Here is a 140,339-nt window from a genome sequence, read left to right as displayed (position 1 = left end):
GGTTCATGAATTTCAGCTCTCAGATGAGATGCATGATGGACTTGGTCAGAGCTTTCTTTAGGATGCAACATCAAGTCAAAGTCCGAGCCTTGTTAATTCCGTCTCTTCGTTTCAAAAAGCAACATAATTTGCTAATGCTTTCGACATCTCTTGAATCTCTGCCTCTTTTTCCAGGACATGGTGTCCATTTACTTGTAAGTTAAAAAAACGAGAGAAGCAACTTCTCTGTATATTTGTTATTCTTTCATTTCATTTCCCCCAACTCTACACCAATACCGTGTTTGTTCTGGACTCTTGGTGTCCAAGGAAAGGAACCTTGGAGAATTGTCAATACCGTGTCTTGATATTATAAGGTAACCATACCGTGTCTACAAAATCGTTTGGCTTAGCCCCTGTTTGGTTCCTAAAAGTCCATGAGCTAATTTTAGTCTCTGGACTAAAACAAAAAGTCCCAACCTGTTTGGTTTGAGGTGCTAAAGGGATTAGAGAACATTAAATGAAGTTGTGAAAGGACACAAATACCCTTGCCCAGTCCCCACTTCTTCAACCCCGCCACCCCGATCCATCCCCGCACTCCACCTTCTTCTCCCCCGAGTAGTCATCTGTTTGTCCCCCAACAAAAAAATCCCCACCAGGCCGGCCACCACCAAACCCCACCCCCATCCGCCATGGCTGCCGCCGGCTCCGACCCCGCCGCCGACTCGCAGCCCCCGCCGCCGATCCACCACCTTCCGCCCGACGCCCTCCACAACGTCCTTCTCCGCCTCCAGCTGCGCGACACCGTCGTCTGCCGCCCCGTCTCGCGTCTCTTCCACGACACCCTCTCCGCCCAGTTCCTCGCGCTGCTCCCCACCCTGCGCCTCCTCCTCCTCCGCCACCCGTGCCCCGAAGGTGGCGGATGCCTCCACGCCTTCGATCCCGCGCGCCGCCACTGGCTCCGCCTACCCTTCGCCCACTTCCTCCCCTACCACTCCTTCTCCCCCGTCGCCTCCTCCACCTCCCTCCTCTACCTCTGGCTCGAGACCTCCACATCCACCTCGCCCCTCCTCCCCTCCACATCCACCTCCACCTCCACCTCGCCCGCGCACCCGCCCAAATCGCTCACCGTCTGCAACCCCTTCGCCGGCACCTACCGCCTCCTGCCCCCGCTCGGATCCGCCTGGGCGCGCCACGGCACCATCCTCGCCGGCCCTGCCGCGCTCGCCTTCCTGGCGCGCCCCCGCGCATCCCGCTCAAAGGCCGCCACGTCCTCATCCCGGGCGGGTCCAACACATCGGGCTCGCCATGGCCGCGGCCCGGGAGGTCGCGCGGGTCTCCAAATACCCCTCCTTGCAGAGCCATGCCGCACCGTGCTCCTTCCTCTCGCGGCCGCCGTGAGGAGTTGCTGCCATGCCCCTGGTCTGCGCCTCCCTCCACGGACCGAGCTCGAGGCTCGCCATGGCCGCCGCCGCCATGGCCTCCGAGCTCAAGCAGGAGGCTGGCGGAGCTCCGCCGCCACAGATCCTCTCAAGGCCGGCCGGAGTAGCGCCGGAACGAGGGAGGGGAGTGAGCAGGCCGAGCTCGGAGCGCCGCCGCCATGGCCCCGCGCCCCGCCGGCGAAGGAGTGGAAGGGAGCTCCGCGGGGCGCGCGCGGGTGCCATGAGCGAAGTCGTCCATGGTGGAGGCGCTCGGATCTGCAGGTGGCGGCGGCGGCGGCTGTAACACCCCGGGTGTTTGCTCAGTAATTTAAATAGGTGTCTGCACAGTAATTGTGTTTGTTGATATGCATCTTGTGCTTAAAATGCTTAAAAAGGATCTTTTTGTAATTATGAAAGGTTATATGTGTAATTATGATTTTATGCAAGGTCCTTTATATAGTTATTTGTGTTTATAGTTTTTATGGAGGGTGTTTGTGCAAAATTTCAGTGCATTTAATGCATGGTAGTCATTTTTGCTTGTAAGTCTACATTTGAAGTGATTTTGCGTTGAAAAAGACAAATTTCCTAGAATTTAAAATCTCTTCAATGATTTTAATTTTAGCTCTTGAATCTTTGGTCAAATAAATTTTTGCACAACATCAAAGTTGTAGATCTTGAAAAGTTGAACAACTTTCATGTTGGGCACTTTTCCATTTGAGCTTTAGTTTAAAAGTTATTGCTTGTTTACAGAGAGGTCCCTGGAACTTTTGGAAATTGCAAAATCGCCCTTATCCCCTTCTTCCCCTCCCTGCTCTGCTTCTTGTCGCCGGCCACCGACAGCGCCGCCCGCCGACGCCTTCCCGGCTTTCCCGGCCATTACTCCGCCGTGCGCTGGCGCCCACGCGTCGCGGACGACCTCCTCCCCCTCCTGTTGCCTCGCGCTGGCCCTCCTCTTCCCTTGCCACGCGCCCCGCCGCTTCCAGAACCACCCCGACGGCAGCCACCGCGACGCCGCCGTGGAACGGCCGCTGCAGAGCACGCCGCCCTCTTTTAGTGAGCGCCCGAGCACTACACATATCCCAGGACTCGATTTTGTGCATCCCTTTGCTCTATCCTCGCTCCCACACCCCAGAACACCGCCGCCGCCCCCGCTGGAACGCCGGCGAGCTCACCCCGCCGCGGAGCCGCCACTGCAGGCCCGCTCCACCCCTACAGCCCCCACCATTAGCGCCGCCTCGTCCTAGCGCAGCTCCCAGGCCACTTCCCCTCGCCCAAACCTCACCGGAACTACCCCGCCGCCGTGCTCCGAGGAATAGTGCTCTAAGGACTTGTTTGTAATAGTTTGCTGTGATCTTTGAAATTCTAGATCAATTCGTAGAAAATTCGTAAAATGGAAAATCTTGATGTTTTGGAATCCTCTTGAAGAGCTCTATGCAGTAGAACCAGAATATGTTAGGCTTTAGTTGCAAGTTTTTGCTGTAGATTTTGATTTGTGTTACTAGGTTTATAAATACTAGTTATTTACTCTTTTTCTTATCTGATGCTTGAAAGCTGGTATAGCTATGAAATTTTTGTGGTAGTTTACTCTTGTTACACTAGCTTTGCTATAAAAATTTCATGATCAGTTCTCTTGTGTAGCTATTTATTTGATTTTAATCTTTGTTTAGTAGACTTTAATCATGGTAAATAGTTTCTGTTCTTAATAAATCGTGAAAATATTCCTGAGTGTTCTTCTAGAGTATATTAGATTGTCCAGGAAGTTTGAGCCTTAGTTCATGGCTATATCAGGGGCTAAAAATAAATCTTGCTAATCTGTTGTCTGTTTTATTTATTTTCTCAGAATTATTTCGGTGTAGATAAAATTATGAAAAATTCACAGTAGATAGATCATCCCTGTGTAGTTCTCCTGTTAAATTTTGAGATTCTGTTTTGATCTATTTTGATCTGTATAATTCGAGCTTGTACTAGGTGTTGCCTGCATAAATGATTTATTGTGATTAAATGGTTACATGTCTTGATATGATTTTTGTAGGGTAGATTAATTTGTTCATGTTCTGTTTAGTGTAATTTTGGTAGATTTTATTACTATTTGTACTCTGAGTTGTTGATTTATTTACAAACCATGTTTTAATCGTATAGGAAATCACCACCACTCATTTTATGAAGTTAGTTAACTTCTTTTGTGCTGTTGATCATGATGCCTTGTGTAGTTAAATTTGTTATTTAACTACTCTATAAACGATTGCCCATGTTTGTTTGTAATGTTGTTCTTGCATTTCATATAGACACGACTGCCTTATCGGACAGGACGTACGAGCTGATCCCGGAATCTGACGGAGGTGATCTCGAAGCTCAAGTGAACACTGCGGAACTAACTGAAGCCCCGAACCAAAGTTCGGAAGAGCCTAGAGCTGAAATAGTTAGCGACTACCGAGAAGGCAAGCCCCGGACACAACCTATACTTCAAATTAATTTCATTTACTGTATTATTTTACTTGTGCATTTACAGTTCATAGGAGTTGAAACTCTAGATGCATGATCCTAGGAACCTATGTACTGAACACTAGACTTGAGTTCGAATAATTGCTAAGCTTATAGGACCGGTAAAAGTCGAGTGATTGCCTGTCACTCGCAGCTTTATAGGAATTGATTGTTTACTTTCTGTTATCAATATAAGGACGACGGACGGGGTTGTATTCGATATCATGACCTTATGTGATACCCCGTCTGTGTTGATGAACTTACTAAGGTCGCGGTGTGTGGTAGTGCCGGTTAAGTTTTTGAACGTACTAGCCACATGCCGTAAATATGGTACGCGGTAAGCCTAGTAACCGATTGGACCGGGGAGTGGATATACCTGACACTCTCTCTTAGAGATAGGTTTTATTTTATGTTGCGCAACACTACGACTTCTAGGGACAAGGGTGGACCGGGCACGGGTGGACCTTGGAGCCCTGTAGTCGGGGAGAGTGTTCCTATCCACGAGCCGGAAAGAAAGGCAAACGGTTGTTTGGTAACGACCCGACGGTGTTCCAAACGTGTGTGTTAGGTTATCCTTGCAAGGTTGAATTTCGATTCAGAATCGTCCGCCTCTCACGATGAAATGAGACTGCTTAATTGATCTGCCACACAGAGTAATAAGAGCAACAATATTCTTATTAATCTTGATGTTTGCTTAGAAGTTCCACCATGATTGGATAGTAGCTGCTTACATAGAATGGTTAATCAACTAGAATCTTGAAGCTAAAACTTGAAAGTAAGGACATACTCTTATTGCTTTTCAGCAAAAGGAATACCAGAGCCTCACAAAACCTTGCATAGTCTAGTTAAAGTGGGCTACTTATACCCGTTGACGGTTAAGTCTTGCTGAGTATTAGAATACTCAGCCTTGCTGTTGAAACCCTTTTTCAGGTATGAGTTTTGAGGATCAGATCGCTAGCTTGACCTATCCTTGCTCGTTGCCTCCTGGCTGGTCCGTAGAATGGGATACGTCTTCGGCCGGCAATGACTATGACGAGTGATACCATGCTTGGGCTAGCTTGGTATACTTTTGCGACGTGTTGTAGTCATCGTGTTTCATCTTCCGCTGTTGTAGGGTCGAGATGGCGGACTAGAGGGGGGGTGAATAGTCCTTTCTAAAACTAATTGCGCCGGCTAACTGAAACTTATGCGGAATTGAAACTATTCGCTTAGCCAAGACTACACCCCTCTAACTATAACTCTAAGGCACCTCCAAAAAGGATCCTACACAAAGCAAATGGAGTGCCAAGCTAGTAAGAGCTCTCTTAATAAATCTAATGCCAAGACACACAAGCCTAAGCACTAGTACTTCACAAACCGCGGGAGCTCCTACACAATTCTAATGAGCAAAAGCACAAAGCCAACCTAAGCTCACTAGATGCTCAAGGACAAGGATACACAATCCAAATCCAAGAGCTCAACTTGCTTAGTTACACAATCTAAGCAAGAGCAACTAATAAAGCTACACAAGCTAACTAGATACACTAGGATCTCTACTTCTAGCTACACAAGCAAGATGATGATTAGCAAGCTACACAATCTAACTAATCACTAGAGAGCAACTACACAAGCACAAGATATAGAAGAATGTAAATACAATGCTTGTGATTTGGAGAATGCAAACCACCGAGAAGAGTAGACAAAGTTGACACGGTGATTTTTATCCCGAGGTTCACTTGGTTGCCACCAAGCTAATCCCCGTTGAGACAAGCTCCAAGGTTGCCGCCGATCCTCTTGCTAGTGGTGACTCTCAAGTCACACTCTCCCACGTGGAGTGCTCACACCGAGCTCTAGCACATGATCCGGCCGGACCACTTGTTGCTCTTCACGTCTCGCTCAACTAGAGTTGCTCTTCGCGGCTCCCGCGGGGTGAGCACAATACCCCTCACAAACTCTTCTCCGGAGCACCGCACAAACTTCTTGCGGGCTTCAACGGAGTCTCTTGCCACCAAGCCGTCTAGGAGGTGGCAACCTCCAAGAGTAACAAGCACACCGGCTTGCAACACGATCACCTAGTGCCACTCGATGCAATCTCTCAAAGCAATCGCACTAGAATCGCTCTCTCACTCGTTCGGATGATTACTATCAAGTTAGAGTGAGTAGAGGGCTCTCAAGCACTCTCACACATGGACACCAAGTCCCCAAGGTGCTCTCTCCACTCAAATGGCCGGCCACACCCTCTATTTATAGAGGGAGGCCCCAAACTAGCCGTTACACTCAAATCCCGTGAAAACTGAGTTTTCGCGGACTGTCCGCCTCACAAAAACCGGACCGTCCGCCATTTAAAACCAACGGCTAGAACTGCAATGATTATGTGTCAGAGTCGACCGTTAGAGCCCCGGGCGGACTGTCCGCGCCCCTGGGGCGGACTGTCCGCGGTTCAAAACTTCGAACCAACCGATTTGCAAACGTCTCTGACTAAATCTGGAAGTTACCGGCGGACTGTCCGCTCCCCAGGGGCGGACTGTCCGCAGTTCAAAACGTGAGCGCACACAGAAACCGCAGTGTTTCTGTCCCAGAAATTTCAGTAGGAGGCGGACCGTCCGCCCCCAAGGACCGGACGGTCCGCAGGTCATTTTGGGCACCCAAGACAGAACAACCAAGTTTCTGCGCCCGTTTCAGCTTTTAAAGGCGGACCGTCCGCCCCCATGGACCGGACGGTCCGCAGGTCATTTTGGACCACCCACAGAGCCAAAAACGGTTCTGTTTGAGCTCAACCGAGATAACGGCGGACCGTCCGCCACTCAAGGGCGGACCGTCCGCAGGTCTATTTCCAGCAGAAATGTACCTCGGTAAAACGGCCATAACTCTTAGCTCCGATGTCCAAATTAGGTGATCTTGGACTCTATGGAAAGCTAATTCAGAGGGCTACACAACCCAACTGAATACTTGATCCAAAACACAATGGATCAAAGCAGTATTCCACTCCAAGAGCCACCTAATTTCCGGAGAACACCGAAAAACCTTTCTTACTTCCCAATGTTGATCAACAACAACTCCAACTCTTTCTCCTTTGCAAATGTGCCAACACAACCACGTGAACAACACCATGTGCATGTGTGTTAGCATTTCACAATCATTTTCAAAGGATTTTCACTTGATCTCACCACGCCACTCGATCCTAGCTACATTGCAATGTTAGATCGCTCAAGTGGCACTAGATGACCGATATGCAAACAAGTTTGCCCCTCTTGATAGAACGACCATCTATCCTAAATCCGGTCATGCACTTCTCTACACAACCTTTGACCGGTGAAATGAAATGCCCTACAAGTCATACCTTTGCCTTGCGCATTCCATTTCATCTTTCCAAATATTGATGCCACACAAGCACCAAACTCCATCAAGCCTTTTGATCATCTTCATGAGTCAACACTTGGCTTGATCGTTCTTAAATGATATGATCCACTCCATATCATCACATGACCTCTTTGGTCCATCGATCTTGACCTTGCTCGCTCTTCACCGTTGCCTCGGTCCATCGGCGCCAAATCTTGCCCAAGCTTCACCGCCTCGCGGTCCCTCGCTTCAAAGCCTTGACTTGCCCTTCTCCATTGCAACCGGTCCATCAAGCCAAGCATTGTCTTGATCTTCTCCACTTTGGTCACATGACTCCATGTCATGTCTCATATGCAATGAGCTCCTCGATCACACTATATGAGCATAGCATCAATCCCTTAGCCATTTCTCCACCATGGCACATGTTGCTCATACTAGTGTCTTTGTGTGGACTAATTTCCTGTGTATCTCAACATAAACACTTATTAGTCCACCTAAGTTGTCACTCAATTACCAAAACCAAACAAGGGCCTTTCAATCTCCCCCTTTTTGGTAATTGATGACAACTCTACAAAGATATGGAAATTAAGCATATTCCAAGCTAGCACTTCACACATGTGTAAATAGCTAACTTGGTTTGGATTTTATGTTTCTTATCCACCATTAAGACCACTTGTAAAGATTGGATAAGCACCATAAAAATCCGACTTGGTAGTGATAACTCCCCCTACATGTGTGCTCAAGAGATTTGGTTTTAAACTCACACACATGCATAAATATGAAATTTGTGGGATTGTTATCACTACTAAGTGATGCTAAGGTATATAGGATAAACCTTTGAAGCGTGATACCAACTTGAGTTGCATCCTTGAAGTTCATTCCTTAGCATCAATGAGTAACTAGACATTCATCAAAAACTCAAGATGCCTCATGAGATCAACAATATTAGCAAGGCTCTTGATCCATTTGTAAAAAAAATGTCTAGCTACAATCTATGCATGCTAGTTATCAAATCATCAATTAAGTTCTATGACTAGCATACATCACACACAAGCAATGCATATATAAATTTTAAAACTTATGCAAATGCAAGCAAGCACATGAATATGCACATATCAAATGCAAGCAACCAAGTTCATGAGCTTGCTCCCCCTACTTGTGTGCTCCTCTTGTCCAAGAATATTGATCCTCTTGATCCATGTCCATGATCGCACTCTCATCTCATCTCCCCTTTGTCATCCAAGGATAATTCATATCTTTGTTCATTTCTCTCCCCCTTTGTCATCAATGACCATAAAAAGGCTGAAACCACATGAAATTGGCCATGTGAAGATCAATGGCTACCACTTGAGGTTGTACCTCTTGTACTTATAGGGTTACCACTTGAACACCCCTTGTAGGCAATCATATGAAGCATTTGTGGTTTGATACAAAGAGTTGGACTTGGGTAGATGGTTGAGTCTTGAATCTTCATTTTTGATGGACACTTTCAATTTTATTGGAATTGACACCACTTGTAACAACAACATGTGGAAGCATGAAGATCACCTTGAAATGCCACATGTAGGATACTAGTAGGATCCTTGACCTTGATACTTTGTAGTGGGGCTCCTCCCCCTATGTCAAAGAGTTTTGTCAATCTACTTGAATCTTGAGCTCTTCTTGATGAGGATAGCTTTCTTGATTTGAATTGATCACTTAAAGTTGAGGATCACTTGTGGAACCACCATTGTTGTACTAGATCTACTTGAATGAGTACCACTTGTATGACCATGTATATCACTTGTAGAGATACAATGATATACCTTTTGTTGAATCTAGTATAATTTGTAAAATTATGATGGATCACCTTGTGGAATTTGACATTGATAACCAATTCTTGAACTAGATTGTTTCTATGAGCTTCTTTCTTTTTGACTTGATCTAGACTACTTGCCCAAAAAATTCAACTCGGTTTAAACCAATGACAAGCTTCTTCACACCTCATTCTAAGGGTTATCTTGACAATGTTGAGTTAAACACTTGAAAGCTCATTTTCTAGATCAACTACTTGGGTTTACTAGCTCATGAACATGTCATATGTTACCACTAGATCATATCAAGCATAGAAGCAATAGTGGCATCATAAAACATTTAAATTTATTTTATTTTTCATGAATGATCACTATATATGACTATATGCATTAATCATGTCCTTAGCATAGTATGAATGCATATGTCAAGCAATTTCACCTTGCTATGTTGGAGTAGAGGATAGTCATTAGATTCCAATTTAGCTCTCCAACTAGTATCATGAAGTCCAATTATAATAGCTTGGTGAAGACAATGAATGTCAATATGAAAACCATTCTTCACCCATATGAAATAAATATCCCTTATCATCAAATGCACTATCTTGTTGTGGTTGGCTTGCTTCATCTCTTTGATCCTTGCTTGCATGAGAGAATACCATTTGAATATCACTTGAATTTTCATGAATCTCTCTACTTTGGGTGTTGCTTGTTTTTTTTTTTTTGATCAACTCATTTGATATTTTCAACTAAGAATCTCCAATGACTCTAGATCACCACTTCCATATTGGCCTTCCAAGCACCTTGCTTGTCAATCCCATTGTTGGGCGGCTTGGTCCCTCTCTAGGGAGAAGTGATCTATCCAAGAACCATTCTTGACACTCATTTGAGATGAATTTAGTTGATTGATCAGACAATGGACTTGTTATGATGAGTAATTTTGGAGTCTGCTCTAAGTCCTTTTTCTTTCTACTTGAGGTTGGTCTTGATTCTCAACTTGAGTACTAAAAGTGTGCCAAAAATACTTCACAATCAAATGGCCTTGTACCCAATACTCGTCATGCTTCTAGATTATTTCAAAACCAAACCTAGGTTCCTCAACCACTTGTAAAGATGATCAACTTGAGGACCTTTCAATTTAAGTGACTCAAGATTAATCCAATATTTGTCACTTTTCTGGGCAGATTCAACTTGTCTCAGGCGGACCGTCCGCGGTATACTTGGCGGACCGTCCGCGCTTGCATAGTGGGCATATCATCGGTGTAACCGAAGCTTACCGGTGCATCTGGCGGACCGTCCGCGATCCATGGGCGGACTGTCCGCGCTTTAATTTTCTGCTGATCAGAGCCTCTGGTAAACAAGTCTCATTAACTGCGGACCATCCGCCTCTTACCCGCGGACTGTCCGCACTACCAAATTTCAGACAGCCCAGAATTTTTCTAAATTTCACAATTTCAACTTTGAATTGGGATCATTGCTCAAATAAAATTCCAAAAATCTCAAAACTAGCATGAACACCATCCAAAGACTCATATGAGTGAGTAAGAATGAGAAATCAAAAATAAATCAAGTAAAATCAAGAAAACTCATAAATAGCCCATAAAAGCCTCAAAAATTCAGAATTTTGTACCAAGGAGTGCACAAAAGAACCAAATGTCATAAGAACTAGTTTTCAAGCCACATTTGAGAAGTAAATGACTTTTAACTCATTTTTCAATTTGCAAAAAGATTGTTCATCCAAAAGCAAGGTTTAACACAAATAAGTTAGCAAGCCAACAAATATTTCCAATGAATTTCTCACAACTAGAAAAAGAAACTTGTATGTTGTAGCACTTGGACTTCATTGTTTTGATTTGGCATTGGGTTGTATATATGCAAAGAAAATTTGAATTCCTTGATTCAATCATAAGATCAAGAATATGAATTTTATTTGAATCAAGCCTCCAATGCCTTTGGTACCTACACACATTCATCCACGTTTTGATGGTACCCAAACTAGGTTGGGTCCTCTCAAGTTAGGAGCAACATACTTTGGCAATGCCTTAGTATGAATAGCGGGATGTTTTGCAATACTAACAAATGAGGTACCATTACCATCCTTTCTAAGCATAATATTTGCATCAATTGAAATAGGCTTAGAATTGTTACCTAAAGGACATGAATAAGCCATGTGTCCCCTTTCCCGGCATAAGTAGCATCTTCTCTTTTGTTGAGCCTTTTCTTCCTTACTCATTTGATGATTCTCATTGCCTTGCTTCTCATTGTTTGCTTGAGCCTTCTTCTCAAACTTGTTTGGGCAACCCGAAGCTAGGTGACCCAATATTGCACAACTATGGCACTTGATGTGAGCATGTGGATTCTTCTCTTGAATCTTGTTCTTGCTCAACTTCTTGGCATCTTGAATGTGAGTTGGATGCCTTGTTCTTGCCTTGCCACCCCTTCTTGTTCTCTTTTTCATCATCTTCAAGTCATCAACTTGATCATCATGGTTGATCTTGACTTGAGGTTGGGGTACCTTCTCTTGCTCAACTTGTGGTTTTGGTTGAGGTTCTTGTTGCTTCACCAATTGCTTGGTTGGGCACATTGAGGTGAGGTGACCCCAAGTGCGGCACTTGAAGCATTTGATATGTTTAAGCTTCTCTTCTTCCTTCTTCAACTTTAGCTTTTCTTTGTTGGGGCAACCATTTGCAAGATGTCCCATCTCATGGCATTGAAAGCACATGAAATGAGATAGCTTCATTTCTTCTTGCTTCTTCATCTTTCTATTATATTTATTTTTGCTCCATTTCTTGCCTTTGCCTTTGCTCTCGATGGAACCAATGCCACTCATGTCACCGAAGCTTCTTTGATTTTTGATTATGCTTTCAAGGGTGACTTTTGATTTTGTCCATCTCTCTATCTTGTTGCTCAAATACTTCACTTGACTTTGGAGCTCTTTATTTTCTTCTACAAGGTTAGTCTCATATTGCATAGTAAAAGAAGAACAAGCATCTATATGTGAAGTACATGGCATAGACAATAAATCATCACATGAGGTGGATACATGTTTTTTGCCTACATCACAAGGGTTAGCAACATTTTGCAATTGATCCTTTGACCCATGTGATGAGCTCTCACTAGTTTTAATTTCTTTATTAGAAAGCTTGCTAGTGAGTAAAGCATGATCTAGTACCAAATTTTCATGAGCAACACTAAGCTCCTCATGAGTCAATTTTAGCTCCTCATGTGAACAACTTATGACATAAAGTAGATGCTTTTGTTGTTCACATGTGTCTTTGAGAAAAGAGTTTTCTTTTTCAAATTTGATTGTTTTGGCTAACACTTCCTCAAATAATTTAGTCATGCTAGCATATCTATTCAAGAGCTCATCATATGAATTAGGATCAATCATATTGCAATTTGATACATTTGTGTCACCTTGTGACATGAAGCAATGTGATGATGGAGATGAGCTTGAAGTATAAATATCATCCATGCATGAACCACCTTTATTAACAAGTGTGCTTGGAATAGGATCATCATTTGCAACACTTGAATTATCACCATCAATTATATCAAGTGAGCTTGTTGTAGTTAGATCATTATCATCATCATCATCATCACTTGACCATGAGGTGGAGCAATCTTCCACAAGTACCATGTCGTGAATATGCTCACCATCCTTATGCACTTCTTCCTTGGCCTTAAAATCATCATCATCATTGGAGGCCGCCCCATATTTCTTATTGAGATAACTCCAAATCTCGTGTGCGGTTTTCATATCCATGATCTCATCAAGTATACAATTATGCAAAGATCTAAATAAAATGTTAGTAGCTTGGATATCTAGATCTAGGCATTTCTCTTGTGTTGGAGTTAGATTTCCTTCATCTAACACATGAGAAAATCCTACATCCACCATCCACCACATTTGAGGGCAAATAAATTCAAAATTGCATATCATCCAAGTTTTCCACCGTGTAAAGTGTGTGCCATCAAAAATGTGTGGACACTCAACATCTAACCCATAAGTCGCCATCCTCTCGGGTCGGTAAGGACCACAAATGAGAGACCTCGGCTCTGATACCACTTGTAGGGTCGAGATGGCGGACTAGAGGGGGGGTGAATAGTCATTTCTAAAACTAATTGCGCCGGCTAACTGAAACTTATGCGGAATTGAAACTATTCGCTTAGCCAAGACTACACCCCTCTAACTATAACTCTAAGGCACCTCCAAAAAGGATCCTACACAAAGCAAATGGAGTGCCAAGCTAGTAAGAGCTCTCTTAATAAATCTAATGCCAAGACACACAAGCCTAAGCACTAGTACTTCACAAACCGCGGGAGCTCCTACACAATTCTAATGAGCAAAAGCACAAAGCCAACCTAAGCTCACTAGATGCTCAAGGACAAGGATACACAATCCAAATCCAAGAGCTCAACTTGCTTAGTTACACAATCTAAGCAAGAGCAACTAATAAAGCTACATAAGCTAACTAGATACACTAGGATCTCTACTTCTAGCTACACAAGCAAGATGATGATTAGCAAGCTACACAATCTAACTAATCACTAGAGAGCAACTACACAAGCACAAGATATAGAAGAATGTAAATACAATGCTTGTGATTTGGAGAATGCAAACCACCGAGAAGAGTAGACAAAGTTGACACGGTGATTTTTATCCCGAGGTTCACTTGGTTGCCACCAAGCTAATCCCCGTTGAGACAAGCTCCAAGGTTGCCGCCGATCCTCTTGCTAGTGGTGACTCTCAAGTCACACTCTCCCACGTGGAGTGCTCACACCGAGCTCTAGCACATGATCCGGCCGGACCACTTGTTGCTCTTCACGTCTCGCTCAACTAGAGTTGCTCTTCGCGGCTCCCGCGGGGTGAGCACAATACCCCTCACAAACTCTTCTCCGGAGCACCGCACAAACTTCTTGCGGGCTTCAACGGAGTCTCTTGCCACCAAGCCGTCTAGGAGGTGGCAACCTCCAAGAGTAACAAGCACACCGGCTTGCAACACGATCACCTAGTGCCACTCGATGCAATCTCTCAAAGCAATCGCACTAGAATCGCTCTCTCACTCGTTCGGATGATTACTATCAAGTTAGAGTGAGTAGAGGGCTCTCAAGCACTCTCACACATGGACACCAAGTCCCCAAGGTGCTCTCTCCACTCAAATGGCCGGCCACACCCTCTATTTATAGAGGGAGGCCCCAAACTAGCCGTTACACTCAAATCCCGTGAAAACTGAGTTTTCGCGGACTGTCCGCCTCACAAAAACCGGACCGTCCGCCATTTAAAACCAACGGCTAGAACTGCAATGATTATGTGTCAGAGTCGACCGTTAGAGCCCCGGGCGGACTGTCCGCGCCCCTGGGGCGGACTGTCCGCGGTTCAAAACTTCGAACCAACCGATTTGCAAACGTCTCTGACTAAATCTGGAAGTTACCGGCGGACTGTCCGCTCCCCAGGGGCGGACTGTCCGCAGTTCAAAACGTGAGCGCACACAGAAACCGCAGTGTTTCTGTCCCAGAAATTTCAGTAGGAGGCGGACCGTCCGCCCCCAAGGACCGGACGGTCCGCATGTCATTTTGGGCACCCAAGACAGAACAACCAAGTTTCTGCGCCCGTTTCAGCTTTTAAAGGCGGACCGTCCGCCCCCATGGACCGGACGGTCCGCAGGTCATTTTGGACCACCCACAGAGCCAAAAACGGTTCTGTTTGAGCTCAACCGAGATAACGGCGGACCGTCCGCCACTCAAGGGCGGACCGTCCGCAGGTCTATTTCCAGCAGAAATGTACCTCGGTAAAACGGCCATAACTCTTAGCTCCGATGTCCAAATTAGGTGATCTTGGACTCTATGGAAAGCTAATTCAGAGGGCTACACAACCCAACTGAATACTTGATCCAAAACACAATGGATCAAAGCAGTATTCCACTCCAAGAGCCACCTAATTTCCGGAGAACACCGAAAAACCTTTCTTACTTCCCAATGTTGATCAACAACAACTCCAACTCTTTCTCCTTTGCAAATGTGCCAACACAACCACGTGAACAACACCATGTGCATGTGTGTTAGCATTTCACAATCATTTTCAAAGGATTTTCACTTGATCTCACCACGCCACTCGATCCTAGCTACATTGCAATGTTAGATCGCTCAAGTGGCACTAGATGACCGATATGCAAACAAGTTTGCCCCTCTTGATAGAACGGCCATCTATCCTAAATCCGGTCATGCACTTCTCTACACAACCTTTGACCGGTGAAATGAAATGCCCTACAAGTCATACCTTTGCCTTGCGCATTCCATTTCATCTTTCCAAATATTGATGCCACACAAGCACCAAACTCCATCAAGCCTTTTGATCATCTTCATGAGTCAACACTTGGCTTGATCGTTCTTAAATGATATGATCCACTCCATATCATCACATGACCTCTTTGGTCCATCGATCTTGACCTTGCTCGCTCTTCACCGTTGCCTCGGTCCATCGGCGCCAAATCTTGCCCAAGCTTCACCGCCTCGCGGTCCCTCGCTTCAAAGCCTTGACTTGCCCTTCTCCATTGCAACCGGTCCATCAAGCCAAGCATTGTCTTGATCTTCTCCACTTTGGTCACATGACTCCATGTCATGTCTCATATGCAATGAGCTCCTCGATCACACTATATGAGCATAGCATCAATCCCTTAGCCATTTCTCCACCATGGCACATGTTGCTCATACTAGTGTCTTTGTGTGGACTAATTTCCTGTGTATCTCAACATAAACACTTATTAGTCCACCTAAGTTGTCACTCAATTACCAAAACCAAACAAGGGCCTTTCAGCTGTTTAGACTCTGAACTTATAATCATAGCTTGTATAACTGTTATTTAAGTTGGCTTTGTAATAATGTGTTTAACTGGTTTGTAATCATTATTATGCCTGAGTTGTAAAATTGTGGTTGTAATATCTCTGAACTCGCCTTCGTGCGGGGTATGCTTGTTCGATCCGAGAATCGGTGGTTGTATCGGGACGTTACCCGACAGACCAAAAATTGTTCCGTTTGAAGTGCGTTTAAGCTAATGTTGCCTTTATGGTGATGGTTTACGCACTTGAGCCGGGATAATTTAGGCGGTTCTGCCACAGCTGGTATCAGAGCTGCAAGCGTACATCAGAGGTGTTGGAACCTTAAAAACCATTTTTCCATATAAAATTGGAACCATAAAGAATTTTGGAAAACTACGTTGGATTCGTTAAGAGTTGTGCTTAGAACGTAAAGTCCTAGGGAATTTATGGGAATTACTAGGTGGTTATTTCTGTATGGTTTATGTTATCTGACTTCCAGCACTTTACATCTTGTCAAACCATACTCACAAGCAACTCTTAATTCTTGTAACGACGCACCTACGTGAGGTAAGATGGTAAGGATCCTCAGTCAGCTGAGGGAGTCTGACCTTCCCGTCGGTGATGCGAGCCGAACGCTGCCCTCAAGCAGTGGCTTACTTGAGGTGCTTTCAATACACCGACTATTAGTTGACTATATTGGAAGTAAAGTGTGCTCAGTCAGCTGAGGGAGTCTGGCCTTCCCGTCGGCGATGCGAACCGAACGCTGCGCTCAAGCAGTGGCCTACTTGAGCTGCTGCCAATATATCGATCTCGGTCGACTATATTGGGAGTAAAGGAACTTGTGAATACGCCTCTGAGTAGCGTATGTTAACGTTGGCCATACGGCGGAAATTGTATGGCTGCCGCTTCTATAGTAAGCGGTAATGTTTGGGAACGCTTTCATGAGTGCTGGCATGAAAGGTTCATTGGGTATATATATTTATGTTCTGTCAATCTTTTGCAGGTATGCTAACCGCGATTCGATAAGATAAGAACGGTTAGAATGTATCGACTAGCTATATAGGGAGAGCCGTATTTATGTATACCACCGTGCTAACCACGTAAGCCCAACCATAGTTGGCAATTGTTTATCTTGTGAGGTCGGTCAGGACGTGCATGCATATTTGGTTGATGTTTGATTGGTTCATAATAGTTGAAGTTGCTACATGAGCTTGTTAAGGAATTTCTAGTATGAATCCTTATAAGATAAGTGTTAGTGTGCTTAAAACATGAGTGAGTGAAACTCTGATTTTAGTAGCATGCTTGTTAAAATGCTTAGGTTTCCTTGGATGAAAAATATGGTTTCGAGTTATGCCTTCCTCCTAAACCCCATCTTGTTGTTGTAAGGATCTGTTCATTCCTTAGAATCTCAAATGATGAACCAGTACCGATTGTGGTTTATTATTCTTTGAGTATGGAACCATATCATCTTTTGATTTAGAATCATAGTTGTTTTTCCGCAGTCTTCTTAAAGCTTTATTTGAGAAGTCTTGAGTTGATCACATTACTCACGTTTGAATCCTTTTTGATTCAGATGGCGACTTGTTCCCAGGTCTTTTGGGATGAGGAGGGAAATGCTCATACCGACTGTCTGTACTGGGAGGGTTTTCCGAGGATTCTTTGGGATTCACTTCGTATCTTCCACTACCCAGATCCACCCCAGTACACGGGACGCCAGTTTTCGGAGGATGGAATTAAGAAGAACAGAGTTAAAATGACCATTCCTCAGCACCCCACCTTGGAGTGGCCACCGATTGAGATCGAGGTGATTGGGTACCGTCTTGTGGATGCGTTTGAGAAAGCAGCTCTCAACGCTATCACCACTTTTTGTGAGCACCATCCCGAGGAGGTAGCAGCATATCCTATTGGTTTGTTTCCAGCAGTCAGTGCTGGCAATGCAGAGTGGCTGTTCAGGGTCACACACTTTGGGCACTTGATTGGAGATGTAGCGGATGAGACTATCGAGGCAGTAGTCAGATATATGAATGCTCAGTCGCACTACCAGATACTTCAGCAGTGACACATGGACCAGGTGATAGACTTGGCCCAGAGTTTTCAGCGAGGCCTTCGTTTGAAGGATACTCAGATTCAGGGACTTCAGGATGCCGTTGCTGGGAGGGATCTGGCCATTGCACAGTTTGAGCATCAGGCTATGGGGCATGGTGCTGAGATAGAGCAGCGCAACATAGTTATTGGTTTTCTTCAGGGGCAGGTGAATGAGCTTCAAGCAGATTGGGCTGATGCTTTAGCACATGTTGGTATGCTCCAGGAGCAACTAGATGCCCCAGCTGAGCCTGCAGCAGCAGAGGAGGACCCAGAGGAGATTGAGGGAGTATCTGACTTAGATTCAGAGCACGCACTTGCTGAGCCTAACCCTCAGCCGGATGACTCTTCTTCCGGCAGTGCCTCTTCTGTGGGCAACCTCGACGACTTCTAAGCGTCTTAGACTAGTCCTAGAAAGTTCGTGTTTTATCTTGTTGTAGCTTGTACATAGGAAAGAGATGTTGTAAGATAACCCTAGGGAGGAGTACCACTTGTTGTATAATATGTGGTAAGGTTGAGTGATGTTAGGTTGTAAGAAATATGCTGCTTTGAATGTAATATAAGTAGCGACTACCAGTTTGGAAATCAGGATCTTCCTACTTACCAAATCTCTTCATTTGTGCATGTTCACGCTGTTTGATGAATACAAGATGTTGCAAATTTTTGTGACATGTGTGCTCATCAAATTTAACATATTGAATCTGTGAGACTAAATTTTAGACCAAGCCCTTCTATGATCTTTGTTGTTTAGCAGCATAGCACATAGCGATGAAGAGTGATTTGCTAGATTATTTTCTTTACCCTTTGCTCTTAGCATTGAGTATCAATACGATGGAGCATAAAGCTATCTAACAGCTAGCCTGTTCTGAGTTTTGTGGGTTGCACAGTTATGTATTGTGCATATTGTGCTACACCGCATCTAGATACATTTTTGCTGATGTTGTTCTATCCAATGTATGATCATTGCACGTACCATTGATTTTGGAAGCGAGAAATATGTATCTAATGGATGTCTTCCATAATTACAGATGGTTGGTCATACACGCGGAACGCCTGATGGCTTCGGTTGTGAAACTGGCAGTGGATCTCAGCAACCACCGCCACCCCCGTCGAATCTGGCCGAGTTGATGGCCATGCTGTAGCGAAAATGGCCTCTCATGCCATATTTCAATATAATGTTTTGGCGATTGATGACACACGCAACACTTGAACTAATGTGTTTGCTTAGATGATATACTCAGGCTTTTAGGTTCAAGGGATGACAAAGAGAAGAGAGGCGAAGCTAGGCCCGAAGGGCCGCCCCTACGGGGGTTCCGCTACCCGGTTAGCGGACGGGGGTCGAGGGGGAGCCGCCCCTCGCGGGTCTCAGGGCAGCGCCCTGAAACCTAAAAGAAATCAAGTCACCGGTTGAACCGACGCCAAGCAAATTACACACGTCGGTGCATTGACTTGAGCACGTCTGGGAAGTTTTAGTATCACCGGTTAAACCGACGTAAGGCAAAATATACCCATCGGTGCAATGACAGAGATGTCCTGCGGGCTAGGGTTTGGCACCGGATGAACCGACGATAGGAAGTTTGAATACGTCGGTGCAATGGCAGAAGCAGACCAAGAAAAATGCATACATCGGATGAACCGATGATGCACCGGTTAATGGCGTCGGTGCAGTTGTCCAGAGAGTTTGTTTTTCAAGGATCAGAGGACAGTTGCACTCACCGGTTAAACCGACGCTAACATTACATACACCGGTCGATTGCGTCGGTTGATTGCCCATACACGTAACGGCTAGTTTTCAGTGGGCAGTTTAGTATCACCGGTTAAACCGACGATGGCGATTTGGGGAGCATCGGATTAACCGGTGTTAAGCACATTTCTGGCAGCTTTTCTCCAAACGGCTATATTTGCTTGTGCTGCCTATATATACCCCCAAGACCGCACCATTTGAGGGTGCTGGAGTTCAAAGAAGTATACTAGAGCTAAAGATCATCTCCAACCACCATAGAGCTTCATTGTACATCATATAGGCTTAAGCACACTTGTTAGAGTGCTTAGTGCTTGATTAGGGATTAGTTCTTGCGAGAGCTCCCTTGAGAGAAGTCTTGCTGCGGCAAGCAAACACTTGTACTCGTCGTGTGACCCTCCGACTTGGTGTGGAGTGGCAACGACACTTTGTGCGGGGAAGGAGGCCCCTACTTGGTGTTAAAGCTCCAAGATAGTGAAGACGGTGCCGTGGTGACGCTTCGAGATAGACGGTGGCGGTGACCTCGTCTTTGTGACTTGGTGTCACTTAGCCTTTGCTTGTCGGGAGCCTTGGAGGCATGGCAAGACGGTGATCAAGCGAAGAGACTCGGTATCACACTTGTTCTTTGTGAGCAAGTGGCCGTGGACGTAGGGAGGGACTTTGGTGTCCTAACCGAACCACGTTAAATCGTGTGTCTTGGTGTCTTCACGGGAGTTTGCATATCCTCTCCCTTACCGCTTTACTTACCGCTTTACGTTTCCGCATTTACTCTTTCTTGCTTACCTTTACTTTCCTAGTTAGTTTGATTAGGATTGACTATAGGTTGCAAGTCTTTTGGGGTAAGTAGAGGGTAGCATAGATAAACCTTAGTCATAACTAGCATGTGTAGGACGTGTTAGGTTTATCTTATGCAATTAGATTGAGCCCTAGGATAGAAAAACGATTAGCGACCCTATTCACCCCCTCCCCCTCTAGGGTCGGACACCCCGGTGATCCTTACACATGCAAACAGAGTTGCTTCGCCAGCTAGTCCAAGGGCAACAAAATCAGCCCCGCCAACAGTATGGAGGAAGGGAGGCCCAACCAGCGGGTTACCAGGAATTCTTTGGTACCCAACCTCCGCTGTTCAGCAAAGCTGATGACCCATTGGATGCCGATGCTTGGCTCCGTACAATCAATTCCAAGTTTGCTTTGTTAGCAGTACCGTGTGTTGATGCAAACAAGGCCCCCTTTGCCGCCCAACAGCTGCGTGGTCCTGCACGTATATGGTGGGATAATTATTGTGCGATGCAGCCTGCTAAACATATCATATCTTGGGAGGAATTCAGAACAGCCTTCAGATCACATCATATTCCGGATGGACTAATTGAAAGAAAGTTGAATGAATTCTTGGCTCTAGATCAGGGAACCCGCACTATTCTACAATATGCACAGACCTTCAATCATATGTGCCAGTATGCGGGCCACCATGCTGATACTGATGCCAAGAAACGTGATCGTTTCCGTCGTGGCCTCAATACTAAGCTCAAGGAACGTTTAAACTTGGTTCAGCCCAATACCTATAATGAGCTGGTTAATATGGCTATTACACAGGAAGATTGTATTGCTGCACATCGTGCTGAGAAAAAGCGGAAGGCACCAACAGGACCCTCGAGTGCCCAGCCACCGAGGTATCGCCTGGTGCAAAATACTCCACCTAGGCCTCCACAAAGAAGTGCCCCAGTGGGTAGGTTTGTCTTTAGGCCGCCTCAGCAACAAGGAGGATTCAGACCTCCAGTGCCTCAGCAGCAACAACAGCAATTTAGCCCGAGGCCGAATGCCCCACAGTTCAATAGTGGGAATAGTAATAATCGATGTTTCAACTGCGGCAGTGCTTCTCATTTTGCCAAGAATTGTCCACAACCCAGAAGGAATAATTCAGGGCAAAACTCTAATCAGAACAACAACAACAACAACAAGGGCAAGGGCAAGAGGCAAATGGTGCAAGTCCGGCAAGGGCGAGTTAATTTCACTACTCTTGCAGACCTTCCAGCAGGAGCACCAGTTATGACGGGTACTTTCTCTATCCACAATAAACCCGCAGTTATATTATTTGATTCTGGTGCAACGCATAGTTTTATAAGTGCCAAATTTGGAGCAAGAGTAGGATTGGACTTTTGTCATACTAAGGGATCTTTTATGATAACAACTCCTGGTGGGAAGATAGCTTCCAATCAAATCACTACACATGTACCTCTTAAGTTGGGTAGTAAAGTGATAAAGACAGATTTGATTTTGTTGAATTTAGAAGGCATGGATATTATTCTGGGCATGGATTGGATGACTAAACATAAAGTACTGTTAGATATCTCTTCCCGAGCTATTGAGATAGATTCACCACATCAAGGAGCCACCATACTCTATCTACCACAACGAGAGTGCATTAACTCTTGTGCTTATGCCGCAAAAGAAATTAAACTTGAAGATATCCCTATTGTGTGGGAGTATGCGGATGTATTTCCAGAGGATTTACCTGGAATGCCTCCTGATAGGGACATCGAGTTTGTTATCGAATTTCAACCCGGTACCGCCCCTATTTCTAAGAGGTCGTACCGAATGCCTCAAATGAGTTAGCAGAATTGAAAGTCCAACTCCAAGACCTTCTTGACAAGGGCTTTATACGTCCCAGTTCTTCACCCTGGGGATGTCCAGCCCTGTTTGTGAAGAAGAAGGACAACAGCTTGAGGCTATGTGTTGATTATCGACCACTCAATGCGGTCACTATTAAAAACAAGTATCCTCTTCCCCGCATTGATATTCTGTTTGATCAGTTGGCTGGAGCCAAGGTTTTCTCTAAAATCGATCTTCGTTCTGGCTACCACCAAATAAAGATCAGGCCTTGTGATATTCCAAAGACAGCTTTCTCAACCAGATATGGACTCTATGAGTATCTGGTCATGTCTTTTGGTCTTACCAACGCCCCAGCATATTTTATGTACTTGATGAATTCAGTCTTCATGCCGGAGCTGGATAAATTCGTCGTGGTTTTCATTGACGATATTTTGATCTACTCCAAGAATGAAGAAGATCATGCTGAGCATTTGCGTATCGTTCTTCAACGATTACGAGATCATCATCTTTATGCCAAATTCTCCAAGTGTGAATTTTGGTTGGACCGTGTGAAATTCTTAGGTCACACTATCTCCAGTGATGGTATATCTGTTGATCCAACTAAAGTACAAGAAGTGATGGATTGGGAATCTCCTATTTCAGTTCATCAAATTCGCAGTTTTCTTGGTTTAGCTGGATATTATCGTCGGTTCATTACTGATTTCTCCAGAATAGCCAAGCCTATGACGGAGTTATTGAAGAAGGGAGTGAAGTTTGTTTGGAATGATAAGTGTGAAGAAGCTTTCCAAACTCTCAAAGCAAGATTAACTACCGCTCCAGTATTGTCTACACCGGACAATACCAAACCTTTTGATGTCTATTGTGATGCTTCGGGTACGGGACTTGGTTGTGTGCTTATGCAGGACAACCGGGTTATTTCTTATGCATCAAGAGCTCTCCGGGATCATGAGAAGAATTATCCAACCCATGATCTAGAGTTAGCAGCTGTCATTCACGCTCTTAAGATGTGGAGACATCATCTTATGGGAACTCACTGTAATGTTTACACTGACCATAAGAGCCTCAAATATATCTTCACTCAAACTGATCTCAACATGAGACAGAGACGCTGGCTGGAGTTGATAAAGGATTATGATCTAGAAGTGCACTATCATCCAGGAAAGGCTAATGTGGTTGCGGATGCACTCAGCCGCAAGTCACAATGCCATTGTCTATCTGTAGAACCATTCAATGAAACTCTATGCCAGGAAATGATGAAGTTGAACCTGGAAATGGTACCTCAAGGAAGTGTGAACCATATATCGATTGAGCCTACACTTCATGATAGAATCATCATGGGACAATTACATGATGAGGGTATCAAGGTCATCAAGGAAAAGTTATCACAGGGAGAAGCAAAGTATAAATGTTTCCGAGTGGATCATAGAGGAGTTCTATGGTTTGAATCTCGACTGGTTGTACCTAAGGATCCTCAGCTTAGAAAGCAAATCCTTGATGAAGCACATCTATCGAAGTTTTCGATTCATCCCGGTGGTACCAAGATGTACCATGATCTCAAACAAAATTTCTGGTGGACTCGAATGAAAAGAGAAATCGCCAGATACGTTTCTGAATGTGATGTTTGTCAAAGAGTTAAAGCTAGTCACTTGAAAGTAGCTGGTACTCTCCAACCTTTATCTATTCCATCCTGGAAATGGGAGGACATCAGTATGGATTTTATCGTTGGTTTACCCACTACTCCTCATAAGCATGATTCTGTTTGGGTAATCGTTGATAGACTCACCAAGACCGCTCATTTTATTCCTGTACACACCACTTATTCTGCCAAGAGGTACGCAGAGATTTATCTCGATCAGATTGTTCGTTTACATGGAATTCCAAAGACGATTATTTCTGATCGTGGGCCTCAGTTTATTGCACGTTTCTGGGAGCAAATGCAAGAATCCCTTGGAACAAAATTGATTCGTAGTTCAGCTTATCATCCACAAACAGATGGGCAAACGGAACGAATCAATCAAATCCTTGAAGACATATTGAGGGCATGTGTTATTCAATATGGCAAGAATTGGGTTAAGTGCTTAGCACTGGCAGAGTTTTCATACAATAACAGCTATCAATCCAGCTTGCAAATGGCACCATTTGAAGCATTATACGGTCGAAGGTGTCGAACTCCTTTGAATTGGTCACAAGCAGGGGAACGCAAAATTTTTGGGCCAGATTTAGTCTCTGAGGCAGAGGAGCAAGTCAGAGTTATCCAGGTTAATCTTAAAACAGCTCAATCAAGACAGAAAAGTTATGCAGACAAAAGAAGAGATCCTTTACAGTTCGAGGTAGGGAACTTCGTATATTTGCGAGTATCTCCTACTAAAGGTATTCAACGCTTTGGCGTAAAAGGGAAATTAGCACCCCGATACATCGGACCATTTGAAATCATCGAAACTTGTGGACCCGTTGCCTACCGACTTCGTCTTCCTTCTCAGTTGGCCGCCGTTCATGATGTCTTCCATGTATCACAACTTCGGAAGTGCACCAGGGTACCTACTGAAATCATTGAACCACAGAATATTGAGATTGAATCCGATCTATCTTATACGGAGTATCCAATCAAGATTCTTGACACAAAAGAAAGAAGTACTGGAAGGGAGAAAGTTAAAATGTACAAAATCCAGTGGAATCAGCATACTGTAGAAGAAGCTACTTGGGAAACTGAAAATTTTCTCGAAAGAAACTTTCCCGACTTTCTTAGAACCAATCCAGGTACCAAGTCTTTGCATCCTTTTCTTCCTGTAATCTTGGGACGAGATTCCTTTTAGGGGGGAAGGTTGTAACACCCCGGGTGTTTGCTCAGTAATTTAAATAGGTGTCTGCACAGTAATTGTGTTTGTTGATATGCATCTTGTGCTTAAAATGCTTAAAAAGGATCTTTTTGTAATTATGAAAGGTTATATGTGTAATTATGATTTTATGCAAGGTCCTTTATATAGTTATTTGTGTTTATAGCTTTTATGGAGGGTGTTTGTGCAAAATTTCAGTGCATTTAATGCATGGTAGTCATTTTTGCTTGTAAGTCTACATTTGAAGTGATTTTGCGTTGAAAAAGACAAATTTCCTAGAATTTAAAATCTCTTCAATGATTTTAATTTTAGCTCTTGAATCTTTGGTCAAATAAATTTTTGCACAACATCAAAGTTGTAGATCTTGAAAAGTTGAACAACTTTCATGTTGGGCACTTTTCCATTTGAGCTTTAGTTTAAAAGTTATTGCTTGTTTACAGAGAGGTCCCTGGAACTTTTGGAAATTGCAAAATCGCCCTTATCCCCTTCTTCCCCTCCCTGCTCTGCTTCTCGTCGCCGGCCACCGACAGCGCCGCCCGCCGACGCCTTCCCGGCTTTCCCGGCCATTACTCCGCCGTGCGCTGGCGCCCACGCGTCGCGGACGACCTCCTCCCCCTCCTGTTGCCTCGCGCTGGCCCTCCTCTTCCCTTGCCACGCGCCCCGCCGCTTCCAGAACCACCCCGACGGCAGCCACCGCGACGCCGCCGTGGAACGGCCGCTGCAGAGCACGCCGCCCTCTTTTAGTGAGCGCCCGAGCACTACACATATCCCAGGACTCGATTTTGTGCATCCCTTTGCTCTATCCTCGCTCCCACACCCCAGAACACCGCCGCCGCCCCCGCTGGAACGCCGGCGAGCTCACCCCGCCGCGGAGCCGCCACTGCAGGCCCGCTCCACCCCTACAGCCCCCACCATTAGCGCCGCCTCGTCCTAGCGCAGCTCCCAGGCCACTTCCCCTCGCCCAAACCTCACCGGAACTACCCCGCCGCCGTGCTCCGAGCCCGCAAGCCGCCGCTCGCCGTCGACACCCCACCTCCGACCGCCCTAGCCTCGATTCCAAGTACCCAGAGGTGCGCCTTGCACCCGTGAGGCTCACGCACCCCTCCACCCTCGCCGCCGGTGAGCCCCTCGCCGGGAAACGGCCGGTCAAACCCCGCCTCCCCTCTCTGACCCGGCCAGGGACGTCGGTGTTAGAATTTGGAAAAGCCCAGGGGGCTGTCTGCGAAGCTCTAGACTCAGAGGAATAGTGCTCTAAGGACTTGTTTGTAATAGTTTGCTGTGATCTTTGAAATTCTAGATCAATTCGTAGAAAATTCGTAAAATGGAAAATCTTGATGTTTTGGAATCCTCTTGAAGAGCTCTATGCAGTAGAACCAGAATATGTTAGGCTTTAGTTGCAAGTTTTTGCTGTAGATTTTGATTTGTGTTACTAGGTTTATAAATACTAGTTATTTACTCTTTTTCTTATCTGATGCTTGAAAGCTGGTATAGCTATGAAATTTTTGTGGTAGTTTACTCTTGTTACACTAGCTTTGCTATAAAAATTTCATGATCAGTTCTCTTGTGTAGCTATTTATTTGATTTTAATCTTTGTTTAGTAGACTTTAATCATGGTAAATAGTTTCTGTTCTTAATAAATCGTGAAAATATTCCTGAGTGTTCTTCTAGAGTATATTAGATTGTCCAGGAAGTTTGAGCCTTAGTTCATGGCTATATCAGGGGCTAAAAATAAATCTTGCTAATCTGTTGTCTGTTTTATTTATTTTCTCAGAATTATTTCGGTGTAGATAAAATTATGAAAAATTCACAGTAGATAGATCATCCCTGTGTAGTTCTCCTGTTAAATTTTGAGATTCTGTTTTGATCTATTTTGATCTGTATAATTCGAGCTTGTACTAGGTGTTGCCTGCATAAATGATTTATTGTGATTAAATGGTTACATGTCTTGATATGATTTTTGTAGGGTAGATTAATTTGTTCATGTTCTGTTTAGTGTAATTTTGGTAGATTTTATTACTATTTGTACTCTGAGTTGTTGATTTATTTACAAACCATGTTTTAATCGTATAGGAAATCACCACCACTCATTTTATGAAGTTAGTTAACTTCTTTTGTGCTGTTGATCATGATGCCTTGTGTAGTTAAATTTGTTATTTAACTACTCTATAAACGATTGCCCATGTTTGTTTGTAATGTTGTTCTTGCATTTCATATAGACACGACTGCCTTATCGGACAGGACGTACGAGCTGATCCCGGAATCTGACGGAGGTGATCTCGAAGCTCAAGTGAACACTGCGGAACTAACTGAAGCCCCGAACCAAAGTTCGGAAGAGCCTAGAGCTGAAATAGTTAGCGACTACCGAGAAGGCAAGCCCCGGACACAACCTATACTTCAAATTAATTTCATTTACTGTATTATTTTACTTGTGCATTTACAGTTCATAGGAGTTGAAACTCTAGATGCATGATCCTAGGAACCTATGTACTGAACACTAGACTTGAGTTCGAATAATTGCTAAGCTTATAGGACCGGTAAAAGTCGAGTGATTGCCTGTCACTCGCAGCTTTATAGGAATTGATTGTTTACTTTCTGTTATCAATATAAGGACGACGGACGGGGTTGTGTTCGATATCATGACCTTATGTGATACCCCGTCTGTGTTGATGAACTTACTAAGGTCGCGGTGTGTGGTAGTGCCGGTTAAGTTTTTGAACGTACTAGCCACATGCCGTAAATATGGTACGCGGTAAGCCTAGTAACCGATTGGACCGGGGAGTGGATATACCTGACACTCTCTCTTAGAGATAGGTTTTATTTTATGTTGCGCAACACTACGACTTCTAGGGACAAGGGTGGACCGGGCACGGGTGGACCTTGGAGCCCTGTAGTCGGGGAGAGTGTTCCTATCCACGAGCCGGAAAGAAAGGCAAACGGTTGTTTGGTAACGACCCGACGGTGTTCCAAACGTGTGTGTTAGGTTATCCTTGCAAGGTTGAATTTCGATTCAGAATCGTCCGCCTCTCATGATGAAATGAGACTGCTTAATTGATCTGCCACACAGAGTAATAAGAGCAACAATATTCTTATTAATCTTGATGTTTGCTTAGAAGTTCCACCATGATTGGATAGTAGCTGCTTACATAGAATGGTTAATCAACTAGAATCTTGAAGCTAAAACTTGAAAGTAAGGACATACTCTTATTGCTTTTCAGCAAAAGGAATACCAGAGCCTCACAAAACCTTGCATAGTCTAGTTAAAGTGGGCTACTTATACCCGTTGACGGTTAAGTCTTGCTGAGTATTAGAATACTCAGCCTTGCTGTTGAAACCCTTTTTCAGGTATGAGTTTTGAGGATCAGATCGCTAGCTTGACCTATCCTTGCTCGTTGCCTCCTGGCTGGTCCGTAGAATGGGATACGTCTTCGGCCGGCAATGACTATGACGAGTGATACCATGCTTGGGCTAGCTTGGTATACTTTTGCGACGTGTTGTAGTCATCGTGTTTCATCTTCCGCTGTTTAGACTCTGAACTTATAATCATAGCTTGTATAACTGTTATTTAAGTTGGCTTTGTAATAATGTGTTTAACTGGTTTGTAATCATTATTATGCCTGAGTTGTAAAATTGTGGTTGTAATATCTCTGAACTCGCCTTCGTGCGGGGTATGCTTGTTCGATCCGAGAATCGGTGGTTGTATCGGGACGTTACCCGACAGACCAAAAATTATTCCGTTTGAAGTGCGTTTAAGCTAATGTTGCCTTTATGGTGATGGTTTACGCACTTGAGCCGGGATAATTTAGGCGGTTCTGCCACAGCGGCGCTGTTGGCGGCGTGGAGATGCAGGCAGGTGGAGCGGGGCGCAGGTGGCGCAACGGCGTGGATCGGGAGGGGGAGCGGGAGGGGGTCACGGGTGGCCTGGACTCGCGGTGGGTGGACCCAGGGGCAAGGGTAGAGTGGAATCTGGATCTAAAAGTCCCAAAAAGCACCTCTTGGTAGCCCCTACCAGGTTTTTAGTCCCAAAAAGTCTCCCATGTTTGGGTTTTTAGTCCTAAAAGTCTCAGGAACTTATGAAAAAGTTCTTGTAACCAAACAGGGGACATCAACACTTTGCGAAAATGACATTGACTTTGTTAATGATACTTAAGGATCAATCCCACCCATCACAAACACATAATCCCACCCATGGTATTACTACTTTTTACTTGTAGTAGGAAAATCCATGACCATTTCGCCTCCAAATATCAAAATAAAATTTCCACGTAGGAAAAGGAGACTATATCTCTTGGAAATGTTTTGCGAAATGAAGAAATGCTTTTTTTTCTTTTCTTTTCTTTTCTTTTCTTTTTCCAAAGAGAAAATATAGGCGGCGGTTTTGGTAATAGGGCTTTTGTGTTGGTCTCTCGGCTTCTTCGTTGCCTTAACAACCAAGTCGTCGTCGTCTTCATCCAATCCTTAGCGTAGTCAATCCCTTCCATTCTCTTCCTTCCGCCACGCAGGCACTCCTCCCTATTAGCACCCCAAGTCTAATCCCTAATCACCGTCTAATCAGGCTCCCCAACCATGGCGGCGGCGGCGGCGGTGGAGGTCCCAGTGTCAGCGCCGGTGAGTCTCCCTCCCTCCCTCTGGCCCAAATCCTTTTGGCTGGCTGCCTGGTGGTGCTGGATCCGGCCGTGTGCTGGAGCGGGAGCGTCCGTGACCACTTTGTTCTAGAGCCAACAGTCGCGCCCCACCCGCCTCGTGGTTGGTGGGGGTGAGTTTGCTGTCGCTTCGCGGCAGCAGTTTGCTGGGGCAAGCTTCGCTGCCGATTGGGGCTAGGGTTTGGTTGGATCTGGGCGTGACGGCAGCGTTGGCCCTCCTACTCGTCTATGCAACTCGAGGTCGCCAGATGTTGTGCCGATTGCGGGCTTGCTAGTTGATATCCATGCATGCTGTGAATAGTGATTTGCACCCAGTTTTAGGACTTGCTGTCGTTCCAGTACCAGGTTCTGCAATTGCAAAAGCATTCTGTCTAGATGGTAGGCTCCGTTCACCAGCAATTTTATCTCGCAATCTCTCAGGTTTATGCCTTGAATGAATGACTGTGTGTGTGTGTGTGGATTCTGGATCAGCAATTGCTTGATTGGGATTAGTGGTGACAGGCTGCTTGATGACATAATCTGTACCCACGCGGGGAAAGCTTTCGGTTTATGCTAGGTGTTGGGCGTTGTACCATTATAAGCCTGCGTAAATTAGCGCAGAATGCTTTTGCTTTGGCTGCTTTTGGCTGGTAAAAAGCCGGCTGATTTCGGCTGTTTCAATAGTGTTCTGTGAGAGAGAATAAGCCAAAATAAGCCGAAAGCAGACAAGCTGCAGTCATCATGGTTTATTGGGCATCACATTAGCCTAATTTCCATCCAGTCATAAAGAAGTCTATGCATGTTGTATGTTCCACAATCTGTCATACTTGATGAACCTACCTCATAAGCTTAAAAGCTTTTTTAAGATTTACTAAGCTTGCCTGCCAGTGCCATGATTGAGAACGAAATGTTTTTTAGATGATATAAGATCTTCCTCTTATACCATTTAACGCTTATTGTCTGATTTTCACATTTTCCGTATGGTAGACATATTTGAGTGCAAAAGCTCATGCTTAAATTATCAACAAAAAAAATCAAATGTTGAGAGAAACAATATGCATTTTATCTCCATTACTGTCGATTCTTTGCTTCATATTCATCAGCGCTCCTTGCAGAACTCATATTTATGCTTTATTTGCTACAGGTGAGGACAGTAAAGGTCACCAACGTCTCACTTAGCGCAACTGTACAAGACATTAAGGAGTTCTTTTCCTTTTCAGGAGATATTGAACATGTGGAGATGCAAAGGTTTGTAAAATTTGCAAAGTTCATCCAACTAGATCACTCCTTCTCTTTTCATGCCCATATATGCCTTTAAAAACTAGCATCCTGATTAGCTTGTCTGTTTACATCTCTCTTTTTTGTCAGTGGTGATGAGTGGTCTCAAGTTGCATATGTGACTTTCAAAGATGCACAAGGTGCAGAGACTGCACTTCTTCTTTCGGTGAGTAATTGAAGGCCTTGTTGGAACAATTATGATCTCATACTTCCACTTTGTCCTCTATTATTCAATCCATTCCTTTGTCTTTAATTGAACTTCTAATTTCTTTGTTGTAACATGCATATATCAATCCTTGCCGTTTGGTGTTTCTAATGCTATTGAAGAAGTAACTTAAAATCTTGGTGGAAGTATCACCATTTTGACATGTGCTATGTTTCCTAAACCCAGTTTCTGTCACCATTCTTGAATTTGAAATCCACTTATCTAGTTATCTTTATGTTTGCTGATTATGGTTGATCACAATATAGCTCCCAGCCTCCCATGGCATGCTTTCCTCAGAAATGAAAGTCGGCATGCTTTCCTCAGAAATGAAAGTTTATCGCTGATCTTTTTTTCACCTAAAAGAAAGCGAGTCCTTTTAGCAGCATTTGCATTTTGCATGGACTTTGTTTGTCCTTGCAATATATTGCTTTCTGCTCCTAGAATACTTACATCAATGTCATTCGACTAAATTGTCACAGGGTGCCACAATAGTTGATCTTTCTGTCATCATTGCACCTGCTCCAGAATATCAGCCACCCCCTACTGCCTCTGCTCCACCAATGGTATGATATGCTCACCTTCTTAGTGTTACATCGGTTATGTGAGGCTGTATCCTGAATTGAACATAGTATGCAATTATGCTGTGTTTATATATGGGTAACTGAGTTTTTTCTCGTCAAAACTGCACCACTTTAGTTTGTTGTATGTAGGGGCATTGGTACACATCTCCTTATTAACTACAAATCGAATGAATAGGTGCAGCAGGCTACCATTGCAAGTTCTAGTTGCATTGGTAAGCTGAACCTATGATATTTTCATTTACAGTCCATTAGTATATGTACTTCTGTTAGGTAAATTTGAAGGGATACCAATTAGGTGTCAAACTAGGATTCATTCAGTATTGCTAAGAATTAAGTTCCCTCAGACCAAGTATAATGGTGAGCTGCATATGTTCATCTATTTGCCATGCAGTTGCTGCCACCTTCAAGAATTATCTAGTGCACTTTTCGTGCACCAGAGCTAATTCCATGGTTTGCCCAGAATTGTATTCTTAGTGACTATAAAGGAATTCTTTATTTTAGTGGTTATATAGGAACAATTGCAGTATGTTTGCCTGCTAAATTTCGTGGATAACATGTACTGAACATTATACTCTGTTGTCAGAGTGGAACCAGAGTTCCAGTTGGTGGAGACAACAACGTTGTCCACAAGGCTGAGGATGTTGTTAGCACTATGCTTGCTAAGGGTTTCGTCCTAGGCAAAGACGCGGTTAGCAAGGCCAAAGCTTTCGATGAGAAGCACAGCTTCACATCCACAGCTGGTGCCAAGGTGGCCTCCATTGACAAGAAAATCGGCCTGAGTGAGAAGATCACCACAGGCACTTCCATGGTGAGTGAGAAGGTGAAGGAGATGGACCAGAAGTTCCAGGTCTCTGACAAGACCAAGTCCGCCTTTGCCGCCGCCGAGCAGAAGGTGAGCAGCACTGGATCGGCCATTATGAAAAACAGGTACGTCTTCACCGGCGCATCGTGGGTCACCAACGCATTCAACAAAGTTGCCAAGGCTGCCACAGATGTTGGGGCGATGACAAAGGAGAAGATGGCTGCTGAGCAGCAGCACAAGACTTCGGTGCCTTCTGGGGGGCACTCGTATACGCCCATCCAATGATTCTTTGGCTTTGGTCTTATGTGCCTCCCTCAGCGTGTTGTATTATTGGTGGATGTAAAACATAGATATAGAACAGATCAGGCCTCTTGCCATATGTTCATCGTTCCATGTGTTAAATTTCATACTGCAGGAATTTTGTTTTCGTAGACCAGAAAAGTATGATGGTGGTACCAATGCATTGGCTTATGAATCCATGTTCAGGCTGGTTCTGGTTGAGATTCGAATGAACTTTTGATGAACTGGTTGGATTCGAACAATAATATCATGATGCTGTTTCCAGAAAATTGTGCGTGTCCTGCTAACTGCTGAATGAACGTGCTCTCGACTTACTGGCTTTTCTCAATTTCAATTCGCAATAGGATTCATGAAAAACAATTCAAACTTTAAAGCTCCACATAGGCGCATACATAGATGGTATGGGATATCGACGAACTGCGGTCTTCTATTGATGTTGATATGGACTGTAGAATCGTTATCAACAAGGTCGTTGTAGTATAGTGGTGAGTATTCCCGCCTGTCACGCGGGCGACCCGGGTTGATCCCCGGCAACGGCGTTTGTTTTTTCATATTTTACTGCTCTTTTTAAAAAAAATAAAAATTAGAATCAGTTTCCACAGCCGTTCCGTCCCAGGCATGCTCACTTTCTGTAATCTGTTTTATGCAGCAGATTTTTGACCGTAGAAGACACAAAAAGACAGTCGTAAATTCATCAAGATATCAGGCTTTCGGAGACATGATGCTGTGTTGGTCAGTCACCAGAAGACTTATCTGTCAGTCCAGGGAAGGGTCACAACCAATCACGATGTTCTTCAAGTCAAGCTCAGCTCAAAGCATCCCTTGCCAAGCGACCACAAATGCCATCAGCAGCCAAGCCAAGACAATAATAAACCATAAAAATATCAAGCTTTCAGAGACATAGATGGATAGATGCTGTGGTGGCCACAGGAAGAGTAACCTGTCCCAACCATTCACCATGTGTCTCAAGTCAAGCTCAGCTCAAAGCATCCCTTGCCAAGCGACACAAATGTCATCAGCAGCTACTGGTGCTGTCAGATACTTCAGAGAGTGGTCCTTTGTGTCTCTCTCCAAATCAGCAATCACCATGTGCTGTTCCAACCCTCTTCTTCTCCATTGGACTAACCAACACTCAACAGGCTATCTATCTTCGTCCTTACTGGCCCTCTGTATATGTCCCCAGTAACCATCAAGTCACTAATCGAGTGCATCACTGAACTTTCAAACTCAAATGAACTACAAGCTAGCTTGAACTGCATTTCACGTTCGTATTTGCGATTGCGTGCCCCAGCAGGAACCAGGCACTGTTGCTAGTCAGTCATGGATGTGCGCATCACTGTCGTGCCCACTGCTCATGGCTCTCATGCTTCTCAGCTATGCCTTGGACTGCATAGGCCTTGTTTAGATCCAAAGTTCAAAATTTCAAAAGATTTGTAAATCGCCAGCATCGTGTATTAAATATAGTCGAAAAAATCGCATGATGCAAATGAATTGTAAATCGCGAGACGAATCTAATGAACCTAATTAGGCCGTGATTAGATACTAAATTGCTACAGTAAAGCTGCAGTAGACATATGCTAATGACGGATTAATTAGGCTCATTAGATTTGTCTCGTAGTTTACAGACGAGATCTATAATTAGTTTTATGATTAGTCTATGTTTAGTACTTCAAATGTGAAAAAAATCCCTTTTAAAATTCCGAAACGGGAGAACTAAACACACCAATAGTCGTCTTCTCCCTAAAAAAAGTGTTGTTCCTGCAATCCTGCTTGCTAGATTGGTTAAATATCTAATGTATTCGTGCAGGATTGCATGGTCTCAACTAACTAGAATTGAAAACAAAGTATTTCATTGGATATATTTCAGTTTAGTCGGCGTTTTAATTTTCTGAAGTCAATCACTGCTCTTGTTAGTTTCATTGCTCTTAAAAAAACTTGACACGGCATTTTCTAAGAGATGACCTCTCACGTAGGCCACAAACTCTCAAACTCCTGCCCCACCCTTACATAGGTGTTGTAGCCCGTACCATAACCCGTAACCCCCGAACCTGAGGAGTGCTACTGAGGCCAACTAACCAGTCCGGCTAGACACCCGTTCGCAGTTGCATTGCTCTTATTTGACATCTCTTATTAGTATGACTTATGATTCATTGTTTTCTTCTCATCATCTGCCTAGGCAGCCTAGCACACCTAATTGATCATGCTGAAGTAATCACAGTTATATAACAAATTCAATTAAGTAAGTGTCATCCTCGGCAAGTAACAACCTCCCGGTTATTTGGAACTATAAGGATGGAAAAAAGTCACGGTGATAAAAAAATGATATCCCACAAAGATTATTTTTAGCCCTCAAGGACAACAGTTTGGTCAGACAAATGGTGGACAAGAGTGAACTGAACGAGAGTGGAATGCAATGCCCGAGTTTTATTACCAATCATGTACAAGTTATATACACGGGCATGCGGCCGGTTGAGGCCATCGTGGCCGGGCAAGGCGGGAACGCCGCGCACGGCCCGCACGACGCGCATGGCGAGCGCGAGAGGCGGAGCGTGGCGCAGCGGAACGCGGGAGCGCGCAGTGGAACGCGGGAGCGGTTACAAGTGGCGCAGAGCGCAATCTAGAGCTAGCCACTTTGACATGAACTACCTGCTGCCTGTATTTGGAGACTAGTCTGTAGTAGTCCCTAGGAGAGTTAGCTGCTCATCAGATAGGTTTAGCAAGAAACCACATATATCATCCTGATCTTGTTCTTACAGCCACAATCATCTCATTAAATCACAAAGACAACAAGGAGACAAGTGAAATTACTGTTCTGCACATGATTAGTTTCATTAGTGCAAATAACCCAAAACTGGTCATATAAAGTACTGTACAACAAGCTGGATATAGTCTTTTGGCGCCCCTGAAGGTGTGCAGGACCATTTCAGATCCACACTGTTGCCACTTGTATGGAATTGCAGAATCCAATAGCTTGTGCTTGTTTTCAGGTACAGACACAGGCACAGAGGTTCAGGATTCAAACAGTTTCCTACACCAGACTTTAACTACTCCTCTGCTACTATTTCTAAACAACAGTTGCTGCCAATAGACAGACATGCTCCGAGACAAATTGGTTCAGGAACTCACCACCACAGTTTTTTTTTTTCATCTGCACGCACAAGCATCAATGTTGACTTGCCATGCGCAGAAGAAAATTGCTCTGAACTGAAGTTTATCCCTGAACGGAACCAAGGACATCCATTATGGAAAAATGTTGTAGCAGCACAGTGTGTGTCCATCTCCTTGTCCATAAGAGGTAACCTACTCAATGAAAAATTTCAAATAACATTGCTATCTGATGATGTAAAACCGGCAATGAGAATCCAAACCTCGTACGCAAAATTTATGCAATTTTGGAAAATTCTGCTGATAATCTACAGAGTCTTATTAGCTTTGCATGAACATGGACCGAGCTGCGACCGGATGCGGCAAACATCATGGCGCCCCCGGTTTCAACATGGTGAAGTTATCAGATGCATGCACCCATGCAACAGAGCCCGGCTTCTCCTAACTACCTAGTTTAGATTATGCGACAATTACAAATTGTCGTAGACACTAAGATTACAGAGGTTTCAGGTCACAGCACTTGTCGGTTTATTACTAGACCGTGACACCATGAACACCGGCCTGTGCACTGCAAGTTGAACATCTGAAGAGGAAATGAACTGCATCTGCCCTTATAGTCAAAGTTGATCTCATTTATGCAACTATCTTTCCAGCAAGATCCATATCTAATCAAAATCAAATAATGCATGCATCTTGATCGAGTTATCTGTAACCCGCGATATATCTTCTTTAGGAGGGGAAAAGGAAGCATGTAAACCACGATAGTAACATATACATTTTACTGATAGGTGATGACATATTGACATCTGATGTGCTTCCCATTGAACAAGCAAAATGGTCATCCTATGTAATTGGTGATGTCAACACGAAGAACAGATCAAGGACCGGAGCAGGGAATTCAGTCTCCAACAGTCGTTATTGACTGGCTCATATTTTCATATCTTATTGATGGCTTTCTACACGTCTGCAATAGGACAGTGTACCCTCCAACTATTGTTTAATCAAATAGAAACTTTGAGTATGCTCTAAATTGGGATTGTGCCGATTACATCTACATAGAAACTTTGAGTCTTTGACAGAAGCCACACCAAATTGCAAGATACAGGTTGCCTAACGGTGACATGTGGTGGACAATTGGATCATGTAAAGATTTGGTCCCATTTCTTTATCAGGTTCTGTTTACTAACTACTACATTAACATACTCATCAAGTTGCAGTTAACTAATGTGTCTCCCTGGCCCAGCATAACTCTCAATGCACCCATCATATGAATCGGAAGATATGAGAGGTCACTTTATATGTAAGGTTGCATTAACTAGGCTAAGAAAACCTTATTAACTTAAAGATCGCCTAACACTGTGCAACCGTTTACATATCCAAGGAATCCTCTTGCATGCATGTTTCCATTGGTTAACTAAATTGTTTGGAAATTGGATCCGTGATTGCTTCTAAAACTCATTGCATCCAGCACTAGTTAATTAGTCGATCAGGCTTTCAAGATGCAGCCTTCGATTGCGTAATTCTTGCAACTCAAGAAAATAAAGAAGTCACAATAATCATTGCTGCTGATTTTTTTTCAAGCTTCGTAATACCTTAATGAAAATGTGTTTTCCCTAAAAAATTTAATTACCAAATCCAGTAAAAGTTTTTTCTTTGTTTATGTGTGTACTTATGGTTATCATTGCAAGCCAGAAAAATAATTTTCCCAATGATGCAGCAGAAAAGAATATCCAATGATAGGAACTACCAGTGGTGTATGGTACACCATAGAAAATCGGTTCTCTCACATTTGCAATATCGTTGCTTCCTGTGGTGCACATTAATGATGAGCTGAAAACGATTGTTTCATTGATGAACCTAGGGTAGTACAAGATGTTGACACCGGATATTCTTATGGGAACAAGCAACCCTTCTGTTGAAAGTTGAGACTGCCAAGCTCTTGCTCAAGCACATAATGAACATAAATAAGAGAAACTTTACAATAGACATCTGACCAATTAAATGTTCATCTTGTATTCTTGAGTCTGCAATCTTATCTCTGATTACAATAAACATAATTTGCAGGTGCTGTTACAATATTTTCTAGGATGTTTCATTATCTATTAGATTTCTTGTGTTCTCTTATCTACTCTAGGTCACTAGTCAAGTTTTTAAATCGTCGGCTAAGACGTTTAGCAGCAGGGCTGTTGTTACGTAGTTTAGCAGGCTATAATCGGCTTTAGAGGGCTAAATGACATAGCGGCTGCCCTTCCTAGCAGCTATTGCTATCTATATATAGTGGCAGCTATATATAGCTGGCTATTTAAAACCTTGTCACTAGCTAGGTACTTGAATATCTAAATTCTACTGTGGCATGCTTGCAAATTTTATCCATGAGCTAGATTACTTGCTGAAGCTACCAAAAAATAAAACAAAGTTTCTGTCACATCTACTAATATCATTTAAAAGTAACTATTAAATGAATATCCATGTAAAATATAATATGAATATTGGAAACTATTCTCTCCCATATATATGTTTCTTACAAAATAGGCAAGTTGAGGTTTGTTCAGCATCTGTTGTGTTGCCTCCAATTATAACGAGGCCTCAAATAAGGAAAGTGATCAATGTTTTTTGTTTTTGCAAAAAAAGCTACACTAATAGAGTCCTCACATGCATCCATCTCGTTACACAAATTAAATAGAATGCTGACATTGAGTGACTTCTTCTGAACGTGACTGTAATTAGTATATACCCCCTTCATCATAAACCAGGGTAAAATATTTACCGATTCAAAATTCCAAGTTCAAATGTCACCAAATGATATAATATAGCTATGTTAAACGGGGAAGGCAAATATAAAAATCAGGTAGTTGAAGGGAAACCTAACCAATTATGCTGCTTCTTGCAGCAATGCTAATGGAAATCAGGACAGATGCTCCAAATTTAAAAGCCCCTGTTGGCAGTGACAGTGATGCTCATGACGACCAATATAATAATATGGAACGCAATCTATTGATATATGTACATATATACTATTCAAGCACATAGATCACATTACAGGCAACATGATTGGTTCACACTGACTGAAAACCTGGATGGATGCAAGCTGAAACTTCTACACAAGTACATGTGTATGCAAGCTCATCCACCCACCATAACCGTTTTGGTTGTAACCACATTGGTGTCTGGTGATGATGATGATGAAGTCATACATAGGAGGGAAAAATCGTATTGGGTGCAAAAATGTATCATCTGTCTGGGCGATCTAATAAGCGTGTTAGTTCTTACAAGGATCATATGTAGAGAATGCATGCATACTGCAATATGCTAGATTTTTTTTCCCACTTTGTACCTCTGCTTGTGGCTTAGTAATGTTAAGCACATCATATCTACAAATATTGGCTGGTTATTAGTTCGATCAGGACACACGGGATACACGTTAATAAGGGACAGTCCATGGAACATATAGATTGAATGGAGCTATATATATGGCTGTAGGCAGCAGACCAAGTGAAATTTGCACTCTGCTCTGATTTCTCCTCTTCATTGCAGTTCAAACATTCAAAAGCTCTGGCATGCCATTCAGATGAGCGTCCTTTTGCTTATTAGCTAGTAGAACTCAATCAGTATTAGTCAAGGATGACAACAGCATGCTAGGTACACAAAGGAAGCTTCCTGTGATGTAAGTATGTATTTTATACATGTGTTCTAATTCAAACCTCAAAGTATGCAATTTTACCACGCCATCTCTCCTCGGTATGAGTGAAAGTAGTTGTATGTTTGGTGAAAGATCAACTAATTAACCATGTTGCCGTTGGTGTTCTTCAGTTAAAAACGAACTAAAGCAAAAGGAAAAAAAAAATTGATATCAACAAAGAGAAAACAAAACATCCTGAAGCATTGTGATGTGCAGCTAGACCACCAGAGTATAGGTGCTGTTCAGTACAGTGCTTATATTAATAATAGGAAAACTATTTGCAATGAATATCATTCACAAGCATGCATACCTGAAATAAATACCAATGCAACTACTGATTCTATTTCAGAACATATAACGCTGTCTGCAATCAATATACAGTGCCTGCATTACACAGTGCTGTACTACATTATTTTGATGTGTACATGTCGAAGATTCTGATCAATATTCCTTTTCGCTTGCGAATTTCTGGCCACTGCTCAACCAAATTAACTGATATGCATGTACAGGACTTGTAGTACCACAGGATTACTCCAATTGCGCAACTAATCTTTGAAAAAGGCTTTCATTAGGGTCCTAATAAGTATCACATCGCGTACGCATATATAATAATCTACATGGTTGATACTTAATGGTTGACACCTTTTGTCCTAAGCTAAAAGAAGACTAAAATGTCAAACAATTTAGAAGTGGGCCCACATACTATACACACACATATTCGTGTGGGAAAAAAACGGAGGGGTGGCCACGTCTCGGAGATCTTGCTGGAAGCACCGATAATTTGACACTTGCCCATTTGTTTATAAGAGAAGACTGTCTAATCAGGGGGTGCCCCACCATTTGTATGAGGATAAAGTAAGCATCATAAGCTGAAAGGAAAATTACAATGTTGCGTTGTGCGAAAACTGTGACTTTATGGTGTTGTTTTGTACTCCGTCAAAAAGTAATAATAATACATATAATGTGTCATGGATTGGTGGGGCCACACTAAAACGTCTCCACCAAATAAAAAGGATACAGCTAGCAGATGAAGCTATGGAACAGGCTTGACGAGGCCATGCATGTTGCCAACACCAAAACATCCATCCATCGGAAGATCTGTCCGGTGGAGGCAGGGAATAAATGGGAAGATAATGGTTGGTATTCAATGTTGAAATTCGCATTGAGACGAATGAATCAGTTGATCTGTATATCCAATGAGTCATGCATGCATGCTAATTAGTATAGTGGACCACACACATGCCCATGCAAACAAGATTATATAGAGATCGATGATCTGACCAACATGCAGCATGTAATGGTGCAGGTCAGCCATGCATGCATGCTTATACAAGTAGGCATGAACATAATCGATCGAATTATTCTAATAAAAAATAAAAGTGTTGTTGGTTAATCAGGAGGAGGGTCATGCATGCCATCCATCCATCAGTTGCATTATTGGCAAACTAATAAAGGCCAGTAGGGCCAATAATAACCCATGGGTGGGCCCCACATGACATGGCTATAGCGGACTCGCTTTGTGCTGTGTCATGTCCGCGCGCGGCGGCCGTATCAGCAAGTGGGATTATTACCAACTAAAACTGCGTTGGCGTGCGTGTGACGACACACAAAGCCTCCTGGCACTGCTGGGGAAGGAAGGGAACAGGTAGTTCCTTGTTCCGGGCTCCTTGCAAGGCCTGTTGGCACGTGTCGCCCCTGGCCTGTCCACGTATGTACGTGCCGTTCCATCCGTCATTTCGTCACAACGCGCGCGCGGCAACGACGACGACTAAATATGCTTGCATGTGTCCAATAATAATGTGATTATTATATTTGGCATATATTGTACACGTCACCGTAGGTATATACTAGTACACATGCACATATACATGGCAATACATATATTGATATGATGCACACACACATAGCCACACATAGGGGAAAAAAAAGGAACGTACACATGGCTAGCTTGAGTACACATGTATGCAGCCAGTGCACGTACATGCTTAAGCTTAAGCAAGCCTAATGTATATGAACCAGCAGGAGGCATTAACAAAATCACCCTCGGATCTGCATGCGTCTTATTAGTATTAGACTAATTCATCATCAACAAGCTAATTATACCCAAGTCAGCACTCATACATAATTACATAGCATCAGCTAGCTACCTCTGAGGAGAGAGAAACTAATTAAGCAGCCAGCAGCAGGCTGGAGAGAGAGAGAGAGAGAGAGAGAGAGAGAGAGAGAGAGAGAGAGAGAGAGAGAGAGAGAGAGAGAGAGAGAGAGAGAGAGAGAGACTAGGAAGGGAAGCTGCGTGCGTCTCCCGCACACAAAGACTTGCTTTTTGGACGGCTGCCGCCATGGCCACCATGCACCACCAAAACCTCTATAAAACCACCCCCCCTGCTGGCCCCTGCTATCAAGCCCAACGGATTCGACACAGCCCCTGCAAGGCTCTCGATCGACCAGCTCCCTCCGGCTTGGCTTGGCTTGCCTTTGCTCTGCTTTGCTCATTAAACAACTCATCCCCATCGTCTTCCTCGATCTACTCTCTCGATCTCTCTCTCCCTCTCCAAATTAACTCCAAAGCTACCTAGCTAGCAATGGGGAGGTCACCGTGCTGCGACCAGGACGCCGGCGTGAAGAAGGGCCCCTGGACGCCCGAGGAGGACAAGCTGCTGGTCGACTACATCAAGGACAACGGCCACGGCAGCTGGCGCCGCCTCCCCAAGCTCGCCGGGCTCAACCGCTGCGGCAAGAGCTGCCGCCTCCGCTGGACCAACTACCTCCGCCCGGACATCAAGCGCGGCCGCTTCACCGACGAGGAGGAGAAGCTCATCATCCACCTCCACTCCATCCTCGGCAACAAGTAGGCTGCTCATCGATTTTCTGTCGTCCTTAATTACTCTAGCTCAACTAAGCTATAGCTCTGATCTTCGTTCATCGATGATGATCAGGTGGTCGTCCATCGCCACCAAGCTCCCCGGCAGGACGGACAACGAGATCAAGAACTACTGGAACACGCACCTCCGCAAGAAGCTCCTCAGCATGGGCATCGACCCCGTCACGCACCGCCCGCGCACCGACCTCAACCTCCTCGCCGGCATCCCCAACCTGCTCGCCGCCGCGCAGGCGCAGACCACTGCCTGCTGGGACATCAACGCCCTCCGCCTCCAGGCCGACGCCGCCAAGTACCAGCTCCTCCAGGGCCTCCTCCGCGCGCTCGTCACCCCTCCCGCCGTGCCCACCGTCGACCTCATGGCCCTCCTCGCCGCCGGCGCCACCAATGGAGGGGTCAGCGTCAGCCAGCCCGCCGCCGGCGTTGACCACCAGCAGGGCACCAGGGCCCAGTACGACGGCCTGCTCAACCTGCCGGCGCTGACCAGCTTGCCGGCCGCGACGCTACCGGCGATGTCCTCCTCCTTCTCCGGGCTGCTCAGCAGCTTCGGCGCCGGGAGCGCTCTCGCCGGGGACGGCCTCAGCTCCACGGAGCTCGGTCACAGCGGGGCCAGCGGGAGCACGGCAGCGATGGCGCCGCCGCCTTTGGTAGCGGCGAAGGAATGCAATGACGGTGGCAGCGGCGGCACGTCGACGCCTTGCGAGGACACGCCGGCGTCCAGCCCGTTCGAAGGGCTGGAGAACCTCAACCTCGACGACGAATTCAACAGCGACAGTTGGAAGGACTTGCTAGAGTGAGTACTGAGTAGCAGCTAGCTCCCCTATCAAACTGTTTTTTTTCTTCTCGTCGTAGCTAATCTTATTACATTTTTAGGGATATTCTAGTATTTATTATTAGCAGCTAAACTTTTGCTAAATAAACTTTGCCCCTGATTAACCGGCCGTTTTCTTGAATTTCTTTGGTGGTGCATGCAGGCAAATGTCATGGTTGAACAACCCGAATGATCATGATCAGCAGCAGCTGATGTGAGAATTAATAATGAAGAACTGAGTAGATGACACATATCTTTCATATATAGGATCCATCGAGATGAAGAAGTTGAAAAGATACATGGATCGGATGATGCATGGAGAGACAGTTTCTTGCATTGGATTGGTTGCGCACTTCGTCAGAGATGTGAATCATGAAGTTTGTTTGTTGATAGGAAAAAAGGTGGTTTATCTGACTATAGATACACACCCACTGTTAGCGATGTACAGAGAAACAAGGACAGAAAGACATGCTGCAAGTATACTCACTTTCAATGTTTTCAATTTGTTTTTTTTTTGCCTCGTTTTGCCTTTGGCAAGGAGGATATGTGTAATGATTAGCTTGTGACGACATAAACTAAATGAAGTTTCATTTTCCACACCGGCCAGTAAAGTGTGTGACTATATATGTACTCATCAGTTGACACGCCATTTGCTATTGATGTTACTTGTGAGATGAAATCAAAATTTAGGCCGTCACAATTAATGTTTGATAAAAACTAGGAGTTGTCTACGTACGTAGACTGTTTATAGTGCTTCTATCCTATTGACCTTTTTTGTTCCAGTACTGGATCGGAGAGACCATTTCAATCACCCCATGCATGGCTGCTAAAATCGATTGTCTAATTTAATATTATAACGTTTTTAGACGTTGACATAATAATTGAAGTGCTTAATATATATGAACAAATTAAAGCTGGCAGATGTGAGTGTATCAGTTTTAATTAGTCTAAGCATGCAGTACTTTATTCATGAGCGTACAGTAGGACGCTCTAATAAATTATATACGGAGATTATTAAGTTATCTAGAAAATGTTACTATCTGCATATATGTTGTTAACTAAATATGAAATCAACAGAGAAGAAGCTAGCTAGATAGCCCTCCCCTGCATGCATACGTACGTGTGTGTAGCTCGGGTTCCCTGGGCTTGCATTGCATTGGGTCTTTTCAAAACGAGGTTACTTGTTTGAGGAGAATTGACCACTAGCACACACATCACTACCCAGGGTCGTAGATGCATATATGATAGCCTGTAAACGGTATAAGATTAAAAAAAAAAGTTAGTTGGGGTTGGAGAAGGATGGGTAGCTAGCTTGTGAGAGTGGAGAAACTGTGAGAAAGTAAATTACCACCCTAATCTCATCTTCTAGAACTACAAATTAGTGGCATGCATACGTACGTACGTACGTACGTTATGACATGGTTTTTACTGACCAGTCCAAAAAGCAGTAGTTTTTCAGTGTTAACTGATGAGTAGTGTACTTAGCTAGGTTAATATAAATATATATGTGGGCCATGCAGTCATAATTATTTGACCAAATTAGGGTAATTCGTTTTATATATTTCAATAACATATATAGAGTCAGAGACGAATATATATATATATATATATATAACTTATGTTCAAAGGATAATGAATATATGGTAGGAACGCGGAATGAGAAAAGCAAATTAAAAAGAGGCATGCATGTCTCCGGTGTGCTTGGACTGCTACTTTCTGCAGGCATGCCTTGTTTGCTTGTGCATGGCTTATTGTCCAGATTCCTGCTTTCGAATGAGAGAAATGGAAATGTCATCAGCTGCTTGAGTGTACTTTTAGTTAAAACGGCAGCAGCTACTAATAGCGATGTGGTGTGTCTCGCCCAGAGGTTCAAACAATGATATAAATCTAAAATTTAACGATGTGATAGATGCTTCCTGTGTTTTTTTTCCTCTGGCGCTGCATATGCCCCAGCCGGGGAACACAAGTCATGCAATTAGTTAGGAGTAGGTAGGCCTCATTTCCCGACACTACAAGCCATTGACGGTCCTACCTTGCACTTGCACATCATCTGCCCAGGCCTCCTCTATGCTTATGCTCAAAAATAAAGCTTTATTGGAATCCCTTTTAGCTAGCAGACCTAGCTAGCTCTCCCTGGGTGCGTGCATGCTTATGCAATAATAATCCGTTTTGCACCAAAAGCTTTCAGGCTTTGGAGTTGACAAACTGTCACATACACTTAGACGTAACCTAGCTACCTTCCTTGGAACTTCTTCATGGAAATTAAGCTATGTTAGTAAAAAGTTTTTTTACTATATATATCCTCTCTCTGCTGGTAAGCCATGCAGTTTTGCAATTTTACTAATTAAGAATGAAAGCTGAATAATGGTTGTAAATCTCAGTATTTTTAATATATAACTTATACATATTATTGTTCATTATTATTTAGTTTGTGACGTGTCAAGAAATTTCTCCTCTCGTTGTCTAAAAATCATGTCAGACTTTGACATGTCCATTGTGTGGCAATGGACAAACGGACCACGTACGGCTAATTGTTGAACGGCCAGGGTTCCGTCTGATGTTTGGCTCTTTGGATTGCCTACAAGCTAAGGATCACTTCCCTTCACATATGCTATGTTGTGGACTTGGCTGTAGGACTGGGTCTATCTTCAGTACCAACTGCAGGACCGCTATACGTATAGTACTCCCCGGCCCACGCAGCCCCTAGCTACCTACTTTCTAAAGGAACGAAGGATAAGTGTAAGGACAAGATGCTACATCTTTTGCCTATCTTTAGCTAAGTCACTTGTCTTAGGAAGATATAGATCCTAACTAATTATGGTAATAATAAAAAAGTTGCAAATATATATATTGGATTATAACACACACACACACACACACACACACACACACACACACACACACACACACACACACACACACACACACACAAATAGAAGGGGCCTGTTGTTTCAGTCATGAAATGCGCACTGTATATTACAGCATCCATATGGTCATATGGACCAGTATAATCTAGCAGGTCAACACTAATGGTGCAGTTACACCAGGGGACATCGCATAGCTAGCTTTTTAAATAATTTAATCCAGTCATTATAATATATTCAGATTCTTTAATTTTGAACTAAACTTTATATATGCATGCCGGCCAGAACCAAAGTTACATGAGACGAAGTTTCCAATAAGTCACCTGATGAAAAGATGGATGAGACCTGCATCTCAGGAGTTCTTGGCAGGCAACATGTGCCACCACCTATGCAATCCTGTCCACAAGTGTATGGTGACATCCACAGATTTACCTACCCGGAGAAAAAGAATTAATAGAGAACTCGCTCATATGATGGCTGCGGTGCAGCATGGTCAACTTGACTAGCTGCAATGTGCATGTCAAACTGAGACTTTGGCTACGCGGAATGCAAATCGAATTCTGAACTTATATATGCAGCTTTTGAAACTGAGAAAAAAAAAGGCAAGCTGATGGATCAATTGATTCCTACTCGCGAGGAAACAGCGTGTCTGTGACATAGGATAACCAACCATACAAGATTTCGTTTTGACCAACCAATCTATCCATCCATCCATCCAATGCAAAGGTGATGAGAAACTACTTGCTCTCTGTGCTCTGTGACCTCAAAAAGTTTCAAAATAAATGTCACGGATGGATTGCATCTGTCACTGCAGATTCTGCACCCTTTCGTTTCGTTTGAAAACAAAATGACAAACATGATTGGTTTAGCACAAGTAGCAAAACTTTTCTTTGGCTCCATGCATCATGCATCTACCTGCATATATGCTTGCCAGGAAGTTAGCAACAGTGACATCATCTTCGTTCTCCCTCACAGCTGCATGCGTTACACACGCAATTGCTACGGTGTAGGACTGCTAGCTTTGACAGGCAACGAAGCAAGTTCATTACCAAACCAGGGGCTACATATATATGTATATGGTATGGCAGCCTAGCTAGCTGAAACAAACGATTACTTGATGAGTAACAAGTAAACGTGGCCCAATTGGTTTGTCACTGTCCATCTGAACCTAATTAATAATAAAGTACATCAGAGTAAGCATATATGTATATATATGTTATTAACAAGTCAATCATTTGACCAAAAGCATGCCACCTTGGAATGAATTCTCAGTCTGCAATAATTGCTCCTCAGAAACCACAACCAGGTTGTATGTAGACTAGTAGTAGTGTTCAGGATCGATCGGAGGATAACACTTGCAGCAGCTAGTAGCTAAGCTAAGCAGGGTGGTGGCAGCAGCCTTGCCCCACAAGGGATGGCAAGATATTAAGTAGGTAAACCAGCATGGACCTAGAAAGGAACAACCACATACCTACCTTTCGCAAGAATAATGCTGTGTTCCAACCTAAAGCCAGCCCTCGGCCTCACTCTCAACCTTATTGCATCATCAATGGAAACCAAGAAAAAGGCCGGGGGGCCAATGCAAATCAAATTAATGCTAGCTGATGACACGCACACTATTGAAAAATGCTACCTTATTGCTTTTCCTTGATCTCTATATTTGTCCAACTAAAGGTGATATATACTGCAAGCCAGCATGCATATATATTTCCATTATGTTAATTGCCTTGCATGCCCTAGCTAGTAATCCCATCCCATCAAATAAATTTTGCATTTTAATTAGTTGAATCTGAAGGTTTCAATTATCTGGAGAGTCACGCTATAACTACTGTATTTGTCAATGCTATACTGTTGCTTCCTTGCAACTAATTAATCGTTGCAAAATAAATAATCACATCAGCCATGACACTTGAGAAGAGAGTGAAAATTAAAGGTGTTTCTTCTCCGCACGGTAAAATGGATTAGGTAAATATAGCAAGAGAAGATGATGATGAACTAACCCATGCAGTTAGCAGCTATAGACATCATCATATCGATCAGTCAGTGCATCATCATATATATATCACCTCGATCGATGGAAAAGGTGTTCAAGTTTGATCCTTCACGTGGTTGAATAGCTAGTCATATCAATCAGCTTTTTACCTAGCTAGAACCGCAAGCATGCACGCATACACTGCACGCGCACATTTACCTCAAAATTAAAGGTGTTTGCAATTCGGCAGAAATTTGACCCAACGGTGGGCGCAAATGCGGACAAATATATAAAAACGAAACAGTTGATGCATGCATGCACGCACGCATATATATCCGATCAGCTAGCTAGTAGTTTTCAAATTGATGCAACGTGACACCGTATATGTACGTACGTGTCAGCTTCTCGCCAAGATGTTGCTTGCACAGAAGCATCATTTCTATATAGCGATAGAATTAAATTGATGGTAGTACGTCCGGAGCCTGACAAAACCATCGCAAACATGACTTTGATGTCGAGCTTCTCGCACCGCAAGCCGCGCTCCACCTCCACCCACACCCACCAAGCCGACCGGTCTGACCGGTCTATGCAGAATCCGAGTACAATTAGAGTTTTACATCTTGTAAAAAGATTTCTTGCGTACCAAGTCCTCCCATCCCTATAAATATAAAGGGTCACAGCCGATTGAGGAGATCCAACCCAATCAAACCAATCAAATACATTTATCTTTTATCGTCTTTACCTTTTCTATTTACCCTAGCTTTTTCAATCTTGACATGATGTTCTTCCCTCATCTCCATAGCGTTTGAAGACGCCCAAGCTGGCGTGCTAAGCCTAGGGCAACCCTACGTGTGCTTGCCCCGACAGGGTCCCTCCTGGGTGAGCATTCGTCGGATCGTCGTCGTTCTGCACGGCGACCGATCTGCCCGGTTCTCCTGACCGGTCTGACCGCTCCACGCAGGAGGCGCTGCAAGGAGCCTCTCCTCACGTCGCGTGACCTAGCATGTTCGTGTGTTGACCAGAAAAGGCGTCGACACAAATTAGCAACTCCGCTGGGGGAAGAGAATCTGGCTATCATGGCCGATCTATCAAACTCCAGTGATATGATGGCACTTGAAGGATTACCTGAAAAGCTACTCAAGAAGACTTTACATCCTCATTGTTATCGGGTAACGAAACAAGGCGTCATCATGGTGAAGATATCTGTTGAGGATGTACGATCTACCAAAGCACAGTAAATCCATAGCTAGCGTCATAAGTGGTTTGCTTAATTTTGTGGATGATCAGATCAATAGAAATAAGAGTGTAGATCCAATTCATGTTATTCAAAAGTCGGCTATTAAGAAGCCGACCAATAATCCTTGCAAAGATTTGCCAACTTGTGATGTTGTTGGTCAAGATACAATTCGGTCATCTCAAGCCGAATTTGTTGACCCAAAATCCTCTGGCAATAGCACAGAGACTACATCTAGTACTTCAATGCTCGGGGGGCAACAAAATAAAGTCAAAGATGCTGGTTGCACTGCAACCGGTCTGATCGGTTCCAAGACCGGTCTAACCGACTCATCTAGGGTTTTGCAAAATAAATCAAAACCTAAAATGGTTAAACCCAAAAAACCCGAGATTGGTGTTTGGAAAACCGTTGAATCCAAAGGCCGTCACAAGCATCAAAAGTAAAAGTTGAATCCCTTTCTTGGAGATCTTCCGGCTAAATCTAAAAAACAAAACAATGATGCTAGTCGGCCAAAACACTCAGGATTTACTCCAAGACAGCAATTCCATGATCGGAATCGGCAACGGAACAATTTTCCTAATTCAATGCCGTTCCGTCACATAGGTCATCTATACCTATGCCACGCGGATCTTATTACAGCATGCCTTGTTTTTATCCATCATGGTATTATAATTCATGTATGCCGTCTCTTCCTAGATATTTGTGTCCATATTATATTACCTATAGGGAGCCGGCAATTGGTAAACCATCACCTACCAATAATGACCGTTTTGTTCAGAAAAATCAGCATGTGCAGAAAAAGAAATACAAGGTGATCAAACAAGTTTATCGTGTCAAAAAAGATGGACGATTAAACAAAAATTTAGATTTGACACATGTTAAAGAAAAGCCGACCGTTGAAGAAGCATCAGCTAGTTCTATTGATCAAATTGACCCAATAGCAATCCTGCATCAAATAATATGGCTGAACAACGATTAAGTTCGGCTGGGCGGCAAGACAAGAAGAAAGAAATCGACTGCAAACTGACTGGTCAGACCGGTTCATTAAGCGGTCTGACCGGTCCCCAAGGCGGATTGACCGGTTCCCAGGCCGGTTTGACCGGTGCGTCCAACCGATCTGAGGGATCCTACACGGTTGAAATTAGAACAAAGCCGAGCTTTAAAGAGCTCTTGGCTAAATATGAGAAGGAGGAAGCTGCCCAGAAGCAGAAGGGACGGCCAAACGAAGTCAAGGACGCAAAGTCAACATCAACGTTTGGTGAGCAATTAGATTTTTGCCCATGTCAAGGTAATTGTGTTACTATGCCATATCCAGGACTGATTGCTCCATTGTTTTGGCCACTTTCCTCTCATTACACACCTTTGGATTATAATAGGGCGCATATACAATCTTATTACATTCAATATCCTTCTATGTATCCAAGTTGTGTATCGCCTAGATGGATTGTTACTAGCATCAATCTGGTCAAAATAGATCTTTATTGCAGCAAGGAGGGTGAAAAGAGCACGAAGCCAGATTAAAAATATTTACAGCCGAGGCCCGAGGTGGTGTCCCTCGGACTTATCTCACACTCAAAAGAGAAGGCTGCAATGTATGCGCAAGCAAGAGTCGATGGAGCAACAAGTGGAGGTCAAGGCAACCAAATCAGTAATCGCAAAGAAAGTTTGGAGGCTGAAGTAGATTGTTTCGTCACTAACTTGAAGAAAAGCAAGTCAGAGCCGATAAAATTTTGTCGTCCTTAGTACAAAAAATGGTCGATCCATTGTTAGTCATCGCCCTTAGACAATTTTGGTTCAGAAGATTCTTTTTTGGTACGCAAGCTTTGCCAAAAAAACACAGTGTCTTCCCCATTTAGGAGAAGCTAGTTCGATAAATGAGTTGAAAGTGCACTTGCTTTCTTTATCTTTAGCTGGAACCGTTTTCTCATGGTTTTCTTCTTTGGCACCTAATTCAATTGACTCATGGGAATAATTAGAGCAGAAGTTCTATGAGCACTTTTTCTGTGGGCATGATGAGCTTAAATTGTCTCACTTGACATCGTTTAGACAATCACGTGATGAATCTACCAATGATTATATAAGACGATTCTGTGATACAAAAAATTGATGTTTCAGTGTGAATATTGCAGAAAAGGATTTAACTGATTTGGCATTTAATGGCTTGCGCTCTCATATTAAAAAGAGACTTGAGGGCTATGATTTCTTTATTGTTATTCAGGTGCATTAGAGAGCTTTGGATAAGAAAGCCGAAGTAAAGAGTCTCAAGAGTCTCATAGACATCATCGTTCTATTGTGCATGCTTTAGATTGCAATTCAGATTGTTCGGACGATGAGTCTAATGATGTATATGCTGCTGAGTTTATTTGGCCATCTCAAGCCAAACCATTTATTTGTTCTGCTCTTAAGCCGATTCACAAAAATCGGCAAGACGAAACATTTACTTTTGATGTATCCAAGTGGGAAAGGATATTTGATGAGTTATATAGGATTGGATACATCAAGATGTCACATACTGTACCGCCGCTTGAAGAGTTGAAGCGGCGAGTATATTGCAAATTTCATAATACCTTCTCACATGCTACCAATGATTGTAACGTGTTGTGTTGGCAAATTCAATCGGCCATTAATGAAGGACGATTGGTTATTCCTACTATACAGGTTGACCAGAATTCTTTCCCGGTGCATATGTTGGAATTGAATAATCCTAAAGTGCTAATTTGGCCAAGTCAAGCCCAATCAACGAAGGGGAATAATGTAATCATTGGTGATGAAAGACCTGAAAAGAAGCTGACACAGAAGACCGCTCAAGCCACAAAAACACTCGGGGGGCAATACAAGAAGAAGAAGAAGGCCGACATCAAGTCGACCGGTCTAACCGGCCACAGCGGCGGTCTAACCGGTTCGACCTAGGACCGGTCTGACTGGTGCGTCCAGTAAATCTGGGAATTCCTCCAGAAGGAAGACAAGGCCGAGTTTTAAGGTACACTTGGCCAAATATGAGCATAGATACCGGTTTTGCAACCGGTACCCCAAACCGGAACCAAAAGTGACCCTCTAGAACACCGGGTAAATCACCCAGTGCCTAAGGTCTTTTGGCTGCCGGTTTTACCAACCAGTACTAACAGCTGCCTCTCCTGTTCACTAGAATCTCTCCCGTTCCTGTATCCCCTCCCGTTCTAGCCTCTCCCGTTCCTGTATCTTCTTCCGTTCTAGTGCCACCAATCATTCAAGAATCAACCACAAAATATTAAATCAATCTATACAAATTCAGTAAATCTCACAAATCATTCAAAGAATCAATTACAAGATTGATACACTCAATACAATCCCACATGCATCTCTATTTCAGAAAAATTTCAAAAAAGAAAAAAAAACACCCAAGGCCTGCTCCCGCGGCGGCGTCCCGCGCGACCCAAGACCCCGCAGCGGCGGCCGGCGGCGGCCCGCGCGTTCCCCCAGCTACCGCCAGGAGGGCGCCGCCGCCGGATCTAGGGGCCACGCGGATCTAGGGCCCCGCGTGGCCGCAGGAAGGCCAACGCCGGCACCAGCGCGGCGAGGCACGACGACGGCGAGGCCGTTGGCGAGCCCGAGCGGCGCGGCTCACGCGTGCCTGCGCCCCACGGCCGCTCCCACGGCCGGCTCCAGCCCGCGCGCCACAGCCGCTCCCAGTGGCCGGCTCTCTAGAGGATAAGGTAGCGAGATAGCGAGAGAGATGAGAGGCAGAGGATAAGAGAAGAGTCGGCAGCCAGTGACTTAAAAATATCTAGAGCCGGCCATCTTTTGGTACCGGTTGATAGTTTTCACCGGTGCCAAAAATCAGCATGTAGTACCGGTGTATCCTATCACTCGGGACTAAAATATATATTTTTTATTGGTCCCGGGCTATGCCATCACTCGGTGCCTATAGTTCTCCCTAGCCATCTTGGTCCATCGGTCCGGGCTAAAAGTACCAGCTGTCATTGCATCCGGTACTGATGCAAGTATTAGTACTGGGTGATATGGCAACCGGTACTTTTGTGCTGGACCGATGGTCCGTTTTCTAAGTAGTGGCGGCCGAGATGTGGCGGAGAGGTTCTACGTGGCGGGAATCAGCCAGAGGTGGGCTAGCCGGATTAGATTTGATCGGCGGCGCGGCTGTACCTGGAGCAAGAAGCTCCAGCGCGGCCCGGCCTCCCTCGCCGTCACCGGCCTCCGCAGGAGCCGCGGCGACATGACATGGCCATCGGCAGGTGAGCCTAGGCATGGGCGCAGGCAGCTGCTGCCATAGGCATTTTGACAAGCTGGAGGCGGCGGTATCGAGCCCGTTGGAGATGAGGGACGACGAGTCGGAGGTGGCAGGAGGGGAACGGGAAGGGATTGAAGGCGGAGGTGGTGACGGTGGCTGTCACGGAGACGATTGGGCGAGCGGGGACCACTTATCAGTGATCAGTGAGAGGGAAGAAAGGTAGGATGCTGTTAAACGGGTCTCGCATGGCATATCAACAAAAACTGCCCTCAAAACTACTCTGCACTGTGGCAGGGGTCATTTAAATGGTTTGAGGAGATGGGGCGTATAATATCCAATTTTGGAGTTAGGTGGTTTTTTTAAAACTTGGTGACAAGTTCCCGGGGGGGAGGGGGGATGGATTTTTCCTCATGTATGTATGTACTCTCTCCGTTCTAAATTACAATTTGTTTCTATTTTTTTAGATGGTGCACAATTTTTGCTATGTATCAATATATAGTGTATATCTAGATGAATAGCAAAATATATATACCTAGAAAAGCTAAGATGAATTGTAATTTAGGATGGAGGTAGTACATACATGACATGGACGGGACACTAACGGTATATGCATGTCCCGAGGTGTCAATTGTTTGTTCACCATGCAAGCTAAGCATGCCGATTTGGATCTTCCACCTGACCATGCCGTCGATCAGTTTTACAGGTGCAAATTAAAGCAAGCAGGATGGCAACTGCACGAGAGATTTGTTGACCGAATCCAAAAGGGAAAAACAAAAGAAAGTAGCATGAAGTGACATTACCATAGATGTCCCCGTTGGTTATGGCACAGGGACCAGGCTCATGATCGTTGACATGTAACCTGCAAGCTAGGCGTTGATTGTTGGATTCCCCGGAAATTAATAAAGCCATTAATTTGAAAAGCTTATTAATTTCTCATGATCCAGATGCTGTAATTAGGGATGCAAATTATATATATTTTGGATCATTGGATCAATCCACAAAAAGTTGATAAAATGTATTAAAATGGAACTCTGCGCAAATAATTTGGAAGGAGAAATGAACTAAGAGTGATATGCTATCGTAACTAATTAGCTGACAAAAAATACTATTAGGTGCCTGCAATGCAACTAATATATATAGACACCAGCTCAACCGATGGAGCTCGATCAAGTAAGCTTAACAACACTACACTAACACCAGCTTCACCCATGCAACAAGTTGCAACGATAGCACTACCAGCTCTCACCAGGTTACAACGTTGGCACGTCTAAACTGTACTGTACGTGCTCTTTCTCCACATGATTGGTGTCCAAATAATCGAGGCAATCATGTACATAGGCTGTTTGCTGCTCAAACAGAACAATCCTTGCTAACTCGTTCAAATAAAGTAAGCAACAACCCTCACTAACCCAAGGAATGTACAACGAGGACGTATAATTGACGCGGACATGAGGCTTCCCATGTCTGCTGATTTGCCTTGTTTCCAGCCAGGATGAGAGAGAGATCTCCAGGCTGCGGCTGGAAACTTGACCGAACAGGTGCGTTGCTGAAATGCCGATACGAATGGGAACCATGCATCACAAGCTAGGAAAAAGTATGGTAATGTGCTACCGATAATGCTGCATTTTCTTTAGAAGAAGAAGAAGAAGAAGAAGAAGAAGAAGAAGAAGGAGAAGGAGAAGGAGAAGAATGTAGCAGAAATATTAGCAGAAGATACAACATAATATATCAAATCAAAGAAGAATGTAGCATAACAAGCTTCATTACCAGGAGGCCAAATGCATATTGCAACAGGTCTAAAATGTCTTTCGTCCTAGTTGTGGTGTGCATCAGAAGGGAAACGTCGCAGGCCCTCACAGTTTTCAATTGCTGCTGTGACAGTCCTGGCCTGATACAATCGCACATAACTGTGCCAACAACACAAAGATATCTTTTATTTGTTAAGACATTAAAAGATAATGAAAGAGCTCTTGAATAGTTGAACTTTGAGCACTGTCAGATACAACTAATAGTGTAACTTGTACCACTATTTTCTGCTCTTTATTAGCAACAGATAAATCGAAAAAGAAACATTTTAATGCTGCATCAATGAGACAAGGTAATCCCATATCATATATCTACGTCTTGTGAATTATTGTAACAAAAAATGGCATGCTGCATGATTAATTTAAGGCCAGCAGTCAACCTCATTCAAGAGAATGTAGCAGAAATATTATAACTTCAATCAGCAATATCTATATGAATATTTTGATAGCCATATGAGATGGCATATCTAAATTTTAGAATCTGATTCACATTACTCTAAGTTTTGCTAGTTATGCTGTGTTTACAAGCATAGTACAATAGGAATCGGTAACTGGTAATGTTTTGGAACCTGTATCACTGTCCGAAGCACATATTCATACCTATGGGAAATAATAATAATAATAATTTCTACTGATGAAGGTTCATCAAGGGGTAGAATATTTTAAAGCATAAGTTCCCCTTCTAGGGGCACATCAGATCTTTAGATTTCTTTATCTGGAAAATGAAAATCAGAAAAGAGCAACTGTTCGTTAATATAACACAAATTTCTTCTTATTCAAAAGTTTGTGAAACAATTCATATTACTGTCACAGCCTCACAGGCTTTTACTACACTTGTCATATCACAAACAAAACCGGTGATAATGATTCTTGAGAATCGTTGTGAAGTGAGAAAATATTAGCTTGGTCAGGACTTTTGCCATGAATTACCTCCTCTAGAATTTGTCATTTGTCTATGAAATCTTTTAGTTGGTACTCCCCTACGAGGATTTCCAGAACATCTGTAAGCATCTAGGTCCTCTAGGTTTGTTTCGGTGATTAATGACAACCATTATTGTGACTAATGAGTTTGTGCAGCTTAATAGATCATTATCGCTCATTTGGTCATATGTCAAAGGAGGCCCCTAAATTTCGTTATTCAAAAAGACGATCTCGGTATTCAACTCAAATATATAACAAGACTAAGGATCTTTCTAGTCCTAAGTGTCGTAAGGTTGAGAAGGACACTTAGGTTAGTATAGGTTTTATAGTTTTGTAGTGATCGCACTATTAAGAGGGGTTAAGGTCAAGTAACTTGAGCATGGACATGGTCATTTGAAAATGGATGCACACTATGGTCACTCAGGTTCCTAGAAGTTCAAATAAGTGGTTTTCAACTTATATCTCAAGAATATTTGGATTTCACTCAAGACTCAAATCAGAAAAGGCAAACTCAGAAAAAGTCTATACACCGGTTTAACCTGACGCTTCCACTTTTCTATACGTCGGTTAAACGCAGTCAGCAGAGTCTGGACATGTTCTATACACCGGTTAAACCGATGTTGTTTGAATTAATATCGGTGCATTAGTCCAGAGTTGGTTTTTTCAGGGCATTTCAAGTTCAATACACCGGTTAAACCGACGCTGTTTGAAATGAGACGTCGGTGCAATTGACCAGTGAGATGGTTTTTCCAGGGATTTCAGAAGTTGTACTCACCGGTTAAACCGACGATGGATTTGAGTTAACATCGGTGCAGTTGTCCAGAGACTTGGTTTTTCAGTTGATCAGTGGACAACTACACTCACCGGTTAAACTGATGATACGTCGGTTAATCTGCCCGAGTTGTAACGGCTAGTTTTCATAATGGACAGTTTACATTCATCGGTTAAACCGACGCTGGCTATTGGAGGTACGTCGGATTAACCGGCGCTAAGCAGTTTTCTGGCAGCTTTTCTCCAACGGCTCTATTCGTGTGAGCTGCCTATATATACCCCTCCAATGGGTCATTTTGCTTCTCTTGACACCAGGCAACATTTCATACACTCATATATTGTTGAGAGCCACCTTGAGCTTCATAATTCACACATTTGTTCATTCAATCATTCAAAAAGCAAGACTAAGGACTTGAGTAGAGAGAAGCTTGTGTGCATCCGTTCTTGGTGATCGGTTCTTGCTCAAGTGAAGACCCTAGCTTGTTACTCTTGGTGATTGGCAGCACCTAGGCGATCTTGGTGATTGAAGGTGTTTTCTTCCGGAGCTTGCCAAGGATTGTAGGAGCCCGAAGAAGGTTGTACGTGGCTTGAGCTCCACCACGCCGGGATGGTGAATGGAGACTCTTAGTGAGCGCCCAAGTCTCGGTGACATGGGAGGTGACAAGACTCTTAGTGAGTGTTACAACGTGGATTAGGAGTGTGTGCCAACACATCGACACCACGGGAAAAATCCGGTTGTCTCTTGTCCACTCTTTCATTTCAAGCACTTACTTTTTTGCAATTATTCTTGTGCTTGACCTTAGAGATCATAACTTAGTTCTATCTTGCTTAGTTTTATATCTTTGTTAGCTTGTGTAGTTTGCTTTGTTAGCCGGTTGGTGAATTGAGCCTTACTAGCATTGCATAGGTTAAGATTGATTTAATTGTCTTAGAAATTTGAAAAAGACCCAATTCACCCCCCTCTTGGTCCATCGATCCTTACAACATCAAGCAAAGTTGTCAAAGTAGCATCAACCACCTTCATTTCCATAGCTCTAGCTCCGATCCGGATCATAGAAAACAAAATGGAATAGCATGAGTAGTATCATATCACACATAAGATGTATTTCAATGAATGACATAACGGGGGTAAGCCCTAGAGGGGTATATATTTATGACCTAGGAGGATAGGATAGGCGAGACTGCACTGTTTCCATTGAATTAACAAAAATTGATTTCGTAGCCTGAAGGAAAATTGGACTGGGCATGGAAGCCCTTTATAAACACCTGGGGAATAGAATAACACTCAATTAATTTAGCATCAATCCTGTTTAAAAACGTGGCCTAGTGTTGGTGCCACAAATTAGATTCTGCTCTAGCAGATAGAGTAGATAGATTACTCAACCTTATTTCTTGTTGATGGAGAACCCAAAGTGAGAGGGATGTTATAACATGACACAATAGTAGCTTCAGTTAGAAAAGCTGTAAAACATGTAGTACTTGACATAGTAGCAGTGCTGCACTGTGGGGACTCTAGTGGTTCAAACAATAAGAAGGCAATGAGCTACCACCAAGTGGACATCAAACAATGCATAGAGAATAAGTAAGCAGCAAACCACAAACAAACAACATGCATATATAATCGTAAATTCCGAAATCATCACAATTTGACTACATTGACATACACGATATCAAAAATTGCTACTAGAAATGCAGTTTGTGCACACAGCCAGTAACCAAAAGGCAGATGTGCAGGCAAACCCTTCCGGGTACAGTAAACTTGAATGGTACTCTACTTGGGCCCATATGGCCCAATAAGCCTAGTTGACCACCCATAACATAGATGTTATGTTCAACTAAAGTCCATCACAGCCACATACAAAATTTTGAGACCCTACTGCTCGAGTGACCAGGAAAAGAAAAACAAACCACACTCCCTTAACAGGGGCAAAGAGAGGCCATACTCTGTCCTCCGAATTAAAAGTTCATGATTCCCTGAGTCTTTCAGCTCATGTTGCATGTCATTGGCCCAGCACAGGCTCTTGTAATCAAAGATAGAAATACCAAAGTGCTTGAATGTCATTTTGCCAATCAACTGAAGCCCTGCCCTTCTTAGCAAGTTTTTTGCTGCAGGATTCCATTCCATGGAGGAACAAGGGAAGTTAGAAATAGTCCACCGAGTAATAAGCTGAACGGAGATCAGAGTAGTACTAGTTTAGTAAGTAGAGTCATGTTTTGCAGTGAGAGCAAGCATACCTGAATGAAGGATGATATTCGGCAGCGAATTATCTACTCACTGGTCAGCAGCCCTGACAATGTGGAGGTGCTAGCACCAGGCAAGAACAAGGCGGCAGTGCGGATGTTGAGGTCCCCAAATCAGTTGAGCAGGTCAGGTTGTACCCAGTGCGGAAGGAGAAGAAGAGTGGAAGGCACGCACGGATCCGCGCGACCCCGCCGGCATCGTCGTCCTGGATGCCGAAGCGGTCGATGCTGGTGGTGGTCCTGCTCCCGGCGGGCGGCGGCCGAGGCTCGCGGTGGCGGCGGTTGACTGGATGAGAGGCAGCTCGGGAAGCTCGAGGCGTTTTGGGTTGGGCTTGGGCCGTTCGTCGGGGCCCGTGCGCGATGTTCTGTTCTGGCCTGGCTTGCTTGATTCAGCACGGCCCACAGCGGACAACTTGAATACTAGTTAGTTTGCTCTCGCATAATCACAGGCACAGCTCCTCTCATCTAAAAAAAAGAAGAAGAAGAATCACAGGCAGCTTTAGCTTTTTGAGGAATTATTCATACTAGTATAATACAAGCAAGCATCTCTCTCTGTATGCAGTTTCTGATGATGCATGGTGAATGCATCATGTTCATGACAGATGAAGCTGGTGGATCTCCACATCACTAAGCAGCCAAGGAAAGCAACACTAGCTACTGCACATCACCAGATGATCATCACTACTCACGCGCACACACCAACAGACTAACAGTGGTTTATTTTTTTTTAAAAAAAAACGAAACGCTAGTAAGCGAATTATTGCTGACTAGTAGCAGCTACAGTTAGTAGTAGTGCTTGGCCGGAGCCGGGTGGTGGTGCAGCGGCGCCCCAGCCGGCGGCGGCACGGTGGTGGTGGCCGCCGTCGTCCCGGCAGCCGGAGCAGTAGTAGTAGTTCCGGGCATGCCATGATGATGACCGACGCCGTGGTGCTTGCGGAGCCTGTGCTGGATGGCCTCCTCGCGGTGGAGGGCCTTCTCCTGGTGCAGCTCCATCTTGGCGGCCGCCACCCTGGCCTTGCCGCGCTCGTGCGCCAGCTCCTCCTCCGCCCGGGACCTCGCCGTCGCCACCTCGGCCTTCTCCTCCGCCTTGGCCTGCTTCTCCTTGGCCTTGGCCTTCGCCGCGCTCACCGTGTCCTTCACCTTCTCCTTCACCGCCTGCATCTTCCTTCTTCAATTATATTCCTTCTTCTTCTATCGCCTCCTCTTGATCTTATTGATCTCTCTCCGGCCGACCACCCACTACCTTAAAGCTTGCAGTTGCACCTGCGGATGGACAGGGACGACGAGCCCTATTTAAACAGGAAAAAAGAGGCAGCTGCGACACCCGTTGACTGGGGGCCACGTGGCCGAGGCCGAGCTCGACGATGAGTGACACGTAGCGACACGTGCCCGGCCGCCTTGAGGCGAGAGGCCTGCCTTCCTGAGAAAGATTATTCCGGCTTCCACGTCAACATACATTCCAGCACTTGTCAAACGAATCAAGGCATCCCCGCCGACCTGCACTGAACCACGAAATGATCTTTTCATTAGACCATGTTTAGTTCCAAAAAAATATTACACAGTAGTCATCACATCGAATCTTCGAATATATGTATGGAGTATTAAATACAGTTAAAAAATAACTAATTACACAGTCTAACTGATTAGCACGAGCTGAGTCTTTTAAAACTAATTAATCCATAATTAGATATTATTTGTCAAGTAACAACAAAATGTGCTACAGTACCAAAACCCAAATATTTTCACCAACTATACACACCCTTAGATTAGACAATGGAGTAGAAAGATTATTATTCCGGCTTCCACGTCAACAGATGCTTTAACCATTTCTTATTACAATGGCAACATATGGCATAGAAACCAAGCTACTGTGCAAACTATGCAAACCAGCTATCAGGACCCCATGATTCTAATCCAATGCCTAGAGATAAAGGTGGATTTTTTTAGCACTCAAACCCTCCACCAATCCCCTCTTAATCTCACTTTGTGAGAAAAAAACCCTGGAAGCAGTGCACCGGTTCGTTTCCCTTCCCCCGTCGGTCCTCACGATTCTGGCCCGATAGGCCGCCGCCGCCCCTGCAGAAGGAGCCCGCCGCCGGCCCTGCAGCTGGAGTCGCGCCTGGTGACCCTGCGAACGGAGACGCCCCAGCGAACCCTCGCCTGGAGACCGCCCCAGCCCCAGCCGCTCGCCCCCCATCTGGAGTCGCCCCAGCCGCGCCCTCGTCGGCGCTGGATCTGGGTGACCGGCGCCCTACCTCGAGCAGTGGCCGACGAGCTCTGCTGCAGCGATCACGCGTCCTGGGCGACGGTCTCCAGGCGGGCCTCACGCGTGCGCGGCCGCGGCGATCTTCTTGCTGGCTGGGGCGGCACGGTTCCAGGCGGCGACGTCTTCACGCGTGCGCGGCGACGTCCTGGCTGTGGTGGGGCGGCGGTCTCACCCAGGAGCGGCGCCGTCCTCTCGAGGGCGCGGCCAACGCCGGCGGCCTCACGTAGGGCGCGCCGAGTGCGGGTACGCAGGCCGCGGCAAGTGCGGACACGCAGGGGCGGCGGTCTCCTGGCTGGGGCGGCAGCCTCACGCAGACGCAGGGTGCGGCGACGTCCTGGCCGAGGAAAACCGCGACGATCGATGTGGGGGAGGGGGGCGGGGAAGCGAACCGGTGCACTCGTTTGGGGGTGGCACAAAGTGAGATGGGTTTTTTTTTGAAAGAAAAGTGAGATGGGGTTAAGTGCTAAAAAAAAACCCACCTTTTGCACAGGAGCTTGGTTTCCATGCCATACGTTGCCTATTACTACAATAGCTGCAAGTTTTGCTTAGCTTTTACACCAACAGTTTATATAATTATTAAAAAAACAGAGGGAAGTGTCTTTTCTCTTGCGAAAGCTTTCCATAAATTTCAGAAGCTAGAGTCTCTCACTATGGGATTCGGCACGTTTGCCGTGTGCCCGAGGCACACGGCAAATTCCCTTTTGCGGTGTGTTGCACAGACAAACAACACATGTCATTCAACCATCGGCAAACTTTTTCTCGGATAGTCGGCAAACATTTTTTCAAAATAATAATAAAAAACAACGGCAGCAGCTGCTGCCACCACGCCGGCAACCACCACCACGCCGCCGGCCGCCGTCACCACCACGCCGCCGGCTAGCTAGGAGAGGAGGGGAGGGGGTGGCGCCCGCAGGTGGCCCTGCTGGCCGCCGCCCGTGGCCGGGCCGCCCCTGCCCGCAGGCGCCCCCATCAGTTGCCGGAGCCACGACCAGGCCGCCTCTCATGGTCGCCGCCGATGCCGCCCGAGGTCGTACCACCGCCCCTTGAGGGCTGCGTCGCGGCGGCCGCCACCCGTGGCCGCGTCGCTGCTCGAGCCACAGGCCTCCGCCGCTGAGGGGCCCCACCGGCCAGCACTCGAGGTCACGCCGCCGCCGGGGCCGGCCGGCACTGGTAGCCCCTGCCATCGACGTCGGCAGAGATGAGAGAGGCAGGGAGAGGGTGAGGGAGGGAGAGAAATAAGTGGCAGACAGCGTCTGATCCGGTGGGAGGGGGGTGGGGGGGAGGGGACCAATAAGAGAGCTCCATCCAATGGGTGTGGATCAATGACATGGCCTTTTTGCCAAGTACCCCATAAAAACACTCGGCAAATGTTTTTTTTATTTTTTTGTGTGTAAAACTGTAAATGGTTTGTTTAAGGTCCTCAACAAATTCAAATCAAAAAGTTGTCAAATACAAAGTTTCATACCTTTTCGAGATCTACAACTTTCGTTTTGGTACTTTCTCCATCCAATGTCGTTTACGAAATTTGAATTTCAAATTTGAGAAGTTCAAACGTACTTTTCGTTGACAATATGATTTCAAATTTAAAAAAATCAACTACAAAGTTGTTCAACTTCTGAAGATCAACAATTTTTATTTTGATTTTTTTTCTCATTGGACATAGTGGTAGTAATATTATTCACAAATCTTATAGGTCTCATATATATGTTTTGAAACTATATCGGAGGGCTATCGATTTTGTGAACAAATTTACTATCACTTTATCAAAAAATAAAAGATTTATATAAAAATTGTAGATCTTCTGAAGTTACACAACTTTATAGGTGAAAACTTTTTCATTTAAATTTATTTAGTGATTCAAAATTAGATTTGAAACTTATATTTGCCGAGTGCCAAATATTTGTCACTCGGCAAAGAGGTTCTATGCCGAGTGTCAAATATTTGGCACTCGGCAAACTCAGCTTTGCCGAGTGTCATATATCTGGCACACGATAAATGTTGTGTTTGCCATGTGCCGGTTTTTTGCCGTGTGTTTTTTGGTAGGCACACATTGTTTGCCATGTGTTCGAAATGTTGCACACAGCAAACACACGTTTTCGATAGTGTCTGCTCGAAACCATTGAAGCAATGTGGGCATGCATGCATAGGAAATGGTTCTTGCTCTCACTCAATCTCAACTGAATAGGCATAAAAGCATCCGCTCCTGTGATGGCATTTCTTGCTACTCTCTCATAATAAAGCATGCACCACCTCCTGTTTAAAGAAGCGGTAACATCCACCAATCTAAGACGCATATGTACAGATTTTAAATGGCAAACTGGCAACGCAGAACAGGGGGAAATAACGCCCGGACACAACAGATAATTTGCCTGAATCATAGTAAAATGGCAACACAAGATAGGCAATCTAGCTATGACATGCTCTGGAACATGGAAGAACTAGTCAGGCTCTTATTTATGGCACCAGCCTCCTAATTCGCCAGGGTAAAGGTCGAGAGAGGACAACATGTTTCTTTCTTCCCACGACATCTCTTTGCTTACAATTTCCTCAGACCAGACCTCCATGGGCACTGGAGGTCGGAGGAGAAAACCCAACCAACTTGAATTGTTGGTCAACCATCCTTGCTTGATGACTCATATATCACATCCATGTACGTCTGGACTGTGGCCATGTCTAGGCCTGGGAACCTGTGAGGAGCGTCAGGTTGGAACTCAATCTTGATGAATGGCCACTTCATAACCTGTGCGGCGCTGCATTCTTCATGCCCATCTCCGATCGCACAGAAGCGAACATTTGGACCATCAAACCGCTCCTTGATCCATTTGAAACACTGCAGCTTCCCCACTTCCCATGAGCTGTAAACTGCAACACGAAAGCAAACTGTTACTACAAACTTCATTTAGTTGTTTACACCTAATCTCACGGATTCCATGTTGGTCTGATAGACCGATATATACAAGCAATGCATATAGATTACTAACGGTAGCTTCCTTGTACAAAATTTTATAAAGTATAGAGAGCCAAAGAACACTAATTCACTGGATAAGACAAGTGTTATATATATTTCAATCCACTCATCAGGTAGATGTTTTGCTCGCAAAGTGCCATATAGAGTACAACAGAAAAGAAGTGTTCAAAGGGATGTTCCAGAACTGGAGGCATACCATTCTCAGCCGAGACCACATCATCCAGGCGATACAGCAAACATTTGGCAAGGCTTGGAATCAGCGACCCTGACGTAACTATGCAGTTGATGCTTGAAGAGTTGGTAGTAGGTGTAGCTGCTGATTTGCCCAATGCTTCTTCCAATAATTTATGAGCTGCATAACAGGAAAAAAGTGGTCGGGCCTCTAACAGTGAGAATGATAAGACTGAAACTGGAGTTTAATAGGTAAAACTTCCTTCTTTCAATTAATGTCCTGTTTTTGCTTGTTTATCCACACAAATTTCAGTAAGCTTTTGAACACATCACAAGGCCAGACAGAGTTTGAATATTTCAGTGTTCAGACCATCCTTTTGATTAGTAGGGTAAAGGCTATTGCCCAAGCAAGAGTGTAACAAGAGGACAATAAGTATCAGTAGCGAAGCAAGCTGTGACCAAGGCAATAGGAGAGAACCTGTCCAGTGCAAGAACTAGACTATTATGAAGCAATAGATATGTTGGATTGGTGATGACAGATGTATTCAAATCTCTTATACAAAGATGGGGGCAATACAATGAACCTCCATGCGTACAAACTAATGGAAAATAACCAAAAAAATCTTAAGTTCCTAATGGAAGCAACAATATTCTGTAAAAAGGACACATATTGTAAAACAGATGGGAGCTATTATATTATTAATTTATTATGTACTACTAGGCTCTCATAGATCATTATTGGCTGTAAGCTCTTATATCTTAGATGATGTCAGTGTCTCAACAATAGAAATAATCAACGAAAAACTAGTGCAAATGAGAATACCTGAAGACAGCCAGCCATCGGTATACTTATCAGTCAAACTATACAGATCATTCCAGACTTTGACCATGTGCTGGTCCAGAATTTTTTCCAGACCCTGCAAGCACAGAAACAGCCCAGTTAGAGATCACAAATAACCCATTAATAGAAGTATGGTTGCAAAAGAAATAGAGCTACATAAGAACAATACAAAAGCAACAGAAAGGTGCTGATAGTAAGATTGTTGCTCTGAAAAATTCCCAGTACTGAACTTTTGGGAGCCAATTACTTACCTTTACTAAACTAAATTTTTTTTCTAAGACCAAAACTTCTTTACAAATGGGCCTCCAACAATGCACACTGCTAGTGAACGCTGCAGGAGAGAGCCTCCATACGGTTTGAAGATCCAGCTATAAAATTTAGTAGCCTAATACAACATGGACATACTTTCTTTACATATTTCCCCTCTTCTACCATGATGCAAGATTACACAGCAAACCTTTCTGTCACATTGTGGCAACTCGTTTAAATTATATATACAGAAGTAGGCATATATTGCAACAGAAAGCACAGATTGTTACTGTATGCACACATCTGGCTAAATAGGCAGTAAATTTCATTCTCAAGAAATGAAATGAGGCTTTTCAAAAAAAAAAAAAAAAACGAAATGAGAGTTACACTAATTCACTACAAGAGTGATCAGGCCATTTAACCCACCATATTTAGAAGGTTCGGTCTTAAATACATCCATAACCATTGCATAGTTGTCATGTACCTTTGCATATCAAATAGGAATGCAATAACATGGACACCATAAAGCCAAAAACAGATACCAGGCTGAATCACCTTATGAAGCTAAACCTTTAAAGGAAATATTGCAAGATAAAGAAATTGTTGTGAAACCTTTGCATATTTCTCTCCTATAGCACGATGCCTGTAAGCAAGCTTCTTTTTGTTCACATCATCATAGGGTGAACTAAAACAGTCAGCCTCAAAATCATATGAGGTCAAGTCTCTCCCATCATCATATTCACTTAAAGCATTGAGATAGGGTTCATTGTAGTTCTCAATCTGCATTAGTGTGAAAACGACCAAATCAGTTGAAAACAAAAGAGAGAGAGAGAAAGAGAGATATGAGCACAAAAGGGAGAAACAGTGTGTCCAAAAATGAGCAGCTAAATGACTTAGGAGGAACAGTGAAGCAATAGGGAATAAAAGAGCAGTGAAGCTAGATGAATGATGCGAATTACAATGCCAGGGAAAGTTTCATCTATAAAACTAGCTTTCATAGGTATAACTACATAACCATCCTAGTCAGAAAACAGAAAATCAGAATGGACAGTTTGAATTTCTAGAATCAACATAGTAGGTATCCGAACAAATTTCTGTATAACTTTGCAACATGGTTCTGAAAAATATAAACAATGGACACACATAGAATTTGATCATGATAAGTAGATAGCTTACATGTATGACAGTATGGGTTTAGGTGCTAACTGACCTCCTCATAAAAGAAGTGCTCATCACAGAGTTCAAGAATGAGGTTCTCCCAGCGTTTCCCAATTTCAACACTTTTCTCACGGTCCTTGAGACCGTCAAAGGCCCCAGCATAAGACCCATCCAGAAGCGACTTGAGCAAAATTAGTGTCTCATCCATGTCCCATATGTACACATTCAAAGGCTGCTCTGTCAGGACATCGGTTGAAGCTTGGCTGGTAGCCAAAGCAGGGACAATCTCATCCATATTGCTCCTGTTCAAAGAAAAAACTCGGCCGGGTGGGGAAAGACCGCCCCACCGGTATTAACTTAAGAAGAAGCCTCGGCTTCCCCGACCGAGAAAATCCCCGAACCCTGGCCCCGCCCTGACACGCTCCTGTTCAAAGACCAGACTACGTCATGCTAGAGTCCATAATTACAGACAACTACCTAAATTCTGATGATTCCAGTTTGGCATGCTCTGGCAGTTAGAGAATTCACTATTTGCAAACCGCATATTATAGCAAGAGGCATAAGGCATCGTATGCGACTCTGAAACTCTAAAAGAAAAGCGATACACGAACCTACCAAAATCAAGAAGGCCCCTTTATTTGTCCAGCACTCTAGCACAAGAATAATCTATTTTAGACATACGACAAAGTCGACCTAATACGACAAGCATGATGAAACGGCTTCATTGGCAGTCTGGCAGATACCAACTGATTAACTCTATTGAATCCCCACCCACCCAATAGGTAGTGACTGCGTGCCCCTAACGGTAACAGAATTAACTATTTGTACTAGGCATATTATTGCAAGAACGTGATATGAGGCATCGTAACTGATCCTGAAACTCCGAAACAAATGATACATGAGCCCACCAAAATGAAGGGGAACCTTTAACTGTCTAGCACGGGGATAATTCATTTGTCGGCCTAGTACGACAACATGATGAAGTGGTTTCATTGACAGTTTCTAAGTGATCCGGTTTCCGGAATCCCCCCACCCAATAGGTGGCGAGTGCGTGTGTACTTCCCGCTTCCCTCCATAGCCCCAATTGTCCATTCTACTCCACATGTCACCACACAAACATCTGTTCCTGGTTGTGCTGCCATGGCTGAGAAGCAGGTTGTCTGAGATCATTCATATGCACGTGAACCTGCAACTCAACTGGTAGCCGGGTTGAAACAAGTTAGTTAACCTGCGCTATGTGTAATTTGGTATGCAGTCGAATCCCCCAAAAGGAATCCAAGCGCCTACAGAGACCCATCTACCGAACAAGAAGGTAATCGAAGCATGGATGAAGGGATTAGATAGGCTTGGCAGTGTGCCACTACCACTGAGCACCCAAATCAATCCGCGAGCAGGAGTACATAGTAACCGATTGGGGATTATATTAAGAAAGATTCGGACTTTATGCTCAGGCACAGCAAAGCAAGTCAGACAGGGTAGGGTTCCTTGTTACCAGCAAACGATGAAACCAATGGAGCACCTGACGGGGTGGATCTCCGCGCCTCGGCGAGGGACGGCTGCTGCGGAAGGGGTACGCGGTTGCTGCCTCCCGTCGCCGGCGGTGAGGCCGCCGATGACGAGACACAGCAAGGCGTGAGGGAAGGGGGCGGATTTGGTGGGAGGAGGAATCAGAAGCAGGGGAGGGAAGGGGGAGGAAGAAGAGCACGGTGCAGAGCCCAAAGTGCCGACGCCTGACGACGGGAAGGAAGGGAAGGGAAGAGAATTCAGTTCGTTGGACCTGCCAGCAGACTCCTTTTCCGGTTTTGGTCTTGGGGCAAAATCCAAATGGCCTCTCGTGAATTCGCCACCCTTTTTCATGTCACTTCGCCCGCACAGCAAACTTTAGCGTGCCTTTAGCTGGCCAAGATTATCTTCCACATCATCGAGCATCCATCCAATTCACAAGTTCAAAAGGTCCGTCCTTTGCCGAATTGAAATTGTTTGCTACAAGGGGAAACAACAGAAAATTCCTTTAGAAGTCAAAAGGGTAAGCGCTCCTCCGTTCTTTCACCTCCCCTTTATGATTTGCTACACTGATTACTGATTAAAAAGTTCCATTTTGTTAATTAAAGGTTGTCTTGTTTTATGATATTAAATTTTATTTCACATCAATTCAATTTTACTGACACGGACGGTGCAATAGTTAACGCGTAATGCTCCGTGAAGGGTACGCAGGCACACACAACTCCCGGTTGCCCTAGGTAGAATCTGGTAGATAACACGGTCGATGCCTCCTCGATCTGCCCGGCGAATTCTTCCGGGATAAGAAATAACTTGTGTAGAGCTGTTATTGTTTTTATTTTCGTTGCACGGATGGCAGTGGACAGCGATGGCCCGGCCCTTTTTCGGGCGCAGCTAGGTTTGTTTGAGGAGGAATGGAGGGAGGATTTAGTATTGGTGGGAGACTCTGGTGATATTGGGCAGGCACTTTGGGTTGCTCCTCCTCAGCTGGTAGACTGGTAGTGGTAACCCCAGCAGGAAGACAGATCTCCAGCTTGGCGAGGTCCCCAGTGACCCTGTAACAAGTGTGCAGATTACGGTTCAATCTGTATTTGGGTTCAGTTGGTTTGGTGTCCAGTGGATCGACAAGTCTAGTGAGCTGATTTGGTTCGGTTTGTCTCTTTAGATCCTGTTTAGTTTTCACCCCATAAACCCTGTAAACACACACAAAAATCGTCACATCGAATGTTTCGACACATACATAGAGTATTAAATAAAGTCTATTTACAAAACTTTTTGCATAGATGGGCTGTAAATCGCGAGACAAATCTAACGAGCCTGCTTAATTCATAATTTGTAACAGTGATGCTATAGTAAACATCTGCTAATTATTGATTAACCATGAATTAATTAGCATCATTAGATTCGTCTCGCGATTTATAACCCATTTATATAAAAAATTTTATAAATAGACTCGTACTTTAGATTTCAACGGAAAAAAAACTGCGCCGGGCCTTACTAGTTTGGTTCGGTGCGTGTCGGTCCGAAACAGGGCCTTGCTCCCTCGCTGCGGGCTGCGGTCGGAGGGGCTCGTGCGCCGCCGTGGCCGCCCCTCCCGTCGCTGTGGCCGGAGAGCTCGTGCTGCGGCCGGGGCCGCTGCCACCGCCAGGGGCTCGTGCACCTGCATCTCCGGCGCCGCATCCCAGCCATCCTCTCCAGGTGAGCGTCTTTTTCCCCAAGGAGGACGCCGATCCATGGAGGTCAACTCTTGCCGTGACCGGCCAGCACGCACTCTCCTTCCTTCCTATTCTATCTGAACCGAATCATTGAGATGAGGAACAAGCCATCGCATAGCAGCGCAAGTCCGATCCTCTTCCCTCTGCTCTGCTCGCCGGCGACCCTGTCGCCTGCCGGCGCGCGCGCATTTGGTGACGCCTTGCTGTAGCGTTTCGTATGGCTCCGTGGGTGGCCGTGGTACCAGTCGCCTGGTAATGTCCCAAGTAGCAGGCACTTGTGGAGCCGACAGCCATTTGTGTGTCGCTTCGCCAGTGGGAGCAAGAGGGCCATGCCCCATCGTTGGCTGAGAATCACTTCTCTTTCCAGCCTTCGTCAAAAATTGAAGTTCTACATGTTGATCACAGTGCGCAAGATTTCAGACTCTAAAACCCATGTTCAGAGTTGAGAGTTTCAGACCAAAGAAGACCGTGCCTCCACCATTGCACTGAATCTGAAGCCACCCCCATTAGGCCAGCACAAGTCCACACCGAGCAATTTTTCCGTTTTAATAGTTTTCTGTATCATGGACAGCTCCTGCAATGTTTGCAATTTAGACCATTAATTTCTTACTGTTGTCGCCATACAGACTAATTATTTGCAATGGTCAATGTCCTGTATTAAGTCCATCAGCTGGTCCTGTTTCATTTTCTTGTAACATCATTTGGGTGAGTTGCACAACAGTTACTTTTAGCATAAGAAAAAGTAGTACTTTTTACCATTGCTTGTCCTATACTTTTTAAGATTTATCTGCACTATCATTCCTCTGCAAGTATTTACATTCATTCAGTTTCAGGTCAGCCAGTATACTAGTATCTGCTCGTCGACATCGAGGTCGTGCCGGGGATCAAAAGGTTCGTCTGCGGAGGAGCCAAGCTCGTCGACCACCGCGGTCATCCTCACCACCAGCTACCACAGCAAGGTCCCTCAGTGGCTAAAGGTACAACATGCTTTGTTGTCTGGTTGTACAATGATTTGGGGGTCATTTGCATTATCTTGCTGCTGGTGTTTAAAAGCTAATTTTTATTACTAGATTATTGTTTGTTTTCAAACTACCATATGTTAGACACCATATTAGATCCAAGGAAGGAAAAACTCTATTTGGATTTCTTTTTCAAGAAGGTGTGCAAAAATGTAGATCAGATTGGTACTCGTGTGGAATTTGCCTTGATGTGGATGAGAAAGTATTTCACATTGTATGAGCAAAAGAATACAAGGACAAGCTGCGCAGATACAAGTACTTCACATAGTATGAGCAGCAGCAATATCATGGTACTCTGTTTCATCTAATGCAAAACCTATTCCTTTCCATTTCAGTGGTATACTGGCTGCGATCGACACCTTCTCTAAGCATATCATAATTGGGGTAAGCTGAACATTACCTTTTGGTCACAGCTCTTTTAGATGTTTTCTGAAGTAACTTTCAGATATTACAAGCTGTGAATGTTTTCGTCTTGCAGGCCTTCTACTTTGCGGGGTTTGGGTTGTTCTGTTTGGAGCTCTGCTAAGCATTGCAGTTCTTCAGGTTTAAAATAAAACCTTATCCTCAGCATTCAAAATTCTCATTCATTGCAGTTCTGTTTTCATTATTGTTACATGTTTTGGCCGTCTCTTCTGAATCATGTAATACAGTGCTAATGCTAAACATTTGCTATTGTTTGTGTTATGGATGCGGAGAGTGTACATGTACTTCAGAGGGAACAAGTGATGCCAGCCATGATTGAAAACAACATTTGTCAAAAAAAAAATGTTGCTTTGCTGTAGTCTCTTTGCTGCTTTCATACAGCAGGAGCAAAACCTGATGCAGAGAATTCATTTGGATAGTTGCTCTGCTAACACTTCAGGGCACCCTATTCTCCTCCGGTTTACATCATTGTTGGTTCCAGAAACTCCAATGAAAAAAATGATAAATTTGCATTATTCTTTTATAGTTTACATTGTTGTTGGTTCCAGAAACAACAAAAAAAATGGGTGTGCACTCTTTCCCTACCTGTTGTGATTCACGAAGGAAACCACGGATTCAGAGCTGATGTGCTTCGTCAGGCCAGGCGGTGGACCTCTCTTTCTTAATCGAGCACGCCGGCTGCCAAATTCTTTTTTGCTATCAAATATGGCCGGTAGTAACCTGTGACGTGCCCAAATACATGCTAGTAGCTATTGCATGGGGTGAAACCGTGGGTTGGAAGGTGGTTTGGCTGAAATGATGTTGCAGTCCAGATTAAATTGGTTTTGGAAGTTGGTGGGCTGGGGTGGTTTGGGGTGTGAAATATATATAATTAAATTGGTTTGGTTCAGTTTTGGGCCAGTTCACCGGACCACCAGCAGATTGACCGGTGATCTCTTGGATTTCAACTGATAGATGTTGGTGATTTGCTGAGCACTACGCGCATCCGTGTTGCCTTTTGCCCTGAGATGAGAGACTTAAACTGAAATCGAGTCGTCCACGCTGCACAACTCAGTTCAGTTCTGTGCCAACAACAACAGAGACATTTGTTGTGGTCCTGAATGTCTGATGAAGCAGGCCCATTCACCGGCCAGAGTGAGCATACATATCGCTTTGGACTGACCAACACTCGATTGGCGAACAAGAAACATCGACAGAGACAAATTTGGAGGACACCTAGCCGATCTCTTGCCTGAATCCACAAGGACCCTCCGTTCGGGTACCTCATGTCCTCCAAATTTGTCTCGTCTTGACATATGCGCCCTGGCTTTTCCATGAATACGAATTCATGTCGCCGCCCGCCTTGGGCTCGGCGGCATGGAAGCAGCACGCCAACAGAGATGGAAGCGCGCGCGACGGCACGGCCATGTATCGAGCAATCAATCATCCAGGGCATATATCGAGCAGAGATGGAAGGCAACTTGGGAAAGAAATCAAATCCGATCCATCAACAAGCTAAACCTTCACAAATCTCAGCTGGGAGTGGATGCGCCAAGCTGAACAATCCCAGACGACACACTTCTCAACTCCAGCACTACAAGACTCCTGCTGCAGCAGCCTCCAGGACTGAAGCAACAAGGACATCTAACATGTGCAGCTGCGCAAGGCCATTCTCTTTTCAGCCAACTGTTTCTTTTCTAGTTTTACATAACACTCTGGCAATGGATGGTTCACAACACTTAAGCCACAGCAAATGTTTTCTGAATCTTTTCTGTATGTTGCTCCAGCCTTGAGGACTGAGCAAGGATATATATATATATATATACACACACACACACACCCCACTACCACACAATCATCCCATTTGGGTCAGTTTGTTGCCTCCTGCGTCCCAAAGCATCCTGATATTCAGTCAGAAGCCATCAATCATGAGTTATGCCGGATCGATGCCAACAAATGCTAGTATCAACACTTACCACAGAATAGGTCAAGGAACCGCTTGAATGGATTGCTCTGTGCACTGCTCACATTGCCACCTTGGTTTGCCTACCGAACCAGAAAAAACAGTTTCAAGCATATTACAACTGTCAACTATCATCATGTCAAGTGGATTCAACACAAATAATCAAATCAATTACTTGTGCCATGTTTAATTTGTTGAGCTAAGCAATTGGAAGAGGGAACATGAATGCGAACCTGGGTGTTCAGCTGCACAAATATGGCCTTCACATCTTCAAAAACCTCATCAACGGATTTAGCACCATCAACCTGAAGATGCGAAACGGCCAGCTGTTATTCGTCACACCAAGTAAAAGCATTTATCATGATACACATATGTGGTAGTAAATCTTTTTCACTGCATAGAAAACTATGTGTTATAGTACTACTGGTAAATTTCTGCTTGTCAAGTTTGTGGTCACAACCTTCAGTCTTGCTACATAACAACCAATAGTCAAGATCCCAAAGTGAATGGGTAGGCCTATATATAGATGTGTAGAGTAGAAGGAGAAATGTGGTGCACAGTGTTTTTACCTAAGTACGAATTGGTTAGTCACAGTTCAGATTTATTCTACCAACAGTATAAACTTCATTTTTAGTGTACGTTTCCTATAAAAATCAGAGCATCCCCAAATAAATTACCCTTCTAAGTTTCCCCCTTTTCTCATAATACTGAACAACAGGCATAGTCGACTCCCGGAAAACTTCAAAGCGCCTCCTTGCGGTGTCAATGTTGTCATCATCTCTCCCCTGTGGATGACCACATCTCAATCAATTGTGACAAAATTATGAACTTGGGGATAAGAAATTGCTAAAACGAGACCTGATTTCGGTTTAGAATGCGACGCTCCATCTCTTCCTTTGGGCAGTCGATGAACAGTACAAACTCAGGTTCAATGCTAATCTGGTAACAAGGACACACAACAAAATCAAAGGGACATAGTACTACGTTTGAGCACAACGAACTCGTACACGTGTCGCTTATGCACCTTTTGAAACCAAAATACCGACATGTCAGAGTCATACTTTTTTGATGCAATAGTCAGACATTTTTTTTATGCAACAGAGTCAGACGACATTTAGAAAAGAAGAAAGAAAAAAAAGGAAATCTTACGATGCTGTCATACGCTTGACGGTTCTCTTCATTTCGAGGAAATCCATCAACAAGGAACTTATCATTTCCACTTTGAAGCATGGCCTTCAACAGTAGCTTGACGATTAGCTCTGATGGCACGAGCTTTCCTTCATGCATCGTATTCTTTATCATCATGCTGAATGAAACATAGACACGTTATATACGTTGTAAAGTCGGAAAGATTTATACCAAGATGATGCTAACAGCACACAAACACAGGTACAAATCAGATCAATGGCAGAGTGGACAGCATCAAGACGGTTTCTATTGGATCATGCATTATACCCCTGTTCAGTGTCATATTTAGCTTCCTCACGCAGAAGATCGCCAGCGCTGAGATGGGTGAAGCCAAAGTGTTTGACGATCTTGGAACACTGAGTACCCTTGCCACTGCCAGGGCCACCTGTGCAAGATTTTAAGAATCAGATTCAGGGCACATATACCGTGGTTGTGGTAAATGATATGCATGCTATTTGTTCAGTATTAGCCTATTAGCGTATATATTAAAAAAAAGAGGCTGCAGGCAGCATACCTATGACAAACACAACAGTTATCTTCTTCCCAGGAGGAAATGATCCAACTTCATTCTGCTTACAATGAACAAATATGTACATGATTACTTTTTTCATTGTGAGAATTAGTAATGTCAGACTGTAATGCACATCGAAATTGTAGCCGCAAGTAGTGATGATATTGATACCTTGATCGCATCTGCCATCCCGGCCGGGCGCTGTACGTGTGGATTAACAATAATTATGATAATATGGGTGAGATCGAAGAAGCCGCGGCCGATTCCAACTGGAACAGCAGGTGATGAAAATACATATATTCAGACAAGAAGCACATTATTGTTGGAACGATTTGGAGCAAGTGTGAGAACCGCCCAATTTGATACTATTTTAAACGAACCGCCGGTCATTATCACCCAGATGAGAGTTAACACGTGCTTGCCGTAGAGCGTGCCACGTGTTATCCCACATCTAGAGACACGAATAACCGACACGTCATTCATTCAAAATAATACCAAATCCGGTAGTCCCGGTATGTGCTCCAACATACGCCCAGAATCAGCATATGCACATACCGTATACAATCGAATACATAGCCAACAATCCACAAAGAGCAGCTATATAAAACCAGAGTTCGAGACTTAATATTACAAGTTTAATATAGGTGGGTTTCAAGCTTCACTTTACAAGCCTTGGGCTCACGCGAGTCATATTAAACAGAGATTTAGAGCTTATTGAAAATACATGCTCTCCCGAAGCTCAGCTACGATAAAACTTACTTAAGATGATGATGCCTTGCTCAAGGACATCACCACAGCAGCAACAGCCTACTCTTCCCCCGCATTAGGATCAGCGGGGTAGAAATGGCCGAACACCACTTCCGGCTCACCTGCAACTAGGTTTAGAAAGCACCCTGAGTACAAAAGGTACTCCGCAAGACTTACGCGATTAAATAAACAAGGATCATGCAAGGCTCAAGTAAAAGCTTTAAGGTTAAGTAATTATTGCATAAGCATTAGCTCTCTACACTATCACCTAGCAGAATTAATTAATCTTGCCCAAACCCAAACAATTTTAATTGATTAAGAGAGTAATACAACTATAACTGTTCATAGCTGTAACACGAACCATTCTCAGCATAAACGATAATCTATGAGGAGTTCATGGGTTAAAGAGCTTGCTCATAACCGAGAGCGCGGCAATTCGAACTGGTTATAACCTTGCAAGGGTGTACTACTTTACCCACACGACGCAAGGACCATGCGACTCACCCAACCCGCTAAAGTTGGATAAGAGGGTACTCGCGTCAACCGTTCCCAACATGGCTCGACCGTTGAGGGTACGCCCAGCTTGCGCGTGGAGACTTAGTTCCACCGAGGACATCTCTAAATTTTCCTACACATAGTTCCACTCGGGGACCTGCTAAGCCTCCCTGCATAGCCCGTTGGCCACGCATCTGGGACCGGGCCCCAATGACCAAGTCAAAGAAGGTATTTGGCTTATCCGTTCCATTATATTGGATGTGTGGTAGCACGGAAAGGTGCTCAAAACCGACGTCGTCCACTCGGTCCTTAATCGATCCAAGCGGACTATGCCCATGTGACTTCATTCTCTAGGCCCTAACATTCCGCTCGAATCTCGATACTACCAACTTATACTTGCCCCGACTCAAGTGCGATCAAGGATAAACAGGTAAGTGTGATACTCCAATCCATTCCTTTCTAGCAAGCAAGATAAGTATTCTAAGCAGGACTAAGCATCTAATCAAATTAAGTAGTTCATAGACTAACAAGTGACAACGGTATGGATAACAATTCAAGGAATGGTAATGCAGGAAATCAGGTACAAGAATGCAATACAGTTATAACATATCACCCAACATTACCCGGTGAGATAGCTAAACTAAATCAGATTAAATAGGTGCAAGGAATATGCTTAGCTGCTTGCCTTGGTTAGCTTCCGACTCGACCACGAACGGGATTCCGGGTTCATGCTCCACGGACTCGGCGGGTTCCACGGGTTCGTTCTCCGACGGTCCGGTCACTAAAATGCATGAATGCGATGCACGAATTAAAGAATGAACCAAACAACTAGCATAAACCATGGAAATAAATGAGCATGCAGAGGACATCACAAAGAACTCATGAAAATTGGTTTTGCAGCAAAAGCATTTTCCTATAAATAACCATAAATAAAACAGTTTTCAGCCACTTTAAACAAAGTAAAACAGAAAAGGAATGCAAACTCAACTACACAAATCCAAGAAAATTATCTTTGAAACTAGGCAGCAATACAAGGCTAACAAAACTGGTTTTGCCATTTTATCACTTTCCTGCACAAAGTTCTAGAAATAACCATTTTCAGACAAAGTATAGGAAAACAAACTAAACTTTGATACACAGCAATGAACCAAGTAAACAAGGTGCACCACTGAAAACTACACCTCACAAGGAGTCTAACAAAATTTGGTTTGGCATTTTTCGAGCAGTACACAAATAACTAAGTAATAAACTCACTTTTGCAAGATAAAACTATAAATAAATCTACAACAAAGTAACATGCAAAACAATATTTTTCCTAAGTAGATCTCAGCTAGAGGAATCCAACAAAACAAGTTTCACAATTTTTGGAGCTATACATGATTTTCTATGGATTTTGGAAGTTTGCAGCACAAATAAACCTAAAGAAATTCCCTAGCAACAATTGCTAGGTCTACCCGGGGAGAGCCACACCTGCCAGGCCAGAGGCCGACAGGCGGGTCCCACGGGCAGGCGCCCCACCCAGGCCGGTCAAGGCCAGGACCCGCCTTGACCCGGCGCCTGGGCGCGCCCACGCGCGCAGCGCGCGCGCCACGGCGCGACGCCGGCGGCGGTGATGGAGGGGGCGAGCGGAGGAGGGCTGGCGCGGGCCAGGGAAGGCGCGCACGGCGAGGAGAAGGCGGCGGCGAACCTCACCGGCAGGAGCACGGGCGAAGAGCGGCAGCGGGCTAACGGCGCGGCGGACAGGGGCGGCGGCGGGCGAAGGCGAGCCGCGGCGGCCCTGCAGGGGAGGGGAAGGGGCCGGGTTAGCCCCGGAATCGGAGGAGGACGACGCGAGGAATTGAGACGACGCTCACCGGAGACGGCGAATCGAGGCGGCGACGGGAGCTCGGGCGGCGCGGCAATGGAGGATGGGGAAAACGGGCTAGGGTTTGCGGCGGGGAACGAGGCCGGCTTCGACGCGGATAAGGAGAGGGCGAGTGAAGGAGTGAAGGGCGGCACGGCACGCAACGATGAACGGCACGTGGCGCGGAAGCCGAGGATGGACGCCGGCGGACGACGCGTGCGTGCCGCGGCGCAAAACAGAGAGAAGAGGGAGAGTGAGGGCTGACATGTGGGCCCGGCGGGGAATTTTCATTTTCTTTTCCTTTTTTTTCCAGGGCTGTGACAGCAAGCAATTAAGCACGTACTCCTATTTATTAGAAGATATTAGGTTTATTTTGTCAAGATGTCGTCAGTGCTGATTGCTGAATAATAAATTTTTAAAAGAAAAAGAAAAAGAAAAAGTGCTGAATGGATGGAGCTGACACGTAGGGCCTCAACCACCAGCTTGGGAAAAGAAAAAGGACACACGGACGCATCACGCATGGTAACCACTCATCAGAGGCTTCTTGAAGCGACTCGTACGCACGGGTGATCTGACGTGGATCATCTAGACATGTCGTACAAACATTATGTTTTTTCTTTGTTTTCTTTGAAGAAAGACTGAGATTTCACCAGATTGTTTATTTATACTAATAAAGGAAAGGAGGGGCGGGAAAGAAGAGAAAAGAAGATGGATTGATTTCTTGGAGTAGCTAGAATATCCGAGAAACTAAGCTGGCGTAGCGAGCAACTAATAATTAAGAAGATGGAATTAGAAATATATGATTAAGAAAAGCAAGGAGAATGATACTACTAGTGCATAATATGCAAAAAAAAAAAAGGAATTGGAAGGAAGCATGCGTGCAGCACGCGGATTAATTAGATCGAAGAAGCAGAGGAATACCTGCAGCTGCAGACCAGATGCCGGCAAGCAGAGGGAGATGGATGTTGCTTTGCTTGAGGAGGGAATGGGAGAGAGAGCTTGCTTGCTTGCTTGGTTGCAGGTCGTAGCACTAGCTGCTAGTTGGTTGCTGTTGCTGCTGGCAATGAAATGAATCGATGATGTTGTTGGAAAGGGCAGGAAGTGGAGGCCTCGAGAAGAAGCAAAGCCAAAAGGCCACAAAGGCAGAAACTAGTCGTCAGAGACTGCGAAAGAAAAAGGCCAGCGAGGGCAATGCAAAGCTGGATTCGGATTCCACGATTGCCGCTGGGGACCGGACCGGACCAAGCAATCCCATTTTAAAAAATAAAAATAAAAAGCAAAGGCTCCAAAAAAATCGGTCCAACCAAAGCAGGATCATACAATACAAATGCATGGACCACAGAAAGAATCAGAATCTCTTCTAGGTGGTGATCGGCATTTGTATGATGCTGACAACGTCACATCGGTCAGCCCATGGATTGGCATTTGTATGATCGTCGATGATGATATTACCTAGTAGCTCTCTTAAGTAAGAGATTGATTGCTTTGGCCCAACACACTTGTGGCCCAACCTAGAATGAATGGGTGGATGCAGTTGGACCTGGGCTCTCGTAGGTTCAGCAGCCCAACACACTTGTGGCCCAACCTAGCATGATTGAGATGTCTGATCGGCCCTGCCGGCAACGACAGAGACAAACAAGGCCTGCTTCATTAGAGCGGCCCGGGGTGGTAAATAAAATGGAATCCAAATAAAATTAATAACTAGAGTAATTAATAATTAATCCAAACAATGTCATCCCAGTCCCAGTCCCAGCCTTTCTGACCGGATGAGCGACCTTTCTGACCGGATGAGCGAGCTGAGCGAGAGCACAACTACATGCATGCACTCCCAGTCCCAGCCTTCCTTCCTACTACAGTAGTTCTCTTTCCCACACTGTCTAGCTATGTCTTCCTCCCTTCTTGACAAAGCAAGCAAAGACCACACACACCGCACATGCCTGCTGGCCAGGCTGATGATGATGAATAGATCGGCCGGCGATATGGTAGGTACCACTGTAGCTGCTAGATTCTTACAATGTTTCTACGTACTACGTGTCGGATGGAGTGTGGGTGCGTGCAGCTCTATCTACCGTACCGGCCTATGTGGGGCCGGACGGCCTTCTCTTCTACCAGTAGCTAGCTAGTACCTTGCTTGTCTCTCTCTAGCAAATCTCTGTAGCAGCTAGCTGCACCACCTGCAAATATATGCATAGACAGAGTAGCTTTGCTTGCTTTCTTCAGATAGGTGCCTCGTCTACACTCTCTTGCTGTTGCTGCTTCAATTCATCTTCTCCTCTTCTTCCCCTGGAACGGATCGATCGGATCTGCTCTCCGGCCGGCCGTCGTCTTGGATTGGATCAAGTAAGCACTTTGGTCGTTGACCTCGCCCTCGTGGTGGTCCTCGACCTACCAGCCTGCGCCCACGGACGCCGCCGAGGCCACCGCCCTGCTGCGCGCGCACCTCTGGTGCGGCGCGCCTCAGGCGGCCGCCGCCGCGCTGGCGCTGCTGCTCCCGGCGGGCACACGCCGCCGGGCCCTGGCCCTGGCCGCTCTCGCGGCCACCGCCGTCAACCACGGCGTCCTCGCCAGGCTCCTGGGCCTCCTCAGCGCCGCCGCGCCACCGGGGGACGTCCTCCTCCTCAGGGTGGCCACCCTGGTCACCTGCGTCGCCATGGTCACGGACCTGCTTGGCTTCCTGGCACTCCTCATCGGAGGCCAGCAGGATTAGCACTAGTTAGCTTGCATCCCGTACATAATACTGCATGTCCATAGCTAGTGATAATTCTAGACTTGATGCATCTTCATTCCTCATCGGTCACCTAGATAGCTACGTACTGAACTAGTGCTGACTGCAGCCAACTGTTCGATTGGATCGGCCGGGTCCTGCTTTTAATTTAGTGGACTAAAGCTCATTTACCAATTAGCATGCATGCTTAATCACTCTTTGATCAGCACTATATACTAGTATTCTTTTTCTTGGTGGTATGCTCGTGCTCATCAGTAGTAGTTCCTATTACTCCCTTTCCAGTTCAGTCTTGACTGGGCTGGACCTCACTTGCTATTTGCTACGGCAAGCAATCCTGTACTACTCTGCTAGTCCTAGTAGGGTGGGTTTTCCTTCCCACCAAATTAAATGCAATGCATATATATGTACTCTCAGCTAGGATAGAAAAAAATAATAATGATGTAACAACTAATGAGGCTACCTTTTCTATAAATAATACTTGCCTTAAGGGCAGCCACAATGAGGTAGAAAAGCATATAGTAAACAGCAAATGTTGTGTAGCAACCATTGTGAAACCGGTATGTAACAAATAGCATGCAATAAGCTTACTAGCCAATAGTAAGGAATAGAAAAACATTGATTATCTCAGCTCTGCTCTTTATCTTCCCTCTCCTCCCACGCTTTTTGTTGTGCACATTAATTGTGAAGTTGATAAACAACAAATACCTGGTTCTGTTGGAGTCCACCTTACTTGATAGTTTGTAAAAAAAAAAAGTACATTGCTCATGACCTAATAAATAGCAGCCTTAAGGCAAAGCTAACATCCCATTCTAAGCTCGCATCCGCATCCGCCCAATATATATGTTGAACCGTCATGACTGTTCTTCATCGCCTTTCCCTTGTGTACATACGGTCTGCACCAAGCATGAAGAGTCAATTGTCACCTTTTGGGGTTGGGCAAAGTGGATCCAACATACAGACGGAGGAAACGCTCTTCCTCACCTTCTCTGAGAAAAAGTATTCTTTCATACACAACAAGTGCACACCCTCGACCTACAGACGTGTTCGAACAGACACAGATGCCATGCCATGGCAGCCATCGCAAACCAGCTAGCCCTCCAGCCCATGAGACCTTCAGGCCTTGACGTGTAGGGCCATGGGGAGAGGAAACACCGACGCCGATTTGATTTCTCCTCAGTCCTCACTCTCCATCACTCGGCGACCAGCAACAACAAGATCGGCGGACAACAGACACGCCCTCAAACACTGTAAGCAACACAACAACATCCATCATCGATTACTATGTTCACAATGTTTTTTCTGATTTTCCCAACAGCTATAGGGTTACAATTTCTAATTCAATGTCTTTATTTGTATATATTAGGTGTTGCCTAAGAAGTAATTGTTACACTATTGTTATATTTCATAACTATACATATATTGCAAGGTAATTTTTATTTTTCGTACTATATACTGTAATTTTGGATACTAAAAATTAGTTCAATAGGCTTTTATAAATGGAAATCTTCATGCTTGCCCAAGGGTCCTTGGAATTATAGAGCCGGTCCTGTTGCTCAAAAGCATGACAAAATTGGTTTCATCCGGAGGCATTTTCTCAGCAATTGGTATTTTTTTATTGGAGAAGTATGAAGGCATATTCGGCTAACATCTGGGCCAGCACCCGCAAAAAAAAAGGAACGTCTGGGCCAGCTATACGCTGCTCGCAGCCAAAAAGAAAAGAGAAGGAAATGAATGGTTGCCAAGTGTCCTTCTGGTGGGCCCCAGGTAGCAGCAGGCCCAAGCGGAAGGAGAGGAAACGAAGCGCACGCTCGCTGCTGGGCCACACAAACAGAAACAGGGAAGGGGAGGGAAAGGCACGAGAAATTAAATTGAGAGACAAAATAAAGAGACGAAGAAAGGATGTAGTTTTTAAATACATAGGTGCTGTTTGTTTCCAGCAGTTTTTTTAGTTTTTATTACATCAAAAAATATTACAATTTAGGAGTATCCAATAAAATTTGTTTTTAAATTTTTTTGAAAGATGGGTACTAATTCGTGAGCCGAATCTAATAAGCCTAATCAATCCATGATTTGCTACAGTAATCGTCCGCTAACTATAAATTAATATACCTCATTAGATTTGTCTCGCAGTTTAGCCGTAGGTTCTGCAATTAGTTTTGCAATTAGAATTCATTTAATACTTCTAAATACTACTCTTTTTTTTATGTGACATGATGTAAAATTTGGCCTCTGGAACCAAACAACCCCATAATATTTTGCTTATGTGGCGGTATATACACTACTTCCTCCGTTCCAAAAAGAATGTAAATCTCGTTTTCCAAGAAGTCAAACAATTTCAACTTTGACCAAATTTATACAAAATAGTACTAATATATGCATTACAACATAAGCATCTTTAGATTAATCATATAATATATTTTATACTACATCAATTCTGAGACACGAATGTTAGTAATTTTTTTAATAAATTTAGTCAAAATTAAAAGTGTTTGACTTCTCAGGAAACAAGATTTACATTCTTTTTTGGGACGGTGGAAGTATCTATAAATACTATGGATTGAGACCGGTCTAAAAAGCATGGGGAAGTATTTTCTCAGCAATTGGTATATATGAGAAAAGTATGATGTATGAAGGCATATTCGGCTAACATGTGGGCCAGCCATACGCTGCTCGCAGCCAGAAAGAAAAGAGAAGGGAAGGAATGGTTGACAAATGACAAGTGTACTGCTGGTGGGGCCCAGGTAGCAGTAGGCCCAAGCACAAGTAGAGGAAGAGCCCCGCTCGCTGCTGGGCCACAGAAACCGGGGAGGAGATCCAAAAAGAAAAAGAAAAAGGGCCACTCTATAAAAAGAAACTCGAGCAGATTCGCGAATCCCATCGGCGCTAGCGCTGCGGCATCTCCGATCCTCCTCCTGTCCTCCACAACCCCAACCCCTCTCCTCCTCGATCAAGAGAGGGAGCTCGCCCCCGCCGGATCCTGGATCGATCGCCTCGCCTGCTCTGCACATGGCGGCTCCCACTGCCAACGGCAATCCCACTGTCAGGTATGGAGATCTTTCTTTTCTTTTTCCCCTCCCAACAAGGGGAAACAAAGCATCTCGCCATCTGCTTGTCCCCCCCCGAACTGCGATCCGTCATGCAGACGCCCATACACTGTTTGAAACCAATAAGTCCTGTCCAAACGAGAATTATCAAGTCCGTCCTACGTTAGTACTTAGTACTGTAGGAGCTAACGCTTCTGTCTGTCGATCCATCCTATAATACAGAGATCTTGCAAAATTAGGGCGTGTTTTTACCGCTGCACATTATTAGACGGGCGTGTATACGTGCGAAATCGCCAGCTGTTGAATCTCTACTGCTTCTCTTCTGAAACTGCCGAGTTGCAGCTCGCGGCTGACTGATCCACGCTGTCAATCCTTTGCAGCTCTCTTGTAACCACTGTTCCGGTTCAGGCAGTTCTGTTTGATATTGATGGAACTCTCTGCGATTCAGACCCTCTCCACCATGTGGCTTTCCAGGAATTGCTCCTCGAGGTATCAGTTTCTCAATCAGACTGCACTACGTTCTACCTCTCTCTCTCGCTTTTACTCTAAGCGACAAGATGTGATCGACCACATGGCTTCATGCGTACGCAGATTGGGTACAACAACGGCGTGCCCATAGACGATGAGTTCTTCATCAAAAATATTGCTGGAAGGAGTGATGTTGAGGCTGCCCAGAATTTGTTCCCAGACTGGGACCTTGACAAGGGGCTCAAGTTCTTAGAGGAGAAGGAAGCTAAATACAGAAGGTACTACAATATTGTGCTCCTGCTCCTAGTTTTCAGATAGTAGCTGAATACTTCAGGGTTTGCAGCAGCACTGGGTACTATACTAGGCTGTGGAGAGTTTCGTTCTCTCTTGTGACGTAGACTCGCCGATGACTTATTTTTCCTTCTTTTTTATTTGCTGTATACATTGCATCATTACATTTCAGACCCGGTACTTCGTTACAACTTGATGGGCCACTGAACATTTCTAGTTGTTCCTTTGCTTCAGTTTGGCAAAAGAGCGCTTGGAACCTGTGAAAGGCCTTGGGAAAGTGGTTCAGTGGGTCAAGGATCACGGCTACAAGCGTGCAGCAGTGACCAACGCCCCTAGGATTAACGCAGAGCTCATGATCTCACTCCTTGGCCTCTCGGACTTCTTCCAGGCCATTATTATTGGAGGTGAATGTGAGCAGCCGAAGCCTGCCCCATACCCGTACCTGAAGGCCATCAAGGAGCTTCAGGTTTCTGCAGAACACACCTTCATCTTCGAGGTAAATCAGCACTGGTGCCTTGGATTCGCTGGAGCTCTTCTGATCTGGTTGGATTAACAGCAGTCACTAATAAGAGATTTTTGTTGCAGGATTCTGCTTCTGGCATACGTGCTGGTGTTGCAGCTGGAATGCCTGTTGTCGCCGTGGCGACGAGGAACCCTGAGAAATCCCTTCTGGAAGCAGGAGCCAGCTTGCTGATCAAGGACTATGAGGACCCCAAGCTCTGGGCTGCGCTTGAAGAGATCGACAGAGAGGAAGCTAAGCTAAAGAAGGCCAGCGCATGAGATGACGATGAACAATTGATTAGATTTATTAGCAAATTAAATTTACCCTGTGTTGCAGCTCAATTGGGTATATTTTGAGCTTCTAGTTTGGTATTGTTTCTTTTTTTTTCTCTCTCGATGGGTTGAAACCAAATAAGAGCTCAGAAATCTTGCCGTGGGTGGTTATGATTGTTTGATGGATGGGACTCACTCCGTGAAAATGACAAATCTGGTGGGTCTTGTTGCGTACCATCTCTGAATAATTGACTGGTTGCTTCATCATTCTTGATTTGGTGATGTGAAAGAAAGATGGCAATTCCTTCGACTCCTAGAAACTGTGTTGAAATGATTTGTGAATTACATTCATTCGTCGAATTAATCAATGTTTTCTCAAGATTTTTAATTCTAGCTGTGGTTATGGATACCGTTCTTTTTTTTTAAAAAAAATATTGTGCTATGGAAACCGTGTTGAAAGTGCTTGCTTTCTGGTGCAATGCAGCATAAACTGGAGACTGGAGTCAAAGAGTCAAGATTCAAAATAAATAATATGAACGCCTTTTCAAAAGTAGGCAGGTCAAAAAAGAAAATGTGAGGCACTATGGAATGGAATGGGGACTATGGGAGGCGTGCAACATGAGATTGAGACTACTGCCGGTGCCACCAACCGCGCCAACGAATCCTCACCGACCAACCCTCTTCCTCTAGTTTCTCATGTATAAAATGTCCAGGCAGCATCATCATCAGTAATCGGAACTGAGACACTCAAGCTCACCATTTTCTTTAGAGGAAGCCATGGAAAGGTAATCCCAAAGCTCGAATTCAGTCAAGTTTCTCCAAATTTTCAAATTACTTTGTCCTCCTCCTTTTTCTCTGGCACCAACATTCCAGGTGACATTTGCTGTTGTCTGAATGGTTTGCAGTGCGATCGGCAGAGTCGCTCCTCTGGAAGCCGTCCTGTTCGACATCGACGGGACGATGGCCATCTCCGACCCCTTCCACCACCGGGCCACCTCCGAGATGCTCATCAAGGTGGGCTACAACAACGGCGTGCCCATCACGCCGGAGTTCGGCATGACGCACATGGCCGGCCGGAGCAACGAGCAGATTGGCCAGTTCCTGTTCCCGGACTGGGACCAGGGCAGGCTCGACGCCTTCTTCGCCGAGAAGGAGGCGCTCTTCGCCAGGTACGCCGGCGAGGGGCTCAAGGAGATCGCCGGCCTGACCACGCTGTGCCGGTGGGCCGGTGAGCGCGGGCTCAAGCACGCGGCGGTGACCAACGCGCCCAGGGCCAACGCGGAGCTCATGATCTCCATCCTCGGCCTCTCCGAATTCTTCCAGCTCATCGTCACCGGCGAGGACTGCGAGCGCTCCAAGCCCTTCCCCGACCCCTACCTCAGGTCGCTTGACCTGCTCGGCGCCTCGCCGGACCACACCCTCATCTTCGAGGACTCCACCATCGGTGTGCAGGCCGGTGTTGCCGCCGGTATGCCGGTGATTGCCATCGCCGACGAGAGTCGGGAGAGCAAGCTCCTCACCGTCGGCGCCTCGCTCGTCATCAGGGACTACGAGGACCCAAAGCTCTGGGCCGAACTGGGCAAGTTGGACACCACCAGACCTCAAGCTGCTGAGGCCAATGGAGTACCACATAGCAATAGTTGAGCACGACGCTGGAAAACAATTTCTTGCCATGTTTCATTTCACGCAAAACTGTAGTTGCACACATTTTGTCATTAATGTATGGTGTATCTTTAAGGTCAATACAAAGTCGCCCGTAGGCCAAGCCGGTACAAATAAGCAAGACCAAAATTGATTGCGAGGGGATCCTGCAAGAGCTAGCTCTCGTTCCCTATGTTTCAGGCATACACTCTTACAAAGTTATCATACATACACCAAAACAGGGACATGGTGATCCATCAGTTTGACGAGTATCTTTTTGACAATGCCTCATAATGTTTAATTTGCTGCAATCAAGAAGAACGAGACCAAAGGGTGAAATAAGTGAAGGTAGGACAACAGTGAGCAGAAAGATTAGTATGGACATTAGGCTCATGTAGAATCAGCATTTGCCCACACCTGTTCAGATACTGATGGCTTAACCTTTGATAGAGCACGTTCGAAGTGTGAGAGCTCGATCAAAGAAGAGGAACTCATTGACGATGTCCCATTCTCAAGGAATTCCAATCTCTCTTCCAATGCTGCCATCGCTGCTTCATTGACCTGACGAAAGAAACACATCAGTCCCATTTTTTCACACATTCTCGAATCATCAATTTGATATCCAACATAAGAGCACTCTTAAGTCAGATTGAATTCATAAGCTAGACAGCTACTCATCCCAAAGCCAATCAAATCAAAAGCACATACTAGGAGGGGGGATGAAGTCTAAGGTACGCAAAATGAAGCACTAGTGCTTTGGACAAGTTAACAAAAGTTCAATGAAATATCACAGAAATTACCAGTGATGCTAGGTCTGCTCCAGTGAGATTGTTGCATTCCTCATGATGTGCCAGTGCAGCCAAATCGACATCACATGAGATGGGCTTGCTTTGAGCATGTGCTTTTAATATTGAGACCCACTCTTCTGCACCAGGTAAAGGTACATAATGTTTCTTCCCAAATCCACCAGGCCGTAGAACAGCATCATCTATCACATCAATTCTGTAAAAGAGGGTCTGCAGATATCAACCATCCATTCTGGGTTAAATATGAAAAACTAGGCCTGTCACCTTCGGACAGTTACCTGTTTGTAGCTCCTATCACATAGACACCTTGCCGTTGATCAGCACCATCAAGTTCAATAAGTAACTGCGAACAGAAGAATCAGAATTACACAGAAAAGAAGAGCAACATAAAGGAAAATAACATGTTAGAGAATATTGTTTTCTGAATAGGGAGGTTGTACAAACTGTACAATATTCAAACCTGATTTAGGAGACGTTCAATAATCCATCCTCCCTCTTTCCCTCTCTTTGTTGTCAAAGCATCTACCTGGCACATCATATTGAATTAAAACTTGAACTCTGTATACCAAGAGAAACAGCTCCCCCACAGACACAATAAAGTTACTTGACTGCTAAATACAAATGCAGCTAACACCCAGAATTTATTTCAAGAGATTAATCCAGGCTCTCCTCAACATACTGTATTATATGGCAAGGCTACACATGCTCTTTTACCTCATCGAAAAATAGGATGCATGGGGAATTTGTGCGCGCACGAGTGAATATTTTCCTCACTTCTGATTCACTTTCCCCAACATACTTGTTCAATAGCTCAGGCCCCTAAAGAACCATAAAATAAATACCTTAGAGCTAGCTTGTATGATTTCGAAAAAGTGAAGTCAGAAATTGGAAATCCAAATGTCATGTACCTTGATATGAATAAAATTAGCCCCTGCCTCATGGGCCACTGCTTTTGCAATTAGTGTTTTCCCACAGCCTGGAGGTCCAAACAACAGGAAGCCAGCTTGCATATTCACTCCAAACACCTTGAAAGACAAAAACCGAAGAGGGCATGAAAACCAAATGTAAACAAAAGACAACATGTAAAAGTATATAAAAAAGTAAACATCATGGCTGCCTATGAACTTATGTATATTAACAAAGCACTCTTACTTTAAGGTGCCAGTCACAACAGTCAGTAGAACACTAGATAAAAGACAGACAGTACAATTCAGTATTCACCTCGTAATCTTCAGGATGCTTGATACATCGAATAATGCAGCGGTCAAACTCTTTCCTTAATGAATCAAGACCTCCAACATCATCCCATGTGACATCAGGGACAGATGAAAACCCTTCTCTTCTCAAGGATGGTTGAACCATCTTTGTTGCTTCCTTCAGCAAGTGAAATGAAGACATATATTCAAAACGGTAATCGATAGGAATCTGATATAAAAATCTAATGACAGAAGAAAACTTGGAGGGGGAAATATGCCCATGTATCAAAATGCAAGAGCTTTAGGGGGTAATGTGATCAAACTACAATCCAAATATAGGTTACACTGGATGAACAACACAGAATTTTTGAACATGTGCTGTACATGGAAAAGGTGTAAACCTTACCTCAAAGTCGTCCATTGTAATATGTAGGCCCTCCACCTCACCGGCATCCCAAGGTTGTCTCCACCAGTCATGCTTGCTATTCCCATCATGACTATGACAGTACTGAGCTCTTCTTTCATCAATTATTCTCTTCATTGCTAGATTGCCTGCTTTGTCCACTAACGCCTTCAGGTCAGCACCAACAAAACCTGGTGTGGCCCTAGCTATCTTGAACAAGTCAAATTCGCCTTCGAGTCGGAGATTCTGAGTAAGCATCTTAAGTATTTGTTTTCGTGCATTCTCATCTGGAACACCAAGAGATATCTCTCGATCAAACCTTCCTGAACGTCGCAGAGCTTGATCCACAGCATCAGGCCTATTTGTGGCTCCAATGACAATGACATAACCAGGTTTCTTTTCAGCTGATTCTGCATCCAAATCACTGCCGCCGGATCCAATATTCTGGTGGAATTGATCCATGCATGTCATTAATTGAGTAACTATCCGTCGCTCCATCTCTCGTTGCAGATTCTCCCTCTTGGATGCAATTGCATCTATTTCATCAATGAATACAATCGAGGGAGCAGTCCTATAGGCCTTCTGAAACAAGCCCCTGATGTTTTCCTCAGAAGCTCCTGCAAGAACATAAGCATTATGAGGTGAGCTTCCGCATGATTCCAGACAGAGAATTCAATCTGTGTGCAGGAATGGATTCCTCTCATTTGTATGTTATCATGATTTCATGACTGCTAGCCAGGCTTGGCATGTGTTACTACACTGATATTAGAGAAAGGTCCATCCATATACGGGAAAGTGCATAAATAGAGCTCACCCATTTTATTAGTTCCGGATTGTACAAACTATTACTCTATTAGCAACACAACCTATGTTTGGTATGTTGAATACACGTCTTTCAGGGAACAAAACATTTTAACTGATGATGTCTATTCTAACAAAAGGATATCGGCTCCACCTATTCGTGTTTCAGCAATTTCAGGTTCCAAGTGAAATACAGTTTGGGACTTAAGACGAAATGGCAGAAATGCGTACATTCGCACCAATTGAACACAAATAGCAATATTCCAGCAGCTATGGCATGGGAATCTATTTGCCAAGCAAGTTAACAGTATTCATTGCCCACGTTAGCTACTTTCTGGTAGTATCAAACATGATCGGTGGAAAAATATTATGTGTCCAAATACATACACAGAGCGATTTTCCCCCAATTTTGATGTGAGGAATGAGAAACTATACCAGATACCCCAGATACGACCTCTGGGGCTGAGATCTTGTAGAATGGCACGCCAGTCTCATTGGCAATGGCATGGGCAAGGGTGGTCTTTCCGCAACCAGGCGGTCCATGTAGCAGCAGCCCAGCGACAGGTCTAACCCCAAGGCGCTGCGGCAGCTCCGGATGGCACAGGGGCACGAGTGACCACTTCCATTATCAGCTCCTCTATCACCGCTTCCATCCCACCGAGATCGGCGAACCTTGGCTACCCCTTCTCCCCTCTGACGACTCCTTGAGAGGACGCGGCGTCCGGCTTAGCATCCCCGCCGGCGCCCTCGTCGGCCGTGATGAGGCGGCGCGCCTTCTCTGCAGTATAATCAATCTCCAGCTGCTGCTGGTTAGCGGTCGCTTTGGCATCGGTGGACGGCGGCTAGGGTTTTGGTCGCGGATTGGCTCCAACCTCCAAGCAGTACGGAGCAACGAAGAAGATGAACTGAGATTATGCGCCTGTGCCGGGCTGCCATTATGTAAGGGGAAAAAACAATCAGCTAACATTTTTTATTGCATTTATTCAGAAAAAAACATTTTTTATTGCATCTCTTGAGATTATGCGCTACCTTTCCTAAATTAGTGCTACCACACCTTTGTGAACACATCTAAGAGACTGGAACTATATATTAAGATTGACAAAGTCATCGCATCCCTTACTATCGACGAATATGTTAAGTATACTGGGGTTTATGCTAATTAAGTAAGGAGTTTAGGCATACCAAGACTAAATATTCAACATGTATGAGTGATGAGTCCTACTCTACTAACCCATCCATAAAAAATCAACACAATATATAACCAGGACAACCTAAACCATGGGAGCATCCCTTTCTTTGCCCTATCACTAATCATACATGTATATATCAAAACCAAAAAGAAGAGGGGAAAATAAAGATTAACAAGAGCTAGACAAATACTAAGATCGATCACATATGTAATTAAATAATTAATGTGGGAGAGGAGCGAGAGGACTCCGAGCTAGACTTGTTTCTGATGGCTCATCAGGCAACGATGCCGGTGGTGAGGCCGAGCGCGACCGCCGCCATGCGGCCGTACTCCCTGTCGTGGGTGGCGACGGGGACGCGCTCCTCGCCCTTCCAGACGTCCTCGCAGCTCTCGGAGGCGCCCAGCTGCTGCGACGCCTTGCCGTAGATGCGCGCGCGGAGGTTGTCCAGCGCGTCGCGCAGCACGTCGGCGGCGGCGTTGTAGAGCTCCCGGCAGTGGTGCAGCCGCGCGCGCGCGTGCGGCGACTCCTCCACCTCGTTCAGGCCCTCCATCCTCGCCTCCGTCGTCGCCGCGTGGTCCACGGCCATCAGCGCCGCCAGCACCGCCAGCTTGTGCAGGTCCGCGGCGTCGCGGCTCGGGCGTCCGACGCCAGCGACGACACGCAGTGCTCGTAGCTCACGCTCGCCGCCTTCTGGCACGCCTCCTCGATGCTCATCACCGTCGCCGCGGCCTGCGCGCCCGCGGCGGTGCCCAGGAGGAGGAGGACCGCGGCGACCGCGCGCGCCATAGCGGCGGTGCTCCGCCGTTCTTGCATTGCTTCGATTGATCCTGCTTGCATTGATCCTGTTTGTGTGCAAAACCGCCGCTCTTTTATCGCCTGGATGGTGGCCAAGAGCCGTGAGGTTCGGAATTCTTCACGGAGGGGACGACACAAGTGTCCGATGCAGAGATCTTGCATTCGTTGAACCATTCTAAGAGTAGGAGCGACGCGTTGCTATTCTTGAACACGAGAGAGCATTGGTGCGTCCCTCATTCAGTCATTCTCTGGCCCCACTTGTCAGCCACCCAGTAGTGGACAATGCTGCTCTGAGATCTCAACTTTTTTTTTTTTTTTGGAAAAGTGCACATGTTTTCTTCCATTGGTCACTACTATTTGTTTAAGTATTTGTATAGACTAGCATACAACAGTGAGGGCTTGGTTATCATTTGTGCTATAAGCTGCTAGCTATCACAAGTTACTCTCGGGCTTACTATGATTACAATACAGCTTCAGATCATGCAGCCAAAAAAATCACACTTTCTCTTGCTGTTCTACCTCTGCCTGAACCTGAACCGGCTTCGCCGAAGCGACAGCTTTGGCAGCTTCCTCTTTCTTTCCCCACAGAACCATGTAGAGTCCAAGAATCACCAGCACTGACCCTAGCACGCTGAGAGATCGTCATCAAGCAACTGTTAGATTAAGCACTGCAGTTGCAAGTAAAAATGAGGCTGCAGCTATGGAGCAGATGAGAAGCATTGTGACCTTCCAAGGTAGAGTGGCTCATGGAGGATGAACAGATCGATGCCGGCGACGAAGATCTGAGACAGAGGGCTGAAGGCAGCAGTGAACACAGGGCCTCTCTTCTCCACACAGTATGTGAGCAGCAGGTACCCCATACCAGATGCCACTACACCCTGAAACGTCACACACACTTCGCATCAGTGCCTGCCTGTAGGATACTCTTTAATCTACTGCAACACAGCACATATACATGGTCTCTGCAAGAGTTCAATCTTACACAGTACACAACAGTGACGATCTCTGTTGTCCCCTTGAGAGCCCAGACTGCAATGCTGGTCCTCTGTATCGACAGGGCCAGCGCTCCTGCCTGAATGAAGCTGAAGAGAGACATGAACGCCGTTGCCGAGTACACGGCCGGGTACTTGCTGGTGAACTTCCTCTGCAGCATCAGCCACAAGGCAAACCCAACAACGTTCGCCAGCATGGAGACGGAGCCGAGCAGCCACCGGACGGTGCCGTGCTCTCCTCCGGCCTGCCTGTGGCCGCTGCTGGAGCCCGGGTTGATGGATGATGTGGTGTGGGTCAGTGCTGAACCTTTGTAGAAAGTGAGCATCATTGCGCCGCCGAGGGAGATAAGTGTCCCTGAGATCTTGGCACTCCCTGACATGCTCCTCACCTCTACTGCTTCAAACCTAAAGAATTGTTGTTGGTTCGAGTCTATAAGTAAGTGGTACTGTTTCATGCGCTGAATGCTTGAATGAAGAAGTGGGTTTTACTTTACCTGAAAGCGAGTGATATCAGGAAAGTAACGACTGGAAGCATATTGGAGAAAGTTGCAGCGAATGTTGCTGTTGTGTAATCCAATCCGACGAACAATGTGTACTGAAGCAGCACCGGCCTGCAAAATGCATGTCAAAAGGAAACAAGTAATAACCTAGGACGTGTGATGGATACTGATGAAATCAAGATGAATATATATCAGTGTGTGTAAGTGGATTATTGTTTACCCAATAATTCCACTGAGGAACGTGTACACAAAGATTTCAGCTGTGAACTTTGGTCTCATCTTCCTGAAAGAGGCATTGGTTATTCGACAGAAGCAGGGCCAAAACAACAGTAGTGAAGGTGAAACACCAAGGAAACGATCGACCAGCAGTTTCTTTACAGTTCCATTTTTTCTTTTCCTTTGCCTTTGAGGCTTTGACATTACCTTTCCTTGAAGTAGGCAATGGGGCCAAGGAACACAGTGGCCACCATTTGCCGGAAAGTGATGAGGACCAGCATGTTCATGCCCTGGTTCAGTGCCTGCTTGATCAGTGCGGTCATGATGGCGATCACGACGTTGGTGGCGACCATTGCCGCCGTCGGCATCCACTGCTCCATGCATCCTGCACTCCACATCTCAGCAGAGCAGGCAACCAGACCTGCAGTGCGCTAGCTGTTCTGTTCCTGAGCAAACTGCGATCCGATGGCTCTGTCTGAGCAATTTGTTCTGGTTACATGTCATGGTTTTATAGTGGTGCTGATGGCATCTGCAACCATGTTCCCGACTTCGAACGTTTCGTTTTCTCAACACGTGACAATTAATGAGTTGTGACTAGGGTTTTGGGAGAGGACAAGCGAGCATTGTATTATTGTTTGCTGACATCAGAATATTTGCAATCTGGAAGATTTGGATGTTTGAGCAAATTGCGCAACCAAGTGAAGTGATGAACAGAATAGATCTTTAGATAGTGCAGTAGAGCATTTTTTTTATCAGTTTTGGCAAGCAGGTTGTGACTTGTGATCCTGCATCATCAATCGCTTCAACTGTAGGGCATTGGATGCTGTTTCCGCACTAAACATTGGCATGACTTCAATTTAGATTAGGGCCTATTTAAGAACATGTAGGAAACACATCTTTCCATGAGAAATCCAATACCCACTGTCTCTTCTTTCATTAGCATAGATTGCTTTAAGTCCAAATCAAATCCAAAGCATTGATTCGCCGCCCTCACAGGAGCGCATGCATGGGGTACACCATGCAATGGATCGTGCCAAGAACATTTTTTCGTGTTCAATATGACAGAAAAAGACATTTTGAGAGCAAAACAAACACATGTACATGCATGCTAGAAGACAAGTACTATTTTCCTTGGGGAAAACAAATACTATATATGTATAGTATGTTCTTTAGAGAAAACAGCACAAATACTAATTTGCCCACAAAGGAAACAAATACTAGCAGAATTATTAGTACCATTCTTTTTAGTATTTCCATATATATAGGGGTAGGAGAGCAAGCAGGAAATTCTGTATGTAATGTATCACAATCCAAGAGTTGTGTATTTTGGTCCTCATGGTTTGTTTTAGAAAGAATATATTGTGTGGTTTGGTCCTCATCATGATTTGACTTGCTTCTCCTTGTCCTCCTCCTCTTCCTTGGCAGCGGATGACGATGCTTCCAAGGCATCCCTCTTCTTTCCCCAGAGCAGAATATAGAGGCCCAGAATCATGAGTATGGATCCCAGCACACTGCATGGATAACAACAAAATACAAAAGTGATGCAATTTGGTCCATCCATTGCAGTTCCAAAAACTCAGCTGCCATCATCACTTCAACGTGATGTATATATGCATGCTGATGAGTTATCATGAGTATGGATACTTCCCCCTTTCTTATTGTTCATGGTATAGTAGTTGTATAGAGAGAATTTTGATAGCGAACACCTTCCTGAACTGATGAGTGATGGGTATGACAAAGCTTACCTTCCAAGATAGAGATTCTCATGGAGAAAAAAGAAGTCGATCATGGCAACCATGATCTGAATGATAGGAATGAAGGCTGAAGTGAACACCGGCCCTCTCTTCTCGACGCACCATGTCATCACCACGTAACCCACGCCAGACCCCATAATTCCCTGAAATATAACCATATGCTTAAGTATTTGATTCAAGAAGGGAACAGAGAATATAGTACTATTTCATTCTTCTTTAGCTTTTTTTTAATGGTCTTTCAAGGGGTACCAAGAGGTACGTGTAAATCCTGGTATCATTAAGTGGTACAAATTTTAGTAATTCTTCATAAAAAGCATTGTTCGTGTAGTACACCACCGTTTAGCCCGTGTACACACTGTATACATGCTACACAGTGGCTTACCATGTCCGTTTAATCAGCTGTTTACCCCGTTTAATCATCATTTAATCTGTTTAAATGGCCGTTTAGCCCGAATCAATAGCTAAACGTTAGGTGACCATTTAGTTTGTTTAAACATGTAGGGTAACAGTATTAAAAAGAGAGATCTCGTTAAAGCTTGATTAAATGACTTTAGTTGTGATCGGATAAATATATACATTAGAATTCGTGGGTGGGTAATGATTATCTTAGAAAACATTTGTATTTGTGCTTTTGCCATTCCAGGAATTCTGAAGAGTTTTCTACCAACTTTTTTGGGGGTCAAAGCTACAGGTGCTTTTAGGATTGGCTTCAGGATTCTTCCTGTTTTATGCCAAAAATGATGATTTGGTTCCATTGTTTAACTTTAAAGACCTCATGGCAGCGTCTTTATCGGAAAAAGCTACTTTGCAATTTATCAAAGTACTGTAAGGGCTTCACGTACACCAAGCATGGATTCAAGGTCATTTTATCAACAGGAACAGAAGCAGTGTAAAGATACCAATAGAAAGTAACAAGGGAAATCTTACTGTATATAAGACTGCAACGATCTCCAGTGGCCTTGTCAGAACCCACACTGATGCTCGCCTTTGTATCGCCGCTGTCAGGCCCCCGCCTTGCAGGGAACTGATCAGGAACATGTAAGCAGTGCTGGAGTAGAGTGCCGGATACTTCTTGGTGAGCTTGGACTGAAGTAGAAGCCAGAAGGAGAAGCAAAGGCAGTTCGCCAGTAATGATAAAGTACCCAGGGTCCAGCTCTTCTTGCCAGACTCTGCTACATGATCTGGGCTCTCTGAAGGCTCAGCTTGGTGTGCGTGTGTCAAGGCCACACCCTTGTAGAGGGTAAGGAGCATGACACCAGCGAACGACATGAGGGTTCCGATGATCTTTGCAGCTCCTGCCTTGTTCTTGATGTTCAGTGACTCCACCCTGAATGAAGTATGCACGCCAGGGTTTCAGACAACACAGGAGGGCCAGGCCAAAAGCAGGAAATGAAAATGTTCAGATCCTGGAGCACCTTAGCAAGACTGCAATGAGGAAAGTGAGCACAGGAGCCATGTTGGTGAAAGTTATAGCGAATGTCGCAGTCGTGTACTGCAGTCCGTAGAAGAAGGTGTATTGAGAGAGAGCGGCGCTGGAAAGAACAAACGAAAAGAAATGAATCAAACAGAATGATTCACACATAAGAAAATATTGGCCTAGCTGTTGTGAACTAGTATGACCAAGTGATCTGTGACTGTACCCAAACGCTGCACTGAAGAAGAGGTACACAAGGATCTCCAGTGTGAGCTTAGGCCTTGTGCTCCTGAAAAGACAAAAAGAGGAGGAAATTCAGAATCACATTACAGTCTAAGCTCTGAACTTTGATCATCCGCATCCGCTGAGAAGTCACATTTCTGTACCGTTCTTTGAAATAGGCGATCGGAGCAAGGAAGACTGTGGCTACCAGTTGCCGCAGTGTGATAAGTACTAGACGGTCAAGGCCCTCCTGCAGCGCCTTCTTGATCAAGGCTGTTGTCACAGCAGAGATGAGGTCAAAGACTAGCATTGCAATCAACGGCTTCCACTCATGGATGCGCGCCATCCCCAACATTGCTGCTCCAGTGGTGCCAAGTCTTTTGGGCCCTTCACCTGAATTGCCATAACAATGCTCCTGTAATGGACTATTTATAGGTCTTTTACTTGGTAGTGCTTCTGATAAAAGAGACGTGACAGCATATGCGCATTGCGCAATTACCTTTTACCCAAAAACAAAAGGCAAAGGTGCTATTGATCGATTAAAAAAACACATAGACAGATAGATATATTAAGAAAACACATCCAGAATCAAATCAACGTGTAAATGTGAAGTGAAGAATCCTCAAATAAACAGTCCATCGTGCAAATGTCTTGTTTGTCGTGAAGTTGAGAGTGGTGGTGGAACATGCTGTGATGGAGCAAAAAAATTAAGAAAATTATAAAAGGTAGGAACACCTAGCACTATACCGAAGTTTAAGGAAGCTGCACCAGAAAGAGATAGGCTTAATTGTCTGCACAGTTTGGTGAGTGTTTGAAAATCCTGTCTAGACTACAAACTTGACGCCTTTCATATCAGTGATGAGCAAGCCCGTAGCGGAGAAAAGGCGACACTACCCAATCCAAGGGAAAGAAGGAGAGAATTAGTGGGGCGATCACCTCGTATATATGAAAGCTCTCGCCTCATCACCACCTTTAATTTTGTGATCACTGCACCATCACCTGTATATGCTCCGCTGCATTGGTGGTGCATCAGTATCAGTATCACTGGCCAGTGCTAGTGAGGGATGCAACAGGTGGTTCATGAAAAATGCATCCAATTGCTCAAGGAAAAAGAAAGAATGCTGCTATCAGATCCGGTATCTCGTCGTACTACATAAAGATGCATGAAGCTGAAGGACAAGCAACTACCTCCAATTGCATACAGGAATGGAAGAGCAGTTAGTAGTCGAGGGACCGAAATTGGCGACCAGAGGAGGGGGTGAATGAGAGCCGACCAAAATTTCTTCCGAAATTGAAACGTCGGCCTATGTCCCAAAATCACCGTAAGCCCTCCAACCTAGGTCAGCGAGAATAGCTATGGACAAGCTATCTCAAAGCAGAAGACCCAGGTCGCAGCGCGGAAGCAAAGCGAATCGAAACGCAGAACTGGACTGCAGAGACCGGTCAGACCGGTTGCACAGACCGGTCAGACCGGTCGGGCTGGGAATTCAAACTGCAGACCGGTCAGACCGGTTGCACAGACCGGTCAGATCGATCGCTCCCAGACAGCTCGCCAACAAAGCTCTAATGTCAAATCTCGAGCAAACGAAGTCCAAATCGAACGAAACTTGGAGGAAAGCTTCGCATCTACCCCATGAACATATTCCCAAAAGATTAACAGATCGTGAGAAATTGAGGAAAAATCAAAGAGAATTGGGGTTTTCTCAAGAACCCAAAAATCTCAATCCGCGAGAACTCGCGATTCCTGCAGGTTTGGCACTAGGTTAGATAAATTAGAATCGTCACAACGAGTCCATCAAACCACGAATCGAAGAACTTGACTCCTCCAAACACAAAACACCTCAAAGGAGGAAAAATCAAGTCCAAAAACACAAAGGGAAGGGGAGGACGAAAAGCTCAGCACACACGGGTGAATCTCAACACAATTTCATTCATAATTCACGGAGGAATTCACCTATACAAAAGCTAGAGCCGACCACACCATCATCCACCCTCTAAATCGAAGAGATTAGCTATAATCTAACCTCCCATTGCGTTGGAGACCTTGGCCCTAACCTAGAGCAGGGGCAGGGAGAAGGAAAAACGAAGAGAAAACAAAAGGCTCAAGAGACTCAACCAGCCACGGGCTAGTGGGGGTATTTATACCCGGCTGCTGCGGCCAGACCGGTCAGACCGGTCCAGGGGACCGGTCAGACCGGTCGGGACAGCAGCACCCTGCTGTACAACCTCGATCGACGGCAGAGATTCTTTCTTCGACTCGAAGTCTTTACTGCGATGCCGCCACGTCGACGAAGATCCGGTCCGCGGTTTTGGAGGGTCCGCGAAACCCGGGTAGTTGGCCGGTTTTGAGAAAACCGCCAAAATCTCACGCGTGGGAAGATTCCTGCCTCCACGCCGTTGCCCTAGACGCCGTTCCCGCCTCGGCCTTCTGACGGCCCTAGACGCCGCCGACGCCCATCGCCTCCGTCAGTCCCGAGACCGACGCCCGTGCCTCCACGACTTGGCGTCTTCAACCGCCATCCGCCTCCTTGGTTTTGTGGCGCAAACCAAGAAACCCGCCTTCCGTCGCCGCTTGCGCCCTCGATCCAGGAGTGGACGCCACAGCTGCCACCCGGTCCGAGCTCCGGCTGCCTTTCACCGCCGTCCACCGCACGGTCCATCGGCCACAGCACCTCCACGGCAGCTCCCCGCCGACACTCAACGCCCGTGTACCTACAATCCAAAGACCAAGCGCACGATCACACCGCACGGTTGACAATTCACTCATCACAGGTATGGTAGAGTACTCACATTCCTCAATCTCCCCCTTGATGAGTGCATTGTCAACACACCACCTGAAAACAGAGAAGTGATAAAAAGAGAAACAAGAAAGCGAAGAACTCAAGCAAGTGACAGAAAAGCTCTGAAAGTCAAGAATAGTCACTTACTCAAGCACAGATCAATTCCCTAAGACAAGGGCAACGGCTCGACGCAATCGATCAAAAGCCAAAACATGACTCCTCAAAGACAGAGGTAACGCTCGACGCAGTCATGCAAGAAGCAGAGAGAAAACGAGGAAACCAGGAGCCAAAACCAAAACAGAAACTCCCCAAGCAAAGTTTTTCCCTCTCACAAGTGCAACTCGCCCAAAATGATGCACTCTCAAAGCCCTGTGCACAACAAGTTTTTAAAAAAATCAAACAAGTCTCCCCCTTGTTCGATCACTTCTCACAAAATTCTCCCCCTTGTTGGCACATGCACACATCAAGTCGAAAAAGACCTAAAGCTTCCCCTGAAGCTGAAACTCCCCCTGAACAGATGCTATGCAATGAATGCAATGCAGGAGGTGTAAGTGAAAGCATTCAGGGATACAAGGATATGAGCAACATCTAGTCACAAGCACGTGTGCATCCATAAACAAGACCTGCATCTAGCTCAACAGGGTATATCAAATCAGTCTAGAGCTAGGCAAGTTCAGTTTAGGAGAAATAAAAGCATCACCCATGATCTAGCACTAACAAGTAGGAAATGGAGAGCAGTGCTACTCATACTCATACAGGTGAGCCAAACCAGCCAAAAACAAGTTGCCAACATCCATTTTTCAATAAAATTTATAGCAATCAATTCTTAATGCCAGGGGTTGAAAGCTTGTCATGCTTTACTTAGCAACGAGGCCAAGCCTATGCCAAGAGACAATCAGAAGCTTAAGGCACTCGTTTCAGTCATGCACAGCCTTGCCCTGGTTCTCACAAGTGCAAAGTGAGCCGTCCCGAAAGCTCGATCAGTGCGACAAGCAATCCCACCTGGATCTTTTCAAACCATTTCAAGTGCAGTTCAAGCAATTTTATCAGATTTAGATCATTTCAAGTATGAATTGCTGAACGAAAGGCCACACTAGCATGAATAAGATAGCAAAGCATATCAACACACCCTAACATGCTAGTAGCCAAGACAGGGTGATCATGTTTTCATATTTTCAAATCAAAATAGCTTAACTCAGATGATGTCATATACACAATGGAGCAAGCTATACATGATCAAGTTTATCAACTCACACTAGCAAGCACTAGAAGATCATATCAATGTATACAAGAATGCTAGTGCAAGTGAGACAATGCAAAATGCAAACATGTACAATGCATATGCACAATGCAACTACCAAACCTAGAAAACAAAGAGAAACAAATAAAATCTACAAAGCTAACCAAAGAAAAGTCAGCAATCAAAAGGGGTAACAAACCCCAAGCTCCCCTCGCAAGCGAGCAAAGGTGTCCTGCTCTAGCGGTTTGGTGAGGATATCTGCGGTTTGCCTCTCTGAAGGGACATGGATCAGGTCTATGTGTCCTCTCTCATGATTGTCTCGCAGGAAATTGAACCGGATGTCTATGTGCTTGGTTCTAGAGTGTAGGACGGGGTTCTTTGCAATGCTAATGGCTGACATATTGTCTACAAAGATGGGAACCCTACCGAAACTCAAGCCATAATCCTGCAAGGTTTGTTTCATCCAAAGTATCTGGGAGCAGCAGCTAGCAGCGGCAACATACTCAGCTTCTGTGGAAGAAAGCACTACGCTAGCCTGTTTGCGAGAGGACCAAGACACCAAAGATGTACCGAGAAATTGACAAGTGCCGGATGTTGACTTGCGATCCAACCGACACCCACCGAAATCGGCATCAGAAAAGCCCATCAAAACCATAGAAGAATCCGCAGAATACCAAAGACCAAATTTAGGGGTGAATTTTAGATACCTGAAGATGCGTTTCACCACCTGCCTGTGAGAGGTGCGCGGCGAAGCCTGATACCGCGCGCAGAGGCAGATGCCGAACTGGATGTCCGGTCGCGTCGCCGTCAGGTACAGGAGAGAGCCGATAATGCTCCTGTACTCCTTCTGGTCCACCGCCTCGTCGTCCAAGTCTTCATCAAGCGCTGTAGATGTGCTGATCGGAGTCGGCTGAGGAGACAAGTCACTCATGTCGAACTTCCGCAGCAAGTCTCTAGTGTACTTGGCTTGATGGACAAAAGTGCCCTGAGGAGTTTGCTTGATCTGCAGCCCGAGGAAGAACTGCAACTCACCCATCATGCTCATCTCGAACTCCCTGGACATCTGCTCAGAAAACTTGGAGAAAAGAGCGTGAGAAGAGTCACCAAAGATAATATCATCCACGTATATCTGAACTAAAAGAAAATCAGTGCCAGATCGCATGAGGAACAAAGTTTTATCAACACATCCCATTTTAAAGCCCTGAGCCAGCAAAAAGGTTTTCAATCTATCATACCAAGCTCTAGGTGCCTGTTTTAAACCGTAAAGAGCTTTCTGAAGTTTATAAACACGGTTCGGAAACTTAGGATTTTCGAAACCAGGGGGTTGCTTCACATAAACCTCTTCTTCAATAAAGCCATTCAAGAAGGCAGATTTAACATCCATTTGGAAAATCTTAAAACCCTTGGAAGCAGCAAATGAAAGAAAGATTCGAATAGCTTCCAAACGAGCAATAGGGGCAAAAGTTTCCTCAAAATCAATACCCTCTTTTTGGCAAAACCCCTGGGCAACAAGACGAGCCTTGTTTCGAACAACCAAACCATCCTCACCTTGCTTGTTTTTGAAAACCCACTTCATTCCGATGGGATTACAAGCAGGTGGAGGCTCGACCAGAACCCAAACTTGGTTTCTTTCAAAATTTTCAAGTTCCTCATGCATGGCATTGACCCAATTAGAATCAGAAAGAGCGTGTCCAATATATTTGGGCTCAAAAGAGGCAACAAACGCTGAATGAGCAAAGCCAGCGATACTTGTTACCTTGGACCTGGTGACTCGCTCGTTGAGATCACCTAGCATCTGTTGAGGTGGATGACGACGCTGAATGTGTCGCGGTGCTTCCCGTGTCGAAGTCGCCTCCTCCTCAACCAAAACTGGTGTCTCCTCAGGTGCAGCTGGTGAAGCCTGAGTCACCTCCTCGAAAAGCCCCCGGGAAGTAGACGTATTCGGGTCGGGGCCGTCGTCATCATCCGAGCTCGTGGCAGAGATAGCTGGGTCCACAGCACGCGTGGTAGCCTCAGCGTCGCCATCTGCGGCTTCTTCCTCCTCATCTTCAAAGATGGAGGTGCCGAGCTCATCATCTCCTGCAACTTCAAAGACAGAAGAATTGCACGGTGCAGTCTCGTTGAAAGTGACTTCACAAGTCTCTCTGACGATGTTAGTATAATTAATCAGCACATGGTACGCTCTAGAGTGAGAAGCATAACCGAGAAAAACACCGTCAGACGAGCGAGACTCAAATTTATCAAGATTTCCATCTTTCAGCATAAAGCACCAGCAACCGAAAACTCTGAGATGGTCAACACGGGGCTGGCGTCCAAACCGCTACTCATAAGAAGTCTTGTGCATGAAAGCACGCAAGAAAATGCGGTTGGACACATAACAAGCGGTGTTAACCGCCTCAGCCCAGTATTTGCGAAGAGTCCTATGCTCATCGAGCATCGTCCTCGCCATCTCAACCAGAGTCCGATTCTTCCGCTCTACAATTCCATTCTGCTGTGGAGTGTAGGGAGAAGAATATTGGTGTTCAAGTCCTTGATCACTGCAAAAGTCATCAAAACAAGCGTTTTTGAATTCTGTGCCATTATCACTGCGAATCGCTCTCATGGCCTGGGGTAGCTTGTTTTTCAACCTCAAGATCAAGTCTCGAACAAACTCGAAAGCCTCATCCTTGGTTCTCATGAAAAAGACCCAAGAATAGCGAGAAAAATCGTCCACGATCACAAGAACGTACCACTTCCCACCAACAGACATCACCCTAGAAGGACCAACTGTGTCCATGTGTAGCAACTCTCCAGGGTGAGCGGTCATCACCTGATTAACAGGTGGATGTGAAGTAGCAATCATCTTACCGTGATGACACGGATGGCAAACAAGGTCCTTTTCAAACTTCAATTTGGGCAATCCTCGGATCAGGCCAAGTGAGCTCAGTCTCGACAACAAATCGAAGCTCAAATGTCCAAGTCTCCTATGCCACTTCCACAAATCAGAAGAAGGACCAGCCATCAAGTAATGAGAAGGGCCAAAAGGAGTTCCAGAGAAATCAACCAAGAAAACCCGATCGCGAGGTGTAATCCGGCAAACAAAATCTCCCCTGGAATCCAAAACACGCGAGCAACCCTCCTTGAAGCGAACCTCAAACCCCTCATCAAGAAGTTGCGAAACAGAGAGCAAATTAAAGCCAAGATTCGAAACCAAAGCAACTTCTCTCAGGGTAAAGCGATCAGAAAATCGAACAGCGCCAAGTCCACGTACCTTTCCTCTTCCATTATCCCCGAACACAATGTACTCCTTTGAGCGCATCGGGGTGACGCTGGAGAACCATTTGTCATTTCCGGTCATGTGGCGCGAACAACCGGAGTCCATGATCCACCTGTTTCCAAGCCTCCGACCTGCACATCAGTAGTGAGACAAAGTGTGAGCAAATGTCTCAACACTGGGGTTAGCAAAGTGAGAAGCAAACCAGTGTCGAGCCATTTGCTCTATAGAAGGGTTAGCAAAACCAGACAAAGCGTATCCCCCGTCCCGTCTACCACGTCACAGACGAACACCACCGCGAGGAAAGCGTGGAGCCTCAAAACCTCCTCCAAAGCCTCGGTCCCGTGGTCCATAGCCGTACTGAAAACGACCAGGAGCAAGACCGGCAAAGCAACCACCTGCTGGAGCACGGTAACCACATCCGTCTCCCTAACCTCCAACTACACGGCGCGCCCTAGCATCTCGCCTATCACCACGCCGAGAAGGACCATGCACCCGAGCAGAGTACATGTCCGTGTTCCGTCTCTCCTGCTCTCTCCTCACAGCTCGCTTCCTCCTGAAGCAAAATTCCTCCAGGTGACCTTCCTTGTCACAGAACTCGCAGTGGTACCTCACCTCACGCTTGGGAGGTGGAGGCCTAGCCTGCGGACGGGGAGGAGCAGCCCTCTTCTTCTGGGCAACCTGGGCTGTGGCAGCAGGGAGCGTGTCAAGGGGGTTCCTCAGCGCATTGGGCTTTGGAACCCAAACCTGCTTCTGCGGAGGTGCTTTCGGTGGTTCTTTAAGCACACCATCTGCGGGGTCAACAAGCGAAGGCTGTGTGCTCATGCTAGCAGTGTTTTCAGCAGCCTTGCCAATCTTACCATATAACCTGTCAAAGTCTGACTTCGTGTATGTATAACCGACCCCAAACCCATCACCACGCTTGAACTGCTTAATCATCATGCACAACTGCGGCTCACTGCTAGAAACCCAACTCAGAAAAGCCCTAAGATAGGTATTCTCATTCTCTAAGTTGGCTTTCTCTACCGCACGACTATCTAAATCAGCAATCAAACCAGGGCAAACAGAGCTGTCAATAGGTGGGCTAGACTCTACGACCTTAGTCTTTCCAAAAGACTTGATCAAAGCATTCTTCTCCTCTAGCTCCAACCTAAGCGTGGGACAAAGCTTACAAGCGCCAAGCAAAGCAGGCCTAGATCTAAGCTCCTCTAGTTCACAAACAACAGTAGCAAACTTGGACTGTAAAGAAGCTAGATCAGACTTGAAGATAGGACACTCATCGCATTCAAGCACATCACTAACAATGGGAGCGTCCTTGACAAGTTCAAGCTCATGCTTGGCCTTGGCTAGCTCGTGAGACACGTCAGAAAGCAAAGTCTTAGCAACATCTAAGTTTGCGACGTTCTCATCATGCTTGGCATGGAGAGCTACAAGATCATTCATGTGAGATATGCAGCCAGCGCACTCATCCTCACTAGATTTCTCCCTAGCACAAGCCAGCTCAGTCCTAAGCTTTCTACACTCTCTAGCTGCTTCCTTAAGCAGCCTCTTCTGGTTGTCGAGAGCAGCGTACAACTCACTAACCTCTGTATCAAGCAGGTCGATCGTGGAGTTTACCTCTGAATCGCTCTCGGATCCAGGAGAAGAGCCGGAGTGCGTCGGTGTAGCATGTCCACCTGAAGACGCACGAGCACCATCGGCTTCGCCCGCCATGGTGCAGAAGCTCTTGCACCGACCGGCCGCCAAGCAAAGGCCGATGAAGCCGGTGGCTTCCTTGTCCCGCTTCTTCTTCTTCTTGTCGTCATCGTCGGAGGTTGGTGAAGAAGAGCGGTCGGTGTCGGAGCTCTTGTCGAGGTCACTGAGCTGCGCCAGGAAGGCCTTCTCCCGCTTCTTGGCCTTGTACTGGAAGCGCTTCTTGAGCGACTTCTTGTCGAAGCGTCCTCCCCGGTCACGACTACGGTGCTTGTGGCGCCGACGCTCCTTGTTGGAGCCTCCCTCGTCGCGGTCGCGGTGGCGGTAGTAGTCGAAGGAGTTGTTCTGGCCACCGCCAGACTTCTTGGGGCAATCGGTGATGAAGTGGTTCAGATCGCCGCAGTTGTAGCACCCGGGGTTCTTCTTTCTCTGCCTGTTGTGGTAGACGCACTGGAACTTGCTGATGAGGAGGCACAAGTCGTCGTCGCCTAGCGTCTCCAGCTGCTCATCTGAAAAGCCAAGAGCAGAGTTAGCGTTAGAGCTCGATCCACCTGGGCCAGTCACAAGAGCGACGCTCTTGGAAGCAGGGGCACCATTGAGCTTGGCTCGTGTCTGGTTATCCACCTCCGTGGCCTTGAGCTTGCTGAAAAGCTCGTTCACAGTCAGAGTTTCATAGCCTGTAGACTCAATGATCGTGTTCACCTTGAGATCCCACACAGAGCGGTCAAGTGCATTGAGCAACTTGATAGCCTTCTCGTGCTCTGTGTACTCAAGGGCACCAGCAGATCTGTTCGCATTGACCTTGTTCACAATCGACTGAAAACGACTGAACATAAGGTCAATGCTCTCACCCGGCTCCTGTGTGAAGTTCTCGTACTCACGCCGGTGAGTCTCGAACAGTCTGGCCTTCACCTGAGGTGTACCCTCGTGGTAGTTCTCAAGGCACGTCCAAATTTTATGGGCTTCATGAAAACACTGAACGCGTGAGAACTCCGCACGAGAAACGCCAGCGAACAATTCATTGATGGCCTTGGCGTTAGCCTCGTGCTGGGCCACCTGGAGAGGTGTGATCCGAACAGCAAGCACCTCGTAAAGCTGGTTCGTGGTAATCTCCCAGACATCGGCTCCCATGCTCTGCAGGAAGGCTCTCATGCGAACCTTCCAGTAGGCATAATCCTCGCCGGAAAACACCGGGATCTTACCAAGACTCGCCATGGTCGCCGAGTGGTTTTCGAACCGGTTAAGGTACTGAAAACCTCAACCAAGCTCTGATACCAATTGAGGAACCGAAACTGGCGACCAGAGGGGGGGGGGGTGAATGGGAGCCGATCAAAATTTCTTCCGAAATTGAAACGTCGGCCTATGTCCCAAAATCACCGCAAGCCCTCCAACCTAGGTCAGCGAGAATAGCTATGGACAAGCTATCTCAAAGCAGAAGACCCAGGTCGCAGCGCGGAAGCAAAGCGAGTCGAAATGCAGAACTAGACTGCAGAGACCGGTCAGACCGGTTGCACAGACTGGTCAGACTGGTCGGGCTGGGAATTCAAACTGCAGACGGGTCATACCGGTTGCACAGACCGGTCAGACCGGTCGCTCCCAGACAGCCCGCCAACAAAGCTCCAAATATCAAATCTCGAGCAAACGAAGTCCAAATGGAATGAAACTTGGAGAAAAGCTTCGCATCTACCCCATGAACATATTCCCAAAAGATCTTTCCCAAAAGATTAATAGATCGTGAGAAATTGAGAGAAGATCAAAGAGAATTGGGGTTTTCTCAAGAACCCAAAAATCTCAATCCGTGAGAACTCGCGATTCCTGCAGATTTGGCACTAGGCTAGATAGATTAGAATAGTCACAACGAGTTCATCAAACCACGAATCGAAGAACTTGACTCCTCCAAGCACAAAACACCTCAAAGGAGGAAAAATCAAGTCCAAAAACACAAAGGGAAGGGGAGGACGAAAAGCTCAGCACACACGGGTGAATCTCAACACAATTTCATTAATAATTCACGAATGAATTCACCTATACAAAACCTAAAGCCGACCACACCATCATCCACCCTCTAAATCGAAGTGATTAGCTATAATCTAACCTCCATTTGCGTTGGAGACCTTGGCCCTAACCTAGAGCAGGGGCAGGGAGAAGGAAAAACGAAGAGAAAACAAAAGTCTCAAGAGACTCAACCAGCCACGGGCTGGTGGGGGTATTTATACCCGGCTGCTACGGCCAGACCGGTCAAACCGGTCCAGGGGACCGGTCAGATCGGTCGGGACAGCAGCACCCTGCTGTACAACCTCGATCGACGGCGGAGCTTCTTTATTTGACTCGAAGTCTTTGCTGCGATGCCGCCACGTCGACGAAGATCCGGTCCGCGAAACCCGGGTAGGTGGCCGGTTTTGAGAAAACCGCCAAAACCTCACGCGCGGGAAGATTCCCGCCTCCACGCCGTGGCCCTAGATGCCGTTCCCGCCTCGGCCTTCTGACGGCCCTAGACGCCGCCCGACGCCCGTAGCCTCCGTCAGTCCCGAGACCGACGCCCGTGCCTCCACGACTTGGTGTCTTCAACCGCCGTCCGCCTCCTTGGTTTTGTGGCGCAAACCAAGAAACCCGCCTTCCGTCGCCGCTTGCGCCCTCGATCCAGGAGTGGACGCCACAGCTGCCGCCCGGTCCGAGCTCCGGTCCCGGCTGCCCTTCACCGCCGTCCACCGCACGGTCCATCGGCCACAGCACCTCCACAGCAGCTCCCCGCCGACACTCGACGCCCGTGTACCTGCAATCCAAAGACCAAGCGCACGATCACACTGCACGGTTGACAATTCACTCATCACAGGCAGGATAAAGTACTCACATTCCTCAGTAGTTGTCGCGATGCGCAAAGCACATGCCACGGTGCACACTGCACTTGGCTACAATTGCATTTGCAGCAAGTGGCCATACTGACCTGGATGAAATGTCGATCGCCGACAAGCGCTACTACTAGACCTGTAATGGCATAGTGCGTGCTTCCACCAAATTAAAGTTTTCTCTGATATTTTAGCAGTTTGCAGACAGGAAACACATGGTGCAGTGAGCACTGAGCACCTACTCAACTAATGGTCATTTTCAGTCGTATCGATCAGTAACTGCAAGTTAATACTTAATATCCACTTGCATTGCATCTATAGACATTATGCACCGAGCACCTGGCAATGGTCACCTTCAGTGGTTACAGCAGCGAGTGGACAGCTTGCATGTTTCTACTGCAACGTTGAATTCATGATTCAGACACGCAAGAGAGCCTGATGCAGAATTATACTCTTACATGGTCTGGAACACAAGCTTGTGTTCTCCGATCCAACAGCTAGCAGTATCTTATCCATGTTTTGAGAGAGCTAGCTAGCTAGGCAAAGGCGCAAATTTAAAGCTACAAGAAAGGGAGGCACCACTCTCTGCAAAAAGATTGAGCCCATGGAATGCAAAGCAAAGCAAAGATAAAAAGCTTGTGGGCGTGCCCTAGCTATCAAAGTGTGTACCCCTCCCTACCGAGGATTATTGTAAAGTTTGGATAACGTACATATCATTAGGCCTTTACTTAACAAAGTTTTTGTCTTTTGCATGCCTCGGCAATGTCACTGGATTTTTTTTCGGGAAAAGAGATTATGCATGCTACTCTACTAGATTGCTGCTAGTGGATCTGCTCTGCTCATTGAGAGCGTACGTCTTACCAAAAAGAGACCTTTAACCATTATGATCAACAAGCTAATGCTACCCGCAAAAAAAAAAGCTAATGCTAGTGCGCATTATAATCAGCTACTATATATTATACCTGTAGATTGTGAAATGTGACAGTAGAGTGGCGTCAGCTTGATGCATGGTTTATTGTACGGCATGGCATGGCATGGCATGCAGCATGGATGAACATGTTGGGTGTGTTTAGTTCACGAAAAGTTTACGAAAAAGTTGTTGTATTACGTTTCGGCTTTATTTGGCAACTATTGTCCAACCATGGAGTAATTAGTTTTAAAAGATTCGTCTCGTCATTTACAACCAAACTGTGTAATTAGTTATATTTTTTAACTATATTTAATATTCTATGCATGTATCGTAAAATTCGATGTGATGTGCGTCAGTGAACTAAACACAGCCGTTATATTATTCAAATCTTTGCCTTTTCGGTCGATTGGAAGGGAAGATGTACACTCCTTTTCTGTTAAAGGCAAGCAATCCCATCATATACTCATATCCGTACAAAGTTGTGAAGAAAGGAGGGTAGTTATTAATAACAACTAATAAAGATGACGATGAATCCTCCAACGCCTTCCCAATCTTTATTTATATATAGGTTTTGTTTGAGAGGGCTCCGGCTCCCTTAAAAACAAGAGCGAAGTTGGAGCTAGAGCAGGTGGATCTGCCTTTTGTGGCTCTATCTGTTCCACCTTTTCGCAGCAAAGCCGGTTTCGCGGCTCTCACAATCTACATGACAGAGCCGCTCCACCTTCGGAGTGTTTGGTAGGGCTCCAGCAGGAACCGCTGAGGGAGCTGAAGCTGAAGCCCTGCCAAACTGATCAGAGAGAACTTAGATCTCGTTTGGTTTTTTAAGTAGCTGTCACATTGAATGTTCGGATGCCAACTTAATATAAAACTAATGCATACGTTGCAATTAGGGCTCTAGACAAATCTATTAAATATAATTAATGCACAATTAGTGGATGGTTACAGTAGCAATTAGTGGTCAAATTACAGAGTAATTAGGTGTTGTCAGTCAAAACCCACCGGTGAGTAGTGACAGGCAACACGAGGAGCCGGGAGGCTGCCGGGGCGCTGGCTGGCACCGGTTCCTCGGTCAACGGCCCAGATCCTGGCACACGCCGTCTCTTCCGTAGATGCAGGGCGTGCCACCTGATCTATAACCGATCAGGAGGGTGCGAACGTGCCTTTGACGATTTGCCTACAAGCACAAACACGTGTAAACATTAGTCCGAGTCGTGGTCGGCTCCCCGGGACGACTCTTGCATTGGGTTTAAAGAGCCGATCGAGTCCCGGTGTCAGATTGGATCTGCATATCCAGATGGTAATGGATAAAGCAAATAACTGCAAAAACTACTTCAATTAAATCTAGCTAATCTAATCCATGACGGTAAAAGCTTCACTGCTAGATCGGAACATTCTACACGTAGTTAGGCCTAACGAGCGTAAAAGATAACTGAACCTTGACCAGAAAAGAGGCCTAAGAACAAGCGAAAGCCAATTCCCGGATCAATCCCTATTAAGATCAAGGCAAAGCATCTAATACGTCGCCGGATCGTCCAACTCGTTTGCAAGGCCTAAACTAGCAGATATTACGCCAATTCTTAAGTATAAGAACTAACCATAACAGATTAGATCTACTAGATAAAAAAGGAGCAGAGTGTCATCTCTACGCGACTAATTCCATGCAACGGGAATTAGTATAAGATTAAAACATGATCGCACAGAGATGACATGATGTTCGTAGATGATAAGCAACAAAAGCACGATGAATCTACTAAAAATCATGCTACGAAAATCAGAATAACTAGCACTACTCGCTATCAAAAACGCTTCAGTACGAGTAATACCAAGGTAAAAGCAAGAACTACGCTGCCTTGATCGCAAGAAGCGATCATGGCAGCATAGCGCTTACTTAGACGAAACCCTAGAATTAGGGGTGGCGGTGCGCCGAGAGTTGTTGTTTGCAAAACGTGATGACGTTCCTCCTTTGACAAATGTCATAGAGTACATATTTATAGTCCGGAGACTTGGACAACAATCTAAACTAACGTGTCCATATCGGACTCTATCTCTAACTCAAACTGAACTAAATCTAAAGATACATGGCCCACAAGGCCCAAACGCTCACGCAGGAGCCGATTCGTAAGCCTCCTTTAATTTCTTCATTAAGCCCAACTCACTCGCGGCTCATTAATGAACCTGTTAATTTATGGTGATAACACATGCCCCCTGGTTTTGGCAATGATAATTCCAAAACCACTTCGTCGCTTCATCTTCCCGTTGATGCTCATTAAAACGCACTATAACCACCATGAAAGACGGAACGTCTCTGCAACTGGCTCCTCGTGGAATGTGAAAGTGCCGATTCATCTTCCATTTTTTTCTTGATTTAATCTCACCCTGAACTGACTCCTTTCGCCACAAATTCATTTTCCTCCCTCAGCCAACTGCGCAGAAAACCCCAACTTCCTGTAGCCATGGCGATCTCCTCCTCCTCTAGCTTCAACTCAATCGGCTCTCATCTCTCCCCCTCTCCCTCGAGTTCCTCTTCCTCTTCCCTCGACCCCATCTCCGAGAGCCGGGAACCGACGCCGGAGTATGATCTGACGGCGGCGCACGAGGCACTCGCTCCTCTGCATTGGGATGCAGAGGAGTTCGACTTCGAAGTCGTCTCCGAGGACGACGAACCCAAGACCGATGACGAAGACCTCCGGCTCCTGTTCCAGGAAGAGCCGGAGGAGAACAACGACGATTGCTTCTCCTGGGACGGAGCCGACTCCTCCTCAGAAGAAGAAATCGACTCCTCCTCTGTTGAGGAGGACCCGATGGCCGAAAGGGCATTCCGGTTCCCTGGCTCCTCCGAGGAGGAAAGCAAGGAAAATAGTGATGGCGGCGGCGGCGGCTGGAGCGGTGACGACGAAGCCAGCAACAGCAGCAGCGCCGACGAGAGCAGCGGCAACGACGACGACGGCAATGACAGTAGCGGCGGAGACGTGCCGGCGCAAATCCCCAAGCGCCGTAGGCATTAGGCACCTACGGGTGGTAGGAAGTATTGTAGGAGTAGTACTGTAGCATAGATTGAGCCGAAGGATTCGTTCCTTTGTCAAATCGGCTCTTTCCCTTGTAAAGACTTTACCTTTAATGAATAAAGTCCCTCATCTCTTAGTTTCTTGCTCGGACAACCTTCCAAAAGCCGATGGCACCGCATCAAGCTTTACCAATAACCAAGAGCCGACGGAATTCAAAATTGGAAGCAACCAGTATAAGAACAGAACATCACCTCCACTTTGAACCCAACTAGAAACAGATATTCCAAATCCGAGCGCAATTCGAGAATCCCGCTTCATAAGTTTGAACGGAAACTCACAGCATCCAAAACTTGAACTAGAGCCCACAAAACAACCAAACCCTAAGATAGTAGATCTGAACCATGGCGGACTCTGAAGCTCAAACAGCGAGATCTCCAAATGTCGATACGGCAATCTTCGGCCTGAATGTAATCTTCAGCCCATCCTTTCAACTTTTTTCAGCTCATCAATCCTCCGAATAAATTAAGCTCTGAAATATGACACCATATACAAATTTCTGAATTTTTGAAACTCCAGGCCTCAGACATACTTTTGCCGCATCCTTCCAATCTCAACTTCTTTTGTCTTGGTCCACGAGTTTATGAAAATCCCACGGATCTGATCTCCTGTGAAGTGAATAGAATCCCTTTCATGAGTCAAGACATCAATTTAAATTCCTGGGCCGACTGCTTAAGAGCCTGGCCTAATCCACCTGAAAGCTGGATTACATGGTATAGCAGAGTAGCAAAAACCTATATGCCCTTGTGGCAAGAACTGAACATAGCTGATGCACTCAGTCTATCATTACCCCCCTAGATAAAGATGAAAACCTTCTGAAGACCATCGGCTATTTCTGGTCCGACGCTCTGAATTGTTTCCTCTTTGGTCATGGACCCATGACCCCTACTCAGCTAGATGTTACCATGATTACTGGCCTAGACATTAGGTCCCCTGATCCTGCAGCTCACAGAATGGTAGAAGTCCCCTTCTAACTTTCATCTAAAACAGACTGCACAAACTGGAGCACTTACATGAACCAGCACATGAAAACAAAAGGTCTAGTAGGTAAAAAGGAACACACAACCTTTCTAATTCTTTGGTTAGAACATTTCATCTTCTGTGGTCCTTCCTTAGCCCCAACCAAGAATTATCTTCCTTTGGCTTATCATCTGGCCCATGGCAACCGCATCAGCCTAGGCAAACTTTTCCTCGGAGAAACATATAGATGTCTCCATTTGATGACAACTAGCATGCTTAGCCAAAGGAAACTCAGAACTGGAGGCCCTTGGTGGTTCATTCAGTTATGGGCACAACTCTACTTCCAGCACCAGATTCCAAACTTTCAAAGCCTAGCCAAGAATTCCTTCCCTGACGAGAATGGCAAGCCAATTAGATGCACCAACTATGGCAAAGCCCTATTCAGCCTCCCTGGCAGTAAACTGAACTCAACAGATGCAACAAAATGGTTTAGAGTTTTCTACAAAGGCCTAGAGAATTCCCTCTACTTTCCATTCACTGAATCTGAAGCCTTTGAGAACCCAACTACCTTCAGGCTGGATAGCTTTGCCGATGACAATAGCACTCGGCATATATATTCTCTAATGATCCGACCTGGCTTCCTTCCTATCGACATAAGCACTTCCAACAGAATCATCAAACCAGGTTATGAAACCTATCAACCAGTCATAGCAGCTCGGCAATTTGGTCTAGGACAAGTCCGTCCCCACTTCCATATTCACCACTTGGTGGAGAGTAGAGCCAATCTACCTGACGGTCTTACCAGTTCAAGATGCTACAACATGTTTGACAATCTCCACATTCCAATACCAGCCGATCTATCCTTTACTCCCTCGTCAACCGGCTTTAACACATGGTGGGGAATGTGGAAAACTCATGTATTCAGAAGAGCTTTAGGCCCTCTACTGCAACAAATTGATCCTGAATATACAATCCCCGAGGCAGAGGTACTGGATCCATGCACTTATTCTTTCTAAGACTCCTATTGCTTTACTTGGCTAACCTTGCTCACCTTGTTTACAGCAACAAGATGGTCCAGAACCCATGACCAGTAACGGGGAGCCATTCCACTTTCTCCAAACTGCCCCTGATGTTCTTTTTTGCAAGGGATCACCACCAATGAAGAAAATGATAATGACTGTTCAGCCAGACTCACCCCAGTCGGCCTCTAAGTGGAGACAAATCTCTGGAAGTGCTGCCCCCCGAGACCCAACTAAGAAAAGAAAGATCTTCACACGACGAATCATTAAGAAGACAGCATAGCCTCCCTCAGATCGATCAGAATCCAATACCAACCAGGTAATTCACTCTCTGAAACTTTTTCTGAAAAATTCCTTTCTTATGCACATGTACTCTGGTTGATTGTAATCTTTCCTCCAGGACACAGCTGAAGACATCCTTAGCACTGGAAGCCCATCACAATAGAGAACCGCTGCTCATGAAGTCGATACTGGAACAACTGAAGTCCAAGAACAGCGAGAACCACCCATCATCCCAGCAGAAATTCGTAGTGAAGAAACTGCAACAGCAGATGTCGCTGTTGTTGCCCCAATTGAGCCGATCACACTCGGACCGACCATCGCTTCTTCCTCACAACAGGTAACACCGCATGAGCCGATTCTAAATCAGCCGTTAACTTTGTTGATATACCTTGCTCCCAAAACTAACTCTGATATCTCCACAGGGCTTCAATATTTCAGATTTGCTCTCCTTTGACCCGGCATCAATGGGTCTGATCGCCCCTGGAGCGAAAGTACCACCACCACAGCAGCCGATTGACCTCGCGGATCAGCTTCAACTCATCAAAAATCTGCTATCTGCTCCAATCAGTACCCTGGTCGATGACTCCAGCAAAATACAGAAAGTCCTCGAGCAGATAGAATCCCAACTCCCAGAGTCACTTCGGGTCAAGCTCTGGCCAGCCGGCCATCTTCCCTTCTTTCGGGCAGAGGTGAAAGCAGCGCAACAGAGGATAGAACTAAGGCATTCTCAAATTCCTCTGAAAGCCGACATCGCTGAAAAGTGCAAGATGCTAAACCAGAAGAAGGCAACTCTGGATGCCAAAGCCGATATCTCAGCGAGTACAAGGAGACTCAGCCTCCTGGAGAAAGAACTGGCAGAACTCGAAGAAAAAGTCCGCACCACACAGAGACTGATCCAAGAGGAGAAAGCCTTGATTGCAAACTCCAAGCAAGAAGCCCAAGAAATAACCGAGCAAATACGGGCAGAGTTTGCAGAAATCAACACCTTGAGTCAACAGATAGTAACGGGCGATGACAAAAACGACGAAGCAGTCATAGCAAGAGCCGACGCCATACGTGCAGAAGCCATCCATGCCATAGAAGGATTCCTGAACTAGTAGAATAATTCAGAAAACATTTAATGTTGCCTGTTAAACTGAAACTCGTATCTATTAAAAACATCTTAAGTCGATGGTTACACATCAGCTGCCTTGCTTCTCATATAATTTTTACTTGCTGGCCAACTCAACGTGTTGGCCTTTCTCACTTTTGCTTTTTTTACTGACCAACTCAACGTGTTGGCCTATCTCATTTTTGCTTTTTTTACTGGCCAACTCAATGTGTTGGCCTATCTCATTTTTGCTTTTTTTACTGGCCAACTCAACGTGTTGGCCTATCTCATTTTTTTACTGGCCAACTCAACGTGTTGGCCTTTTATAATGCAGCCAGATGGATCTCATCGGCTCTTGTTAGTCGCCTTCCCACATGCTCGGAAAATATTTCTTGAGGTGTTGGCCATTGATGGCTACAGGAAACTTGACACCATCTAATTCTTCAAGCATGTACGCATTTCCAGGCAGGACCTGATCAACCTTGTATGGTCCATGCCAAGTAGGAGACCACTTACCATACTTCATGTCTTTAGTTCCCAATGGTAGCACTGCCTCCCAAACTAGGTCTCCAACCTGGAATTCTTTCGGCTTGACATTTTTGTTGTATGCACGAGCAACTTTAGCCTTGTTTTCCTTGATCTTCTCGAGTGACCAAAGTCTTAGCTCTGTAAGATCCTCCACATTATCGCTCATCAAGGCTGCATACTCTTCAGCCGATAGATCATTCTGAAACTCAACACGCCTTGATCCGGCCGTGATCTCCCATGGCAACACAGCGTCTTGACCGTAGACCAGATGGTATGGTGACGTCTTGATGGATCCATGACACGAAATACGATATGCCCACAAAGCCTCTGACAACACCTCAAGCCAGCGCCTAGGATATTCATCGATCTTCCTTTTGATCAGCTTGATAAGGCTCTGGTTGGATGCTTCAGCCTGTCCATTAGCCTGGGCATAATACGGGGATGATCTGATTAGCTTGGACCCCGTGTCATCGGCAAACTTTCTAAATTCCTCCGATATAAAGACCGATCCTCCATCGGTCGTAATGGTCTGAGGAATCCCAAACCTATGAATGATGTGCTCTTTAACGAAACTGATCACATCTTTCGATGCCACCGACCTCATGGGTACTGCCTCCACCCATTTTGTGAAATAATCCGTGGCAGCTAACACCCATTGGTGATCTTTGCTAGATGGCGGGTTAATCTGGCCAATCATATCCATGGCCCAACCCCTGAACGGCCATGGCTTAATGATAGGATTCATTACTGATGCCGGCACCATCTGAATCTTGCCGAATCTCTGACATGCCTGACATCCCTTGTAATATTTAAAGCAATCCTCAAGCATGATAGGCCAGTAATATCCCGATCATCTAATCAGTCATTTCATCTTATGAGCCGATTGATGAGTACCGCAGGCTCCTTCATGAACCTAATGCAAGAGCCGATTCAACTCCGAAGGCCCCAAACATTTAAGCAGCAGTCCTTCCAAAGTCCTGTAGAACATGACGTCCCCTATCAGAACATACTTCATAGCTTTGAGTCTTATCCTTCTGGGTGCCCCCCGAGCCAAATCCTTCAAATAATTGAAGATATCGGCTCTCCAGTCTCCAGGTTCTAGAAACTGAACCTCTACATCGACCCCATCGGCTGCTTCCTTGTATCCGGAAGCCATCTGTGCCAAGTCATTGGCTTCACTGTTCAAAGTCCTTTGTATCCAGTGGAAATTAATGTACCTAAATTGTGACATCAACTCACGGCACTGCATCCATATTGGAAAAAGAGGCTCGCTCTCACATTTATATTCTTCCGTGAGCTGAGAAATCACCAGTTTCGAATCCCCAAATATTTCCACTGCTTCTGCACCAGCTTCCAGGAGTAATTCCATCCCCTTGTGAATGGCCTCATACTCTACTAAATTATTGGTGCATGGAGTAGCCATCCTGATGGAAAAAGAATAAGTCGCCCCACGAGGCGATACCAAAAGAATTCCTACGCGGCACCCATCATCACAAGCCGATCCGTCGAAAAACATGGCCCAGGCACGTACAAAAAGTGCAGACACGTCAGTATTGACACTGTATGCAATGAGATCCGCCAGTGCCTGTCCCTTGACTGCCTTTGCAGGTTGATATCGGATATCGAATTCTGACAACGCAAACATCCATTTTCCTAGTCGGCCTTTTAGAATAGGAGCCAACAGCATATGCTTGATGACATCTGATTTACATATGACGATCGTTTCCGCCGAGAGCAAAATATGTCGAAGCTTTATACATGTAAAAAATAAACAAAGGCAAAGCTTTTCAATCTCAGGATACCTGATCTCGGCGTCCAACATGCGCCTACTGAGGTAGAAGACAACCCTCTCCTGATCGTCATGTTTCTGAATTAGAACCGAGGTGATGGAAGTGTCACCCACGGACAGGTACACGTAGAAAGGCCTGTCCTGTTGAGGTGGAACCAATACTGGAGGCTTCGACAATTATTCCTTGATTTCATCAAGAGCCTGCTGCTATTCTGCCCCCCAGTGAAACTCATCCTCGGACTTGATCTTCACCAGACCCATGAACGGCTCGATACGCCTAGACAGATTGGAGATAAATCGTCTGACAAAGTTGATTTTGCCGATGAGCTTCTGTAACTCCTTCTTCGTAGTAGGCGGTTTCATTGTCTTTACCGCTTCTTGACTCTTCAAGCCGATCTCGATTCCTCGCTCATGTACCAGGAATCCTAAGAACTGACCGGCCGATACGCCAAATACACATTTCTTCGGGTTCATTTTGAGCCCAAACTTCCGAGTCCTCTCCAAAACCTTACGCAAATCTTCCAGATGCCCCCCAGCCGATGTGGACTTGACCACGACATTATCAATATAGATTTCTACCAGCTTGCCGATGAGATCATGAAAAATGTAATTCATGGTGCGTTGATACGTTGCGCCGGCATTTTTCAATCCAAAGGTCATAATCAAGTACTCGAACAAGCCGACCGCGCCTGGTACTCTGAACGCAGTCTTGCTTATATCCTCTAGGGCCATGAAGATCTGGTTGTAGCCGGCGTTACCATCCATAAAGCTTAGCATTTTGTGACCGGCAGCGGCGTTGATCAATGTTTCTGCCATGGGCATCGGATATTCGTCCTTTGGCGTCGCTCTGTTGAGGTCTCTGAAATCCATGCAGACTCTCCATCGGCCATCCTTCTTCTGTACAGGGACCACACTGGAGATCCATTCTGCATACCTACATGGCCTGATGAACCCTGCGTCCAACATCTTTTGCACCTCTTTCTTGACCTCCTCCAGGACTTACGCCTTCATCTGCCTTGCTCGTTGTTGAAACGGCCGAAATCCTTTCTTAAGCGGGAGCCGATGTTCGACGATGCTTCTATCCAGACCAGGCATTTCAATATAATCCCACGTGAAACAATCCCGGTAATCCCTCAACAGTGCTATCATCGGCTCACGCAGGCTTGGGTCTAGCTTCTTGCTGATAAATGTTGGTCGCGGCTTATCCCCGGGACCGATATAAACTTCCTCCAAATCGTCAGCTGATGTAAACCCGTACCCCAACTTGCCGTCGCCTGTAAAATCGACTGTGGACACAGGTGACTCGTCATCATCTGCCACGTCGACAGCAAACACGGGGAGATGACAAAAGAAAATTTTCGGCCGACCGCATGGGCCGGCCGTCTCAATATTACCCCTCGAAACTGAATGCTCATTAACTAACCAACTGCCAGAGCAGGCTAAAGTCTGTCCGCAATGTAACAGTTTCGACTCTAAACAAGAATTGTCTATTTTTTGGGGCCGGTCGCTGGGACCGGCCTCTCTAAACCTGCTAGGCTAAGTAGCGTGCCAGGATGTATTTATTCTGTGAGGCCAGTGGATAAGACCAGCCTCAATCCATTTTTTGTCGCTTCGATCCAATCACAGTCTTCCAGCGCGATCCCTGAGATCGGCTCTTGCCCTTCGGTGTCCTAGGCGTTCATGTCTGTGAGCGAAACCTCGCTGGAGTCATCTGCACGGACCACCTCCACTTCATCGCCATCCCATTGGACCAAACACTGGTGCATCGTGGAAGGAACACAACAATTGGCGTGAATCCAATCCCTCCCAAGCAGCACTGTGTACGTACTCTTACTGTTGACGATGAAGAACGAGGTTGGGATGGTCTTGTGGCCAACTATCAACTCCACATTGAGGACGCCCTGTGCCTCCGACGGCTGGCCATTGAAATCATTGAGCATCACGTTGGTCTTGATAAGATCAGCAGCAGAACGACCCAATCGGTGCAGTACTGAGTACGACATTAGATTGACCGCGGCTCCAGTGTCGAACAACATTCTATTCACAGGCTTGCCGTTGATGAGGCCCTTGAGATATAATCCCTTCAGGTGCTTGTAGCTTTTCTCCTTGGGCTTCTCGAAGATGATCGGCTGTGGACCAAGGTCCAGCCGCGCGAAGGCCAATTCCTCCGGTTGGGGCGCCCGAAACTCCGACGGGGGCACGAACACCATATTCACATCAGCCGATGACTTTTCATCGGCTCTTGGCTGCTTGGGGCACCACTCCCTCCTTGGAGGGCACCTTTCCACCCTTCGCGGGTGCCTGACTTGCTCCGCGAGATTCGGACGCGCTTTCCTCAGCACGTCGAGGTACCTTGCTTCTGCCTCCTCGAGATTGCGTAAGCGCTGCACTCTGCGCTTCTGTGAGCTTCTGAGCCTGTCAGGACGCCATCGTGGACGATGATACTTATCTTCCCCTTCTAGCTCAAGATCATCCCTGGATGGCCGCTCAATATGGTCGTCGTGACGTGCTTTGGGCCCCAAGCGCTGGAACACCGACGTCTCGCCTGGCTGGCGTCCCAGAGGCCTGCACTCCAAGCAATCATCGATAGTAGGCAATCGGCTCATGCCGGAATTCCAACAGTACCTGAAAAACGGGCAATGCCAGTGGTCGCGTATAGCCTGGCGCCTCCCCAGCGTCCTCCCTGTGCGGTGCTCATACTCCTCCTCTTCCGATTCATATCGGCGGTGCAACTTGTACTGATACTGGTATTTTTCCAGAAGCCGATTGGAAGCTGGGAGTTGATTGCGGATGTGACGCACTTGTTCTTCAGTAACATGTTGCTGCTCCGGCTCGTATTCATCCTGGGGCCGTTTGCCAGAAGCGGCCTCTTTCCTCTGCTCGTCACGGCGGCGCATGGGTCCCGCCATGTTAATCTGGAACGCCAAGTTCTGGCCCTCAGGTCTAAAATCCGACAGCTCCACCATATTAGCTTGTGGGAATGGTTGACTGTCCACCTTCATCATGTGTTGGGCCAGAATTAATCGACCTTGCTCGATAGCCTATTGGATCTGCCGACGCAGCTCCTTGCAGTCATTCGTCGCATGGGTGAACGAGTGGTGCCACTTGCAGTACAGCCTCCCACGCAGCTCTTGCGTCGTTGGCAGCTTGTGATTCTCTGGGAGCTTCAACTGCTTTTCCTTGAGCAGTAAGTCGAATATCTGCTCTGCCTTGGCCACGTCAAAATCAAAGCCCTTCACAAGCCCCTTCTGTTTGACCCACTTGCACGGGACGGGGTTTGCCCCCCGGGTCCACTCTGCCATAGCCACTTCTTGTTCCTCGCTAGAATCATCAGAATCATTTGCTTGGGCCATATTCACATGTCGCTTGAATTTTTTCTGGTACAGCTCAGGGTGATAGTGTTCATACGCCATGAGCTTCTGTACCATGTGCGCCAAAGAGGTGAATTCCAACTGAAAAGCCAGATCCTTGATCGGCTTAGTGAGCCCCAGAACTGCCAAATCGACTGCCTCCTTTTCTGTGATGCATGATGAGTAGCATCGATTCTTAACCTCTCTGAAGTGCTGCACGTACTCTGACACACTTTCCCCTCGCTTCTGCTTGACTTGGGCGAAGTCGGCAATCCCGGCTTCAGCAGCCTCTGAGTGATACTGGGTGTGGAACTGATCTTCCAGCTGCCTCCAAGTGCGGATCAAATCTGGGGCTAATGATGTGTACCATACAAAGGCTGAGCCTGTGAGAGACTGACAGAAGAACTGGACCCTCAGAGGATCCGATACTGAAATCATCCCGAGCTGAGTTAGGTATCGGCTCACATGCTCGATGGAGCTGGCCCCTTCTGACCCGCTGAACTTGGTGAACTATGGGAGCCGATACTTGGGTGGTAACGGGATCAAGTCGTATTCGCTTGGGTACGGCTTGGAATAGCTGATCGCCTTTCTCTTGGGCAGAATGCTGAACTGTTCCCTTAGTATTGCGCTGATCTGATCCACACTAAGAACTCCTGGGGCCGAGGGCTCAGCACTCGGCCCGGTAGCGTACTTCGCTAGCCATGCTTGTTTCTCCGCATCTGCTCCTGAAGCTCCTGTACCCACCAGATGTCCCGCGCGCGTTGGACTGATGCTATCAGGTATGTACACGCACGTGTATCCGTGCGGAATCTCCTTAGGCAGTTCGTTCAGGAACTGGCCCTCCCCGGGATCACCGCCGATCTTGTAGACGACGTAGATCGGCGAAGCCTGCGGACCTAGATTTGTGAGCGAATACGATATTGGCGGCCTAGACTGAAGTGAGTCCTCTCCCCTGTGACTCCCCAGGATTGGTCCTGATGGGGAGTACTGGTTTTTGATCCCTCCTGGACGACATGATGTGCCACATGCTTGAGCTCATTCACCAGGCTTTCTGAGTGCCGATGAAGCGTGTGAGCCACCATGTAGTTCATCTCCTGGCGCAGGGCTCTGGTGCGCTCCTCTGATGGTATGGACAAGTCAACGTTGTCGAGAGCGCCTTCGGGTGAGAACCCCTTCCACCTGATGCCGTGGTTGCGGGTCCTCTCGAACGAGCTGATGACATCGACTTCGAACTGAGCTTTGACCTCATCGTATTTCTGCTTGTGCTCGGGGGTCAGCTGTTCATACGTGACAAGGCTGGTGATCGGCGCTTGGCTCTGAGGTCCAGTCATTCTGGCGGTGGACGTTGTTGCTGATGAGGGTCGCACCAGGCGTGCCAGAATGTGTTGTTGGTCAAAACCCACCGGCGAGTAGTGACAGGCAACACGAGGAGCCGGGAAGTTGCCGGGGCGCTGGCTGGCACCGGTCCCTTGGTCAACTGCCCAGATCCTGGCACACGCCGTCGCTTCCGGAGATGCAGGGCGTGCCACCTGATCGAGTCCCGGTGTCAGATTGGATCTGCATATCCAGATGGTAATGGATAAAGCAAATAACTACAAAAACTGCTTCAATTAAATCTAGCTAATCTAATCCACGACGGTAAAAGCTTCACTGCTAGATCGGAACATCCTACACGTAGTTAGGCCTAACGAGCGTAAAAGATAACCGAACCTTGACCAGAAAAGAGGCCTAAGAACAAGCGAAAGCCGATTCCCGGATCAATCCCTATTAAGATCAAGGCAAAGCATCTAATACGTCGCCGGATCGTCCAACCCGTTTGCAAGGCCTAAACTAGCAGATATTACGCCAATTCTTAAGTATAAGAACTAACCATAACAGATTAGATCTACTAGATAAAAAAGGAGCAGAGTGTCATCTCTACGCGACTAATTTCATGCAATGAGAATTAGTATAAGATTAAAACATGATCGCGCAGAGATGACATGATGTTCGTAGATGATAAGCAACAAAAGCACGATGAATCTACTAAAAAATCATGCTACGAAAATCAAGATAACTAGCACTACTCGCCATCAAAAACTCTTCAGTACGAGTAATACCAAGGTAAAAGCAAGAACAACGCTGCCCTGATCGCAAGAAGCGATCAGGGTAGCATGGCGCTTACTTGGACGAAACCCTAGAATTAGGGGTGGCGGTGCGCCGAGAGTTGTTGTTTGCAAAACGTGATGATGTTCCTCCTTTTACAAATGTCATAGAGTACATATTTATAGTCCGGAGACTTGGACAACAATCTAAACTAGCGTGTCCATATCGGACTCTATCTCTAACTCAAACTGAAATAAATCTAAAGATACATGGCCCATATGGCCCAAACGCTCACGCAGGAGCCGATTCGTAAGCCTCCTTTAATTTCTTCATTAAGCCCAACTCACTCGCGGCCCATTAATTAATCTGTTAATTTATGGCGATAACATTAGGTTTAATAGATTCATCTCATGATTAAATCATGTTTTATGAAATTAGTTTTTCAATAAGTCTATGTTTAGTACTCCCAATTGATGTTTAAACATGCGGTGTGACAGGACTTATGACTTAAACTGAAAAAACCAAACGAGGCCTAAGATTGAGGTGATAGGTAGAGGGCTCGACCGGTTCTATTCTATTCTACTATTACTAATTGGAGTCTCTTTGGAGCCTCTACATGAAGCCACCTAGGATCCTAGGTGGGCAATGTCAAAAAAATAGAGAAATTCTATAAATTATCAAAAAAAAAATCAGAAACATCCGGCTATCAATCCAACAACCCTAATTATAATAACCATCGGATCTGTTATCTTTTCTAATAAATTACCCACCTCTGTCATTATGAAAATAGACTAAAGTAACCCTCTAAACATGTACCTAAATTACCCACCTCTGCCATTATAAAATAAATCTAAATTAACCCCCTAATCTCTGTGTAAATTACCCACATGTGCTATTATAAAAATAATCCAAATACCCCCCCTAAATTTGCACATAAATTATCCAATTATGTCATTATTATTAAAAGTTAAATTACTTATAAATATGAATATAAATTATATAATTACAATAAAATATTAAAGTGCATCAATATAAAATTCTAAATTATTATTTCTATCATTATTAATATATTATTGTTTATATAAAAATACTACCCATGATATATGTCACCATATATTCATGTATGTTGAAAGAGATAAGAATACCAATTCACAAACGAATAGTTCAACTAAATATATATCGAATACATATGGAGGTGTGATGCAAAATGAAAGCTATTGTAATTAGATAATGATAAATATATATTTTAGAGTATGTGTTAGAATATTTAATAAATAAAAAGGGTGTGAGATAGATAACTATAATTATTGATTTTATTTTTATATTAATTCTAATTAGCCTGTGTGGGAGCACGGGTAGATAGTCTAGTTCTATTCTAGTTCTAGACACGGAGAGTGTGTGATAATTGAGCTTACTGGATTCCTAGTTTCATGGGCTCGCTTACTGGACTTTGTGGTGGCGAGTATTGGGCCTGAACTTTCCTTTTGGAGTGAGATGAAGCCTAGGCCTGTTATTACATGGGCTGGATCTGCAATAGTCTGATCCATTTATGTTACGAGAGTGGAGCCCAAGAATAGGGCTGACGGGGATCGAAGGTCACCTCTTGTGTTGTTGAGGAGGATGCATGTGCATATATTCTACATCTAAGTTGTAACGTTTATTTTACACCAAACAGTTAAATTACTGATCAAACTAATAAAAAATTATTGAATTGAGTTACCTAATTACTAAACCATATTCAGCAAAATGATGTTCAGTAATCGTGTTAAGCGGTTATTACTAAAAATTTGTTCAGTAATTAGTTAGATATAACTACTTCTAAGATGTAGAATATCACGTGGTATATTATGTATTTGTGTATGTATAGCTGACTTGTCCATCTTTCTAGCTAGATATAGAGATGCCTGGATCTGCTATAGCTGCCTGGATCGATCGAGTAGAGACCAAGAATGAAGCATGAATATGCATGGATCCATTTGCTTGCATTTGCTGGATTATTATATTGCTGCATCTATCTAGTATCTACATCTCCATCTATCTGCAGTGGTCTACTGTTGATAGATCCATGCAGCTCCATTCCTTCAAAAATCTGTGCATGCATGTCGCCGCACCGCCCGGCCGCCGGCCGCCGGCCGCCCACTGGCAACGATAGATGACGACTGGACACCGCCCCTGCTAGCTAGCTTATTATTATGGGTTTTTTGGATCCAAGCCATTACAATTCTGCAAGTTTGGAGAAGTGCCATTACAATTCAGGTATTAGGAAACATGCCATTGCAATTTGTGGTCTCCCAGGTCTATACCATTTTCTACGTACGCTAGCGGCTGGGACCCACCGTCAGATACGAATACGGGCTGAGCCGGCCACGCCGTTAACTCCTCCCCGATAAGACAAGGGCCTCTCTCTTTTATCCACCGCTCACTTCTCCCTCTCCTTTCCCCACCGACACCCAACCCTAGCGCCGCCGCCACCATCATCGGAGCACCGGCCAGCGCCCAGAGCACCGCGCGCCCGTCCCTGCGGAGGTCCCACTGCCGCCACGGCTAGCTGCGGATTTGCGGCTGCCGCTTCGACCAGAGGAGATGCAAGAAGCTTGAAGCATCTGCGCCGTAGTGTTCCAGTGGAGATGGAGGACTGCGGGAACAGGTAATTTCTGCGTGTCCCTGTTAATTCAGTGTGAGCATGTAGTGTAGTTGACTTGTGATTGTATATTTACACTTGCATTTGGGTTTCGATTTGATTCCTGGTAGGGACTGTTTGTTCGTGCTAGAGGTTAAAGTCCAAGGTTTTGCTTTCAAGGACTCTGATGGTAGAGAATCATACGGCAAAGGCTGTGTGATTAAGTGGGATGTGGAGTATTTGTCGCTAACGCTTGAAATGTTGCTCTCAAGTATTTCTGATGAATTAAAACTGCACTCTAACCAGTTACCCACTTTATGGTTCTTTGACAAAAGACTGCATGAGGATGTCAGACTAGTTAGTGAGATTCAAATGCTTGATATCTTTGAAATGTATAAGGAAGAAATGAGTTGTCAGATTATAGTGGGAGCATTTGATAAGTCGGTTTGTTCAGCAGCTGAATTTGATGAACTGCAGCCTCTGTGTGTGCTGCCCAACAATGACTTTACCATACCCAACGAACCAAGTAGTGCTGCTCCTGAAATTTCAGAGGCAGCTGTTGAGTTAGAGGCTCCTGAAAAACTAGAGGTAGCTGCTGACCTAGAGCCTGACAAGGAGCCTGATATCTTTGATAATCCAGAAGAGTATGTTGGCATTGACGATGAGCAAATTTATACTGCTGTTCCAGATGCACAGCCAGTCCATCATACACATAATTTTGCTGATGGTCAACCTTGTGATGAAAATACTTTTACACATGCTAATGATGATGAAGTTGATGATGCAGACCCTTTGGAGGTGCATGTACTCCATGATGCTGAGAATCCAAACATAGTGAGGGGGGCACTTTTTCCTGATATCATTGCATTCATGAAAGCAATCAGACATCACGCTGTGAAGACTGGATTTGAGTTTGCTGGAGTAAAAACAGACAAGACTAGATTTATAGCACACTGTGCTGCAAAGGGTTGTCCTTGGCGCATACATGCATCCACAATTTTTGATAAAAAGACAATAAAGGTAACATATCTTGACTTTTACCGCTTATGTATTGCTGATAAGTTAGTGAACTGCTTATGACATGCTTCTTTGTTGCAGATAAAAGTGCTCCCTGCAGAGCACAATTGTGCTACCACCAAGCTTAGAGAAGGAAAAATGGCAAGTCAGGGTTGGTGCACAGACATGCTCTCAGATTGGGTAAAAAAGAATCCAAACAAGGGTCCAAAGGATGCCAAAGAGAAATTGGAGGGTGACTATGGAATAAAGTTGAAGTACTCCAAAGTTTGGTCAGGTTTGCAAGTTGCTCTAGACCAGATTCATGGTTCTTATGAGGACAGTTTTCAGCTTCTATTCAATTGGGCTGCACAATTGGAAATAAGTTCTCCTGGTAGCATTTTACAAATAGAATTAGACAAAGTAGGTGAACAGAATTGGTTCAAAAGGATATTTGTTGCACTGAAGCCCTGCATTGATGGGCTTTTGGCTGGCTGCAGACCATTTATTGGTTTAGATGCTTCTAATTTGAATGGGAAGTACCTTGGGCAGCTGGCCACAGCTACTGGGGTTGATGGTCATAATTGGTTGTACCATATTGCTTATGGTGTTTTTGACATAGAAAATGAAGACAACTGGAAGTGGTTCATCCAGAATTTGCACAAAGCTGTGGGAGACCCTCCAGGATTAGTCATTTGTTCAGATGCATGTAAAGGTTTGGAAAAAGCTGTGGGAGCTGTCTACCCACAAGCTGAGAATAGAGAGTGCATGAGGCACTTGTACCAAAATTTCATGAAGCACTACTCAGGTGATGTGTTCACTGACCATCTGTACCCAGCTGCAAGGAGCTACACAGAAGGTATGTTCAAATGGCATATGAAGAAGATTTATGAGTTTGATCCTGAAGCAATTGATTACCTCCAGCAACACCATGGGAGGATTTGGTACAGATGTGGGTTCTCAGAGCTTAGCAAGTGTGATTACCTAACCAACAATGTGTCTGAAAGTTTCAATGCACAAATTAAAAAGCTGAAGGGACTTCATCTCCATGAGTTGGTTGACAGGCTGAGGGAACTTATAATGGAGAAGAGGTACCTTAGGAAGAAGATTGCAAGGCAGTGGCAGGATGGCATCCTCCCAGGTGTAATGAAGGATCTGAATGTCATTAGCAACAATTTGAAAGTAGTCAAGGTTGTGGCTTGTGATGATGGCATTGCAGAGGTCACCATTTTGGATGACTGGAATAACCATAGAAGGCACACAGTGGATCTTGAAAACCATAATTGTTCATGCAGGGAATGGCAAATAATTGGTAAGCCTTGCAAGCATGCACTGGCATGGATTTGCTCTAATAGAGGACTCCAAATTTCTGACTATGTCCATGAGTACTACTCTGTTGCAAAGTTTAGAGCTGCATATGAAGGGAGAGTGGAACCTATGCCAGACACGTCCAGCTGGCCTCATTTTGAGTTGGGTTTCAAAGTTTACCCACCAATACTGGGAAGAAGACCAGGCAGACGTAAAGTTCAAAGGATAAGAGGTTGCCTAGAAAAAAATAGCACAAAGAAGCAAGTGAAATGTCACAGGTGTGGAGCTTTCGGCCACATTGCCAAGACCTGCAAGGAGCCAGAGCTTGGACAAAATGGTGAGACTGCTGCACCAAATGCTGAGACTTCTGCTCCAAATAAAAGGTAAAAATAATTAAATCATGTCATGTTAATTACTAACTGTTTTGTGCAATAAAGAGTTTTCAACTTATGTTGCAGGAAGAAGCCAGTTGGAGAAGAAGCTGGACCATCCAAAGTTAAGAAGAAGGCTGCAGTTAAGAAAAAGAAGAAGACACCAGTGAAGAAGAAAATGAAAAGGAAAGCAGCAGCTCCACCGGCACATGTTGCTAGAAGCCTCTTAGATATGATTAATGGTGGGCAGTGACTTTGTTTGTTAAAGCAGTGCTTTTGTCATCAACTGATCTGTGATGGTTGAAACAAAACTGATCTCTGATGGATGAAATTTGATATGTAATGGCCTTAGATATTAGCTGAGAATTTGTCATTTTGTCTGTCAAAACTAATCTGTGATGGATGAAATTTGATATGTAATGGCCTTGGGACCTGATATGTAATGGCCTTGAGACCTGATCTGTGATGGCCTATATGGCCTTGAAACAAAATATGTAAGACTGTATGCCAATTGTGTGCTTCGACCAATTTAGCCTCACATGGCATATATTTTTCTAATATTTCTGTTATAATTCAGGCAACCAAACAATTTCAGTATCATTGCATTTTTTCTAGAAACAAAAGAAACCATACATTTATTTCATTGCAATTTTTTGGAATCTCAGCTACAACCATACATTCATTTCCTCACTTCAACAACCCAGCTACAACCACACCAATCAAAACACCTGCAAAGCCTACAAAAACATGCGCTAAAATAGTTGAATCAAACACGATCTGCATGTTCTTCTTCTCGACTTCAGACTTTACAGCAGGCAATGCATGAGCAGGTTGCTTTAGTCTTCAAATCTCAGCTACAACACTATCCAATGTTTCCTTCATCAGTTGCAATTCTTCCTTCAAATCGGCACAACAATCACAACCTGCTTCCTTCACTTCCTGCTTCCGACGGTCATTTGTTTCCAGGGCTACAATCTCCGCCTCAGAGCGGATGAAGCGGCAGGTAGTGTTATCGCCCTACAATCGATGGATTCGATACAAGAGTCTTAGACCAGACAAAAAAAGTTCAAGAAAATGAGCACAACAATGTCAAAATCCCAACCTTGATGCTATACGGGCACTTGAGAAATCAGACGCCCTTTGTTGCTGGTTGCTTGCTTTGGATCCGTACCAGTGGAACATGGCAAAAGGGACACTCCCTTCCGCCTCTACCTGTCGTGCTGCTGGAGCTTGCGGATTGCTGGGTACCAGTCCACTTACCGGCCATTGCTTCAGCGGCGGCGGGACCTCTAGCGGCGGCGACCTCCTGCGGCGGCGAACTCCAGCGGCCGCGACCTCCAACGGCGGCGACCTCCTGTGGGACCTCCTGCGGTGGCCGGGGCTCCGGTAATCGTGGCGGCGGCGACGCTAGGGTGGGCCGCACGGGCCTCCTGCGGTGGCCGGGGCTCCGTCGATGGCGGCGGCTCTAGGGTTGGCCGTGGGTGGGGAACGCTTGGGTAGGTGAGCGGCGTGGCTGAAGTAAACGGTTGTCGGGGAGGAGTTAACGGCGTGGCCGGCTCGGCCCGTATTCGTATCTAACGGTGGGTCCCAGCCGCTAGCGTACGTAGAAAATGGTATAGACCTGGGAGACCACAAATTGCAATGGCATGTTTCCTAATACCTGAATTGTAATGGCATTTCTCCAAACTTGCAGAATTGTAATGGCTTGGATCCAAAAAAACCCTATTATTAAGTGCTTCACAATATAATATTACGACAAATTCATGGTAGTAGTATCAATCAAAATAATAATTAATTGTTGCCTCCGATCCATATATAGTAGAAATTAAACATATGACACACCTTTTGCACATATATCCATATGTGCAGCTTATATTAATTAATTTCCCAGTAAACCGCAATACCAGTTTCGCATTGTCAACTTAGATTATATTATATATTTTGCTCTCTTCTCCTTTTTGCGATATTATTTATATATATCATTGTTGAGCAGCTACATTTTTCTATCTTCTAGGTGATGGAATTTTGGGCTTGGTTCAGAAATTCCAAATAAATCTCAAATGCACATGTGTGTACATGAGGAAGTGGGCTAGTGGTGCAACCCTTTAATCCCACCTTGCTAGTTGAAATGGAGGATGACCAATATAAATAAATATAGAGGTTGTCTCCACCTCTCCAAGTCATGTATCTGGGGAGAGAAGTAAAGCTCCACACACATTTGCTTGCTCGTTCACCAGCCCTGTAAATCAGTTTTGAAGTAACAGCCATAGAAAGAATTTGCATTTGTTAGGGCAACTTTTGACCACAGGGCGAAGAAATCCAATAGCAGGTCGGGTGTCAGGTTATGTGCAATGTCTTGGAGCCTTTTGAATTTTGAACTCCTGAAAATGCGGAGCGGGCGATCGGGCGTTGCGACGGCGTCCGCGGTGTGCTAAGCCGCCGGCGTCCTTGGTTGCCGGGCGGACCGCCGTCCGGTGGGCGCGGGTGCCTGTGCATCGGCGCGGCCCCCCGCTCGGCGTTCGCGGCGTGCTAAGCCGCCGGCGAGGCGTTGCTGGGCGTTGGCGAGACCACTGATTCCCGACCGGCAAGGAATCGCTCTTGTCACCTGATGCCTGGCCTGGGATGACCTCCCTGCCGTCTCCGGGTGGTGCTTCCTCGCCGGAGCGTTCAACCTCGTCTCCGGGGACGACTACGTCGCCGGAGCCTTCAATCCCGCCGGATGCGATTCCGGTGCTTCTGACAACTCCTTTGCAGGCGGATTTCGACCCTGGCGGTGCGGCGAAACAGGCTGTTCGTCGTCGCCGGCGGCTCACGCTCGCGTGTCCCGAGGTGAGTGCTTTTCCGTCTGTTCTTGCAGGTCTTCCTGAGGTGGAGGATCAGAGCTTTGCAGATGGCGTGGCCGCAACGCCTATCGACACCAACGAGGTAGGAATCAACTTAGCAGAGGCTTCTTCTCCAGTGTCGATGGTGTTGCAATCATCCAACGAAGTAGACAACCATGAGTGCTTCAGTCCTGCGGACGATGAGGCTTTACAGGATTGTATCATGGCGGGTTACTCATATGAAGAGGCACGAGATTACATCTCAGAAAAGAAGAAGTGCTCAAGTTACAATGATGAGATTTTCGTTGAAAATTTTTGGGCAGATATGGGTTTCCCAAAGGGAACACGATGGTGGGAAAATGAGCGATCGCCGGTGGGAAGTAATCCGGAGCACAAACAATGTGTCTCGTCGGAGCCTTCTTCACCGCAACGTGCTAAGCAATTTTCTCTGCCATCTAAGAGAAAGGGTGCGTCAAATCCAGACATTCGAAAGAAAGGGTTCGCTTTGCGTTCTTGGAAAGGCCCACTTCCTAAACGTCGATCTCAGGTGATCACGTTGGAAGCCTTTTTGCCAGAGACCGCAAGGAAGCGCCTCCTGCATCCGGTTCGGCCTCTGCGTACAGACCTCATTGCACGTGCTCGCGATTTCGGTAGGTCCATCTGGGACCTGATCCCAAACGGGCCCAGGAAATTCAATCGCGCTCCACTTCCTGGTCGTGAACTTCCCACGCCGACACCATCTCTAACCCTAGCGCGAGAACCTGGGTGCCCGAGATCAGATTCATTGCCGGTGTTGGTGGCTAAGCGGGACCAATGCTCCTTTGCGGACGTCGTGCGGAGCTCGCCGATACCACCTTACCCTCGGTTTGTGGATCGAGGCAGGGGTCGAGGCCCCAACCCTGGTCGCCGGGATGGTCGCAGTCATGGGGATTTTGGCGGCGGCGGTTTCCAGGCCCACTCCAGGGCACAACACCCTGCTGGTCGCGGCCGTGAGTATGGTCGCGAGGTAGGTCGTGAACATGGACGTGAGCATGGTGCTTCTGCTGGTCGTTAGCATGGTGCTTCTGATGGTCGCAGCGCACATCCTGGTCGAGGAGGAGGAGGAGCTGATCAGCAATTTTCTAGATCAGCAGGAAATCAATCCCAACAGCAGTACGTTCCTATCTTGCCATCTAGCAAGGCTGATTTTGTTCAACAGGGGGCAGAGCGGGAGCAACAGCAATTGGAACAGGGTGCACTTAAGAAGAGGAAACCCTTCTGTTTTCGTTGCAAGTGCAGCGGACATGTTAACAAAAATTGCAAGGCAAATCTCGACTGCGTTATCTGCAACAAGAAGAATTCCCATTTGTCGGCCAAGTGCCCGATTCTGAAGATGCCTAAACCAAATGCATCTTTCTTTGGGTCAGGCAAGAAGGAGTTTGCTTTTATCAGAATTACAGACGTCGACTACAAGCTTGAGACACCAGATCCGTCGCCCACGGGACTAGTCACCGTCTCTGGGGGACGCATCACAGCGGAAGTAGTTCAGTTTGAACTTGCTCGTATCATCAGAACAGACTGGAAGTGGGAAGCTTTAGTTCATGATGAAAATTCTTTTTTGGTGGCTTTTCCTAGTGACGATTCACTGCAGAGAATGGTTGACATTGGCTTTCAGTTGAAAAATCATGGCGTCACACTCACGGTGTCAGTCTGGCAAAATGATCAAGATATTGCACCTACGTATGAGTTAGAGGAAGTCTGGGTCCATGTTACAGGGGTGCCACATGCTTACAGGCATTACTTGGTTTTCTGGGCCGTTGGGACAGTGATTGGTGCAACTCTGGAAGTTGATATGCTAACTTATAGGATGAAGGGTGTGATCAGAATCAAGGTTGGGATGATGGATAAGCGTCAGCTGCCACATACTACAGACCTGGTTTTTGGTACTCAAGGTTATCATGTGACCTTTGCACAGGAAGATGAACTTTTCTTGCCAGCAACGCTTCCGCCAGAAGATGATGATCCCATGGATTTTGATAATTTCCGGGATGGTAATGGTAGTGCTGAGGATAAGGATAGGGATGATTCTTCAAAAAAATTGAAGAGGACGAGTCAACCTGAGAGCAGCTTACCTCAGACAAAAAATGTTGGATCTGGACCTGCCCCAATGCAGTGTCGGATTGCGGTCACTCCTATGGGAAACCGTCGCTCATGTCCACCGAGGAAGCCGGTTTTGTTTGAAGGAACTACAAAATCGACCAAGATTGCGGTTACTGAACCAAGAGGTGGTTTCAGGCCGATTCCTGGGAATACTTTTGGTAAATATCATCCTTTTTTTACATCAGAATATGGCTGTGTTAAATCTGATTTTTCACAATGCCTTCTATCTGATGCAGTTAAGCAGCAGGGAGAGGTGATCGACACACCTTTGGGCGTAGATGCGCTTTCGACTGGCATGGGCGCCCAGATGGCAGGGCCAATGGGCGATTCCAGCATGGTGATGGATAAAAATCCTCAGGAGCTTAAACCTGCACTGCAAGTACAAACAGGCTCTGAGTCTGTTACTTATAGTAGTCAGGCTAATGTTACTCCACCAAGAAATAATGGTCAGTGTTCGCGCTTCTTTGGGTCAGCTTTTGAGGAATTGCATACAGTCTCACCCTTTTGTGTAGCAGATTATGCTAATTCGCCATCTAGTGGGCCATATGTGATAGCATCGCCTATAATTCCGGAGTCAAATACAGGTACTCCTTCACCTTTGTCAGATAATTGTTGCGATAATTTCAGATCATCACTCGATCTATCTGGTACAGATACGGTGGTATCTGCTAAGGCGGGGGTGACAACACCGAGTAAGCAACAAGTTGTGTTGGCGTCAGGGCAGCCGGAGGTGTTCACACCAGCAGCTTTCAAGACACCTACCAACAGTATCGCAGGTACGGAATGTGATGATATTTCAGGGGTTGGATCAGTTTTCCTCGATGGTAAACGCAGAAGTGCTCGCGCTAACTATTCTTTTTCTGTGGATGGTAATCCTGCAGCAGATGAGCTAGTTCTGGACAAAGCCAAGAGGCGTGCTGCTATTAGGAACCTGGATAACCCGGCAGGGACATACCCACCAGGTAACATATCTTTAAAGTTAACTATGGACAATAGTGTTGCAAAATTAAAGTCTATCGGGATATCTATGGGTAGCAGCTCCAAAGAGATTATTGTTTCTTCTAATGCACTAAAACGAATTGAAGTGGACAAAGTTAAGGTTCAGCCAAAAAATAAAAGAGCGGATACCAATTTAAATCCTTTTGATTTAAGTGATGAGGAGGATCCTGAAAATGAAAACAGGCTCCTTTCCCACTTAATCAAGGACATAACTGATGTGGATTTGGATGACCTGGACCTAGGCATGAGAATTTGTGACCTTAAGGTGACCGGGCGTAAGTCGAAATCAACAGCTAAAAAAGCCAAGGCGCGGAAAAAGACTCAAAAACTAAAAAAAAAGTGTTTCCCCATGAAAGGATTCTACTGGAATAGCAGAGGTCTTTCAGACTTGGCTAAATATAGATACATCTCAGATGCAATTAGAGATCACAAACTAGACTTTGTTGCCGTCATGGAGACCGGGAAACAGGACATGTCTAGATCAAATCTTAACCGTCTTTCTGGTGACACGGATTTTATCTGGCATTGCCTCCCACCCAGGGGACGGTCGGGCGGTATTCTACTAGGAATTAACTCAACAGTCCTTGATCTCTCTATTATTGTGGAAGGGGAATTTTTTATTAAGTTCCATCTCCGAAACAGAAACGATGATTTCAAATGGATTTTGATGGCAGTATATGGTCCGGCACAGGATGAATTCAAATCAGCTTTTCTGTCGGAACTCATCCGTACGTGTCAACATAATCCGTTGCCCACCTTAATCGGGGGAGATTTTAACATCATGAGGCATAGTAAGGAAAAGAATAAAAATAATTTTAACCCTCGCTGGCCGTTCCTGTTCAACGCTGTCATTGATAGCTTTGATCTTCGGGAGATAGATTTGACAGGGAGACAATACACCTTTGCAAACTCTCTTCTGGATCCGACCTATGAGAAGCTCGATAGAGCTCTAATGACAACTGAATGGGAGTTCAAATACCCGATGGTAACAGTGCGAGCACTAGATAGAGGCATCTCAGATCATACCCCATTACTTTTGGAAACGGGTGACCCATCCTTTACGGGACATGCAAAGCAGTTCAAAATGGAACTCAGTTGGCTATCTCATGAGGATTTTCAAGAGCGAGTCACAAAAATTTGGAATCAACCGGTTGGTGGACAAAATTCAGTGCAACGCTGGAATAGAAAACTGGGGGCACTCAGAAAGCACTTGCGGGGGTGGGCTCGTCACCACCATGGGGTGTATAAAGCACAAAAGGAAAACCTCCAATCGATAGTAACGGACCTAGACACCCAAGCTGAATTTAGAACACTCACGAACGTTGAGAGGAATCAACTGGAATCCGCCCAGGATGACTTGATAAAACTCCTGCGTGAGGAGGAACTCAAGTATTATCAACGGGCCAAAGTGACTGACGTTCTTTTGGGGGATAATAACACTCGATACTTTCAGATGGTTGCTAATGACAAACATCGTAAGAAACGTATCTTCTCCCTAGAACACGAGGGTGGAAAAATTGAGGGTCAATATAACCTAAAAGGTTATATCACCCAATTTTACAAAGAATTATTCGGTCCTCCTGAAGAGAATAATTTTACTTTAGGCGATAGGACGGATGATATCCCTCAAGTCAGTTCACTAGAAAATGCATTCCTCGTAGCTCCTTTCACTGAAAAGGAGATTCGGGATGCAATCTTTGATATGGATCATAACAAAGCGCCAGGACCAGACGGTTTCCCAGCTGAATTCTATCAGCAGTTTTGGGATGTCATCAAAGGGGACCTCATGCAAATGTTTCATGACCTGCATAATGGTGATCTTCCCCTTTTCAGTCTAAATTTTGGTGTCATAACGTTATTGCCAAAAACACAAGAAGCCAGTAAAATCCAGCAATACAGGCCGATATGCCTCCTGAATGTGAGTTTTAAAATCTTCACGAAAGTGGCGACAATCCGTGTCAATTCGGTTGCAGATAACATAGTTAGCCCTTCACAGACGGCATTTATGCGTGGCCGAAATATTTTAGAAGGTGTTGTGATCTTGCATGAAACGGTTCACGAATTACATCGCAAGAACCAGAGTGGGGTAATTTTCAAAATAGATTTTGAAAAAGCCTATGATAAAGTGAGGTGGAACTTCCTGATTCAGACGCTTCGGCTGAAAGGCTTTTCAAACAAGTGGATTGATTGGATTAAGTCTTTCATCTCAGGTGGAAGTGTTGCAATAAATGTCAACGATGAGGTGGGTCCATATTTTCAAACAAAGAAAGGACTTAGGCAAGGAGACCCACTCTCACCCATCCTTTTTAATTTAGTAGCCGACATGCTCACACTTTTCATTAAGAGAGCAAAAGCAGAGGGTTTGCTGAGTGGTGTGGTTCCCCATTTGGTAGATGACGGGCTATCAATACTACAATATGCTGATGATACAATTCTCTTTATGGACCATAACCTGGAGCAGGCTCATAACATGAGGACTATTCTTTGTGCTTTTGAGCAGCTATCGGGCCTCAAAATTAATTTCCATAAGAGTGAAATCTTCTGCTTTGGAGAAGCGAAGAATTGCGAAAGTCAGTACATGGAGCTGTTTGGTTGCAATCCAGGATCTTTCCCAATCCGATACTTAGGCATTCCGATTCATTATAGAAAATTGTCTAATAGCGATTGGCTGAAGATCCAAGAACGGTTTGAAAAACGTCTCAGTAGTTGGAAAGGTAAACACCTTTCAACTGGAGGTCGTTTAACACTCATTAATTCTATTCTTAGCAGCTTGCCTATGTACATGATGTCCTTCTTTGAAATCCCAAAAGGGGTTCGTAAGAAGTTGGACTATTTTCGATCTAGATTTTTTTTGGCAAAGTGACGAGCATAAAAAAAGTATCGGCTAGCAAAGTGGGACATCTTGTGTCAACCCAAGGATCAAGGGGGACTAGGGATTCATAATTTGGAATTAAAAAATATAGCTTTGCTCAGTAAGTGGCTGTACCGCCTGTTAACAACAGATGGTACATGGCAGCAGATCTTACGCAATAAATACCTAGGGTCTAAACCGTTGGTACAGGCCCAATGGAAGAGCGGAGATTCACATTTTTGGGCAAGCCTGATGAAGGTAACACGAGATTTTTTAAGATTCGGAACATTCATGATAAAAGATGGGTCTCAAGTAAGATTCTGGGAAGACACTTGGTTAGAAAATAGTCCTTTACGCGATCAATACCAACAACTTTATAATATAGTCAGGAAGAAACAGGATACGGTGGCTGATGTACTAAGTACACAGATCCCGAACCTCTCCTGGCGTAGAGATCTAATTGGCAATAAGTTGGTGATATGGAATAATCTTGTCTCACGTCTATCAACTATAGATCTCAGCCAAGAAAGGGATGAATTTAAATGGAACCTAGACCAGACAGGTGTTTTTTCGGTAAAGTCACATTATTTGGGTTTAATCAATCAGAACACTCCTAATCTAAATAAGAGAATATGGAAATTAAAAGCCCCACTCAAGATAAAGATATTCCTCTGGTATCTTAGACGAGACATCATTCTTACAAAGGATAATCTTGCAAAACGGAATTGGCAGGGGAACCAACAGTGCTGTTTCTGTCATGAGAATGAAACGATACAACATCTGTTTTTTGACTACCGATTCGCGAGAATGGTATGGGCTTCGGTCTATGCGGCCTGGGGCATACCAAAACCTCATAATATGCCTAGTATGTGTGGGAGTTGGCTCAATGGAATTTCTAAAGAATATAAGCCACTAGTACTTCTGGGCGCGACAGCCTTGTGTTGGTCTGTTTGGCTATGCAGAAATGCGGTGGTGTTCGATAACAAAAAATCTTCCTTTTTGCAGGTTATCTACTCAACTACGCACTGGCTCCGTACATGGGCTATCCTTCAGAAGTATACTTTGCAGGACAAGCTTGTAGCGGCCTCTCATTTCTTGGCACAGGTGGCCAAGGATTTTTTTGCCCGGGCACATGGGTGGCGGTCTAGTCTGCGGATTGACAGTCATTAGTGTGGAAGAATCTTTATCAAACTCTTTTTAGGCTGTGTGTCGTTTAGGCAGAGGTCGGGAAAATTTCAAGACGATGTATCACCTTGATGTATTGTGCTTGAAATCAATAAAATTTCCCTTTTCAAAAAAAAAATGTGCAATGTCTTTAACCCACCTATTCCTTGAAATAGCATCAGCAACACACCGATTTTTTCTTTTGATGTGTTTGTACAGAAGGAGGAAGGTGGTGGCCGGCGCTTGGTCCTCTAGCCAGCTGGAGTGCCAGAAAAGAGCTTTCTTCCCGTTATTTACCAGTACTCTTGTGGCCGCTGCAAATAATGCACGGTCAGTGCTGTCGACCGTAAGATCCAAGCTTGACCAAGGTTTTTCAGGGTTTGTCTAATTACACCAGAGCCAACACAGCCGTAGGGCCCTTCCAAACCTTTCCAAATCCAGAATTCCCAGTCCGCCGAATGTAGTTGGCAAGCAAGTTGTTGACCAGTTGACTTTGCATTTCCCCCCATGGAGTTCCTGATCCCCCACCCAGAGGAAGCGACGCCTATTTTTGTCC

The 140,339-nt window shown here is 45.4% G+C and overlaps 13 protein-coding genes, 3 long non-coding RNA genes and 1 pseudogene across 20 annotated transcripts; 9 read left to right on the top strand and 8 right to left on the bottom strand.

Annotated features, from left to right (window-relative positions):
* Positions 1-29,454: 29,454 nt before the first annotated feature.
* On the top strand, positions 29,455-33,120 carry LOC120670022 (binding partner of ACD11 1-like). Its single transcript, XM_039949978.1, has 5 exons — positions 29,455-29,676; positions 30,835-30,938; positions 31,059-31,134; positions 31,653-31,736; positions 32,338-33,120. The coding sequence occupies exons 1-5, from the start codon at positions 29,635-29,637 to the stop codon at positions 32,839-32,841; spliced, it is 810 nt and encodes a 269-aa protein (XP_039805912.1). The 5' UTR covers positions 29,455-29,634; the 3' UTR covers positions 32,842-33,120.
* An 8,867-nt stretch (positions 33,121-41,987) lies between these two features.
* Positions 41,988-43,953, top strand: LOC120671403 (transcription factor MYB92-like). Its single transcript, XM_039951708.1, has 3 exons — positions 41,988-42,488; positions 42,577-43,311; positions 43,493-43,953. Exons 1-3 carry the CDS (start codon positions 42,223-42,225, stop codon positions 43,545-43,547), a joined length of 1,056 nt encoding a protein of 351 aa, XP_039807642.1. The 5' UTR covers positions 41,988-42,222; the 3' UTR covers positions 43,548-43,953.
* Positions 43,954-54,739: 10,786 nt separating this feature from the next.
* LOC120670921 lies at positions 54,740-56,439 on the bottom strand. The gene is made up of 3 exons (XR_005673437.1): positions 56,360-56,439; positions 55,392-55,531; positions 54,740-55,170 (listed from the first exon to the last, which is right to left on the bottom strand). It is a non-coding gene; the product is annotated as an uncharacterized LOC120670921 (long non-coding RNA).
* Positions 56,440-58,713: 2,274 nt separating this feature from the next.
* On the bottom strand, positions 58,714-60,624 carry LOC120668689 (late embryogenesis abundant protein 6-like). The gene is made up of 2 exons (XM_039948440.1): positions 59,357-60,624; positions 58,714-59,227 (listed from the first exon to the last, which is right to left on the bottom strand). Exon 1 carries the CDS (start codon positions 60,521-60,523, stop codon positions 60,146-60,148), a length of 378 nt encoding a protein of 125 aa, XP_039804374.1. The 5' UTR covers positions 60,524-60,624; the 3' UTR covers positions 58,714-59,227; positions 59,357-60,145.
* A 3,186-nt stretch (positions 60,625-63,810) lies between these two features.
* On the bottom strand, positions 63,811-68,875 carry LOC120669590 (eyes absent homolog). Its single transcript, XM_039949380.1, has 6 exons — positions 68,508-68,875; positions 67,068-67,439; positions 66,470-66,637; positions 65,591-65,684; positions 64,793-64,948; positions 63,811-64,490 (listed from the first exon to the last, which is right to left on the bottom strand). The coding sequence occupies exons 2-6, from the start codon at positions 67,308-67,310 to the stop codon at positions 64,240-64,242; spliced, it is 912 nt and encodes a 303-aa protein (XP_039805314.1). The 5' UTR covers positions 67,311-67,439; positions 68,508-68,875; the 3' UTR covers positions 63,811-64,239.
* Positions 68,876-70,010: 1,135 nt separating this feature from the next.
* On the top strand, positions 70,011-72,202 carry LOC120670648. 2 transcript variants are annotated; one of them, XR_005673285.1, is made up of 5 exons: positions 70,011-70,213; positions 71,064-71,207; positions 71,585-71,633; positions 71,728-71,792; positions 71,945-72,202. It is a non-coding gene; the product is annotated as an uncharacterized LOC120670648 (long non-coding RNA). The 2 variants fall into 2 exon arrangements; XR_005673284.1 differs by having other exon boundaries at positions 70,013-70,213; positions 71,728-72,202.
* A 930-nt stretch (positions 72,203-73,132) lies between these two features.
* On the bottom strand, positions 73,133-79,556 carry LOC120670647 (UMP-CMP kinase 1-like). 4 transcript variants are annotated; one of them, XM_039950802.1, is made up of 10 exons: positions 79,320-79,556; positions 75,485-75,582; positions 75,317-75,374; positions 75,070-75,187; positions 74,764-74,920; positions 74,473-74,553; positions 74,292-74,399; positions 73,848-73,919; positions 73,628-73,697; positions 73,133-73,552 (listed from the first exon to the last, which is right to left on the bottom strand). In XM_039950802.1, exons 2-10 carry the CDS (start codon positions 75,500-75,502, stop codon positions 73,521-73,523), a joined length of 714 nt encoding a protein of 237 aa, XP_039806736.1. In that variant the 5' UTR covers positions 75,503-75,582; positions 79,320-79,556; the 3' UTR covers positions 73,133-73,520. The 4 variants fall into 4 exon arrangements, with proteins under 4 accessions (XP_039806736.1, XP_039806738.1, XP_039806739.1 ...); XM_039950804.1 differs by having other exon boundaries at positions 75,317-75,371; positions 79,320-79,555; XM_039950805.1 differs by lacking the exon at positions 79,320-79,556 and adding an exon at positions 76,073-76,120 and having other exon boundaries at positions 75,317-75,371.
* Positions 79,557-83,914: 4,358 nt separating this feature from the next.
* On the top strand, positions 83,915-86,001 carry LOC120669554 (haloacid dehalogenase-like hydrolase domain-containing protein Sgpp). Its single transcript, XM_039949331.1, has 5 exons — positions 83,915-84,167; positions 84,548-84,656; positions 84,759-84,913; positions 85,161-85,422; positions 85,512-86,001. Exons 1-5 carry the CDS (start codon positions 84,130-84,132, stop codon positions 85,704-85,706), a joined length of 759 nt encoding a protein of 252 aa, XP_039805265.1. The 5' UTR covers positions 83,915-84,129; the 3' UTR covers positions 85,707-86,001.
* Positions 86,002-86,134: 133 nt separating this feature from the next.
* On the top strand, positions 86,135-87,520 carry LOC120669555 (haloacid dehalogenase-like hydrolase domain-containing protein Sgpp). Its single transcript, XM_039949332.1, has 2 exons — positions 86,135-86,485; positions 86,606-87,520. Exons 1-2 carry the CDS (start codon positions 86,478-86,480, stop codon positions 87,342-87,344), a joined length of 747 nt encoding a protein of 248 aa, XP_039805266.1. The 5' UTR covers positions 86,135-86,477; the 3' UTR covers positions 87,345-87,520.
* Positions 87,511-91,689, bottom strand: LOC120669551 (cell division control protein 48 homolog C-like). Its single transcript, XM_039949328.1, is given in 11 exon segments — positions 87,511-87,646; positions 87,759-87,902; positions 88,142-88,343; positions 88,426-88,490; positions 88,608-88,673; positions 88,862-88,966; positions 89,056-89,172; positions 89,369-89,521; positions 89,750-90,363; positions 90,983-91,160; positions 91,162-91,689. Coding segments are annotated over 11 exon segments (1,731 nt in total). The 5' UTR covers positions 91,201-91,689; the 3' UTR covers positions 87,511-87,598.
* A 137-nt stretch (positions 91,690-91,826) lies between these two features.
* On the bottom strand, positions 91,827-92,726 carry LOC120669556 (annotated as a pseudogene).
* On the bottom strand, positions 91,827-94,730 carry LOC120669552 (WAT1-related protein At3g30340-like). Its single transcript, XM_039949329.1, has 6 exons — positions 94,448-94,730; positions 94,245-94,307; positions 94,019-94,135; positions 93,515-93,929; positions 93,259-93,410; positions 91,827-93,163 (listed from the first exon to the last, which is right to left on the bottom strand). Exons 1-6 carry the CDS (start codon positions 94,636-94,638, stop codon positions 93,028-93,030), a joined length of 1,074 nt encoding a protein of 357 aa, XP_039805263.1. The 5' UTR covers positions 94,639-94,730; the 3' UTR covers positions 91,827-93,027.
* Positions 94,731-95,338: 608 nt separating this feature from the next.
* On the bottom strand, positions 95,339-98,048 carry LOC120669553 (WAT1-related protein At3g30340-like). Its single transcript, XM_039949330.1, has 6 exons — positions 97,795-98,048; positions 97,635-97,697; positions 97,410-97,526; positions 96,922-97,321; positions 95,986-96,137; positions 95,339-95,751 (listed from the first exon to the last, which is right to left on the bottom strand). Exons 1-6 carry the CDS (start codon positions 97,983-97,985, stop codon positions 95,619-95,621), a joined length of 1,056 nt encoding a protein of 351 aa, XP_039805264.1. The 5' UTR covers positions 97,986-98,048; the 3' UTR covers positions 95,339-95,618.
* Positions 98,049-112,804: 14,756 nt separating this feature from the next.
* On the top strand, positions 112,805-113,356 carry LOC120670342. The gene has a single exon (XM_039950426.1). It carries the CDS (start codon positions 112,805-112,807, stop codon positions 113,354-113,356), a length of 552 nt encoding a protein of 183 aa, XP_039806360.1.
* A 13,787-nt stretch (positions 113,357-127,143) lies between these two features.
* Positions 127,144-130,230, top strand: LOC120670338. Its single transcript, XM_039950424.1, has 5 exons — positions 127,144-127,163; positions 127,268-127,352; positions 127,443-128,156; positions 128,235-129,820; positions 129,896-130,230. Exons 1-5 carry the CDS (start codon positions 127,144-127,146, stop codon positions 130,059-130,061), a joined length of 2,571 nt encoding a protein of 856 aa, XP_039806358.1. The 3' UTR covers positions 130,062-130,230.
* Positions 130,231-133,649: 3,419 nt separating this feature from the next.
* On the top strand, positions 133,650-135,452 carry LOC120670337. Its single transcript, XM_039950423.1, has 5 exons — positions 133,650-133,782; positions 134,037-134,927; positions 135,006-135,215; positions 135,285-135,353; positions 135,397-135,452. Exons 1-5 carry the CDS (start codon positions 133,650-133,652, stop codon positions 135,450-135,452), a joined length of 1,359 nt encoding a protein of 452 aa, XP_039806357.1.
* Positions 135,453-135,511: 59 nt separating this feature from the next.
* On the top strand, positions 135,512-139,764 carry LOC120668996. The gene is made up of 3 exons (XR_005672651.1): positions 135,512-135,545; positions 135,651-135,731; positions 139,625-139,764. It is a non-coding gene; the product is annotated as an uncharacterized LOC120668996 (long non-coding RNA).
* Positions 139,765-140,339: the final 575 nt, after the last annotated feature.

This window comes from Panicum virgatum, chromosome 4N, assembly GCF_016808335.1.
Source record: "Panicum virgatum strain AP13 chromosome 4N, P.virgatum_v5, whole genome shotgun sequence".
NCBI classification, from domain to species: Eukaryota; Viridiplantae; Streptophyta; class Magnoliopsida; order Poales; family Poaceae; genus Panicum; species Panicum virgatum.
This window is presented reverse-complemented; position numbering and strand designations above follow the sequence as displayed.

Coding starts and splice junctions, on each gene's coding strand:
- LOC120670022 (XM_039949978.1), top strand. CDS start 29,635: ATGGCGGCGGCGGCGGCGGTGGAGGTCCCAGTGTCAGCGCCG. Junction 29,677..30,834: donor AGGTCCCAGTGTCAGCGCCG/GTGAGTCTCCCT, acceptor TATTTGCTACAG/GTGAGGACAGTAAAGGTCAC. Junction 31,135..31,652: donor AGACTGCACTTCTTCTTTCG/GTGAGTAATTGA, acceptor AAATTGTCACAG/GGTGCCACAATAGTTGATCT.
- LOC120671403 (XM_039951708.1), top strand. CDS start 42,223: ATGGGGAGGTCACCGTGCTGCGACCAGGACGCCGGCGTGAAGAAGGGC. Junction 42,489..42,576: donor CACTCCATCCTCGGCAACAA/GTAGGCTGCTCA, acceptor GATGATGATCAG/GTGGTCGTCCATCGCCACCA. Junction 43,312..43,492: donor AGTTGGAAGGACTTGCTAGA/GTGAGTACTGAG, acceptor TGGTGCATGCAG/GCAAATGTCATGGTTGAACA.
- LOC120668689 (XM_039948440.1), bottom strand. CDS start 60,523: ATGCAGGCGGTGAAGGAGAAGGTGAAGGACACGGTGAGCGCGGCGAAG.
- LOC120669590 (XM_039949380.1), bottom strand. CDS start 67,310: ATGGATGAGATTGTCCCTGCTTTGGCTACCAGCCAAGCTTCAACCGAT. Junction 65,685..66,469: donor TAGGAGAGAAATATGCAAAG/GTTTCACAACAA, acceptor CTGTGCTTGCAG/GGTCTGGAAAAAATTCTGGA. Junction 64,949..65,590: donor CGATGGCTGGCTGTCTTCAG/GTATTCTCATTT, acceptor CCTGTTATGCAG/CTCATAAATTATTGGAAGAA.
- LOC120670647 (XM_039950802.1), bottom strand. Junction 74,921..75,069: donor AAATATGACACTGAACAGGG/GTATAATGCATG, acceptor TGTTTCATTCAG/CATGATGATAAAGAATACGA. Junction 73,553..73,627: donor GTTCCTTGACCTATTCTGTG/GTAAGTGTTGAT, acceptor ACTGAATATCAG/GATGCTTTGGGACGCAGGAG.
- LOC120669554 (XM_039949331.1), top strand. CDS start 84,130: ATGGCGGCTCCCACTGCCAACGGCAATCCCACTGTCAG. Junction 84,168..84,547: donor AACGGCAATCCCACTGTCAG/GTATGGAGATCT, acceptor AATCCTTTGCAG/CTCTCTTGTAACCACTGTTC. Junction 84,657..84,758: donor TCCAGGAATTGCTCCTCGAG/GTATCAGTTTCT, acceptor ATGCGTACGCAG/ATTGGGTACAACAACGGCGT.
- LOC120669552 (XM_039949329.1), bottom strand. CDS start 94,638: ATGTGGAGTGCAGGATGCATGGAGCAGTGGATGCCGACGGCGGCAATG. Junction 94,308..94,447: donor ATTGCCTACTTCAAGGAAAG/GTAATGTCAAAG, acceptor TGCCTCTTTCAG/GAAGATGAGACCAAAGTTCA. Junction 93,930..94,018: donor CTGATATCACTCGCTTTCAG/GTAAAGTAAAAC, acceptor ACAATTCTTTAG/GTTTGAAGCAGTAGAGGTGA.
- LOC120669553 (XM_039949330.1), bottom strand. CDS start 97,985: ATGTTGGGGATGGCGCGCATCCATGAGTGGAAGCCGTTGATTGCAATG. Junction 97,698..97,794: donor ATCGCCTATTTCAAAGAACG/GTACAGAAATGT, acceptor TTGTCTTTTCAG/GAGCACAAGGCCTAAGCTCA. Junction 96,138..96,921: donor TCGTTGCAGTCTTATATACA/GTAAGATTTCCC, acceptor GTTATATTTCAG/GGAATTATGGGGTCTGGCGT.
- LOC120670342 (XM_039950426.1), top strand. CDS start 112,805: ATGGCGATCTCCTCCTCCTCTAGCTTCAACTCAATCGGCTCTCATCTC.
- LOC120670338 (XM_039950424.1), top strand. CDS start 127,144: ATGGAGGACTGCGGGAACAG. Junction 127,164..127,267: donor ATGGAGGACTGCGGGAACAG/GTAATTTCTGCG, acceptor GATTCCTGGTAG/GGACTGTTTGTTCGTGCTAG. Junction 129,821..129,895: donor ACTTCTGCTCCAAATAAAAG/GTAAAAATAATT, acceptor CTTATGTTGCAG/GAAGAAGCCAGTTGGAGAAG.
- LOC120670337 (XM_039950423.1), top strand. CDS start 133,650: ATGGACGTGAGCATGGTGCTTCTGCTGGTCGTTAGCATGGTGCTTCTG. Junction 135,216..135,284: donor TACTCCACCAAGAAATAATG/GTCAGTGTTCGC, acceptor TTTGTGTAGCAG/ATTATGCTAATTCGCCATCT. Junction 135,354..135,396: donor AATTCCGGAGTCAAATACAG/GTACTCCTTCAC, acceptor CGATAATTTCAG/ATCATCACTCGATCTATCTG.